The 113,410-nt window shown below is 47.0% G+C and overlaps 2 protein-coding genes across 4 annotated transcripts; both read right to left on the bottom strand.

Moving 5' to 3' along the window:
- Positions 1-15,431: 15,431 nt before the first annotated feature.
- ACTN4 (actinin alpha 4) lies at positions 15,432-97,533 on the bottom strand. Of its 3 annotated transcripts, none has more exons than XM_038381388.2 (21): positions 97,292-97,533; positions 51,118-51,232; positions 49,438-49,557; positions 45,248-45,334; positions 44,439-44,526; positions 43,827-43,905; positions 43,287-43,368; positions 41,591-41,676; positions 35,583-35,675; positions 35,082-35,312; positions 33,196-33,343; positions 28,865-29,015; positions 26,514-26,622; positions 26,234-26,374; positions 25,596-25,778; positions 24,612-24,746; positions 23,392-23,571; positions 22,492-22,638; positions 21,130-21,210; positions 19,375-19,533; positions 15,432-18,216 (listed from the first exon to the last, which is right to left on the bottom strand). In XM_038381388.2, the coding sequence occupies exons 1-21, from the start codon at positions 97,439-97,441 to the stop codon at positions 18,058-18,060; spliced, it is 2,724 nt and encodes a 907-aa protein (XP_038237316.1). In that variant the 5' UTR covers positions 97,442-97,533; the 3' UTR covers positions 15,432-18,057. The 3 variants fall into 3 exon arrangements, with proteins under 3 accessions (XP_038237316.1, XP_038237315.1, XP_043357349.1); XM_038381387.2 differs by lacking the exon at positions 41,591-41,676 and adding an exon at positions 42,257-42,342 and having other exon boundaries at positions 97,292-97,513; XM_043501414.1 differs by lacking the exons at positions 43,287-43,368; positions 43,827-43,905; positions 44,439-44,526; ... (2 more) ...; positions 51,118-51,232; positions 97,292-97,533 and adding an exon at positions 42,257-42,319.
- Positions 97,534-108,286: 10,753 nt separating this feature from the next.
- EIF3K (eukaryotic translation initiation factor 3 subunit K) lies at positions 108,287-113,150 on the bottom strand. The gene is made up of 8 exons (XM_038382391.1): positions 112,921-113,150; positions 112,075-112,173; positions 111,320-111,440; positions 110,564-110,638; positions 109,969-110,035; positions 109,515-109,592; positions 108,637-108,762; positions 108,287-108,435 (listed from the first exon to the last, which is right to left on the bottom strand). The coding sequence occupies exons 1-8, from the start codon at positions 113,076-113,078 to the stop codon at positions 108,404-108,406; spliced, it is 756 nt and encodes a 251-aa protein (XP_038238319.1). The 5' UTR covers positions 113,079-113,150; the 3' UTR covers positions 108,287-108,403.
- Between the last annotated feature and the right edge of the window lie 260 nt (positions 113,151-113,410).

Here is a 113,410-nt window from a genome sequence, read left to right as displayed (position 1 = left end):
TCTAAATGTCACAGCCCACAGGGCCTGTCTGCTTATCCTAGGTGCCACCATCACCTGCGAGCTGTAAGCATTCCAGGGCCCTCTCTGTTCATGTCAATAAATTCTCTCTATCCCCACCCTAAGAATCTCTCACGCCAGGCTCCTTGCCAGATGTTAAAAGGAGCAGATGCCTTCATTTGGGGACCCCGAGATACAAGGCCGGAGCTCCCTGAATGCAGTGGCCCCTTATGTGCATTCTCCCTTGTCACACTGAACATAGGGATTTCATGCGGTATGGGGAGCTACAGACCCACTCCTAGTCCAGCTCCTCTTGGCCCTGCTGGTACGAAGGCTCAGAGCCAGGCACCTCCTCCTCCTTCTTCCCTTGCAGCTATTTTCTGTTAGCTAGTTAGCTCTTGGGGTGGGGGGGCAAGGGAGTTATTGGTGTTCAATGTTAATCCCTGCAGATTAATATTAATCCCTGCAGATCCTGAAACAAAGCCCATGTCCCAGAAGTCCTGGTTTGACTCAAGCCAATGAGTTGCTCCAATCTGGAGTATGGGGTGTATTTCTGGGAAGTGCCCAGGCATAGTAATTATGCCTGCTGCAAAGTTTAATAGGGCATCTCCTGGTGAGTGTGATCCTGTTCTGGGCTATGTATGGGACCATGTCTCCATAAATCTGTCTATAGAGCACATTCCACAACCATCCTACACCTGCTCAGACAGTAATTAGATCTTTCCTTGCTGGTGTCCTTGCATCTTGTGTCTGGCTTCAGGAGCCAGGAACGGAAAGGGTAGCCCACGCCACTAAGAATAACTTTTAGTATTGAATCTCACCTATGTTAATGGGCCAGGTCGGAAAAAATGTCCCTGCTTGCATCATTTCAACCAGTCCTATGTTGCTAGAGATGTGAGCATCACACACCTTTCCTGACCTGATAATGCTAATGTCACTGAAATGTCCCTGATGATAAACCATAACCATGGGAATCTTTCCCTTTCTGTTTATATATTCAGTGGCAAAGTGGGAGGAGGACAGAATCAGGATATGCATCTCATGAATCACCCCACCACAATTCAAGAATCCCATGGCATTGAATCCCTCTGTGATTTTCTGCACACTGCCAGAGTCACAATCCTGTGGAGCATGGTGCACTTACTGGCCTTACATCCACTTGGATGACAATTTCAGAGTAGCAGCCGTGTTAGTCTGTATTCACAAAAAGAAAAGGAGTACTTGGGGCACCTTAGAAACTAACAAATTTATTTGAGCATAAGCTTTCGTGAGCTACAGCTCACTTCATTGGATGCATTCGGTGGAAAATACAGTGGGGAGATTTATATACACACACACAGAACATGAAACAATGGGTTTTATCATACACACTGTAAGGAGAGTGATCACTTAAGATGAGCCATCACCAGTGGGGGGAGGGGGGGAAGGAAAACCTTTCATGGTGCAAGCAAGGTGGGCCATTTCTAGCAGTTAACAAGAACATCTGAGGAACAGTGGGGGTGGGGTGGGGGGAGAAATAACATGGGGAAATAGTTTTACTTTGTGTAATGACTCATCCATTCCCAGTCTCTATTCAAGCTTAAGTTAATTGTATCCAGTTTGCAAATTAATTCCAATTCAGCAGTCTCTCGTTGTTTTTGAAGTCTTTTTGTTGAAGGATAGCCACCCTCAGGTCTGTAAACGAGTGACCGGAGAGATTGAAGTGTTCTCCGACTGGTTTTTGAATGTTATAATTCTCGACACCACACAACAGAACCACTAACGCAGGAACTCGTCCTTCCAACAAAGCCCGTTGCCAACTCTGTCCACATATCTATTCAGGGGACACCATCATAGGGCCTAATCACATCAGCCACACTATCAGAGGCTTGTTCACCTGCGCATCTACCAATGTGATATATGCCATCATGTGCCAGCAATGCCCCTCTCCCATGTACATTGGTCAAACTGGACAGTCTCTACATAAAAGAATAAATGGACACAAATCAGACGTCAAGAACTATAACATTCAAAAACCAGTCGGAGAACACTTCAATCTCTCTGGTCACTCGATTACAGACCTAAGAATGGCTATTCGTCAACAAAAAACTTCAAACAGACTCCAACGAGAGACTGCTGAATTGGAATTAATTTGCAAACTAGATACAATTAACTTAGGCTTGAATAGAGACTGGGAGTGAATGAGTCATTACACAAAGTAAAACTATTTCCCCATGTTATTTCTCCCCCCCACCTTACCCCCCACTGTTCCTCAGACATTCTTGTTAACTCTGGAAATGGCCCACCTTGATTATCACCACAAAAGGTTTTCCTCCTTTCCCCCCTCCTTCCTGATGGTAATAGCTCATCTTAAGTGATCACTCTCCGTACAGTGTGTATGATAAAACCCATTGTTTCATGTTCTCTGTGTGTGTATATAAATCTCCCCACTGTATTTTCCACTGAATGCATCCGATGAAGTGAGCTGTAGCTCACGAAAGCTTATGCTCAAATAAATTTGTTAGTCTCTAAGGTGCCACTAATACTCCTTTTCTTTTTGCGAATACAGACTAACACGGCTGCTACTCTGAAGCCAGTCCCCTAATAACCACCTTTCCTTTGTCACCCTTCTACAGATTCACTGTGCTAGGGGTGCTGTACAGACACTGAAAATATGGTCTTTAGCCCAAAGAGTTTATAAAATCAGTAACTGCACGCAGATTACTGATATAAATTTGACATTTCTCAGAAATGGTTTGTTTTATATTTTTCTGTCAGAAATAAATTTTCTGTGCTCCAGGGCCCTCTGGTAGACCAGATGGTTCATCTTGGTCAGTAATTTGCCCAAGTGCTTTTTGCAGCTGGCTGGTGTAACACACTGGTAAAAAGTGTGTGTCTGTGTGTCATAGTCCCCCTCTAGTGGCTGGAAGCCTCTTTTTCTGGAGCTTAATACAAGGAGCAGAAGACCCCTTTGTGCAGGAGCAACCTTAACTCCACCTTAGAGTTCTGTCATAAATAAAGTGAGGTGTAAAGTGCAATTACCCTATGAAAAGTGACTGCAAGAATTGCAGGGCTCTATGTTTGTCTCAAGGACTCCAGATCAAATATATTTATCTTACATGTCATAAAAGGGTAAAATGTGTTTTCTAAACATCAGTCCAACAAAGAGTCTGCGTTCTGAGAGGTTCTTTCTGGTTCATGCATCATCCAGAAAGCTAAGCGTCAAATTTTCAAAGACTCTGCACCCACAGCTAGGACCAGATTTTCAAAAGAACTCAGCATCCAAACAACATGGACCCAAACCATGGAGTTCTTTGGAAACCCAGTCTCTCGAGTTTTTGTAGGGGAAACCCCCTTTGCTGCCAGTCTTTTAGGTGGTATTGAAGTCCTTTATTAGGAGAAAAGAAAGGCAGCAACAGCTGGCCTTGGGTTATTGTTGGGATACAGAAGGAGAAAGAATATCCCAGAGAAAATGATGCAGCTGATTACAAATCTGAGCAACATCCGACAGCAAACAACCTTGTTAATCACTTCAGCACCTGAGGTGGTTATATTTTTTTTAATATATATTTTGGTTCCAGTCAGGTTATAGTCTTTTTACTATTATTAGAGCAATGCAACATGTATAGATGTGTTCCAGCTGGCTAAGCCAAACTAGACTCTTTTTGGTTAGAAGGAGAAAACCAGAAAGGTAAGGACAGAAAATGGTACACTAGGGGAAGGTGACAGCAGGAACCTCAGGCTCATATTGCAGGGGTTGTCCAGGGTCCAGGTGCCCTGTGGGAAGGAGGTATTGTTGTCACCTAGTCCCTTTTCCTTGCCTGCCCAGAACATCTTTTAGGATCAGGGGCACACTATGGTGGGAAATCCTGGGGTCCCAGCAGTTGGTGGCAGGGGTGGCAGCCACGATGGTGATGCTGGCTGACATGCAGTACACCTTTCTTGCTCTTCCCTGCAAGCTTAAGCAGGTTGTCAAGTAAGCGCCCAAAAACCAATGTCCAGAAAGGGAAGACAGGCTCGCTCCATCAAAATCAACCAATCAAAACACAGCTTTAGTGATCCAAAATACAGACACTTCCCATCATCACAGCAACTTTGTCATCCAGCACTAAAATGATAGTGGGATCCCACCAAATGCCTTGAAACTTTCAAGTCAGTTCTTTGAGTTTAAACACATGCAATTCATATCAGTCTTTTGATTTGCAACACTTACTTATTTTACCAATAGTTTATATAACGGATGGTGCTAAATATTTGCTCCCCTTTACCCCTGTTGAACACCTTCAGACTCCAACCCAAGATATAAACTTTAACATAAAAACAATTCCAATTGTTGGCTTGATCATCATATGCTGCAGGCACTTCCTGTTTTTTGGGATTTCTGAGACAGACACATTTGAATGGAGGAGGTTCACACATGCACGGCACATTGGGTGGCAGCACCAAACACCAAATAGGAGAAGGAGCAATGGGAACTGATAGTCTTTAAAATTCCAGTCTGGTGTGGCTGGAAAGAGAACACCTGGCCCTTATCTTTCTCCTGACTTCCCTGGACCAAGAGTCTGTCTGGGCAAGGCTCCATCAGGGGAGGAGACCAATAAATCATGGGCTGCAGAGAAGTTTTGGCGGATCCAGGTGCCATTCAGCCTTAAGCCACTCACAATTGGCTCCTTTACTGGGCTTACATAAATGATTGGTGCATCTACTAGGGCAGAATCTGTTCCACTCAAAATTGTCACTTGAGATACAATGGGACCAATTCTCCATTGCCCTGCCCCCGATGCAGTCACTTACATCAGTGCAAATTGAGCTCAATATGCTACCATTCCGATCTGTTAGTGTATTGCATTCAATTTACACTGGCGTAAATAACTGCAGGAGGGTGCCGGGGAAATGGAGAATCAGGCTGAATGTTTCCCTCAGCTTAAAATAATTCAGCATTTTTATAGCTAGGCTTGGTTTCTATTGCACAGAACTAATTAATGGACCAGACAGGTTTGTGCGTATGTGACAAAATGATGGCTTCGATATTACAAAGCCATCTGAGGCAATGTGAAAAATCCACACCGATGAGCAATGGAGTTAAACTGACCAAACTCCCGATGTAGACAGCAGTATGTCAATGGGAGGGCTTCTCCTGTCCATATCGCTACCGTCTGTCTGGGAGGTGGAGTACCTATGCTGATTGGAGGAGGACTCCCATGAGCATAGGTAGCCTACATCTTTACTGAAGTGCTACAGCTACACCCCTGCAGCATTCTAAGCGTAGACCTGCCTTGAGTCTCATTTTCAGAAGGAATTTAGATACTCGGAACCAAAATCCCACTGGAAGCTCTAGCCTGGCCATTGGCAGCTGGTTATGGGAGGCTGGGAATGTACCTTAGGCAGAAGCACCTCACTGGGGGGTATGTCTACACTAAAGTGAAGGTCTGATTGTAGCATGGGTAGGTGTACCTGTGCTAGCTTCAATCTAGCTAGCACTGGTAACAGTAGTAGTGTAGTCATGCACCTGTGCAAGCAAGATTACATGCCAACCTGTGCTGCAGTCACACCTTCACTTGCAGTGTAGACATATCCTGAGTCAGAGCTGGATTCATCTCTCTGCAGTTCCTGGAGCAGAAGCACGTGTCCCAGAGGAGGAGGAGACTCACCTCTCCATCGTGTGACCCCTTTCTGATATGAGAGTAAGAAGGATGTTACGAAGTGATTTAAACTCCTCGGTGGGGACTAGCTCATCATTCCCACCATGTACCATCTGGATGAAGAAGCTGAATTCATCCTCTGGGTGTTCACAGAGAAGACTCGTGCCTTTCAGTGAGTTCTGCTTTCCTACAGGGCATAGAAAAAACAATAAAGCTAAGGATTCATAATTAGCAGTTATATAGCCCTCTGAAATAGATCCAGGTTGCTTTACAAACAGGAATTTGATCCTTGAATCCTAAAAACTACAAGCCAAAGGCTAAAATTTTCCAATTTAGCTATCTCAAGGTCAGATCCTAAACCCCACATGGGCACTTAAATAAAAATGGCCTGGTTTGAGCTGTGGATGTTCAGCACCTCTCATGTGGTCTTCCATGCTGGTCTATGTGGGGCCAGCCCATAGACCTATCCTTTGGCATACAGGGGGTGTGAAAGCACCCCAGCAAGGGCTCTCAGAAGGCCTTGAAATTTTCCTGTGTCATGGAGAGTCAGTTAATTTGCTAACAGATTTCAATGAGGGTCGTTAAGCAAACATGGGTCATAGAATCATAGAGTATCAGGGTTGGAAGGGACCTCAGGAGGTATCTAGTCCAACCCTCTGCTCGAAGCAGGACCAACACCAACTAAATCATCCCAGCCAGGGCTTTGTCAAGCCTGACCTTAAAAACTGTGTCTGGGCCACAGTTCCCATCTGTACTATGGGGATAGCAATGGGTGTTCCGAGGAGCTCAGATACAATGGGACCAGAGAAGCACCTAAAAACAGCTGGCGTAGGAGCCAGCTGTGTTGGCACCAGGCTCCCGGGGACTTCCCTCAGCCTGAGGGATTCCTTTGCTAAGGGGATGCCGTCCATCTCTGCCTGCTTTGATCCGCCCACTTGGCTTAAGTGAATTCTAGTGTTTTAATGAGGGACTAATGTAGCTCTCTACAGCAGGGGTTCTCAACCTTTTTCTTTCCGAGACACCCCCCCCCCCCCAACATGCAATAAAACTCCACGGCCCAGGGCGGCCTTAGGGGGTAGCAAGCAGGGCAATTACTTAGGGCCCCACACCACAGGGGGAACCGCAAAGCTCCCTTGCTCAGGCTTCAGCCCCAGGTCGTGGGGTTCGGGCTGGTGGGGCTTCAGCTTTCTGCTCTGGGCCCCAGTGAATCTAATGCTGGTCCAGCTGGATGGACCCCTCTGAAACCTGCTCACGGCCCCCCAGGGGGCCTCAGACCCCTGTTTGAGAAGTGCTGCTCTCAGACACTTTGTGTCTCAAGTAAATATCTACATTTCCAACCAAAACCTGTCTGGGGGATGGAGAAAACAGGAGTCTGTCATAATAATCATCCAGTCCCCTACTTGTGCTCGTTTGCAGGATCAGCAAGGCAATGCTGCTGAGCTCCAGAAGATACTGACCGTGACCTTAGAAAGGGGTGAGTGTTCAGTGAACAAGACTAAATTGACTAAGATAAGGCTGCCTCTTGCTCTGGTTACCAGTGTTGTAGTCCTAAACTTCAGCGTCTCCCTGCCCCCCCCCCCCCCGCTGTGAGGGGCAACAGTGGCGTAGTGGAGCGGGAAAGCTGTTTTGGCACATTCGTGCTCCACTATACCACTGCTGGTTACCAATAGAAGCAAAGAGTCTTGATGCTGAACTGATAACCACTGTAGATTATAACTTCATAAATTTGAGCATAAGCTTTTGTGAGCTACGAAAGCTTATGCTCAAATAAATTTGTTAGTCTTTAAGGAGCCACAAGTCCTCCTTTTCTTTTTGTGAATACAGACTAACACGGCTGCTACTCTGAAACTTCATAAATGAAATGCCCGATTCTCGCTTGTCCTGCCCTTAGCACAGCCAGTCAGTGGTAGCATTGCCCCATTTCGACTGTAGCAGCTAATTAAAGTTCAGGGCCCGGGGAGGTTCCAGTTAGGAGTAAAATGGGTAATAATCAGGTATTGCTTTGATGCAGTTTTGTTTATTTACACGGAACGCAGAAGGAATCAAATAGCAGGAAAAAAGCTTCTTTTGCTCACAGGGTTGGACACTATGCTTTCAGCTGCTCCTTCAGGCTGTCTGTGTTTCTCCTTGGTCCTCCGTGTTCTGCCTCCCCACACACATGCACACGCTCCTACCCAAAACAATACTCAGCAAAATCTCCTGGGTAGGTTCACATACTGCTTTTGTCCTAGGTGGGAGGCTTCCGATTAGCTCATCCTGACAGTTACGTTGCACACCTTGTGATGGATGTCGTCAACAATACTTCTCAGCATAATGGTAGCATATTGCATCCACTTTGTGCCAGGCTAACTGATGACACAAGATGCAGGGCAGTGGTAAATCAGGCTGAAAGCGCCCTACGGGGTATTTCTTTAGCTGATAGAATTTCCATGGACTTCAACACAGGCCTGGCTGTGAGTACCAACACATAGGGCTTGTCCAACATTTCCCACTGGAACTGAGTGGCTGGAAAACCAGATTTTTCACGAGAAGTGTCTGCTTTCTGTGGAAAATTCAGGTATTTTGTCAAATAACCCAAAGCATCAAACCCCAAAATATTTCAGTCCAAAACCAAACTATTTCAGTTCAGATCAGCAGCACCGTGGTTCCTGGGTGTTGTAGTTTAAGCATCTTCTATTTCCCACTGCAGGCTCAGTCTCTCTCTCCCATGATGCACCATGGCCATGGACTCCTGTGACACAGACACCCCTCACGAAGAGGAGAGAAAGTGATGCATCATGGGAGATGTAGACTACCCAGAGAAAAGGAGTACTTGTGGCACCTTAGAGACTAAAAAATTTATTTGAGCATAAGCTTTTGTGAGCTACAGCTCACTTCATCGGATGCAGAGAGCCATCCCTCAGAGGAGAATGGGAGCATTAGATGCATGAAAAGCAGAATTAGGCCTTTTTTCACAAGGGACACGAAACATCAAGAAACTATATGCCCATCAAAATATGACAGAGCACTAGAGGGGCGAGGGGCATTCATTTATGTTCTCCAGTGTGTTCATGTGAATGAGATCTGTTTCCCCTGCAAGAAAGGAAAGGTTAACCACATCTATCATTTCTTCAAATCTGAGCCCTATAGATGCCATGGGAAATAAAAAGTCAGTTCCTATATGCCGAAATCCAGGAGTTAAGTGAGTTTAGAAGCAGGGGCATGTGGGGCTGATCTATCTGGTCTTGTCCTGCCCAGCAACTGTCAAGGCAACAAGCAAAAGCGAAATTCCTGATTGTGCTGTGCTAATAATGTCGGCGTTAGGCACAATGACAGGTGTAAATGTATGTAAACCGCATCCCCCCCACATCTTGCTGCAGAAGCTGGTTCAAACACACAGGAATTTCGACTGGAGAGACGTCAGCAAATGATCTGCCTCTTTGACGCATCCTTTGGAAAAGGAAAGTTACATAGATGTTAAGATCACATGGCTGAGGCCTGGATGCTGGGCAACACCAAAACAAGGTCTTTGGGCTGCTCTGAACAGTGGGAGGCGCTGATGAGAGTTTGAAATTGCCTTCTGCTGCCCACCTGCCGAAGTTGTCTTTGGGTCAAGTCAACACTGAGTTCCAACCAAAAGTTAAGGAATCAGCTTGGAAGTGTTCCAGCTAACCTAGGTTCTGTGTTTTGTCTGGATGGCGTTAAGAGGCCAGACTGCGTTAAGATTGTTTTGAAGTCACATTCCAGATGTGGTCCCTACTTTGTGATGATAGGTTCAAACTGGAACCCTGGTACTGAAAAGCCCTGAACTTTGAGGAAGTTTGGATTTGAATCTGGATCTAAGAACTTGGGGAGTAGGTCCAGGCACAATTTTGACATGCCATTTAACATGTCCTGTCTATGCTGGTCTGACTTCGCCACGTCTAAAACCTACCTTAGCAAACACAGCATCTTGCCCAAGGTCAGAGGGAGTCTAGCTGAGGCAGGAAGTGCACATGGATCCAAGTCCCAGACCAGTGCTTAACAGACAAGGCCATCCTCCCCCCTCTCCAACCTCACTTACAGGCCTAGAAAGCATGGGGACTGCAGCCAGCCTTCCTGAACCACAGAGGGTTGCAGAGACGCGGGACGGGAAATTGGCTCTTCATGAGGATGCCAGGATAAAACAACGAGGTGGCAAATATGTTCTCACAAACTCCCTTACCCAACCCCACCTCCCTGGTCTCTGATGCCAAAAGTCAGTTGGCTAACCCATTACACACGGGTGCTGAAATACCAGAGGAGTCAAGAGACATCCCCCGCTACACCTCCATCTGACAGAGCCCGGAGCTAGCAATGATAGTCCATGTTCACTGCATGCTCCAGGTGCAATTAGTCCCAGGCTATTGGGGGCACATGCTGTGCTCGCCCAGGCAGATAGAGGGAGATGTGATAAGGATAGCAGAGTATTTAGGCCTGACATGGGAAAGAGAAAAAGCAACTTGGCTCTTCTATGTGCACCAAGTGTTTGTTTTCCCTTCACGCTGAGGATCAGGAAACTGAGGACAGGCAGCTCTCCCTGGAGGAATTCAAGCAGCTTTGGAAGAGGATTGAACAATGGAAAGTAGGTATGGATCAGGCAGGAAACAACAGGGCTGGAAGCTGGGTGCATTTGTACCCAGTGCTGATAGCAAAGTTCACAGAATCACAGAAACATAGGCCTGGAAGGGACCTGGAGAAGTCACCACGTCCAGCCCCCTGTGCTGGGACACAAGAACGTAAGAATGGCCATACTGAGTCAGACCAATAGTCCATCTAGCCCAGTATCCTTGAATCATCTGGTATAGAGGCTGATTTAAGGAATAGGTTACATACCACAGTTAGTAGTTCTGCAATTTCATATTTGAGTTCCTTCAGAACTCTTGGGTGAATACTGTCTGAAGGAATTCAAATAGTATCTAGACCATCCCTGACAGGTGTTTGTCCAACCTGTTCTTAAAAACTTCCAATGACAGGGATTGCACAAGCTCCCTTGGAAGCCTGATCCAGATTTTAAGGACAGACGGGTGCTATGCAGTTACAGATTGGACCAAAGCAGATAGCTATGGCCCAGCAGCCCTGAAGACTGGCTCAGAAGCCAAGCTGAATAGCTCAGACTACAGGAGGAGCCATTCCTAGTGAAATGTGAAATCCAGGTCCCTTCTGTTGCTGCGCAGGTGTGAATTAAAGAACACAAGGCACTTCATTAAGAGAGCAGCAGGATAAGAATAGAAATAATCCCAGGGTTTTAGCAAGTAATCCTCTTCTCATGCAAACAGCTTCCAACTCCCAAGGCTATCTGGGAGCTGCTGCTACAGCCCCATTGAATCTGATCAGACTGTCCTGTTGCTGTTTACAGGCTGTATTTTCAGAGTATGACACACACGCTTCTAGGAACATGAACACCTACAAACTGCACCGGGCTGTGGAAGCTGCAGGTAAGAGGTAGGGAGTGCATGGGCACAGAATGAGATTTTAAATGAAGGAAGGTCCTTTAGAACCGAAGAAGTAGGAAAATAGTCTCCTGCTGCGGGTGGATACAACATTTGAATGCCCTAGAAGCCAAGAAGCCATATTTATTATACAACCATGTCAGGCTGAAATTCTGCCTGCTACAGCCTGTGAATGTGGCAGCAGAGCAAAGGGACACTCCCTAGGCCTGGCTCACTCGCAATCCTCTAGAAACAAGAGAGGACTCTAATCCAGTTAGCATCTGTTATTCAAGGATCACAAAGCACTTCACAAAGGTGACGAGGTGGGTGTTATCGTCATCCTGGTTTGACAGCCAGGGATCACAAAAGGTCAGCGGAAGAGCCAAGAATAGAACACGGTTGCTGAAAGTAAAGCGTGGCCCAAAGCAGAACACCGGATTGGAACGTTAGGGAAGTTCAGATACAAATCCAAAGTGTGTGACTATCCAGCTAGACCAGTGGTTCCCAGACTTGTTCCTCCCCTTGTGCAGGGAAAGCCCCTGGCAGGCCAGGCTGGTTTGTTTACCTGCTGCGTCCACAGGTTTGGCCGATCGCGGCTCTTGCTGGCTGCGGTTCGCTGCTCCAGGCCAATGGGAGCTGCTGGAAGCGGCGTGGGCTGAGGGATGTACTGGCCGCCGCTTCCAGCAGCTCCCATTGGCCTGGAGCAGCGAACCGCAGCCAGCGAGAGCCGCGATCGGCCAAACCTGTGGACGTGGCAGGTAAACAAACCAGCCCGGCCCGCCAGGGGCTTTCCCTGCACAAGCGGCGGAACAAATTTGGGAACCACTGAGCTAGATGAAACAAGCAAACCACAGCTGAAAGCCAGACTGTTGTGGGATAGGAGAGAGGTGGTGAATCACAGCTTCCCCCACCTCTCAAAAAAGCCAACAGAATGTTGGGAATCATTAGGAAAGGAACAGATAATAGGACAGAAAATATCATGTTGCCTCTATATAAATCCATGGTTCGCCCACATCTTGAATACTGCGTGCAGATGTGGTCGCCCCATCTCAAAAAAGGTATCTTGGAAAAGGTTCAGAAAAGGCCAACAAAAATAATGAGGGGGATGGAACGGCTTCTGTCTGAGGCGAGATTAATAAGATTGGGACTTGTCAGCTTGGAAAAGAGATGACTAAGGGGGGGTATGAGAGAGTCTATAAAATCACGCCTGGTGTGGAGAAAGTAAATCAGGAAGTGTTATTTACTCCTTCTCATAACACAAGAACTAGGGGTCACCAAATGAAATTAACAGGCAGGTTTAAAACAAACAAAAGGAAGTGTTTCTTTACACAACACACAGTCAACCTGTGGAACTCTTTGCCAAAGGATGTTGTGAAGGCCAAGACCATATCTAGCTCTTTTTGAACCTTGTTAAGTCCATGGACAATAGGTCCATCAATGGCAATTAGCCAGGATGGGCAGGGAGGATGTCCCTAGCCTCTGTTTGGCAGAAGCTGTGAATTGGTGAAGGGATGGATCAGTTGATTCCCTGTTCTGTTCATTCCCTTTGGGGCACCTGGCATTGGCCACTGTCAGAAGACAGGAGACTGGGCTAGATGGACCTTTGGTCTGACCCAGTGTGGACATTCTTATGTTCTCTCTAGGGTACCACTTGAGCAACGAGCTCAGTGAATTCATCAACAGAAAATATCGCAACTGCCAGCTGTGTTGACCTTGATGGCTTCCTGTCTTGCATGGTGTAGCTGGCCTGGATGTTTAGTACGAGCTGTCTACTTACCACCCAGGGCCTTATTCCAGGGCACAGTTACCACCCAGGTCACAAGCTCACTGGGAAAAGGAGCATTCCCCAGCTCAAGATACATCAGTAGTGGCTCTGCACCATAATGTTAAAGGGTCACAGGATCCTCCTGGGTAAAGCTGCTGCCTTCTTGCAGTGAAAATGTTACCATCCAGAAAATAAAGGGGCCACTCCAAGCCCCTCTTCCTTTCCCTCCAAACTGGTTTGCTCACCCCTGCATGGCACACTAGCCAAGAGGCACTGGGGTACAGCACTGGCTGCACATGGCATCAGGCAGCAAGAAATGAAAACGAACTGAATGAAGGGGAATCTGCTGCTCCTACAGGAGGGCTCACTGTGGAAGCTGGGCACCAGGCAGAGGGAGCTGGGGCAGCTTTTGCTTTTTTGATCAATTGAACAGAACAGTAACTGCAGCTGCTTTAAGCATTTGGGGCCACAATTGTCAAGAGCTCAGCACCCAGGATGCACTCAACATGCTGAGCTTTGCCTGACTGCGGGTGTGAGCTCCTTGGGCATTTCTTACCTTGGAGTTGAGCTGACCTGGACTGTAAAAGGCATAGGATGGACCCCTCCCTTGAACACCTCAAACTGTTTCACTCTGACAGGTCTGTGCAGTCATCGAAACAAAGATGGGATCGTAAACATGACCCATAAGGAGGTGAGTGACGGGATTCGTTTCTCCTCCTGAGAACGCTGCTCTAAAGACTCGGCTCCAGCCACAAGTAGGAAACTCCCTCCCCAAGGACAACTTGCGCTCTCGCTTCAGAGGGTCGAACTCTGCAGCTGTCAGTTACGCTGTGAGCAGGGAGCGACCCCCGCCGCAGGCAGTGGAGATGCACTGGGAAAGGAGCAGCCTGGCCCAAAGCACTGGCCACCTACTGACCTGTTTAACTCTTTGCTATTCAGTGGCTGAAGCTCATCACCGTCACTTAACGGGAGGAAGCTGCATCATCTCCAGAGCGAGGACTGAAGCACAGAACGCACACCAATCCAGCCCTGCGGCACAGAATCATAACGAAGAGCAGGGACAGCTCTTTAGGAACTCTCCCCTGGATGTTTAGTCAGCACCGATTCCTCGTGACAATAGCTTGCTTTTACCATTGCACTGCTCTAGTTTGCACTTGCACCATGGCAGAATTTCCAGGATGGGTTCATAGCTCAAATGGGGTGTTGAGATCATAGTGGATATATGTAACAGCTCCAGTTTCAAATAATGGAAACCATAAATCTAGTCTTGGCCTTGACAGCCCTGGAGCCTGAAGCTTTTGTGATCCAAAGCGAGTTGAGCCCAGGAGGCTTGCAGGATACGCTTCCTACACTCACTCCCACCAATACTTTCAACCCTGTCCCGGCCAGAGGGACCCTCTTCTCTCAGGCTCCAAGACCCATTCAGGGCCTCCTTGCTGAGGAGCTGTAATTGCATTAGAAGAGTCACTTGGCCAACCTGGGTTTGACTCATACCAATCTCGTGGAGCATCAAGACTCCGTGACAGGCCCCTTGGAAGGAACCTGGGCTTTTGAAGTGGAGAGCCACGGGGAGGCTGTGAACAGTCACTACCACAGCTTCAATTGCAATCTTTGATTGAAGCCTGATTGCGCAATGCAGATTGGATTTTGGATACCAGCGATTTAGAAATCATTTGGAACACAGTAGGATAACAGGTAGCCATCTTGGGAAGCTGGAGACTAGTGTGGGATTGTTCCCAATAATCCATTTTGCCTGGTTCCAAGTGGGCTAAGAGATGGCACTTTTATAGGGCTTGCAGGGGCTAGTCTGCTGCCCCGTGCTTAGCACCGGTAGCGAATGTTTCCTGACATAGCATGTTTTCCTCTTTGTCTCTGAAGACTAAATTGTTAGCACGGTGATACCAGCTGTCATTTTACTGAGTACAGACCACACAAGTGAAGTATTTGGATGTCTCATTCCTGTCCTGCCTACAGTTTAGCCTCTGAAGGGATTTTACAGCAGCACACACTCCTTGTTGGAGAAAGGAGTCGCCTTCAGAATAGGGATGACCTAAATCCAGATACAGGAACAAGTGTCATAGAAAAAAAAAAAAACACAATGGACGTAAAACTACTTCCAATTTCAGAGCAGTCGGATCTGACTCTGCGCATCAGAACCTGCCCATGGTGCTAAAGCCACTCCAGACTCTGCAAGAGCCTGGTTTTCTGTCCCTCATTCAAGTTTGGATTCTGCTCAAATTTACAAGAGCAAATTAAATTAAGTGTCCCCCCCATGTGAGCAGTATGCCAATGAGATTTTGGCACCATTGAATCAAGCTAGATTTTCTCCAGCTTCCTCTCTTCTAAGATGAGCCCTCCAACACAATCCCATTCCAGCCACTTCTTCCAGAGGGCCAGCAGACACTGGAAAGCAAGGCACTTGTGTCTGGTTTTCCAATGGGCATTCACAAAGCATTGAAGGTTCCCAGTGTTTGAAAGATGCTTTGAAAATTCAAAGTGATCATCACTGATTAGAAGATTCAATCAGAGACAATACTTGAAATTCTCCTTTGGCTTTGAATGGAGTGACCAACAGGAAGTGTAAAGTGTACTTAGGAGAAAGGATACAAATGATCATCCTTAAAAATATTACACATTTTATTGTCCTGTCCCAAGAGGGAGGAGGGCTGGTTTCCCAGAAACCTCAAAGCTTTTTTAGAACATAACAGAGGCAGATAAAAGCTGACTACTGCCTATTGCTGTCTTCCTACCTGCGGACATTTGCATCCCCCCCAGCCGTTGAAGGACATTCAGTAGCGAACACAATAAAATGCTTCCATGACTACCGTTCTCCAATGCCAAAAGGGTGGGTAGAGGGGGAAGGATGAATGACAAAGGCATGGAATGTTACAGTTTCCATTGTTACAATAATCAGCAATATTTTAATTACATGACAAAGAAAAACTGTAATATACGATGCTAGGTGAATATATATTTATATAATAAATCCGTAAGTTAATAAAGTAAATAGGAACCCTATGAATTTTTTTAATTTTTTAAAAAAAGGTGATTTTTTGGTCCTCAGAAAATCCTGCTCCAAGACAGTTGTGAAAAAGCACGTCAGGAGATGCCCCAGCAGTGAACTGGCAAGGGTGCTTGCTCTGACAGCCGAACAGACTGGGTGTGCTAGCATTCCTGCTCTTCAAAGAAGATGCTAAGAGCCTTTGAAACTCTTATTTCCTATATGCTTTGAGTTCCTGGCTTCCCTCCCTCTGACTGGAAAGCTCTGGCCCTCTGACTTGGCTGGGTAAGGCTGCTGGTGTACAGTGTGCAGAGATATTTTATCATCCCTCTCCAAAACCCAAGACATTCCCAGCCCTGCGGAGATGCAGTTTGAGAGCATGGTTAGTTTAACAGGCCTGTGTCTGACATGCATGCAGCCAAATGTGCTTAGCTGCCTTTTTCCAGGATCCTCTTGCTAAACAGCTCACTTGACAATATGTGCAATGGGGAATCTGACTCCGTGGCTAAGGGTGGCTGAGATCCAAGGACTAGGAGGCAGCAGCAGGGGCCTGTAGCTCCTTAAACTGCTTTGAAAACTAGTGCTGCCATCATTTTCTTCTTCACCCAAAGTCTCCAACTCACTCCAGTGTGCTAAAGGATCCTGAAGAGCCAGAAAACTGTAAAGGGTAAAAGTACTTTCCACTATGTGTAAATATAGCTACTGGCAAACCCACAACAGCTCTGGGCCTCATCCTAATGGGAAAATCTCCACTTTAAGTCACAGTAGCCTTCAATAGAGTTGGGTCAACATTGCTGCGAAAATGAACAATGAAGTTTTATGGCTTGGTATGAAGCTGACTGCAGTGAATTTGTGACGAGTGTTGAGTGATGTGAATACAAAATGAGTCCACTTGGATCACCCCAATCCCCTCCCGCACATACATGCTTGTTCAGAATTTAAACCCCAACCCTTGAGACGTCTCCCTGCCTGACAGCCAGAGGTCACTTGAGCATGTACAATGCAAACAGGATTACAGTTCAGTGATAAAGTAGGTTGTGTCTTTATACCTTATTGCTTTGTTCTTGCTAAATGTTGCCGGTTAATTAAAAGCCACCACACAAGATTTCCTAGGAAAGGCACAGAGTTCTCTGCCTCCAGATCTCAGAAACTTTGGGCTGTGTAACAGGAATTCAGAATGCTTCCCCACAAAGTCCAAAAAATGGTAGCACCAAATTTTTTAAAAAGGGAATGTTACAATTTTGAGAGCAGCAAAGATTAAACCACAAAAAGCCCATTGCTACTAGACAACTAGTACTGTGTTAGCCGCCAACACAGATACCTCTGCAAGCTGGATCAACGTAGCAACATCAGCATTCAGAGACAGAACTGAGGTCCCTTGGGAGTCCAGTTAGTTTCACTAAGGAAATAACCACGAAGAAGCAGCAGATAATGTTACCAAGCAGGGAGCTGCTTTTCCTGCATGCACACTGTCTGGGAGTGGAGGGAAGGCATTGCTGATACCTACGTTAAAGGGATGCTACATCACTTCACCCCATCCCACATACTGCCTAGCCCAGTTAACTGGAGATTTGCAAGATACCATCACTGCTGTAGAAATTAAGGGGAAGAGGAAGAGACTGGGTTGAGGTGCATGAGATCTGGATTGAGGCAGGTTTAGGAAATAGGGAATCCCTGAAAAGGGCTCCACCTATGGATTTTGGTGGGGTGATTGAGACAGACAAACCTCTTCGTATTTCTGCTACACAGTGGCATAAATTAAAGAAGGCAGAGAGACAGAGACAAAGGGAAAAGGGCTCAATTTCAAAAACATACCAGTCAACAGTTTGTTTTTTTTTTAAGCTCAGTTGAAAAAATAGAACGGGATATATTTAACAAAAATAACCATTTGAACCAGAGCCACTTGCATGTTTTCAGACTCTCCCTTTTTTCCCTCCTTGCCAAGAAATCCCAAAGCAATTAAATGTGAGAAAAAAAAAAACATTTCAAGCCCACCCTCCCAACCTGTTTAACAGAGCAAAGTGAAAAAAATCATTGCATAGGTACATGGTTCATAGAATATGCAATAACAACCGGAATGTAGGCTAACTCCCAGGATCACCCAGTGCGAACGTGGCTTTCCATCCTCTGGAGGCGAGGAGGGGCGATCCCCGCAGGACAGTTTGTGTGTGTAAATGCAGAGCAGAGAATCAGGCCTTCGCTCCTGCCGTCAAAGCGCCAGCGCTTGCTGCCGCTGCCACCAGCTCACAGGTCGCTCTCGCCATACAGTGCCGTGGAGAAGGACTTGTAGTCCAGGGCTCCGGGGACGGCGTCGGGACCCTGGTACGGTGCCATGCGCGCGATGCAGTACTCCGCTTGGTCTGGGGGCAGCTCTCGCCTCAGCTCCTCTGCTGTGATGTAGTTCTGGGGTGGAAGGAGATAAATATCCCTTGAATGCCTGTGCTCTTCCCAGAGCCCTGTGAGCACTGGCAAAACTGACTGCTGCTCTCTCAATTTAGGCTCTGAGCCAGAAGCCCCAGGGAGTGATGTAGTGCAGGGTGCTATGCCAGCCCACCCTGTGCACAGGACCACCAGGAAAGAGAAGTCTGAAGCTAGTCCCTGACGATGTCCTCAAACTGGCATTGAAATGCATTTCCAAGCAGCGCAATCAAGTCCCCTTGATCCTCAACCAGCTCCTCTGGCTCCCTCTGTTTCCGGACCCAAAGCCGCCTGCGTTGTTTTTAAACATGCTCACTGCTCTGGCTATGGGTTCACTTAGCACTAGCCTCTCCTGTCCTTTCAAGGGCCTTCTCTGCACCTTGTCTCCTGTTGTCTGGAGGAGCCTTCCTGATACATTTCCAGATCATAGCTCAGATTTAAACATCTTTATTCCCTTCCGTTTTCTCCCTCCATGTAACGTCACAGCATTTTGGGGTTTGCAGCGTCGGTAAGAAAGTCTAAGCAAATTTAATTTAACTGAATTTAATGACAGCCCCAGCTACAGAAGAGAGAGGGTCATTGGAGCCGCTTACAGGGTTTATTTTAACAGGCTGAAGCAGCCACCCCTCTGAGTAGCTTCCCACTCCCCAGGACAGACACAGATCTTTGGCTAAGTGGCCATCTCTCCACAAACCCTTCCCAGAAACATTGTTCCTCTGTCCCCACCTAAACGCCGTGCTGGGATAGAGATGGCTGCATTGAAATGTGTGGGTAAATGAGCACAGCAGACGCTAGATTTGGAAATTCACCCAGGCTCATGGGAATTCCCAGTGGGCTGCGTAGGTGAGCACGCAGGTCTCTCCCAATGCCTGATGTCTTAAGCTATGCTTGGGGATGGCAGCAAGACGCTTGTTACTAGGCACCTGTTGCTGCTCAGTTTTGCTACCAAGGGGAGGGTTTAGGAGCTGCCAGATGTCTTCCCTACCCCCAGCTTAGCTTCCGTACCCCCTCAATGATACAATGGTCCCCACCCCTCTGCTCACCCACTCCAGCACCGGCCTCAGCAGAGCAGCAGAAAGGCCATGGCTTGGAGCACATGCGTGGAGCGCACACCCCCAGCTGTCTCCCGTGGCCACAGCTCACCTTATCTCCGGCCAGGACCTTGAAGGAGGCGATGACCTGGTCAGCCGTGTCCGTGTCAGTCGTCTCTCGGGACATGAAGTCGATGAAGGCCTGGAAGGTCACAATCCCGCTGTTGTTGGGATCCACAACACTCATTATACGGTTGAACTCGGCGTCTCCCTGCACGGGTGGGAGGAGAAGCTTTAATGGACATTCAGAGACCAGCTCAAGTACAGCTGCAGGTGTGGTACTTGAAAGAGTGATGCCGAACACACCCGGTGGGGACATAAACAGCAAACCCTTGAGGATGGAGATCTTTCGGTCTCCTGCAGCCCATAGAGCTCCTATGCCAGGGCAGCAAGACCAGCTCCAACGGCAATCATTTTTCCAGGTGCAGAATGACCGGAGAGTTGCTATCTGCACCCCAGCTCCTTTTACAGCTGGAATCATTTGGCCTCCACCCCCCGACTAGCAATGGGAAGCACATGCCTGTCTGCAGTCTGCTTTTACAGGCCTCCCAGCTTTCTCTGGCTATACCCCCTTCTTCATACAGAGGCACTGGGGGACACTTAGATGCCACCGCGATTCTCTGCTCCACACTAAAGCACACCAGCTAACAGAGGCAGAAGCAGTGGATGTGTTATACAGCTTGCCAGGGGGCAGATCCTTGATGACTGTACACAAGAGATCTTGGGCAAGGAACAGCTGGCGGTGAGCCAATCCCACTTTGGCAGAGGGGCTCAGCTGGGCCTGCACCCCAGGGACCAGGACCAGAACTCTACCACCCATCTAATGAGATGGCCGAAGTTTGGCCAGGACAGGCTACACAGCACGCAAGACTGGGAGGGGCAGTTCTATCCTCAATGCACAGGAAGGTGGAAGCATAAATTCCCCTCAGCACAGACGCCTTAAACCCAGCTTGATCAGAGCGTGACTAAGCTGCAGTGTGGGCTCTTGTGTTGATTCTCTGAGCAAAGCAGCTCAATTTACGAGAGGATTTTCCTAACTTGGGGATGCTGCCAGCTCCACCTGGGATCTGAAAAACTAGCTGGGCTCCGCCTTGTACATCACTAGGAAACAGATCTCTTGACAGGAAACTTTGCCGCTGAGCATCGTGCTGTGCAAGGCAGAGGGAGGCTCCAGGTTGGCTCTACAGTAGTTGCAGAGCAGTGAAAACTTATTTCAGCAGGTGAGCATGGGAGACCCAGGGAGCAGGGCCTTTGGTCACACAACCACCTTTTAACAGACAATGCCCCCGGAAGCAAGTCGGTCACCGCTGAGTGTATCAGCGCCACACTTCGGCGAGAGCACAGCTTGAGGTTCACGCCATAAGAGAAGATCAGAGAGAGAGGAACAAGTTAGTGGATAGCATACCAGGCTGTATCCTGTGGAGATAAGGAGAGCTCGGAAGTCATCCGTGTCCATGCTTCCTGTGCGCTTCTATTCCGAGGGCATGACAGAGGAGGAGAGGGCCAGCCCCGAGAGGGGCAGATGGACGGTGCATGCAAACACACGAAGATAGGGGAGTGGGGAGAGAGAAGAAAGGGCCCCATGGAGAGAGAGAGAGGCAGAGAGAAGTTTAGTTAAGAAGGCATAGTGGAAATTGCCGCATGTGACCAGGCGATGTAGTGGAGATTGAACGTCAGAATTGAACACAAACAAATGGTTGGAGGAGCGTAGGAGGAGAGGAGCGAAGAATGTGGTGAGGGAAGAGAGAAAGGAGATCATGTTAATTGAATTATCAGCGGCAGGCTGTGCAGTAATGACGCTCGGTACCTGTCTGTCATTTTCCACATCGTATCCCAAGCTGATGAGGCAGGCTTTGAACTCCTCGGGTCCCAGGGTACCGCCGTGGTCCTGCCGTCGGGGAACCACACAACATGCAGGATGGAGAGGGATCACAGTGTGGCGAGGCGGCCGCACCGGGATTCACAGAGACGATGGCATGCACATTGGGGTGGGGAGGAACAACATGCACATGAGAGGGGCGGGGAGAAGGGAAAAAATACGCCATTAGTTGAACTGAAATCAACTCTCTGCTTCAGGAGGGAAGGAGTTTAAGACCGAACTTGTTTCTAATTTGTAACCCCGGATGCAGCCTGCCCCGTGCAGAAGGAGCGTGCTACATCCCTAGGCATTATGCCCAAGATAGGCCTACCCCAGGAGGGAACAGCCACATGCCAAAAGCGAGCACTTCATTAAGGAACTTCAGCTATGAAAGCAATGTATAAAATGCTCAACGAGCTCCAACGCTCGCTCTCCTCCTGAGCTATGACCCAGGTGGCTCTGCAGTGCACACCTGTACTGACAGGGGCCCAACGAGAGCTAAAGCCCCAGGAGACAGCAGCAGTGCTGGGATGGATCCATCAACCATGGAATTTGGGAGAACGGTTTCAAGTGCCCAGGTGGCTTAGGAACCTAAGTCTCATTGAAACTCAGTTGGGCTCATGCTCCTAAAGTTACTCCTGGAAAGCAGATTTAGGCACTTTTGCGACATTGACCCTTGCTCTCTAGTTTGAAAATTGGAGCTCTCGTAATACGCCAGGCTCCCGGGGAGGAAAACTCTAAAGCCACTTCCTTATGAACAAGTCTCCTTCACTTGTACCAGGGCACCTCCAAAATCAGAGTCTGGCTGGGAGTGGGTAGGGGCTGAATCAGCTGCTGGAGCAATTAAAGCTGGCACCGTGACTCTGTTTTGAGAGGATGAAGGGTATTTTAAGTGGGACAGTTCTCTTCCCAGCCTCCCTTCCAAGCCAATGGCACCTCCCACTTTTCTCTTTCATGGAAGAACAGTTGCCCATGGCTCCATCTCTCCTGCACAGCTGCATCTCTCCCTCTGCTAGAAAGCAGTTCATTTTTTTTTCCACTTTTTTTCCCTCCCTCTCTTTTTTTTTTTTTAAAAAAACATCTCCCCCCAGTCCAACCTTCCTTCCTGCTGAAGTAATAGAGGTGGTCAGTGAGTAAGTGGGAGGGGTCTGTTCTTTTTCCTGGGACAACATGGAGAAAAGCAAGCACTAGGCTAACATGTAAGAGGGGAGGAGGTGACAGCAAATCCTGCAGCTATCACCAGCATTAGCACCCTAGTTGCCTTTGGCCCCATGCCCAGCTGGGAGCCACGTCTGAGGGGCCCTTCACTACCTTGTCGAAGTGGTTAAAGGAAGCCCGGAATTCCTGCATCTGCTCCTGGCTGATTCCCTTGGCATCGCGGGTTAGGATCTGGTTCTCCACTTCATTGATGGTGCGGGCGATGGTGGTGAGGAGCTGCTCCCAGCCAACGCGAATATGCTGAAGTCACCAGGAGAGAGGCAGTTAATAGGGCACCTAGCTCCAGGAGACTTGACAACACCCCAGAGAAGTTGGGAGCCTCTTCAAACGGGCACCAGTTATACAGCTCTAAAAGGGCCGATTCCTGCTGGCAGCGATGAAAGCAAGTTGTACACTGTCTCCAATGCCTAAAGAAAGATCCTCCCTCTAGCCAAGAGCACCTTATGTGCCAGGTTAATGCAGATACTTTGCATTTATATGGAGCCTTTTACACTTAAACTGATATGCAACTTATAAAGATCACACAGACGTGAAGGAGAATATTGGATTGATGCACAATTGCTGGCAGAAGGCAGTCACCTGAACTGGATCCGAGTCACCCAAACTGGATCTGGCTTTACACCCTGACCTTGGGGAAAAAACTGTGGGATCTTTAATGAAGACTGATGTGGGCTTTACCTGAGCAATGGTTACCGTGGCAGGACAACAGCGCATAACTCCGAGTGCTAGCTAACAAACCACTACCATGATCACAGAATCATAGAATATCAGGGTTGGGAGGGACCTCAGGAAATCATCTCGTCCAACCCCCTGCTCAAAGCAGGACCAATCCCCAATTTTTGTCCCAGTTCCCAAAATGGCCCCCCTCAAAGATGGAACTCACAGCCTTGGGTTTAAACAGGCCAATGCTCAAACCACTGAGCTATCCCTCCCGCCTTGGCAACGGGCTAGCTGTGCAGGGTGCTCTGGCTGCAGGCTAAGCACTGACCCTACCTCCATGGTGTAGTTGGTGTGCTTGTTATCGAAGATCAGCGCCTCTTGGATGAGCTGGTGCTGCTGCTCTAACAGGTCGATGTTAGGCTTGTAGTCCACAATGCTCTGCTCATACTGCTTGAGGTGATTCAGTTGGTCCTCCAGCGTGCCATTCATCTCAATGGAGATACGCCCTATTTCCTGGGAAGGAAAACAGCCGGTCATTCTCCATTGCTGAGCTCTGCTCCATGGTGTACTCAGCAACGCCCTTTTTGGGCCATCCCTGCAGACTCAGCCTGGTGCCCCCCCCGAGAACCAAGCTGGGTTCCTTCCTGCTCTTGTACTAAAGGGTTTGCAGGCCTAATTCTGCCCTCCGTGGCACCTGTGCAGCCCTCCTGCCTTCAACAAGCACGCAGAGGTGTGTCTGACTGGAAATCAGGAAACAATCCAGCTGATGGAACAGGAAGAAAACCCCGTTCACTCGTAGATGGGCTGCCTCTGCAGGACTCACAGGTATATGAACTCGTTTGTACAAACACAGACTACAGGGAGCTGATTATCGAGTAAGGTGCCAGTTGCATATATTGCCCTTTCTCAGAGCACTGTAAGACCAGGAAATAACTTGCATTTATAAGGCGCCTCAAGACACTAATGGGACTTTACGGGACTGAAGTATAAAAAGAGCCAACCCACATCAGGTTTAGGGTTTCGCTTTATGGGGAAACCAACCAGAATAGCTATCATGAAATAACCTCAGGGTGGACTCTCATTCTGAAATAGCTAGAGTGCTTTAAACACACACCCATTTTATATTGGAATAGGCATGCCCTAAATGTGCAGTATAAGGGAAAGGAGCTGTGCTTAAGGACATCGCTATTGCAAGCAGGGAAATTTCTTCCTAGCACAGTTGGGATGAGGCAGCACAGAAACGGCTATCTGCAGTGAAGAGGGAAGTTTTAGCTTTCTCTGCAGCCGGATCCTGCCAGAGGCAGGTGGACAAGGTCAGTATGGTTTGCTCCAGCGGGGTGACAATGGTTCTGAATACAGCTGTTTGGACACTAGGTGGCACTTTAACTCCAATGTTGAGAGGATGCAAATGGATGATCAGCTGGGTCATTCTGGAGTTCAAGTGCAAGCTACTGAGTAGCAGAAATGGCCCAATAAGCCCGCACTCAGGAATCGAGGCTGGAGTTTCTGGTTGCCCCGCAGCTGGAAGCAGCTCTTGCAAACTGAGCTCTTACCTCCATTTTGGTCTGTATCCAGGGCCCAACGATGTTGGCCTGGCTGGCAAACTGCCGACGCAAGTGCTCGTTGGACTGCTGCTTGCTCTGCTCATCTTGCAGAGCATGGTCCCTCTTTGGCACCAGCTGCTGAACCTGTGAGGAACAAGGAACGCCCATGGAACTGATCCATCTCTGCACTGGTCAGTGCTGGTGAAGCAGCATGTGCTAAGTGCCTGCCTGGCCTAGGGATGTGCCCAGGCCTTGGGCCCTTGACAGCCCTGTGGAGCCAAGTTTCACTTTGCAGGAGAGCAGACACTGTCAGCAGGGAGAGGTTCAGCTGTAACAGCTACTGAAGGCCAGGTAGTCACCACATGAAGCATGTGAAACGCCACTCACGGGGCAACTGTTTGAATTGTGCAATAAGATCCTGACAAAGCACCTGCTCTCAACCTGCCCACTGCTCCGCAGCAAAGCTTCATGGGCACCTCTGCCATTCCCAGTCACACCTACCTCCCTGCTCGCAGCCACGATCCGTATGGCCACAACAGCCATTGTGCACATGGCACAGTAGCGTTAAGACACACGTCGGGGGTCTCAAATGCAAAGCCAGCAGTGCAAGTCACCCCAGTGCTGTGGTCCACAGCAAATGTATTGTTGCTTCTATATCAGCCACCGAAGCCCCATGCTATGGCACCCTAGCCACCATCAAGTGGGACAGGAACCATTTGAGGGTGAATGTCCATAGCACTCCCCATGTGAGAAGGACCAAGCTGGGGGGTCAATTTTAGACTGAATTCCTTGGACATTCCCAGAAGCCCTGGTCACTTTTCTAAGGCAGCTGCAGGGTCATTTCCAAACAGGCAGCCTGGGACACCTGCAATCTCTTACAAACAAAGCCAATAATGGCCCATTTATGTCAACAGCGGATTGTAAATCTGGGCATCGCCAGGCCACCCTGGCAGCAGAGCACGGGCCTGCTATCACCGTGCAGCATGCACCCACCCTTTCCCACTTGGAGTTGATGATCTGCGGTGTAACCGAAGTGTACGGGTTGCTCCCAGGCAGCTTGATGTTGTTGTAGTCTGCAATCCGCTGAGCCTCGTTCTGAATGCCCAGGATGGCCTCACGCTCTTTGTCAGCATCTGGCAGGGTGGATTTGAACTGAGCGTGAGCGGCTATCAGGCCCTGGAAGACACAGGATCCCAGTTAGACAAACTGCTAAAAACCAAGAAAATGGAGAGAGAATTTTCGAGAGCCCAACCCCACCTGGTGCAGTGAGCCCCTGCCGCCCGGTAAAGCGCTGATCTTGCATTCCACATAGGTGTGGGAGTTTGGGACCAAACAAGCTTTGGGAGAGAAGATTTTACCCAAGCTCAAATGTCTGAATCTCTTTTCAATGAAAACAGATGCTCTGGATTCCAGCATCCCAACCTAACGGCAGCAGCATGAGGCTAATGCCCGAAAACCTGGCAATGAAACAGAGTAGCAACAAAACCCCAAAGTGCCTCTCCAAAAAGAAGCACATGCTCTGCACAGCCAGACAGACCAGCCTTCTAGACCTGGGAAGAAAACCGCAGAGTGCAGCATCTCTGCTTTCACTGGACCACTAGCTCATCCACGACACACCTGGCCTCTCCTACCTCAATCTCCTCTATGGTGTGGACAATGAACATGTCCTGGAGGTCTTCCATGGCACTCTCCATCCAGTTGTTGAATGGCGCTGCCCTCTTGGCGTATTCCAGGTGCAGCTGGTCGATGGTTTCCAGCTGTTTCTCTGTTTTCTGCAGGAGTGATACACAGGACACAGCTAAGTTAAGAACAGATACAGATGAATTTCCCCCCAGGAGACCTCAGTAGCACCATTTCCTCCTCCTCTGGGATGTCGAGCACAGAGCCAGCACATGGCAGAGATTTGCTTACCTCAAGGGCTTCTCTCCTACTGTGGGTCAGGGATCCCAGAGCATCCCACTGGTCACAGATCTTCTGGCACCGAGCATTCACGCTGGGAGAGTCGTAGTAATCCAGCTCACTGGGATGGAGGGGGAAGGACACAGGTATTAAGTGACTCTGGACATGGCCAAGTACAGATCAGAATTGATGTGGGGCTGCATAAAGTGCAGTAATTTACATGCTAAAATAGTTTGACGTTCCCCAGTGGCTCATTCTTTCATAGACCTTTGTATGGCTTGGCTCCGCTCCAACTCCAGCCTCCCAGTCAGGGCACAGCAAAACCTGGCTGGCTGGGGAATCTGGGGGAATGTTGCAGGGGTGTGTCTAAGGGTGGCACAGGCAGCAACCCCACCAGCTACCACCACCCTCCTCTCGCAAAGAGATCCCACCACAGCGGCCCTGACTACACTGGCAGCAGCACGTACGACGTGAGTAGCCACACGCCATGGTGAAGAGCAGGCTGCGTCCACACAGCGATGTGTAGCTACACGCAGCAGTGAAGGGCTCTGGCCGGGGGAGGCGGCAGCAGAGAGCTGCCGAAGCCTTTCTCCGCTGTCTTTCTGCTGGAGCCTCTCTCTGGCGGGGAAGCAGTGGGAGGCTGCTAAAAAACAGCAGTGTAGAAAGGAGACACAGCTCGGGTGTGGAGAGAGCCACATTGGGAACATGGCTTAAGCAACGCCGCACACCTATGCTGCTATTTCTACCCAGTGTATGTGTTCTACAGCCTGCCGAGAGCGGGTGTGCGGTGTAGACATACCCAGTGACTGCTCTTCGGAGGCAGCCGCTTTCAGCATGGCCCGTTAGTAAAGGGGAGGTTAAGCTGCATGACACCTAGCAGCTTTGCTGGTTCAAAGTCCCCCAACTCCCCACAGAGGAGTTAGCCAGGGCCATGCCCTGCCCCCACGATGGTACAGACTCAATCCGCCCCATACATTAAGTTCGAAAAGTGCCGCTGGAAGGCTACAAGTTGCTGCATGTCCAGGATGCTTCAAAGACAGGGCTGGAGGAGAGATTAAAGCTGTGAGAGAAACAGGGGGAGTGGAACGTCCTGGAGACTGAGCGATGGTGGCAGAGCTAGCAGTAACAGCTTTGTTTTTAAAAGCACCCAAGAGTGACACTAAAGCCCAACTGAAAGGGCAGGAGGACTGCAAGTCACTCCAGAGTGCTCCCACTTTCCGATGAGCTGTGCATTACAGAACGCGGCCCAGTGGCTTGTCCAAGGAGCCCAATGTGCATGGGAACAGACTGTGCTCCAGGACACAGAGCCGCCTCTGCGTTCTCCCCACTCCATGGGCTGTGCACGGGGTGGGTGGGGGGGCCCCGCGGGCTCTCTCCATTAAGTAATGCTCCAAGCCACACAGCTCCGTTTCCAGGTTCTCTGCCATTCAGGCTTCTGGAATAAGGGCTCCATTCACAGCTTCGCCCTGTCTTCGACTCTCAGTGTACTAATTGTGTGCAAGTTTATCTGGCTGGAAAAAGAGACCGCAGCTCGCTGGAATCTCTTACAATAACTGCATTCTTACAGAGGGGGAGGGGACAGGGAGAGAACAATGGGGGTACTGTGTGTATTTTGGGGAGAAAAACCCTATTAGAACCCCATTCAAACAGAGGTGCTCCCAACAGTCCAGTTGCAAAAGCCAGATCCTCTTGGAAAAAAAGATCATGACAGCCTATAAAAACTATTTTAACTCCGCCAAAAATATTGTACAGTGTCTCTTTGTCTCGGCCCCTCGCTGCAGGAGAGTACTGCTTGTGTCAATGTTGTGCCAATGCAAGATGGGTACACAGCAAACAACCAAGAGGGCTTGAAAGCCTGAGCCAGAGTTGCTGCAGATGGGGTACAGGCAGCGCTGTTTGAAGCACAAAGGCTCTCAGGGCAACACTGAGTGGACTAAGATAGATCACACTCTAGGATCAACAAAGGGGGAACTGGAGCAGAATAGATCGGGGTGGGACAGACAGAGTAAGATCCATGCACTGGACTGTTTTTTGTGGTGAGATTAACATGACAGCCCCTGACAGCTCTATCTGGACAAATCGCCCACAGGACACCAAGCTGGGGTTTGTCTTTGTGCCCTGTCTGCAGGGTACTGTTCGTTTCCACCCCGAGGTGGCTACACTGTAGCTTGATGGTGCTGCGCTGACAGTTTTAGGAGTAAGGAAAGCTAGGTACTAAGGCCCAGATCCTCAGAGGTGTTTAGGCCCCCAACCTTCATGAATCAGTGGAAGTTAGGAGCCTAAATACTCTGAGGATTGGGCCAAAGGGGGCAGGATATCTGACGTCCCCGCAGTGGAATACCAGGGGAGAAAGGCTGGCGTACTTGAGCTCCTGTGCAATGGCGGCGATCTGCTCCACGCGGTCCTGGTGAGCTGCCAGGTCGCTCTCAAAGGCCTCATGCTTCCTGATTAGGGCTTTGATGTCTGACAGGGTGGCGGTCTCATAGTCCTTCTGCCTCAGCATGGCTTCTTTCCCTGGGGAATGGAGAGGAACACCGCCCATTACACCCCGGATCCACACCGCAGAAGATACACATGGGGGAACAGGGTAGGTACTAAACAAGCAGCAGCACGTGCTGTTCAAAAGACATCAGGAATGTGCTGAGCTGATTCCCTGGTGCAGGAGGGAGAGACGCGGCAGCAGGGTTTCAGAGGCAGGTCTGCTGCCCAGACGCACTGCATCATTTTAATAAGACGTGGAGCTGCCCGTGATCAGACACTAGGAGGAGGAATAATTTTGCCTCCCCCTTCCATCTTCAGGATGAGGAGCTTGCAGAAGAGGCTGGGAGAGGGGCAGTTTCCCACCCCACCCCTTCCTTCCCTGGTTCAGCTGGCCCTAGGACTGACAAAGCATCCCGCCACTTGCACTGCCTTGGCCTGAACAGATTTTGTCCCTTCGTACTTTAGCCCCACCCTCTTGGCTTGCAAGATGAAGTGCTCACACGTTTTAGGGCCGGGCCACTGCAGGATATTAACGGAGCAGAAGCTGCTCCGCAGCGTTATGGCCCCTGCCCTGAAAAGCTTACAGCTGTGACAGATGCAACACAGGATAACAGAGCGATGTACAAACGATGGGGAGACTGGCCAGGAAGTCAGCTAAGTGCAGTCGGCCCCAAACGAAGGGGATCAGCATGAAAGGAGTTCTGCAGCGCAGCGGCTGCAAGGCTAGAGAATGAAGATGAAGGGTCACTAACATGGGGGGACGGGGACAGCCCTGCCTCACTTTGGTTAGTTTCTACTTGTGCTCATGGGGACGCTGCAGTTCAGTGCTTAGGAAAAGACACACCCACGGCCAGTAGAAGGAGCTGAAACTCCCAGTTCCTGGGGAGCTTCGCTCTGCAAGGCAAGCTTCCATCCCCCTCCAGCATCAGGGTCTGGCTAGCAAGCCATGTTTGTTGGCAACCTACCACATAATTGGCGTTTTTGTGTTAATCTGAAAGCTATTTGAGTTGGAAGTGCCGAGTCTGTTTAGCTTGAAATGCCTTTTGGTTCCAGTCAGCTGTTCCCCAAGATGTTCTGCTTGGGAGGTGCTGCCAGCAGCTGGCCTGGGCCCTCTGGCAGTGGCTGGGGTCTGCGTTCTGCTAATGGCTCCCAGACTGTTCTCCGCAGAAGCAGGCAGGAAGTAGCTGCACAGAACTGCTTATTAGCATAATCAGCATCTGCAGGAGAGGCAGTGCCTCCAGTGGTGAGGGCACAACAGGAACTTGAATCCCGAGTTTGATTCTTGGCCCTGCCACTGACTTTCTGGGTGCCCAGGACCAAATCAAGACCCTCTCCGTGCCTCAGTTTCCCCCAACACCATTTATCCATCTTGCCTATTTAGGCTAAGCTCTTAGGGGTAGGGATTCTCTCACTATGTGCATGTACAGCAATGAGCACAATGGGGTCCTGGTCTTGGTTGAGGCTTCCAGGCAATACCAACATAATTTACTAGCTAATAAGTCAAATTACTGTCCTCCTCTGATCCCTGAAGGAGGGGCACCTACCCACCAAACAGTGCCCCATTTTCAGAGCTTGACTGCTTTCCAGAGAGCACAGTATCAGGCCCTAGTGATGAGAATAGGCATCTAGATCTCCTGTCTTCCAAAGGGACATGTTACTTCTCTTCCTTCCCATGCTTCCAGCATACAACACCGCATTAAGGAAGGGGACAAACGATCTATGGGATACTGCAAGGATCTTTACACAGGGACCAAGGACTTTAGGCAGAGTCTGGAGACACGAATTGAATTATATTCTCAGCTCCCCAAACACTACTGAGCACTGACAGCTTTATTCTGGAGTCAAGGTGGAATCTTAAAATGGCATTTCTAGCACGAAGCTCAACGGCTTGTGGACTTCAAAGAACCATCCCCCTTAGAGCTGCAATTTGAGGACTCTGTACCTCCACGGTAATTTAGCTCCTTGGTCTCCACTTTGATGGATGAGGTAGCAGGGTGTGGCTGGTAACTGACTAGCCCCCTATCTCTGCTGCAGCAAAACGGGCTATACAGCTGTTGATCAGGAATCTGTAGTGAGGCTGACAAACACCTCCTGGGCCCTCACCCAGGTGACAAAGGACAAGACCAAATATAAGCCCAGCTGTGGAGGAGACAGCAAGCTTGTTGGAAGCTTGAGCCATCAGACAAACTGACGGACACCATGTGCCTTCTCAACAGCCAGGTTTTGGAGACTTGCAGTAGCCCCAGCCAGTCTACATTTGACTGGCAGAAGAGAGGATCCTAAATTTTCTCCTGGCTCACATTCTCTCTCTCCCCTACCCCCCCACCCCACCCCAAATAGATGACAAAGTGAGGGAAATATCATGGGAACTTTTTCCATTTACTCCTCCCCACCCAAACTGCCAGCTTCCACTTGAGCCCTCTCACAAATCCATAGAGAGGAATGGCTGTTTTAAACTACAGATCTACCAGATACTAGAAGGGATCTGCAGCATGCTGGGCACCTCGCTGCTGCTGGTGCCCTCAACCCCAGAGCTGGCTGCATTTCAGCAGTGCTGTGCATAGCATGTGAAGCTGCTTTAGGATGAGGGAACGCTAGGCACTAAGGGACTAGGGTCTCCGTTGTCCAAGCAGTCAGGGACTAGTGTGGGGGGGGAGGGCTGGTGGACTTGAGCTCCGTGTACTGGCAGGACGCAGCAAGGTCACAATAAGGAAAGTTACTATAGGTAATGGAAAATCCACTTCACACTGCTGAGGACCAAGGGGCAAGTTAGTCATCATGGAGGCCAGTTTCTCCACAGGAACAGAGCCTAAATCATTTAGTAGCTTATCTGCCCCCGCCCATGTCAGCTTCTCCAGGGGAGGTGGAGTTTAATAGCAACTTACAGGAAGCTTCAGTGCCAATCAGATACCACTTTGGCACAACACTACCGTTTAACTGCCATACCCTTAAAGCAGCATTTCAGCTATCCTACCCCCTCCCATCAGTCACCTCTCCAGAAAGCAGACTCCCTGCCTGATGCATCAGTCCTGTTCCTCACCACCCCAGAGTCCCCCCATCTTTGCCCAAAGGGACCTCAGCACCATATGGATCCGTTCTACAAATTCAGTTATTGGAACCACGTTCTTAAGAAGGAAAAAGCAAAACCAGATTGAGTTGCTGCAAGCACCGCTCCCAAAGACAGAGCAAGCCCCTTTCTCCCCTTAATGCTCCGTGTGGTATTCTCCCAGCCTGGGTGATGAGAACATTCCTTCTAGTACGGAGAGGGGATTACTGTATTTTCTATGGAATCAGATGCAGCTGCCATATTGGAAGGCTCGGAGGGTTAGCAGTCACGTTTAGCCATCTGGCTAGGGAGGGGAGACAAAAAAGCCTGAGCAAACTGTAAACAAGCCACAGTGACTGCATTAAAGGGCACAGCCTCTGAGGAAGAGGAAGACTGCTAACCTGAATGCATTTGCTTACGGGACTGGCTAGGGGACCATTTAAACAGACAGCTTCAGCTGAAAGTAAAGCTTCTGCCAGTGTCTAAACTTCACCTGGTCCCATCTGAAAACGCCTGCACAAAACAACAAAGCTGTCAAGAATAGCACTGCTTATGCATTCGGGGAACCTGTCAGCTTTAATCCGGGGTCCAACCACACCTGGAGTGCTCATTCAGAGTTCAAAACACAGGACAAATGTTTTCCTGGCCTTGCCTGTGGTGAGGAATTGAGTACAGAGCAGTAGCTTCTATTCTTAAACTACTCCCACGCGCACACACCCAATGCCCAGAGAGTTGTTTGGAAACACGGCCAAGCTGCAGTACAGTACAACGGCTCCATAATGCTGAAACTAGGCTCCGATCTGACATCAGTAACTCCATAATGCTGGCAGCTGGAAGGCACAAAGTGACTTGCTAATGCAGCTAGTACCATTTCATCTCCAGACCTCAATACTACCAAAAGGTAGCCAAGGATCAGTTTCCCTATTCCTGAAATGGAGGATTGAGTGCCAAGTGACTTGCTCAAAGAGTGACAAACAGAGTCAGTGGTGCAGAATCAGAATTCAGATCTCCTATACCCTGCTGGGGTTCAGGCCTCCATCTCCTGGGCCATGCTATCAGAGCTAGAGGAACAACTGTTTTCAGCCATTCAGACTGCTTTAAAAGGATTCCTTTGCCAGATCTAGCTTGCCCCTCAGCCCTTCTCTGGCCTCAGAAAGAGGTGACTACCTTCAGTCCAGGACTCGTGGATGGAGGCTTTCTGTCTGAACTTCTCAGCCAAGTGGTCCAGCCGCTCTAGCCTCCTGATCTCGTTCAGCAGCCACTCTTCATAGCCTTTCTCCGCCTGTTCCAAGTGCTGCCAGCCATTATTAATGTCCTGTGGGGGGAGGGGGAGTATAGGAAATAAGGTGTTTAGAGCAAGAAAGGGCTGTGTCAGACTGCCAGCAAGATTATGAAGCACCTAAGGGGAATCTCAATATGATGGGGAACATATTTGGGAACAAATATTTAATGGGCTCTTCAATCTAGCAGAGAAAGATCTAACAGTCCAATGGGCGGAAGTTGAAGCTGGACAAATTCAAACTGGAAAAATGATGTACATTTTTAACAGTACAAGTAATTAACCATCCCTGACAATTTTTAAATCAAGATGGGTTGTTTTTCTATCAGATCTGCCCTAGGAATTATTCTGGGACAGTTCTCTGTCCTGTGTAATACAGGGGTGTCAGACTAGATGATCATAATGGTTCCTTTCTGGCCTTAGAATCTATGAATGGCCCATACTTCCAGGGTGACATCATCAGGTTTTCCCTTTCCCATACTGAATGTTAACACCATCTCCATTATAACATAAGCTTTTGCCATGCCATATGCATGTGTATATGTAATAACTAACCCTTGGGAGACTGGCAGACCAGCAATACCAGTCATTGGGGGAAGTTAAATGCCACAAAATATTCGCTACCAGGAACAAAAGAGCATATTCATCTCTGGCACATACAGCTGAGAAATGGGACTGAAACCTCACTGCTTAGGGCAGGGGTTCTCAACCTTTTTCTTTCTGAGGCCACCCCAACATGCTATAAAAACTCCATGGCCCATTGTGCCCAAGAACTGGTTTTCTGCATATAAAAGCCAGGGCTGGCATTAGCAAGCAGGGCAGTAACCTGGGGCTCCCATTGCTCAGGTTCAGCCCCAGGGGTTTCAGTCTCATGCGGTGGGGCTTCGGCTTTCTGCCCTGAGCCCAGCGAGTCTAACGCTGGCCCTGCTTGGCAGCCCCCCTGAAACCTGCTCAAGGACCCCAGAGGGCCCTGGACTCTTGGTTGAGAACCAATGGCTTAGGGTACGACTACATGGTCAAAACAGGGCCAGAGCTGGCCCACTTGAGCTCGCCTGAACCCAACTAGCACAGATAACGAGGAGAGTGAGGCCACTGCTCTGCAGGTTTCAGAGCGAGCAGAGTTGGCACTCAGGGCATATGCTGGGATTGTTCTACTTGGGCTGCAGCTCAAGCTGTGCTGTCCTCATGGCTATTAGCCACGCTAGCGGGAGCCACGCTAGCTTGGGTAGGCTGACCCATCCACACGCAGTTTCTGCTGTGCCAACGTACCCTTCGTTGCATGGGCATAGGCAAGGAGTATGCAGTAAGGTTGGTTACGCTGCAGGCCTTGAGGAGACACTAGGCTCTGAAATAGTAGCTAACGCACACGAAGGGAGAGCTGACTGCTGAGAACCCTCACTTACACCCACGCAGGGTTTTGTAGGTGTGAGCGAGATTTGGATTTGGCCCTCAATCTTCCAGCATGAGCACACAAGTTCTTCTCCTCCAGGCACTTGTGTTAGCACTGCCAGAAAGCGTGCAGAGTATGGAGGGACCACCCACAAGGCGTCCAACGTTTGGCTGCAGTACCCCATAAGCTGGTCACCCAAGAGGACGTTGCTTCTGGACTGCTAATAGGAGCTAGTAAGCAGACTCAAGTCAGCTTTTGGTACAGACTGCTCCCTCCTCATCTCTGCCAAATTCAATTCTGCTCACTCCACTGCGCTAAAGGCCTCACTATGCTTTGCCCTTCCCCCTCAGTGCCTCATTGCTTCAGACAAACACCGTTACTCACCGAGACCATCTTGCCCTCCGAGGGCATGAAGGCAGGCCTGTTGCTCAGCCGGAGTTTAGTCTGCAAGGTGTTGAAGTTTATCTCCAGCTGACACTTCTCCTGCACTTTGGGAGGCTTATGGACGCGCCTGTAGTCACGGAAATCTTCCAGTTTTTGCTGCATCTCTTGAATGGTCTTCTGTGGGACCCGGTCCTCCAGCCAGGGGACAGTGCGTTTAATCCACTCCAGCAGCTGCGGGGCGAGCAGACACTGGTTAAGTGGAACGTGAAGAGCAGCAGCAACATACCTGCCATCGGCCCTTCAAGGGGGAAGTTGCAGTCATGCTGGGGAATGTACCAGCTGACACAGAATGTGCTAGGGAGCCATGTCTCTTTGGCTATTGACATCCCTGATCTCTCACATGCCAAAAGCGTAGGCCACCCTCTACAATAAACCGCCTGTCGGCCTCCAGCTCAGAGCTCCCCTCCACACAGGAGAGTGACCAGAAGCAGGGGGACTCACATCAGATGCCAGTTTCTCATAGTCCTCCATCAGGTGCTCGTTCTCCTGGTTCACAGCCAGCACTTTGCAAATCCGGTTTGCTGCTGTCTCAGCCTGGGGGGAGGCAAAAGGGGAGGAGGGGGAGATTTTAGACCCATTTATACCCAGCAGAGCACAATCCGTGAAAGGAGAAGCCAGCAGTGTTACGATCTGTCCAGCCCCCCCAGAGAGGAAAGGAAAGCCACTCTGAAGCTAGACCAGTCCCCTCAGAAGGACTTGCTGACAGGTTTATTCAGCACTTGCCATGTCATGTGGAAGATTTACCCTGAGACTTCATCAACTAGAGGATGCCCCTTGCATAACTTGCCATGACAGTGCAACTCACCCACCAGGGAGGCTCCCGTAGCTCTGGCTCCCAAAGCCCAGACCGGCATTGCCTGTGCTAGTGGGACTAACTGGAAAGTAGGTGCCATGTTACAATTGTGCCCCGGCTTCCTGAGCTGCCCTGGGAGCCTCCAACAGCGCTTGGGAATTCGGGCTCGGATGGATCCAACTGATCAAAGATTTTTTCCAAGCTCAGCATAAGCAGGCGATATCTGAATGGCTATTGGCCAGAGCCCCTCCACTGCCATGAGGGGGGAGATTAAGCCCTCTGCACATTCATGTGCATTTCCATAGCACCCCAGTCAGGTAGGCATGCCCCCCATTTTACAGACTGGGAAATGGAAGTGACATGCCACTGAGTCTGGGGAAAAGCAAGGAGAAAGACCTAGATCTCATGACTGCTCCTCATGTGCCTGTATCTCCAAGGCCACCCATCCCCAGGACCTTGGGAAAGCAGCTTGCTAGCTACCAGAATGAGGATCTGCCCATCACTGCAAGACTCTGGCGCCAGCCTACACCAATTGTGAAAGTCTCTGACTTTGCACCTTCCCACACTGCTGCTCCCAGAACCCCTCCCCGGCACCTGAGACTCCCATATCTTCCCCTAGGCACCGCACCTGGCTCTCTGGTTTGTAAGAATAGAGCACATGGTCAGTTGCACCCTCCAACAGTACAAGACCAGATTGCTGCATTCTCATTTGGAGTGTTAACTGGCTGGACTAACGCAGAGTTCGTAAATTAGTATTTTGCCAGGTGTGTTTGTAGTAGTGTCAGAATCCCTCCACTTTGGGTATTCCACTCCTTATTCAACACTCATCGACTCCTAATGCTTAAACTCAGGATTTAGCTCCAGAATTAGCTATTTGTCAAGGTAGTGTTCCACAGTATTTCAGCAGCTGCTTATGGTCTTCCCAGAACTACGGCACTGAGCCATAAGCATCCACGTGTTTATCAATCATTTCTCTTTGAGAATAAGAACAAGCCCCTGTTCGCTGACTGGGATTTCACTGCAGCCTTCAGTACTGTACACGCCTTCCTTCTGCCCCTTCCTCTTCTGTGAGGCAGGTGGGGTAAGGTGAAATTCCCCTGTGTATTAAGTAAGAGAGTGGGATACGTGGATGCAAAGAAGGAAAGTCAAGAGATCAAGTACCTTGTAGGCAGCACAGAAAGAGTCCAAGAGGAGGAGCTGAAAGCCAGACATCAACAGAAATAGTGAAGAGAGTCTATAGGAGGATGGGGAGAGGAAAACAGAGCTGGGGAAATGAATTGCCAAAAAGACTAGACATCAGAAGTTTGATTCCCTTTAGCAACAAAACATAAGCGATAAGCAGTCTGAATTCTAGGCTGTATTCTTCTCCTCACACTGCTGGGTACCACTTAAATGTATTAGACATGCTCACAATGCAGCACACATCAATTGCCACCTCAAACTTGGGACTGGAATTAAGAGCACGACACACAAGAACATTGGAAAAACCACTGCATGCTACAAGAAGCTAATAAATACCAGCTGATGCCGAGAACATGCCAGCTGTGCTCCTAAAGACTGGGATCAGACAAAGAACAATAAAAAACACTGGCCAGGCCAGAATTTCACACATTACATCCACGCAGGGAGAGCCTGAGAGAAGTGCTAGCTAGTACACTCAAGGTCAGACTTTAATAGAAAAATTTCAGTCCAGATGGAATACGTATCCAGCGTGTGTTTTTCAAACATTGACTAACAAGGTTAATGCTTCCAGCCTATAAAAGTTTCACACTTTACTAACCAAGTTAATCCTGATCTTTAATAATCACATCCTATAGCAGAACAGGATGTAGTGCTGACAAACTTATGCAGCACGTGGAAAATGTTAGGCCAGAATCCTAGATCTGCAATAGGAATTATTATAGGGAAGTTCTATGGCAGGGGTGGGCAAACTTTTTGCCCCGAGGGCCACATCTGGGTATGGAAATTGTATGGTGGGCCATGAATGCTCACAAAATTGGGGCCTGGGGTGCAGGAGGGAGTGAGAGCTCTGGGGTGGGATCAGAAATGAGGAGTTCAGGGTATGGGAGGGGGCTCTGGGCTGGAACAGGTGGTTGGGGTGTGGGGGACAGGAGAAAGGGCTTCAGCTGGGGGTACAGGCTCTGGGGTGGGGGTGGGGCTGGGGATGAGGGGTTTGGAGCGTAGGAGGATGCTCTGCGCTGGGATGCAGGGGTTTGGAGGGCAGGAGGGGAATCTGGGCTGGGGCGGGGGGGGCTCAGGGGTGCAGGCTCCTGGCGGTACTTACCTCAAGTAGCTCCTGCAAGCAGCAGCATATCCCCCCTCCAGCTCCTAAGCAGAGGTGCGGCCAGGCGGCTCTGTGCAGTGCCCTGTCCGCAGGTGCCGCCCCTGCAGCTCCCATTGGCCATGGTTCCAGGCCAATGGGAGCTGCAGGGACAGCACTTGGGGCGGGGGCAGTGTGTGTGCCCCTCCGCATAGGAGCTGGATCAGGGACATGCCACTGCTTTCAGAAGCCGCGCAGAGCAGGGCAAGCCCCTGACCCCACTCCCCAGCTGAAGCGCCAGAGTGGGACAAGCCCCAGACCCTGCTCCCCAGCAGGAGCTCGAGGGCCAGATTAAAACGTCTGAAGGACTGGATGCTGCCCCTGGGCAGTAGTTTGCCCAACCCTGTTCTATGGCCTGTGTTACACAGGTCGGACGAGATGGTCACAAAGGATCCCTTCTAGTCTCCATCTATGAACCTTAAAACATCAGTCATCGGAGTGCCTGTGGATGAGGTAATTTACTGATTAGGTACAGCTATGCCATTCTGCCTTTAGCTGAGTAAAATGCCTTCAAAACTGATAGGCAGTCAAGATGCAGGTGGCTACTCTTTGCATAAAATAGCCCTCGTAAGGATCCCCAGCTCTTCCTAGACTATACAACAGATTAAATCAATATCTGCTACTATGGGCAAATCAATTCCTAACGAAGGGAACAACCATTCAAATCCAGAATGCATTTCAAGGAAGCCACGACCCCTACAAAACACATGAATGATTCGGCTACTAGTGTGCTTTGACCACTGCCCATCCCGCTGACTAATACTACGGTCTCATTGTTTTCTTGTACTCCGCCATGTGTCTGTATTCATCTGTCGTCTCAGGCTGTGAGCTCTTCGGGGCACAGACTTTCATTTTTGTTCTGTGTTTGTATAGTGCCTAGCACAATGGAGCTCTTCAGAACTAGGGTAACACAAGTAATAAAAGAAGCTACCCCCCATCTTTGGTCCAAGAACTCCCAGGTGTAGCATGTCTGGTGCCTTGCATTTGAAATGGAATGTTTCTAGTTCTGCCTGAGCCCCTCTTGGACTCTCATAGCCTAATTCTCTGTTCCCTTGTGCTACATGTAATCATTCACACCAGTGAAAAGGCGGGAGGAAACACTACCAAACTAGAATAGTGCCATTTTACATGGGTGTAATGGCCAGACATTTAATCTGGACTTGGACCTCGGTTACTGATGTCAGATCGGAGACTAGTTTCAGCCTTGCTCCAATACTGGTTTAACAAGTAATACAGATGCTACAGTAAAACTTGGTTCAGTAGCATCAGAAGGCCCCAGTGGTGCTTGCTCCTGTACAAGCCTATAGGGCAATCATGGTCCCTGCCCTCAAAGAATTTACTCAACAGTTCTCTTTAAAAATCAAAGCCGGACAGACACCCTTGGTCTGCAGCAAGGCATCGAAATGGCTCATTCATCCCTTGTAACCCAGTTGGCACTAAAATAGCATTCAAAGTGAATCAGCAAGTAAAGATGCATTTCAAACTTCTAAACTATAGCAGCTACACAAGCAATTAAAGACAATCCAACTGACCTGGATTTGCATTCTTAACACTAAAAAAGATGCAAGCATTTAGTGTGGTAAGGGAAGGAAGGGAAAACCACAGTTTAAGAACATGAAGAGCGGAAGCAGCACAGAAATTCCTGCTTGTAATCTAGTTTCAGATTTTAGTCAGAGTCCCGGCAAGAGTGTAACCATAATAGATTTGATATTAACAGAGGCACTTGATTCCAAGAACCAGAGATATAATGACTTACCCAATTGAGATCATAGCGAGTCAGGGCAACGCCAGAGTCTAAGCTAAGATTTTACAGAGAGCATAAGTCCCATTTCCAAAAATGACTTAGGCACTTGGGAGACAGTCTCACTGAAAGTTAATAGGCATGTCAGGGCCCCAGAACCAAAGTCATTTCTGAAAATGGGACTTTTACTGTCATACCATTTTCAAGAGCGCCTAAGTCATCAAGTGGCGGTATCTAGCTGCCATTGAAGGATGTTCTTCCCAATCAGTTGTCTATATTAAAAGCCATATTGGTTTCCGAGAATATCTGTCCTTTCCTCTACAATAGCAGAGGGTAACAGCAAGGCTAACCTATTATGGATTTGGGCATTGTCAGGTAAACTCTTCAAAGAGCTGAGTGTTTAGTTTGCTTGTGCAGTGTTTAAGCAATGTCCGATAGATAGAACTCTTTAACAAGTCTGTTTTCCCAGACCCAACCTTCTTAGTGATATTCTCCACTGCCAAAGAAACAAAACCACCCCAAAATGGCAATATTTAAGATGAAATGGGGCTGAGAAGGATATTCTAGCTAAACAAGGGAAACCTGCATTTAATAGAAATGCTGATGCCAAGTATGAGAGGCATATTAACAGCAGTGATAAGAGTTCTGGATAAGAACTGTAACCGCACATGAGACAGAGCTCAGGAAGGGGACGAGAAAGCAAACAGGATATACACAAGGTTAAACTGTCATCACAAAAACTTTCAAATGATTTTGGTGATGCCGTTATCCTACGCGCCAATCAACTGACAGCAGTGCCATTTGCACAGACATGGCATTTTCATGGGAAATGAAAAGTCTAATGCAGAATCAAATTTGATTAAGACAGCAGAGTCATCCAGATTTGTGCTCATTATGATTGCAGTGGGACTCTTGGATCACTAGCATAAATACTTGCATGCTAATTTCAGCTGAGCACTCTGTCAGCTACCCTCCTGCACCATAACAGCCACTGGGGGCTGTTATTTGGGCACTTAATTATGCCTCTTCCCCACATCCCCAGCTGGAATTTTTTTTTTTTTTAATTTCTATTGGGCCAGCAGTTTGAGTTTAGACATCTTTGTATCAAGCGTGTTAAACAAGTCTCAGCCAGGGGATTATGGCAAGCAGCCCTGTAACTGTCAGAGAGAATGGCTTGCCATAATGTAAGCCAGTACAGTGCTAGCTTACTCCCTTCCAGCTCCATAAAATGCTACTGTGAAGTTCTTGAATCTAACACCAGTGTTTGGAGGACAGTGAAAAGATCAATTAAAAACTGAGTGATTACTTCTCCTCTCTCACCCCCACTGGCTGCTGGAAGTAGTGACCCTTCAGCACTACGTACAAAGTACAAACCACCCCAGATTTTTATTATTGCTGGTGGCTACGTTTTTGTTTCTCCACCAATCTCAGTGGCCAGCGATCATTCCAGCCGTTTTCACTCATCACATTTCTCATAAGCCCTTCAAGCCAGTGTAACAAGCCTCAGTGAGTTGCTTAGTGTGCAAGATTAGTGGCAGCTGAACCAGACAAGACATGCGTAAAAGCACAAGCAATTCCACCTGCCAAAAGCTCACCTTTTGAGCCCCCGAGAAAGCATGGTAGAAGCAGGAAACGTATGTCATGATAGCCTTCTCATCGGGCCTGAGAGTGCCTACAATATCTGCGCAGAAAGAAAGGGAGGAGAGAGTGAAGAGAGTAGCGTGGGAACCTCCCAGCCCCTCTGGCATGCAGCTGAGGGGGAACAAGCACTTGCTTCAGACTGGAATCCAAACCTAAGCTGGAGTGTGACTCAGCCAAATGGGCTGTTTTGCAGCTTTAAATCTTTCCCACTCAGTTCAGAGTTCCTGTCCCTTAAAGTCTGAGACTCTCCCGAGCCGAGTAGCTACACTCCTCTAGCATCCCTCGATTTGAGATACTGGCTATTGGTCTTGGTATTCAGCTTCACAAAGCTCTTGGTTGAAAAGCTGATTTCTCCTGCTGTTTATTGCTACGTAATTCCCCCCCACCACTAATGATATAGCCCAGTCACCTACTCTATAAAGATGATTTTTCTGGTCCCTCCAGTGTTACATAATAACTGGAGCCATGGAAGCTGGACAGCTCCCGGAGCATGTATGAACTAGCTGAGGTTTGCTTTCCAGTCAGCAAGAGACCACTGCCATCTGCAAGAAAAACTGGGTCAGCGTAGGATGCTGCAGTTCAAAGAGTTATAGCGAGATGGACACAGCTGCCGCCGGTACCTTCTGCGCGCCAGAAAATGCATGGTAGAAGCTGGATACATAGGTCATGATGGCCTTCTCATCAGGGCGAGCTGTGTTGACAATGTCTGCAAGCGAACAATAAGTGTTAATGCCCTCACGGGGGAGAGCCTGGTTTCACACTGAGTGAGACTTGATTGCCAAGGCACATCCTGCACATCATCTCAAGAAACCCGCTCTTCACCATTCTGGAGTCCTGTAGATAAGCAGCTCTCTAAAAAAAAGAAGTGCCAGAATATCTGGATGGGGAGAAGAGGATATCAAAACTGTCCTGGATATACTACAGAACGTGAAAGATAAGCTTGTCAACCAAGACTGAACACAAGCCATTTGCAGCTACAGGTACTGAATGAGTCATTTTACATAGGGCAGCTATTACTGTTTTTGCAACTGTTTTAAAAAGGGAATGTTGGTCCCAGGATTTAGTGGTGGAGATGGTCAAGTGAGATTACCACCACACAAAACAGGAAGTAGGGTGCACTTTTACCCAAAGTAACCAACACATGGTTCCTCAATTGTGGTCTCACTTCTTGTTCAGTACACACCACGGCCCTACCCAGGAAAGGTCACTACGTTCTGTGAGCATTACATTCACAAATATGAATGAATAGCTGGAAAAGGCCAAGGTAACAGGGCAATTCATTCCGGTTGGGAAAGCTTCACTGCTAGTGAAAACAGAGTATGGCAAGATGCATTTGACAACAAATTTCTGGTCCAGCATGTGTTTACAGAGCCTTATGTGGCCTTTCAAAGATAAGCCTAGTCATGGAAAGGGTAGGAGATGTGAATGCTGTATGGAAGGCCAGTTTTGACGTTTAAACACAAGCCAGGCTGGCTGCCGTCAGGTCAGATCACCTGACACCCAGTCCTATTTGACACAGCAATGGAGGAAATGCACTTTCCTCTTGCTTTGACAAGCAAATTGTTCATTGGACTGAGTCATCTCCGCAGCAATGGCAGGAACTTCCACTGACCCTGGTGGTTCCTGCCGCGAGAGTCTGCAAAGCCTTACCCTCGGCATCCAACATCTTGGGGATGTCCAGGTATTTCTCAGCCACCTCAAAGGCGTTGTTCAGGTTCGTCACAGGATCATCCTGGGAAAAGGACAGTTGTAAAAAGTCATGTGAGGGTGTTATGAACCCGAGTCTCTGACAGCTCCCTCTAACACAGATGGCATGGCTGCCCCAAGGGCTGCTTGGCAGGAGGCCTAACATCTCCCCTATTTCCTCTTGAAGGCAGACTTGCTGTAGCATTCATGTCTAACCTTTTCCACCAATGACCCAGAAGTTCCTTAGTCACCTGCTCCCATTAGCCGACCATTCCCTGCCAGACTCCAATTCCTGTCTCACTGAATGGAACAGAGTAACTTCTGACAGGAAGATCTTTTCAAATCCTGCCTTCTAGCATTGAATTTGCCTTCTAATAAGACACACAGCTAGCAGCGACAATGGGGGTCTGAGAGGTTAAGTGGGACGTGTGTTTCCCTGGGGTGCGTCTAGCAGCACAACTTAGCTTCTGAAGAAAGGATAACATGGCCACTGCAGAGATGTACCTTTCTGAGCTTGTCATATTCAATGAGCTCTGGTCTGTGTCTGTGGATCAAGGCATTGAAAGCAAGACCGTCCTTCCAGCTACGAAAGAGATCAGAGTTAGATGGCTTTGGTGCATGGGGTTAGATACGTGTATCTGTATAATACACTACAGAAAATGATCACCAATACACACTAGAGTCCAACAGATTTCTTTTTTTCTCCCGTTCACCTTGATTTAATGCCTCTAGAAGTAGCAGGACTGAGTACTATGCACAGTTAACTGCATGCTTCCTTTAGATCGGGCATTTCAGTTTCTTCCACCCCCAGGCCCTCCTGAGAACAACAGCCCAGATAAGAGGCAGCAATGGCTGGAATTGCAGATTTAACGAGGTAAAAACATGCATGAATTTGGGGGTTTTGTTCCGGCCAAACCACGCTACAAGCATCGCTTCCCTAATGGCAGGCCCATTGAATATTTCATGGAGATGCCTCTGAGGCCGAGGGAATGGGCTATTTCTTGCTGTCTTTAAGACACGCAGCAGAGCCTGCCAACACGGAGAGCTCTCTCTGAAGCATGTAAAGGAGCAGACAGATTCGAGCACTCTCTAAGAGGGGGTCTGACAGGCAGTTACCTGATGTGGAAATTTTGTACATTGACGTTCTTGTAGGGCGCCGTCTTCCTCTGACACCACAGCAGCAGGCCTTCCTTGGCAGAGGTCTCTGCAAAAGGCACAGGGCAATTAAGACACTGTGCCCAGGAGTGCCTCTCTTTTGGTAGTTTTAAACCACGAACATGAGACAAGAATGCAACAGATGACAGACTTATCCACAGACAGTAAAGGATGCAACCCGTCCCCCATTTAGTGTTAGTGTTACAGCATGTGTCTGAGTCACAAGCCAACCTGGTCACAAACATGCAAGTCAAGTATTGCAATTCATATTCAGGGTGATCTCAGGGTAGTTTATCTTCCACTGTGGTTGTCTCCAACTAGGAAGGATGGTCTCCATTCGGTGTGTTGAGTCAGGACAGCTGCAAGTATGGGGTAAAAAAGCTCATCTTCCTTCTATTACCATTAGGTGGTTGGCGGGACTATCCCAAAATCTGGATCAGCAAAGGGGAAGAACACCGACCACCCACCACGCAGTCCCAGATTCACAGGGATCAGGTATTTAGCACTTAAGGCCAACAGAGCAAGTGAAGCAGAAGAACAGCAAGTGATTTACTGAAACAGACAGCTATGCAAAAGAAGTATGCGTAGGAAACGTGACTTGCAGATGCATGAGCTATCCTGGATTACCATAAAACTGCATCAATTCACTGCACCAGTTTTTTCTTCCCCATCATACATTCTTTGTGCTGTAGTTACACAGATCCCTCTAATGTGCTGGAGAGCAAAGAAGCAGACCATAAGGACACAGCTTGCACACGCCTGGCTCTTACCTTCCACAGAAATGTCCTGAATGGCAAATCGAAGGATAATTGTCCAGATCATTCCCAAAGTCATCTTTGTATTGCCATCTACAATCTCTGTGAAAGCAACAGTGGAGAGAAGAACATTGACATTAAACTCACCAGGAATGGAGGAAAATCTCACTTTCTTAATACAGACACATCAGCAAATAACTTCCAGGTGCAAGCAAGCTAGGAGAAGGATTTCAAGAGGCACTACAGTAAACAGCTATTAACACCTAGAATTTTCCTGGGGTCCAGTTGAAAGCCAATTGCACTGTCCACACATCTAGAAAGAGTTTATTGCTTTCTGACTCAAACACTTCAGGATTTTAAATTCTGGTGTGTCCTTAACCAGTTTACATTTTATTCTATAGAGGACAGAGTGACAACACTTGAATAAAGGATATATGGATGCTCATCTTTTCATTCAAAGTTGGAGCTCACATCTGAGGACTCAAATCTCTGAAGGACAAATAAGGAGCAATGAGAGAAGGCCTCTACTTTGCATTCCCATATTAGACAGTGTAGCAGAGGTATCAGACCAGTGTTCAAAGCTTCACTAGCAACACTCATGGAGTTTCTGGAATCCAGACTTTAGACTTTGTGTCTTTAATATACCCGGACACATTTGGCAATTTTCAAAGAGTCAGACAGCACTGGAACAGCCTGACAACACAAGCTTCCCACAGACAGTTCACCCCCAATCACCCTCTACTCAAATTCCACTCCCAGATTCCATGAGCAGCCAAGGCTAATGGCTACAAAACTGACACCTGGGCATCATGCAAGGACACATGATATTTCATTAATGACCTCACCACAAACCTATATTTAAACCCAGCTCTCTAGAGTAATAGGCTGCAACACCCACTGCCATGTGGACAAAGCTAACTACATCTGCACTCAGCATGTGACAATGCTAGTTAGTCACAGTGCCAGGAGCCATCTAGATACAGCAAGAAAGCCTCTTTCAATCCCCCTCAAAATGATGAGTTTGCATCTATTAGTTTCAACCATATGAACTAAAGGAGTGGGAAACTTGTGTGATTACGGAGATTAAGAGACCCTATTTTAGTTAAACAGTGATAGCAAGATGATTTCTTTGAACAACTAGACATGGAATTTCTCACGTCTCTTGAGCAGCTAAGCGCCTCTTCCAAACCAAACAAACACTTGGAAGCATGAAGAATTAAGTCTGGGTACCAAGGAGGCTTTTGAACAGTCACAAGCAACAGCTGATGACTAGGAGGAGAGCTCAGTGGATAAGTTGGCTTTTGTAAATCAAATACCTCACCCCTGCATCTTGAATTGTAACGTGGCACTAGTTGGAACATGCACTGGTTTCAGGTATAATCAAGAGAAAAGACACCAATCACTAGATTTAGAAATGTAACCTCAGTGCAAGCCATGTTACTTGATTAATTCAAACTGGCTCTGCAAGGTAGCCCAGTGCCAAGTGATGTCCTAGCAATATCCCTCGGTGTCTAAGCAACAGTGGGAGTTTCACAAGTCCAAGGAACAGGTCATGGTTCTTGTGAGCAAGGACAGGTTCTATAAATAGAAAGTTGCTGCAGCTCGTATTCTTGGGGAACCAACTGCCATATCAGATCAGCCCAGAATCCTATCCAATAGTGGCCAGTGCCAGATGCTTTAAAGGGAGGAAATAGGCAGAGGTTTCTTGCTCCAAGTTTCTTCCGAACCGCCACCACTTGGTGTTTTGCTTATACCCTGAGGCATAAGGGATTCAAATACGCTAATAAAATATTTCTGTCTAACGTAACTATATTCCTCGGTGGGTAATTTAACCAAATTTAGTCCCACATTCTAAACTCCAACAAAAATATCAAGGGAAAAACACGTTTAAAAAAGCAGTAGCCTGGACAATCTAAAGGTAGAGAACTATAAATAGATGAGTGCTGATGCACATACAGAAACCACCAATAAGGAGATGGAAGAATTTAGTTCTCTTCTAGACTATCCTTCTTGGGAAGGAAGAGAGGAGAAATACTTTGCATTCAAACTAGTTATCTTAAACTGACAGATTTTAAGTTATTTGCAATAGTGAGAGAAAATACAGTACTTCTCCCTCACAAACTTCTCATTTAGAAACTGCAGAGAGACAGACAAATGTAAAAAAAACAGGATAAAAACTATTTTGTTTTTCATGCTATTAGGCTTTATTGTAAAGTTTCATTATGGAAATATCCAAAAAACTCTGGTCTGTGTAAATGGAGAAATAGTTTTCCAAAGTGAACTCACCATTAATAGCATTTTAATGGACCATCTATCTGGAAAGTCTCACTATTCTGCAATTCTGTGAAGCTCCTCTGGGGGTCTGTTTAACCAGGGTGTTTTTCTTTGGACAAATTAAATAAATGCAGCTAGGAGAGGCAGAGCCGGGAGTGGGTCCAGCTGTAAAGAACCACTAAAGAAAATCTGAGGTTCTGATCTGACAGCAGGAATTTTGTTTTTTAAATCATAACAAGTTGACTGCCAGCATATATGTTTGGCAAAGCTCAAAGAAATACCAAGCCTGAAGACTTGGAACAATGCAAATACAAATATTTTGCTTTTCTGGACATATTCTTTGATCCAAGCAGTAATGGCAATCAGTTTTAAAAAACAGCAGCGTGCCGCCATTCAACTGACCATGGAGAAGGAATCATGCCTTGAACTAACTGTTCAAACAGCTTTATAGGCTGTCACCACGGTTCAATATAAATTTCCAAGCTCCCAAAAAGCTTTTAAATTGCCTTGAGGATACTTGGCTTCCCTTGGATGGAGCTAACTGTGGAAAAGAGGAGATACTTACAAGCCTTGTTCAGTACAAGACATTCTTCACCCAGGGCCAAGACCATGTGCATTACGCTCAGATACTCTAAGCCAACATTGCTGCTGATTCCACTTACACTTGACTGCATAACAATTCCCAGGATGAGCCATAAATTTGAGATTTTTTCCTTTCCCACCCCGTTAGCATTCAGACAACAGTAAGGTGGGATTCAAGATCTCTTCAATATTTTTATGGCAGGTATCAACACTGATGATATTTATGGTTATCATGGCAAGTACAAGCCCTGCTTTGTGGCCATGTCTGTCTGTAAAGCCCCATGCATACCGTATTCATCTATTAAAGAGCAGCATCTACTTCCAACTGTGGTAATAACTCCTGATAAATGTCCCCTCTCTCACCAAATATGCTCTTGTACATACAACAGAAGGATAGCTCTTTTACCTAAGGGGTGAGTTATCTTAATCCATTAATCCAAAATAGAGGGAGAAGAGAAGTAACTCCACCACTGATGAGATGGATGAACCCATGCCAGAATTGACATTTACTGCACTCCTGGTGATTTGCCTACCAAAGGTCTGGACACCCAGACTTTGGAGTTGACCGTAGCTGTCTATAACTCTTATTCTCCAAGTGTTATTCTTGCCATCTAAGAAACAGGCATGGTGAGCATCAAGTTACATTTTAGAAATGAATGAGTTCTACTAAAGTGTTTACCCCACGTTAGCAAAACTACAGCAATTGCAACCAACTATTATTGTTTGAATGCAGTTAGGCTCCCAGTAATATGAACCTCTGACCCAATTTATCTCTTTCTATTGACTGAATTATAGGCATTTGGTGTCATTCAAGTTATTTGCATAATCCAGTCTCCTCTTAATTCCTGACAGAAAGGAGGGCTGAAATGTTCCAACACTTTAGTGTCTAGAGAAAATAACTCTTCCAATTAGATGGTATGACCTATGACTCCTAATAGGGTAGAACCTCAGAGTTATGAACTGACCAATCAACCACACGCCTCATTTGGAACTGGCATTATGCAATGAGACAGCAAACAAAAAAGGCAAATACAGTACTGTACTGTGTTAAACATAAGCTACTAAAAAACCCTTTCCCTTTAAAAAAAGATCTAACAAGTTAAGGAAACTGTTTCTGTGCTCATTGCATTTAAATTAAGATGGTTAAAAGGAATGTTTTCTCTTCAGCATTGTAAAGTTTCAAAGCTGAATAAAGTCAATGTTCAGTTGTAAACTTTTGAAACAACCACCCTAACGTTTTGTTCGGAGTTACGAACCACCTCCATTTCTGAGGTGTTCATAACGGAGGTTCTACTGTAGTCACAAGTTGAGGCTGGCTGCTGATACATTCAGAAGCCTAAATTACATACCTTCAGCTCCTATAGAGACCAGCTTCACTCCTTTGCTAGCGATGAAGTCTAGAGCTTTGTTCACATTGTTGATTTTATGCACTCTCATTTTCCCTCGTTCTGGTTTGGGTAATCGCTCTCCTAAAGGAAACAGAAAAGTTACAGCTTTTCTTTAATGTCTCAGGTGAGAGCTAAAATCACTGGTGGGAAAGACAAATGAAGTTTCATATTAAACTAGTCCCTTTACCATGATGTCAAGGGCAGAAGATCTTTTTCTAGATTGCTGCAAAGGTTACCCATAGTTGAATAATTTGTTAAAACATGCATTATAAACCTGACTATTGGGGAAGGGGCTGTCTCTTTGTTCTGTCTGTACAATGCCTGGCACAAAGGGGTCCTGATTTCATTATTAGGGCTCCTAGGACCTATAGCAGGGGTGGGCAAACTATGGCCCGGGGGCTGCATCTGGCCTTTCAGACATTTTAAACTGGCCCTTGAGCTCCCACCGGGGAGCAGGGTCCAGGGCTTGTCCCACTCTGGCGCTCCAGCTGGGGAGCGGGGTCGGGGGCTTGCCCTGCTCCATGTGTGCTGTGGCTCTACGTGGCTCCTGGAAGCAATGGCATGTCCCTGCTGCAGCTCCTATGTGTAGGGGCAGCCAGGTGGCTCCACACGCTGCCCTTGCCCTAAGCACTGCCCACACAGCTCCCATTGCCCAGGAACCACGGTCAATGGGAGCTGCAGGGGCGACCTCTGCGGACAGGGCAGCGCACAGAGCCACCTGGCTGCGTCTCTGCATAGGAGCTGGAGGAGGGATGCCACCACTTTTCCATAGGAGCTGCTTGAGGTAAGCACCATCCGGAGCCTGCACCCCTGAGCTCCACACCCCCCCTCCCACTTGCCCTGATCCCCCTCCCGCCCTCCGAACCCCTCCATCCTAGCGCAGAGCACCCTTCTGCACTCCAAACCCCGCATCCCAGAGCCCACACCCCCAGATGGAGCCCTCAGCCCTCCCCCCCCCACTCCACTCCAACACCCTGCCCCAGCCTGGAGCCCCCTCCCACACCTTGAACTCCTCATTTCTGGCCTCACTCCAGAGCCCATTCTCCCACCCAGAGCCCTCAACCCCTCCCACACCCCAACCCCCAGTTTTGTGAGCATTCATGGCCCGCCATACAATTTCCATACCCAGATGTGGCCCTCAGGCCAAAAAGTTTGCCCACTCTTGCCCTCCAGTAATACAAATATTTACAAAGCAGCATTATATTTAACCTACATTGTGATAGGTGCCTCTCATTTGTGTTGTGGTAATACCTGGAGACCTTAAGGGTATGTCTGCACTTCAACTGAACACCTATGGTGCGCAGGGTTCAGGCTGCAGGACTGTAAAATTGTGGTGTAGATGTTTGGGCTCAGGCTGAAGCCCGAGCTGTGGGACCACAGCCTGAGCCTGAACATACACCCCAGAAATATTACTGTCCCACAGCCCGAGTCAGCTGATAGGGGCCAGCCATGGTGTTTCATTGCAGCGTAGGCATACCCTAAGAGAAGAGGAGAAGAGCCCCATTTTGCACACAAAACAAAGTGACAGTCCTAAGCCAAAAAACTAACAACCCAAGTGTAAGTGACAGACTGGGAGGGAGCACAAGGTACAGGGATTCTTTAAGTACCAGGTACAGTAGCAGTAGAGAGTCAGGGACGCACCTGAAATGACCTCCAAGAGCAACATGAGTTTGAGGCCATCGCGGAAATCTTCATCTATGTTCTCGATCTGCGTGCCAGCTTTCCGCAGGTGAGAATTGCACCATGCCGTAAAAGTCTGGAAGAATAAGATAAGGAGGGTGTGATATTGCAGCATTCAGTCTAGAAATGAACAGACAAGCCATCCAGATTTACTTGAACTAACCTATTTGGATCCAATACACCAAAACGTGGTGCAGGTCACATCAATGCACATGTACATTAATTCACTATCTTTGGTGATTATATTCACTGTGCTCACTCTTCATCTCTAGGTCAGCTCACCCCCTTTCAGGATCATAACCATCTTACAGAGATTTTAGCTCTGCTATCATTTCCCTAAACTTATTCCAAGAACCACCACTTTATTCTGCTTTGTGGCAAGACTAACTGGTTGCAGTAGAATACAGCCTGACCCAACCTTTTAGACTTGACCAAGTACCAATATGGGGTTTGTAGAACCAGAGGGAGCTTGAGAGATTTTCAAGATAGAATCGCATTTAGCGGACATTGCTAAATATGAGCATTTTTAAATACATATGAGCAGGTCCTTGTTACGCTGCTGAGCTATGTGGTTAACAGGGACAAAAAAAACTGCTGCAAAGCACCCAAGCAATTCTTGCACTGAGCGACAAAGATCATTCTGGCTCTAGCTGGACACCTTCGGTCTATTCTTGGCTTCCTGTGGCCTCCTCGCTGTCGCAAACAATTAAACACTGAGCTATGGAGCTTAAAATTGCACGAGTTTATTTGTGTAACATACCAAAACTCCAATGTGAAAACCCCACATGCTAAATGGCACGGTGTGGCTTAGCTCCTGCACTGTAGGAGTTCAATCCCTCCAATTTAAATTAGCCCCCACACAAACATCACAACGACCCTTGCTACGGGGAACAATATTAAACACATGCAATATTGCAAGCTGCTGTTCAGATGGGAGACACTTAGTGAAGATGTTATGATCTGTCACTCTAGAAACACTATATTAACAATTCCACACATCCAAAAAACCCCCACAAAATTAGTGCCACCAGACAAACACAACGAACAGCTGCAAAGTCAGAAGCAGTATGCGAAAGAGTGTTCAAGCCAGTCACCATTTGTTTTGGCAACTGTTACTAACCCTGTTCATTCAAAAACTCCTAGACAGTAGCTGCTGAATTGATACTCTACCCTACACACAGCCTTCAGAGAGCAAATATGGTAAGGTTAAAATGTGAAACGCTAAGGATTTAGATGTGCCCATTTCAAGAGCTGCCACAGATATACCCTCTATCTGATGAAGAGCACTTGGAAAGTGGAAAGTGACACGACTATACAGCAAAGGAAGTGAGACTGCAAGGATGAAGAATGATCTTTGGCAAGTCTGAGAACTTACATAGCCATCTGTCTTGATTGTGTGTGCTTGGAAACAATAGTGTAATGGAACCAATGGTAGAAATTTACACGAATCTAGAAATGGCAATTCACTCTAACAGCCCTCCTCCATTCATCCAGAGGACAGCATGCCCAATGCATAGGGCAGGACAGAAGAACATGCATTAGGAATTACTAGAGTCTACTGGGGGGAAGAAGGGGATTTGTTCATTTTGCGCAATCACAGTAAAATGAATGTTCCATTCCCCCCCCCCTCCACTGTCTACGCAAGATTGTTGACCATACATCATTCTTTGTCCAGGAATTAGATACTCAGCATCAAAACGTTCGTTCAGAGCGTAAAATGATAACTATGTGAAACACTAAACATGGAACATGTTTCATATGCTTGTAGCTTTAGGTATCAGCTATGTGCTTTAGATATAAGTGTGCATTTCCTGAAGCAACCCAGGTAATGGAATAGAAAGTGACTCTGCTTTACCAGCAGTTAGAGAGACTCCATGCAGTTTTACAAGCAAGTATTTTTAGTTTAGATACACAAAATTCCTATCACAGCTGAAAGCTGTAGTTCGAGAATTAGTGCAGTGAAGATCCCCACATATCAGTGAACAGAGGCATAGGAAGCTCTAATGCTTGAGGTGTAATTTCTTCATATGCAGCCATTTCCCATTTTACTACAGTGTGGCCTACACTTTAGACCCCTTCCCACGAGTTTTGCCCTGTTTTAGTCTGACACTCAGCCTGACACAAAGGCACCTCTGCAGCTCAACTCCCAGCTCCTCTAAATACCCAGACCATGTTTAATGTAAGAAACAAATCTCCTGTTGCTTAGTCTAAACTCATTCGTGCTGCCTTTTACCCAAATGAATTATGGTCTGAACTTATAGTTTTTATTACAAGTGTAAAAAACTAACCTCAGACTCTGTGTTCCTAGTAGCTAAAGGCCAGGGTAAGGCCCATGGGCGACACTCCCTGGAACAGGTTTCAGAGTAGCAGCCGTGTTAGTCTATATTCGCAAAAAGAAAAGGAGGACTTGTGGCACCTTAAAGACTAACACATTTATTTGAGCATAAGCTTTCGTGAGCTACAGCTCACTTCTCCCAACTGTATTTTCCACTGAATGCATTTGATGAAGTGAGCTGTAGCTCACGAAAGCTTATGCTCAAATAAATTTGTTAGTCTCTAAGGTGCCACAAGTCCTCCTCCTCCCTGGAACACTAAAGAAAGGCAATTAAGCAAATTGTGGTCATGCAACTACACCCACCCCCCAGCCTGCCTCCTCAGGTGGGGTGATGAGCTGTACTCACAGGAAGCCGCTGTCTCATTGTAGTTTAATATTTGTTGAACTCCAGTGTGTTTGATGCTATAAAAAGCCCTCCTTTTCCTCCAGGAAGTTTACTCTCTGATTTAATGGCAAACATCATTTTAGTTGTAATACAGAGTGCCACCCATTGATATCAAATTCACAAACTGCTCTGCCTTCTCAGGAAGTGAGTAGCACAGTACTTATTCATAGATACTAAGGTCAGAAGGGACCATTCTGATCATCTAGTCCGACCTCCTGCACAGCGCAGGCCACAGAATCTCACCCACCCACTCCTATGAAAAACCTCACCCATGTCTGAGCTATTGAAGTCCTTAAATCATGGTTTAAAGACTTAAAGGAGCAGAGAAGCCTCCCTCAAGCCAACCATGCCCCATGCTATAGAGGAAACTTATTCATGCTACTTATTCAGAGCAGTTGAGAAGTGATGCCCTAAAGACGTTTCAGAATAAGCCACTAGTTATGCTGCTTTGGAGAAAGTTACTTCCACAGTGGAAAAGCCTCGTTTTACTATAGTTAAGGCCCACTGTCCTCCTCTCCAAAAGGTTTAGCACAGAACTCAGTTCTCCATAAAAATAGATATATTAGTCCCTCTTCTGGATTTCTCAGCAAACCTGCTTTCCCAGTCCTGTCTCTACCATAGAATTTGTGGGGGAATCCCTCTGATGCTACCCACCAGTTCAGCTGAATCAAATATAACTTAGGTCTTAAGAAGGGAAATTTGCAGAAATATCAATGATTCTTGACAAGTTAAAAGCACACTGATCACTTATTTCCTTCAAGTGACATTCTATTCTGCCTCCCTGCAGATCAATTACAACTCCCCCATACCCTTTCCTTAACACTAGCACTTAAACCTGCTTCCAAGGACAAGGTTTCAAAAAAGCATGAGTCATAACAGACCTCCTCATGGCTTGAGCCAAGCCTGCCACCTTTCTTCCACACATTTTCCTGAAGGAAGGGGAAGTTACAGGGTAGAATTACCTTTCCAAGACCATCCACAAGCAATTGAACCTCTTGTTCCAGCTATGGGGAGCTGTGCCTTTTATGATTAACTTTTACAACCACACACATTGTGCTTTCAGACCAAGGCAGAGTCCGTGGCTGCTGGGAAGGGATGAGGATCAAAATCCATCCATGTTTGTGACAGCACAGCCCCTCCTAAAACTTCTGTGTGACCCCTCTGGACAGCCAGGAAGCAGAATGAATGAATGGAGAGTAGTGTTCCACCCCAAACATTGCTGGCCAATCACTGGTGGCTTTGGTGAGCTCATTGCTGGGGCATGTTTCAATGACAGTTTTTAATGAGCCATTCATCTGATAAGGATGAGAGGAAAAAAATGCCCGCCCCCGCCCCCCAATTTCAATGAGAGAATTAGAAGGTAAGCTTTTAAAAAAGAAACTCCAGAACTCTATTGCATCCGATGAAGTGAGCTGTAGCTCACGAAAGCTTATGCTCTAATAAATTTGTTAGTCTCTAAGGTGCCACAAGTACTCCTTTTCTTTTTGCGAATACAGACTAACACGGCTGCTACTCTGAAACCAGAACTCTATTGGCGCTGTTTTCTCACTTGATAAATTGGCACCATATTTCAAACATTGCCACTCACTGAAATACAGTTTACCAAGAATTACACACTTTAAGTGCCTTCCCACCCCACTGTACTCTTGTGAAACATGCGCTTAATGACTTCAAAGGAGGAGAGGAAGGTAAATCAGCATCTCATAAGGACCTTGCGTCTTCAAAGTGATGGAGGGAAGTGAAGGAGGAAAGGACTTTCAAAGACAGAAATCAAAGGTTGCGCTACGTCATGAGGAAGCAATCCTGTAAGCTCTCAACAATGGAAGTTTATTTCACTAAACAGCAGGGGGACAGCGTCTGGGAACACAGCGTGCTCTAATTCAGGTAGGAGAGTGGAGACCTTCAAAGCTATTGAACCACAGCTGCAGCTCTGAAAGCATTAACAGTGTCTGACAAGGATCTCCTCGGTTGTGAAGTGAGCTGTAGCTCACGAAAGCTTATGCTCTAATAAATTTGTTAGTCTCTAAGGTGCCACGGGTACTCCTTTTCTTTAAACAGAACCAAAGATATACTTAGAATTTGGGAAAAATAAGGGAATGGTAAGCAAGCCAAGTTCACTAATGCAGATTCTGATGCTGAACATGAAAAAAGGTAGACCCAATTCTAGTATTTATTTTTTTTCTTCAAAAAAAGTATTCCCAAAGCACTGCAAGTACCAAGGGAAGTTACACAGGACAGCATTGAAGAGGGACTCTTTATGCCACACAGTAAAGGTACAGAGCCATTTGGTTTTGCACTGAATTTCTAGGGATTTTAGCATGGCCACTGAGGACAGACAGGTTTCAGAGTAGCAGCCGTGTTAGTCTGTATTCACAAAAAGAAAAGGAGTACTTGTGACACCTTAGAGACTAACATTTATTTGAGCATAAGCTTTCGTGAGCTACAGTTCACTTCATTGGATGCATTCGGTGGAAAATACAGTGGGGAGATTTATATACACACACACAGAGAACATGAAACAATGGGTTTTATCATACCAGGACAGACAAGTAAACAATTACTACATCCATGTTCAGTGGAATCCTGAGCGGAGCCATGCCACTGCTTCCGGGAGCCGTGTTGAGCGGCCCCCGACCCGCCTCGCTGGCTGGAGCGGGACATGCCCCAGACCCCGCTCCCCAGCAGGAGCTCGAGGACCGGACTAAAATGGCTGGTGGGCCAAATCCAGCCCACAGGCTGTAGTTTGCCTGCCCCAGCCTAGGCGCAGAAGACGAGTTATTTTTTTTATTCGAATACTCCACTCTCTAGCATCTTTAATTTAAGCCAGGGTTTCTCAAACTTCATTGCATCACAGCCACCTTCTGACAAAAAGTTATTACATGACCCTGGGGGGAGGGGAGGCCAGAGCCCAAGCCCCACTGCCCTGGGTGAGGGGGAAGAGAGGGCTGCAGGCTGAGCCCCGCTGCCCTGGGTGGCGGTGGAGCTTCAGCTTCTGCCCTGGGTCCCAGCAAGTGTAAAATGGGGTCGTGACCCACTTTGGGGCCCCGACCCAGTTTGAGAACGGCTGACTAAGCTATTTATAAACACCAAGTCACACAACCCTTCCAATGTACATATTGCCCAGTTTTACTGAGGGTTGAATAGAACCCCACAAGTTAGCTGTGCAGCCTGGAACAGCACCCGTGAATTCTGACTCACTCCCTTGCTCCTAATCACTGAATTGCATTGCCTGTAATAGCAATGAAAAGGAGGATATGAAAGCCAGCTTCTGAACCATCTGGTCTTCACATGATTATTTGAATAGACAAAGTTTAGCCAATCTGTGTTCCATTCAAGCTTCCTCCTCCCACATTTTGTAACCTTGGATCCGCAGGGGAGGGGATGTTTCCATTCCTTGACATTCCTCTACCAACCACGGGATTGATTTATCCTTTCCTGCCAACAGATGGAGACACACTGATGTCAGAATTTCTGTAACAGCTATTAACAAATTAGTGCCAACCACGTCACAAGAGCCTATGGATAACATTGTCAGGGACAACCTCTGATAAGTTCAGCCAAAATACTCTGCATGGAGGGAAGAGAATCTGGCTATTCTCACCAATGGATGATATTCTGGCAACAATGGATAAATAATGAACATGCTTGGTCCTAAAAGTGGCCAAGAGGAATACAAGCTGGATTTCTGGATGTGAAACGACAGTTTAGTCTAGTAAGTAGACTTGCAAGGAGAGGCATGAGACCAGACAGGGGTTCCCATAGTAGAACATCCTGATAGCACAATCACAAGGCATTAACTCAATTCTGACTCGAGGGCAGCGCACCACTATCCACAGCTCCTTGGAAATCATGGCACCAAGTACAATACAACAGAACTACTGCAAGTAACTATGAGTGTTAAAATTGGTTACAGAAAACTTTGGGTAGTTGTTCCACCAACTGTTACTTCTGGGACTTCCAGTTCACCTTGAGTCAAAGCACTTCTGAAATAGACTCTATGCACATCAACAAAACTGATTAAATCCGAGTTATAAGAAAAATCTCCATTGGTAGATTCCACTGACTCAGCACTTTATTTCTGGGCAGTGGTCTGAATCCAGGCATTACCAAAGTAAAACCTGAAAGCTTAAAGGGTTATTGCTCATGGGAGATTAAGAAGGCTATGCATAAGTAACAGTTAGGATATGCTTCAAGGTCTCTTGACATAAGCATATTGAATGAGGTTTAGCTCCAGAGGCCAAGAGCAATTTATTCTCCAGGGCATCATGAAACATTGACTAGAGACCCACGATGCAGCAACAACTCTGACACCTGAATTCTACACTTCTAGGTGAATTGGCTTGACTCACTAGACAAAACACAGAAAAATGTGCCCTACAAGAGACCCAGTGATTATCACTGCAGGTTAGTAACTATAGCAGTGCATATTAGTCTCAAAAATCCCAGCATGGTTCACATACATTAAGCCTCAATATCAATAGGGAGTTGCTTTTTTCTGCTCTCTGCCCTTTTCCTCCCACTCCAGTCATGTTGTGAATTAGTAAACTGAGGCACAGAAAAAGGAAGCAACTTGCCCTGATCCCCTACACTGGATTAGCGGTAGAGTTGTGAACAGAACTCAAGAGACTATTCCTAGTCCTCTGCTCTAACCACTAGATAACAATACTTTCTTTTGTTGATTTTTAGTTCCTAAATCATAGCATAAATTAGTTTGACTCACTCAAACTGCTCCCAAATTCTAGCACCTAGAAGTAGAATCCTGTTTTCTTACTCAGTCACTCCTACACATAAGAAAAAGCTCTGGTGTTTGGGTAGGTAAAAGGCAAATACCTTGAAAGGCGCAGAGATGTAGATTTCAGTTGTATTGCATCTGGAAAGCCTCCAGTTTGCACTCTAAACATTTTTGTTTCACCCAATTAACCTCTAATTTCCACAAAGTTACTTTCATGATAGAGTGTTTTAAGTAATAATCCTGCTGTGAAAGTATAAAATGCTACTGAAGCTACAGGTCCAAGGAACAGTGGATATTCCATATACATTTAGAAGGTAATGAATTATGGCCACCACTGCATTTATGCAGAATCTCCAACTAAAAGAGACTATATAGGTTTAAAGTATCTTCATGCCCCATCTAATGCTTTAAGATCCTTTCAGTTTCTTGTACTGCAAGTTTCTCATGTACTGTGCTGTTAGTCTGCATAGTGATGTATTTGTTCTGGATATGGACAAAAGATGGAGCAAGCAAAATGCCTCCTATATGCACAAGTTCCTCAAGCAGAAGTTTTCAGAAAGAAATAAATACAGATGTGACTTGGTCTGCATCAAATACACAATTGTGTGTTTTGGTAGCACAAGCGAAGCATCCAGAGAGCTTCTTTTATTGAACACTTGCCTCTACACTACTACCCCACTGTATTCGGTTTTGTCTGTTCAATTTATTTTGTCACACCCCAGTCAGTGATTTTAGCTTGACTTGTACAAGCCACCCCTTATGGCCTATACCTTTTGGGGACAGGTTAAAGACTGTTTGGTTTCAACTTAGATCCTTAAGAAGAGTCAAACTAGGAGCAATGCGAGAGGCTAATTTGTTCCCAAGCAAACAGTGTTGTAAAGTCAAGCTGTAGAACTGCATCATTTCCAATTAGGAACCCAACTTCACACATAAACAGGTGTATTTGGCATTTATGAAAGTGAGAGAACGAATTAAGCAGCACTGGTTACAGCCAGACCTAGTCTGAGCAAGTACCATGCAAAATTTTCCACAGCACTGCCAGGGAACTGGACGCCTTGCTATTTCAGTCCTAGCACTGCCTATCAGGGGACGCAGAGTCACACAGTAGTTTTGTACTATGGACAAAAATGACCATTAGGGAAAATGCAGAGAGTTCCCAACAGACTCCATGTTCAAGCAAGATGTGGCGGTATCCTAAGAAAGGCTAGCATTATGCCCTTTGATAAAATCCTGATGGACTGCACTCATGTATTTTTCACAGCCAACCTCACAATACACTCAGTGCTGTTGAGACCCCATCTACACTACAACTATAAGTGAGAGACAGGGGCCAGATACAGTAGGATTATAAGTTGTAGTGGAACCTTGTAAAGAGCCTTTGCACCTGTTTTTGCTTAATGGTACCAATTAATCTGAAGCTAAGAGACGCAAGGGCAGGAACCAAATCCCACTGAGCCCACACTACAACTACAGTTACATATCCAACGGGCAGTGACGCCGGTCTCCCTTGGCCACTTGTTAAATTTTCAAACAAGCACCTTCCTGCTTTCTCCTAGGCCAGTGATGTTCAAACTTTTGTACTGGTGACCCCTTTCACACAGCAAGTCTCAGAATGTGACCTCCCTTATAAATTAAAAACACTTGTATATATTTAACACCATTATAAATGCTGGAGGCAAAGCGGAGCTTGGGGTGGAGGCTGACAGCTTGTGACCCCCCACATAATAACTTCATGACCCCCTGAGGGGTCCCGACCCCCAGTTTGAGAACCCCTGTCCTAGGCCCTTGGAAGGAGCTCCCCATTAATATCTTCAAAGCAATTTCATCAACACCCTTGACAATGGTTAGGCTGCTGACAAGCTGAGACCACTGCCTATCATGCTGACAAGTACTGTCAGTTTCCTTATACTCCCCATCTGTAGGCTCTTGTGCTTAGACTGTAAACTCGGGGCAGAGAGCGTGTTTTGTGCACGCTTAGCGTTGTGCGGTTCAAGTCCATGACTCTGGCTCCTCGGCACTACAGTGGAGGCAGGAACACTACATGGGCTAGATTCTGAAGTGGGAAATAAGATCACTTTCTTCCTGCACATTAATCCCGCTACCTTCCTCCCAGCAGCTATTAGGATGCTCACAATTTGCTGCTCTTCGCATGTGCCACATGTCATTTTCACTGCAGAAACACAAATAAGCCAGGACTGACCTTAAATGGGAATCTAGCTGGGTCACCTTCAAAGGTGACGTGTTAGAGTAACATTTACACTGGTAAAAAGCCACTCTACAGTCTAATGAGTCAGTCTCCTTGAGAGACCCACAGAGAGTGGGTAAAGACTGGGGACTGCTGAATGACAGCGTCACAAGTAAAATGGGCTCCCCAGTACCACGTGAGTGAAGCCTGCAGATAAGTTAGGGAGGCCATAGAGGCAACGGCCTTCCACAGAATTTGTGAACATCATGCATAGTCTGTTGCTGTTACAAACAGCCATGCCACCCTAATACTAATCCCACAGGCTGCTGGTTTGGAATTGCCTTGTAACAGTTAAGAACTTGACTGATAGCCAGGTGTAATATAAACCTAACTAGAGTAGACTTGGGACCCTAAATCTAGTAGCTCTCACATTGCTTTGTTAACCATCGTTCCCCCACCCTGCTAACTGCTTATGTTCTATGCCCACATTTCAACCCTAAACTGGTAATAAAAACAAAGGAATTTGTCCTACGGGTTATGGAGATGGGTGGCATTTAACTTCTGTACCTTAAGTTTTACCTAGTACCTCACAGGCTCTCAGTATCTGCATGAACGTCTTAGTTCAGTTATTATACAGCAGGTGACCTGTTCGTGTTTGGCTCTAGTTTAACAGGTTAAACACCTGAATTTCTCAGAACAAAGAAAAACTCAACAGGATTAAGCTCTGTAAAGCCACCATGTGCTACACTGTCCTAATGCTGAAGCCTCAGAGAAACACGGTCACCTACTGACCTGGGGAAGATTGAGAGATGTTTGTGCAGTAGACGTAGTTAGCCACACTGTCTTCACTCCTACTCTGATCCAGAACAAGAGGGGCAACATGTTAATCTCAGCCCTTTATTGCTGCCATTACTCACACACACACACACTCTCTCTCTCTCTGCCCTGAAGTTTGCTGGATCAAGTCCCAGCAAGGATATGCAGCTTGGTACTACCCTTCCTGGTTTAAGAACAGAGTTTGGAGCAGCAGCTACGGAGAAGACAGAAAACCCAGACAGTGAAGCCTATGCTACTTAGTGCTGACGTTATTCAAGTGTCATTAACCTGATGGGACAGAACAGGAGCTTGACGATAATCAGCTCAGGTTTCCCAGCAACCTCACATACCTTTAAGACTACATGGAGGACAGAATGCCAGTAAACTAGAATCCATATTCGGACACCTTGGTCCTTACTATCAAATTAGGGTGTAACACTAAACAAATACAAGTGTTGTGTACTCAAGAGGGGGACAATATTAAGGAAACTCTAAGTCCTTCTCCCTCCTGCAACATTGCTTAGTGTAATTATAGGATGGGAGGAGCAAGGTGAAAGGGACTGGAATGTTTGACTCAATTGCTTCACAAGGGCTTGGCCTGGCACAGGAACAGGTGTGCCGTGCCACTTGGATTAACTCTACCTATTTTGCACTAGCCTCTTGCCAAGCCATACAAGCGGCTGTAAAAGTTGGGTGTTCTTCTTCAAGATGGGATCAAGCCAATGCACGCAAAAAACCTGGAAGACTGATTCAGGAAGTTTTAATTTTACACATTCACATTAAAATTTTCAATCTGAAGAGCAACTGTAACACAGGATGTGTGGGGGCAGAGAGTTATAACTGCACCTTTCTTAGCCAGCAAAAGATGGACTGTTACTGGTAATCCAAAACTGATGCAACCAGAAAGCTGCAAGACTTTAGAGTCGAGGTTTTCAATTCACTGCCTCCCTCCACCAAAAACCACAAAAAAAATCTGAATTGTAATGCTGCTGAGAAGTGCCAAGTTGTCAGCCCTGGAGAGTGACAGCCCAGAACAGGGAAGGAAGTGACAGAACAAGCTTCCTCCATACGGTAACCCGTGCCAGTGTGCCTCAAAACCTGACTTGGAAGGACTCTGGGCTTGCAGGAGCAGTTCCATCTCCAGGCACAGTCAAACCTTGGTGTCTCTGCCAGCAAGAGGGTCAATGAGTGCCAGTTTTGGTCTGATCACAATTTTTTTTTTTTTTTTTTTTTAAAAAACACACCTTATGCCATGTATTTGCAAATTTCATAAAAGTATTGAATCGCAGAGAAAGACAGTGATTGGTATTTAGTTCTTTATTAAGAACTAAAACACTACAAAACAGTATGCCTTAATAAAAGACTTTTACTGAAGTTAGCTCATCGGGACAAAGTGGGAATTTTCTGTAATATTTTTTATGAATCCTATGTTTCAGTTTCTCTGTACTTTCCATTGCTATGCAGTGGAAGCTCTTGGGGGCAATGCAGGCCATCAGGTGTGGGTGGTCACCTTGCTGTCTTGGCTACAATGAATAGGCTCATTAAGGAACTTACTGAAACTGACTCAAAACAGAGGGTCTAGAGAGACAATGGAAGCTGTAACAACGGAACACTTGACACTTAAGAGCAGGAAGCTCCAGCAGGTGGAGTGGTGAGCTCAGCATGGCCCTGCCTGGAGACAAAGGACTGGGAGGTGAACGGCAGGGGATAAAGTTGGCTTCTGGAAGAAGCTGGCTGCTCTCAGCCAGGACTAAGGCTCAGAGAGAAAGGACACAACATGGAATCTGCTACAACTGCTGATGGATTCCTCTGGCTTGATCAGATGGACTATGTTTTAATCTTCATTCTCTATTCTAAGGCAAGGACTAACAATGCTGCGGTCCAGTTGACTAATGAATCACTCTTTTGAAATTGTTGCTTGGTGTCACTGCAAACACAATCTTACTACAGTGCATTAGTCACTGAAGAGAGTGTACAAGTCGCTAACGAGGAGTCTATTTCAACTGGACTTGCTGGGCAGAGCTCATAGCATGAAGCAGGAATGCTGGAGCCAGAGGGATCAGACTTGGAGGAGGTGAGACTGTGTGGTCCACCCTGAAAGAAGAGCAGGACCCCTTCCAGTGGTCTGGAGCAGGGGTTCCTCCAAGAGTGTTTAAAATTCAGGATGTAGCACTGATCCTGTGGATCCGTAACACTCCTAGCATATACACAGAGAAAAATGAACTTGTGATGTGTGTCCACATCAAAGCAGCAACTTGCTAACCATTTCCCCGATGCAATGAGAGGCAGAGTGCCTCCTTGAAGGTGCTACACACCCTCTACTTCCACTGAAGTCAGTAAGATGAACACATTCCTGAATTGCTCAGCATTTGCAGGATCAAGCCCAAAATTCCTACGGGTAAGGTGGAGAGTGAAACTGTAGCTGATCTTTGAACATGCTGAAACATTTCTAAGCCACGTGACTAGCTCCTGTGTCAAGAAGGAGAAGGAGGAGGAGAAGAATGGGCTACGTTGAGGCAGTCGCATTACCTTGACATTCCTGCCACTGTGCCAACAGAAAGGAACTCAGAGATTACCTTATATGGACAGGATGACAGATTTCAAGAGAGTCAATTACAAAGGTGGAATAAGCTGTTCCAATACCACGCGAAAGTCATCCGATAAGCAGATTCTGACTGCCTATGGGACGATATAGGTTATAGCCCGTCATAAATTCCATTTCATGATACAGACTGCTTTCTTGAGCTACAGCCAAATCTTGGGGATTCATGCAGGAAGTAAAGTATTTTCTATTCAGAGTTCCACTACAGAAAGCTGCCTGAAATTTGTTCAACATACCATTTCACCCTTACCCAAATTTCATCACCAAACAAGGTTGAAACTAAAAGTAGTCTTGCACCAGAGCCTGCCAAGTCATTGTATGCATGGCCATCAAAAAAACCCCAAAACCCTAAGTGCTCTCACCAAGACATCTCCAATTAAATTATTCCAAGCACATGGAAAAGGAGTCTCAAAATCTGAATCAGACCTGAGAAGACAGGGAACCACTGCCCATCAAAAACCCCTAAGCAAAGTACAAGAAAGGAGTAAAATTCAAAATGCAAACAGATTTTTCCATGCAATATTCTGACTAATTCAAGCTATGTTTGGCACATGGGTTAAAATACACTTGGGACTTCAGAATTCTAGCCCTGCTGTCCAACTCGAGGGCTAGTCTTACCACTCGGGTTCACTACAATGGTAGTTTGTCTTGTTACAGTTTTACCAAACACACAACACTGCAAAGACTATTCCATGTATGATATTAGTTCTAAGAGCGGCTACTTCTAACTGCTGTGTTACACATTAGACTGGCTTTCTGCTCCAAGTAACTGTCAGACTGTTGTACAGAAAAGGCTCTCTGATCAGCTTCAGTTGTCCTCACTATAGTCTTTGTTCCCTTCATGCTTTTAAGGCTGCTGATTATGAAAGTAGATGTACAAGAGCCAGCTAGCTTGGCCATACTTTTTGATCAGCGTTTTAACTGTCTTCAGAGGAACCCCACCCTTACAATAGTCTGACAAGCTAGACTTACTCTCTGGCAGGACTCACCCAGTGATCACTACAGAAATACTATGAAAACAGCCAATACGATTTAAAAATCATTACAAAGAGCAGGAGCTGAATAACTAAAAGCCTCCACTATAATCTTATTTCCTCAAGAGACTCCAGCTCCGTTCTAAGCCATTTGGGATCTCTTTTCCTGCTGCCACCAGGCAGACTTGATAGAAACTCACAGATATTCCTTAACACAAGTCATGAGACCGTTTTTACATGGATCTGGGTCTACACCTAATAGTTACTCAAGAGTCCTTTTACATGGGTCAAAGCCTTTGTCAGTCCATGGTTAGATCCCATCTACACTACAATTTTTACTATAATAACTGTGTTGGTCCCTTAACCCAGACATAATTGTATTCCAGACAGTCCATGGCAGAAGCAGGAGGAGGGAGAAGGAAGAATAGCTATGAGGTGAAAATCCTTGCTGCCTAGGTCCTGGATCCTAGCTCCCTATGCCACCTACTATGTAACAGGAGGAAGCAAGATATCCACAAGTGGAGCTGAGGTTCTGGTGGTGAGAGCATACCACTTCAGATCCATTTACCGAAACTCCATTACACCTAGTGCATGCTTCATTTCCTTTTTCAATCTTGCTGATTGCCAAAATCTCTTAACAGAAGCACTCCCTTTTCTAAGTACATTACAGTTCAGCAGGTGCCTGCTCGCCCACCCTCCCTCCTTCTAGGTGAACTGGCTGGCCAGAACCTCAGCCACTTTTAGACAGGAAACCAGCCAAGCAGGTACAGAGCCAGCCCCTCTGAAGGGAGGGGAGCAACCACAGTCTGATAAAGTCTCCAACTTTGGATCACAGCCCAGCGGCCAGTTTATTCTGTGAGGAAACGTACCAAGGCCTGACATTACATTCAGTTAACAGGGGAGTGACGGATGCCAAGAACACCACCTTCTGACAGTTACTGACTGGATCAGTCAGATAAGTAGAGAAAGCCATTTAGATAGTTAGCCTGATAATTAGCAGTGACAGTAGACAGATAAGGTACATGACTAAAGGCAACTCCCATCTTTTCATGTGCTGTAATATTTTTATTTTATATATAAGGAAGCACTCATGTATCTTAATGTGCCTCAGATACACTGAGTGGGGTTTAGGACCTTGACTGTATTGATTAAATGGAAGCTGGGAATCTAACCGCCATTAGGTTTCAGAGTGGTAGCTGTGTTTGTTTTTGCTGATACAGACTAACACAGCTACCACTCTGAAACCTAATAGCAGTTAGATTCTAGCTTCCATTTAATCCGTACAGTCAAGGCCCTAAACCCTACTCAATGTGTCTGAGGCACATTAAGATGCATGAGTGCTTCCTTTATACCAAAAGCCCATGCCTCTCCTACTCTCAGCTCTAGCTTTCCTTCTGCCAATTGATGTTGAAGGTTAAAGTACCTTTGGTAACTTTTGTCTATTGGCAGCATGTAGCCCTCAAGGTCCTTTTGCGCTGGTGTGGTGCAAAATGAGGCAGCTGCTTCCACTTATACTGCTCTAAGGTAATCAAGAGTTCTTTCCATTTCAATCCCCTGACCCTGAACTCTGTTTACTTCTTCACTCAATTACCTTCTTCTCTTAAAAACAAGAAAAGAAGGACTTGTGGCACCTTAGAGACTAACAAATTTATTTGAGCATAAGCTTTCATGAGCTACAGCTCACTTCATCGGATGCATTCATGACAACGAAGTGAGCTGTAGCTCATGAAAGCTTATGCTCAAATAAATTTGTTAGTTTCTAAGGTGCCACAAGTACTCCTTTTCTTTTTTGCGAATACAGACTAACACGGCTGCTACTCTGAAACCTTCTTCTCTTACCCATTAAAAGCTGTTAGAACAAATGTGTCTTAAAAGGCTCCTGTTTGCACTGCTAGTGGGTCTGCTGCCTCTGTTGAACAAGTTGTGTTTCCCTCTTCTCACCCACCCCCAAACCACACATGCAACAACATTAACAAGACTGCATTTGAAAGGAAAAGGCCTCTAATTGTGTCTATTTTTGCCTGCGGAGAGCAGGCCTTTTGGGTTAGGGCTGGTTTGTGCAGAGGCTGTGCGGACACATGAACTGGGATGGCAGCCAGTTCTCCAATGTATCACTAATGCCATTCACTAAGAGCTTTTGCTTCAAAAACAAGCTCTGCCACATCCAAATGCAAACTGGAGTTAGAGAATCTAAAAGTAGCGGCATTTGTTTAACCCTTCCTTCACCATCACTGGACAGTGATGATTCATTATCCAAATCAGACAGCCAACTGCTTTAATTCAAGTCACTGACTCAATCCATCTCCAGATGTGCTTCATCAGCAAAGCATGCCAAAATCCTGCTACAGCACAGAAAACCGAGAGAAAAAAGCCATGCAGAATCCAAGTACAAACAGAATCACATTAAGGCTGAGGAAAAAAGGGGACAATGCAGGACTATACATGGAAACAACTCAAAGATAGGTTTCAGAGTAGCAGCCGTGTTAGTCTGTATTCGCAAAAAGAAAAGGAGTACTTGTGGCACCTTAGAGACTAAAATTTATTTGAGCATAAGCTTTCGTGAGCTACAGTTCACTTCATCGGATGCATTTTCCACCAAATGCATCCGATGAAGTGAGCTGTAGCTCACGAAAGCTTATGCTCAAATAAATTTGTTAGTCTCTAAGGTGCCACAAGTACTCCTTTACTTTTAACTCAAAGATAGGAATCCCTAGTTCTAATATTGGTTTTAACATCCACTCCCTTTATGGCCTGGGGCAAGTCACAGATGAAGAAATGGACAGACAGGTAATGAAGATAACACTTGCTTCAGAGGAACATTAGGAGGATATGTTAGTGCTTGTATGGGGAGACGTACTGTATGAGAAACCAATCCTGATGCCAAACCCAAATATAAGCCAACCCTTTAAACTACACAGGAGTCTGCTTAGCTTCAGTTATTGGTTTATGGTTACCTAAACATAGATTTCCTGACCCACCTCTGCCTCAAGGCTGCATGTGTCTACCCAACTAATACAAGATGAGCTGGAAGTTTAGTTTGCACAAGTAATAGTAAACATGGTTAACAGAATACCATTATCCTGAAGGCAATAGCCTTAGCTCTTCAAAGAATTGTACTGGACGATTGACTCAAGCCTTTCTTAGGAGCAGGGGAGCGAAGTCATTCAACATCTAAGTCAGTGTGGCTACAAAGCTTTCAAGTAAAGTCATTTCATAGGAAACAGCGAGGCCATTAAGCCTTCCAAGATGAAAGGGGCCACAACTGTAGCACTTCCAGGCTCAATAATGGCACAGGACAAAAACTGTTTACTTTACATATCCTGTAGCACAATCTGCTACCAGTCTGAAGTGCTTTTGTAATGAGCTATGATACTAGTTTTGAAAGATATTTATCAATCTGCAATCAACAGAAATTTTCACCACATCAGTTTCTCTAAACAGGAATTCCCTGCTCAATCACTTTGGCACACCCAGAACCCCAAAGGTCTGCTTTCTTCAAGATTAGCATTTTCTTACTACACTATTCAAAGTTTCAGAGTAGCAGCCGTGTTAGTCTGTATTCGCAAAACAGAAAAGGAGTACTTGTGGCACCTTAGAGACTCAAATTTATTTGAGCATAAGCTTTCGTGAGCTACAGCTCACTTCATCGGATGAATTCGGTGGAAAATACAGTGGGAAGATTTATATACACACAGAGAACATGAAACAATGGGTTTTATCAGACACACTGTAAGGAGAGTGATCACTTAAGACAAGTTATTACCAGCAGGAAGGAGGGGGAGGGAGGAGGAAAACCTTTTGTGGTGATAATCAAGGTGGGCCATTTCCAGCAGTTAACAAGAACGTCTGAGGAACAGTGGGGAGTGGGGAGAAATAACATGGGGAAATAGTTTTACTTTATGTAATGACTCATCCACTCCCAGTCTATTCAAAGTTTAGCATTCACTTTGTTACATTCCCCTCATTCCGGCAGAAGGTAACCTTAACTCTCAAAAACAACACCAGCTCTTTTCATTTAGCTTAATGGGCACACTGGCTTTGATGTGTAGTTAATATTAAACTTAACATTGTCACAACATGTAGCCAAAAAACAGTTAATAGGGTTGTTTTGTTTTGAGGAGGAGAACAAGTGTGCGTTAGAACATGTTAATGAATATATTTTAAATCTCTAATGTAGACAAAGCAGTGTCTGCTTTAACGTGTACAAAGCTCAATTAATTTAAGCCAACTTGACCAGCTCATCACATGTTAAACATGCTGCCTTGCATACACTAGATTTTAACAAAGTGTTGTGTGTTACGGTACCTTTAAATTCTAGACTAATTAATCTAATGAATTAAATTAAGTTTAAAATTAAAGGGTCAGACTCAATTACCATATCACTGCTGTAAATCAAAGTTACAAGCTTCCAGCTACAATGGTATTCAACCAAAGTTTGCCAGACTGGTTTAAAACCCAATTCAGGCTAATCTGGTTTGGACATTTGGCCTACGTGATTGGATGGGGCCCAACTGTGCATAAAATGAGTTTTAGAAGCTCCAGTGTAGACAGGGACCAAAATGTTTAAACCCAAAATGTTTTCTAACCATAGCAGAAAGGTAGCAACACAGAGAATAAGGTGCTGCAACATCCATGAAGTTTGGAGACAACTTCTACCCAAAGTTAAGTCATCTTCCTGAATGTTCTAGCAGCAATAAAATCTGTAAAACATCACAAAGTGAATCCGCTGAGTTGTGCACCGGGGAATGTTAACTTGCACAATGACTCCACAAGTTACGTGGTTAAATAGTGCAGTTCCAATTTGTTTAGCTTCTCTTGCTCACCACCATACAATTTCTAGGGAGAAAGCTTCAGAACATGCTGAACTAGCCACTAGCATCACAATACTAGGTCCAGTCCTCACTTAAAAATTAGTAAACAAGACAGTTTGCAAGCAGACATTTTGTATAACTTCAGTCTCATTGATGGCAGTGAAGTGTGAGAAGTCGGCTGTATGTGCTTTATGTAAAGAGTGAAGACCTTTAATAGAAATGATTGGCTGAGAACTAAGGCTTTAGCCACTTTCATATGTATACTAATACATATGATAGGAATACGAATTCCAGCCCTCATGCTGTGAGGAGTTCCAGACAGACAAACCACTGAGAAACAGAAGCCACAAGCATGTTCATCAATGTATTTGTTACTGCTTCAGGTTTTTTTCAAGTCCTAAAACCAACAAAACCAGGACAACACCTCAGCAGAGGTTGAGGATCTAGGAAAGTACTTTCTATTCAGACATTAATAATTCAATTTCTTGTTCTTGCTTGTCTGAAGAGGAGTGTAGTTAGGAACATCCAGAAGGCGGTACCGGTCACTAAATATATGTGCTGAGTAAACACTAATTTTCCTTGTCAGGATTTCAACAGAGATCCACATATACAAATATACTCCTTCACAGTTTTAGGGTGTAGCTGGGGAATTTAGGGTTAGAGTTCTGTCACTAAGGAATAAAGGTTTCATTAGCTACCCAAATATAAACAAGGTTCAAGACACCATTGATCGCTTTACAAACCAACTCTTCCTCCGCAAACAGCAGCAAACTGGGCAAGTATTTGGAATTTGGTAGAGTTCATAAAAGGTGTGAACTAGCCAGTAACGATTAAAATAATTTGAAAACATCAAGCAATCTCAACGTCACTATACGTTTCTACCAGTTGCAACAATATTCAAATTACCAATATTGAAGGTGGCCAAACACTACTGAGCATGCACAACAAAATGAGTACCCGTGGCACCTTAGAGACTAACAAATTTAAATTTGTTAGTCTCTAAGGTGCCACGGGTACTCCTTTTCTTTTTGCGAATACAGACTAACACGGCTGCTACTCTGAAACAAAATGAGTAAGATTTAATAAAAAGAACAGGAGGACTTGTGCTACTTTAGAGACTAACAAATTTATTAGAGCATAAGCTTTCGTGAGCTACAGCTCACTTCATCAGAGGCATTCGGTAGAAAATACAGTGGGGAGATTTATATACACACACAGAGAACATGAAACAGGTTTCAGAGTAGCAGCCGTGTTAGTCTGTATTCGCAAAAAGAAAAGGAGTACTTGTGGCACCTTAGAGACTAAAATTTATTAGAGCATAAGCTTTCGTGAGCTACAGCTCACTTCATCGGATGCATCCGATGAAGTGAGCTGTAGCTCACGAAAGCTTATGCTCTAATAAATTTGTTAGTCTCTAAGGTGCCACAAGTACTCCTTTTCTTTTAGAGAACATGAAACAATGGGTTTTATCACACACTGTAAGGAGAGTGATCACTTAAGATCAGCTATTGCCAGCGGGGTGGGGGGGGACCTTTTGTGGTGATAATCAAGGTGGGCCATTTCCAGCAGTTAACAAGAACGTCTGAGGAACAGTGAGGGGGGGGGGTGAGGTGGAGGGAAGAAATAAGATGGGGAAATAGTTTTACTTTGTGTAATGACCCATCCACTCCCAGTCTCTGTTCAAGCCATTTGGGGACAATGTATACCTTCAAATCAGAGGCACTGATGGGTACCCGCATGGCCCCACAGTATGCCGACATTTTTATGGCTGACTTAGAACAACACTTCCTCAACTCGTCCCCTAATGCCCCTACTCTACTTGCGCTACATTGATGACATCTTCATCTCGACCCACGGAAAAGAAGCCCTTGAGGAATTCCACCATGATTTCAACAATTTCCATCCCACCATCAACCTCAGCCTGGACCAGTCCACACAAGAGATCCACTTCCTGGACACTATGGTGCTAATAAGCGATGGTCACATAACCACCACCCTATACCGGAAACCTACTGACCGCTATTCCTACCTACATGCCTCTAGCTTTCATCCAGATCACACCACACGATCCATTGTCTACAGCCAAGCTCTATGATATAACCCCATTTGCTCCAATCCCTCAGACAGAGACTAACACCTACAAGATCTTTATCAGGCATTCTTACAACTACAATACCCACCTGCTGAAGTGAAGAAACAGATTGACAGAGCCAGAAGAGTACCCAGAAGTCACCTACTACAGGACAGGCCCAACAAAGAAAACAACAGAACGTCACTAGCCATCACCTTCAGCCCCCAACTAAAACCTCTCCAACGCATCATCAAGGATCTACAACCTATCCTGAAGGATGACCCATCATTCTCACAGATCTTGGGAGACAGGCCAGTCCTTGCTTACAGACAACACCCCAACCTGAAGCAAATACTCACCAGCAACCACAACAGAACCACTAACCCAGGAACCTATCCTTGCAACAAAGCCTGTTGCCAACTCTGTCCACATATCTATTCAGAGGACACCATCATAGGGCCTAATCACATCAGCCACACTATCAGAGGCTCATTCACCTGTGCATCTACCAATGTGATAAATGCCGTCATGTGCCAGCAATGCCCCTCTGCCATGTACATTGGTCAAACTGAACAATCTCTACGTAAAAGAATAAATGGACACAAATCAGACATCAAGAATTATAACATTCAAAAACCAGTCAGAGAACACTTCAATCTCTCTGGTCACTTGATTACAGACCTGAGTGTGGCTATTCTTCAAACAAAAAAAATTCAAAAACAGACTCCAATGAGAGACAGCTGAATTGGAATTAATTGCAAACTGGATACAATTAATTTAGGTTTGAATAGAGACTGGGAGTGGATGGGTCATTACATAAAGTAAAACTATTTCCCCGTCTTATTTCTCCCCCCGCCCCACTGTTCCTCAGAGATTCTTGTTAACTGCTGGAAATGGCCCACCTTGATTATCACCACAAAAGGTTTTCCTCCCCCCCCCCCTTTTCCTGCTGGTAATAGCTGATCTTAAGTGATCACTCTCCTTACAGTGTGTATGATAAAACCCATTGTTTCATGTTCTGTGTGTGTGTGTGTATATAAATCTTCCCACTGTATTTTCCACTGAATGCATCCGATGAAGTGAGCTGTAGCTCACGAAAGCTTATGCTCTAATAAATTTGTTAGTCTCTAAAGTGCCACAAGTACTGCTTTTCTTCTTGCAAATACAGACTAACACGGCTGCTACTCTGAAACCTAAGATTTATAATATATCTAAATTCACAGAGCAGCAGTTTGTGGACTGCCACACGAATGCTATGTTGTGACTAAACATTACTGGAACTGCAGAGTCTACATGTGCTCCTAGAATTTCCCTCCCAGTGAGGCCCTGGAGAAGTGCTTCCCAGGCATTGTATCAAAGCTGGCTTTGTTCTGGGGGAGGAGGTGGCTATGGAATTAACAGTAGTTTGTGCAGTGTGAACTGAGTACACTAAATCATAGGTTCTCAACCTGATGAGCTACCAGGTTTCAGGGATTCATAATCGCCCTCTTTAAACCTAGACGGAAGGCGGTCCCCGCAACTCTTCTGTTGTAGCATAGTCACAGTATTAAGAGGTTGAGAAACACTGGAAGCATTCTCATGGATGCTAAAGTGCTTATAACCTAATCTGATCTAAGACATTGGTGCTACCATAAAACAAACATTGGCTGGGTTAACACAAAACAAGTCTTGGCCCCACAGTGAATTGATGTGGCAGCGGCAGTTGTGTCACAGCTATTTGATTTTTGTTAAGTGACAAGATGACATCCAAGATGACATCACAGGTTTAAAGGCAGCAAGAAAAGTCAGAAGACACAAAACTGGCATTATGAGTTTGGTTTTAGAGACAGTGCAAGTGACACATGCAGAGACTCAATGTTATCTGAATTCCAGGAAGTGCTATAAAGACAGCTGTGAAATTTACAGACCATTCAAATATGCCGGAGATGGAAACATGGATCTATTTATAAACTGCACCTTGTGGTTTATGAGAGACTTCAAAGGAACCTTTTTTAAAGAATAAAAAAGTTTGCTACCAAATTTAAAAAGTTTTAAAAGTGAGTCAAGTTGTATCGGCCTCTTACAGGTTTTCAGGGTATTTCCTATGCAGTGGAATTTACTCCACCGGGCCATCCAGAGCTCTAAATTTGACCTTTGAAATAAGACACTGTTTTAGCCAAGTATTTGCCTGACAACCAATGATGTTTAGGGAAGAATTTATGGTGTGTTGGGGAGCCACATGAAAAGTTTTCAGCATGTACACACGTCAAAGGCCACACAGTCAGGGATGCCAACGCTGCCTTACAACAGACTTTATCCCCATTTTTCACATGGGCAAATGGAGTCAGAAGTTAAGTGCAGGTTTGCTCAGTGCCCTCAACCGACATTGTTTTCAATGTAAATTGTGGATACTAGCTAGCTTTCATTAAGAGTCAAACCATAAGGTACTTACCACCCAAAGTCATAGAGGGACTCAGAAGAGGGATTAGCTCTCAAGCGTTCTTGGCTTCTAGTCTTGGATTCTGATCATGCCGCTTGCTTGTAAAATCTAGTGATTTGGATCAAGTCTGTATGCATACTAACAACTGTTACACACTACTCTTGGCATAAAATGTAGACAGAGCTGATATGTAGCTGGAAAGCCATCATTTTCCATGCATTTTGTTTAGAGAGAATTTGAATTTGTTTAGCTATTGATTGTACGCACACCAAGTTGCATCAGTTTTGTTTATTTTATGTGGACACAAGACATGAATAGTTTTTTTCATATTTTTGTAACCTTCCTTTTAAGTCAAGTGTGTATGAGAGCAGACTTTATGCTGACTTCTTGAAGACAGAAGAATTCATGCAAACTAAGATCCATTTATATACTTAAAGGCTAAGCCTGTCTACACTGAGAAACTGACCAGCGGATCTACAGCAGAATAATTATACTGTTACAGTGATACCATACAACTCTGTGTGAAGACACTACTCCATAATAAATTACTTCTACATTTAAAAAAAAACAAAACAAAAAACTTTTATTCCAAAACAGTGTCCACATGGGAAATTCTACAGTGGTACATCTATGATGGTATAGGTCTGCTGATCAATTTCCTGACAAGCCCTTACTAGCTTTGGGAAGCAGATGGGAAATTGAGGGATAAGCAAGCTCTGATGAATGTTGTCATATGGGTGTTCTTCCAGAGTGGATCCTATGAAAAATGCAAATGTATAACCCTGCTTTACTAGTATTTCGTCTGTTTCCCCATCATCTCCACCCAACTGAGCAAACCACCCTTTTAGCTGAAACATTTAACCTAATCATTACACCTAAAGTTCGGTCAAGTAATAGTAAGAGTGCAAGTAAACAGTCACCTAAGGCGAAGTCAAACTAGTAGGCCACACTGAACTCACTGAGGCAGGATGATGACCATGCTGTATTTGAGACAGTTCCTGCTTTGAGAAGCACCAAGATCTGTCTGGTATGGAAGTGCCACCAATTTGTAGTCTGTCAAACACAGGGTGAGCTCTTAAGAACATCCTCAACCTTCTTACTACATCTGCAGCTCAGGCACATAATGACATCCCCACCCACCATGCCTGTATGCCCCATTCTACCACCCTGGCAGGAAATGGACATTTATAAGAATTTTGCTTCAAACTTTCCTTCTTGTGAAATTTTCAACAGGCAGAGCCTAGAGGTAGAGAAGATTCTACACAAGTGTGCTGTGGTTATTGTAGGGTTCCAGCCAATACCAGAATATATGTGGAAGAGGGGCAGTGACAGTACCTCACCCACATTCCCTCTCAAAACTGTATCCCTCTTTTATATTAGTTGATTGATCTCTCTTCAGAATCTCACCTCCTCACGGGTCTCACTTCATCGAGATCTGCTAATGTTTTGTCCTTGCTTTTCCTTCAGCCAACTCATTCCAAAAACTGAACACCTTGTGGGAAATTTTCAAAGACACAAAGGGTAACTGGGTGGACAGGGTGAAAGCCAGTTGGGAGTTGGACACTACTCATTTGTGCCTTTGAAAGCCCTTGCCCAGATACCAATGGAACCATCTGACAACATCTAAAGTCTGACACCTGCCAGATGGTTTTTTTGCACTTACAGCAAGCAAGACTTCTCTAAAGTATTAGCTCTTAAAACTGGCCTGTAGTCATTAGAACAGGAACACTGACAAAGCAGTAGGGATGTGTCCCATTGAAAAGTCTCTTACAAAGTGGACCATGGAATGAAGAGTTGGAGAACCAATGCCCTAGAACAGCAAAAGACCTGTCTAGGCACCTATATCACATTCACTGTAGTGTTTGAGTGCCAATTGACTTCATGACACATTATCCATTACAGTATTTTTAAAGACCCAATGTAAACAGCAGGCAGCTCATTGTGGGATCAGAACACCATCAACAGGTTTTTAATCCATGACAGACTACTAGATAAGACTTAGTGGTCAAACAAGTGAGGCAATGTTTCTAATACCTTTGGATTCCAGTTCAGGTGCTGGCCTTTCAGTCAGGCAGAAGCCATGATTTCTGTGCTTTAAGATCTCTCCATTTGGGAGATATTAGGAGGGGACAAAGAGGATTTTCCATGTAGTCTGATTATAGATCAGAAACCCACCCAATGCAGTAAGGAGTGCAAGTGACATGATTAGGAATCGGTGATGATTTGAGAGGATGGGTTACCTGTTCATGAGACAATTTAAGATTATTATTAATGGAAGGTTAATCACTTTGGCTAATGGTAAAACTGGATTACCAAACAGGCTTTACAAACCCTGTAGCCAAGCTCTTGGTCTAACATACTAGTGCTACAGCTGCTGCATCAAAAAATTAATCTCCTCCCCTTTGGCAGGGTCACCGACATTATCTTTAACAAACTTCCTGTGCAAGCTCTTAAGACAGGAAACTGCTCCTGTGCTTCAAGTTATCAGCCTGTTCGTAGATGTCTCAGCAATATTAATCAGAGGCCTTAAAATAAGAGTAAGACATTTTTCAACATCTTAATTGCACAGCTGAAAAATCAAGTTACACATTACCTCATTCTTCACTGATAATTAGCAATTAATTTACATAACTATCCCACCAAGACAATTACAAGACATGGCCTTCCAGATAAACAGGTAGCTGAGAGAGATAAACACTACTTGGATAATGAGATTAATTTAGGGCATCAGTTTCATGCTATTGGGCATCATAGTCTTCTTACAACTTTGCAACCAATTGGAAAATGCACACTCAATGTACCAACTTCTGCAAGTTAGCTAAGAGGAACTGGACTCCTGAGAACTGTTTATCCTCATGTTTGACGAAGGAGGCTCTTGTTACTAAAGCATAGGATGAGGAGTCAGGAGACCCAAGGTTTATCTCAGGTTGTAGAGAAAGTGATGTTTAATAGTTAGAACAGCAGTCTAGGAAGAGAACAATGGTTTCTACTTGCAACTCTACTACTGACTTACCATGTGATGTTGGTCAGGTCTTTCTCCTCTCTACCTCACACTTCCCATCTGCAATACCACCTCAGATGGTGTTGTGAAGATTAACTAATGTTTGTAAAGTGCTTTGAGGCCTTTGGATGAAGTTGTTGTGTATTATGAAGTGTGTGTGCCCATTTCCCTATGCTTTAGCTCCAGTGTTGACAACAAGCTTTAATGAGCTTTCAAGCTAATTAGACACTCACCTAGGCAAAGGAAACAGGCAAAATTATTAGAAGTGTTGTGATTTGTGGATTTCCAGTTGTGATTGATGTCGCCTTCCTGGAACTTATGTTAATGACCAGTCCCTTTCAAGTTCTTCGCCCCTTGTTAGCAAGTATACAAATTAGTACTCAGCACATTTAGCCAGCCTTGGGCTTTCAATACAGTGTATAAAAGAAACTGAAGTAGCAGCCCATTTTAGAGACAATGGCTCTGTTAATTCTGATTTAAGCAGTTTAGTGTCAGCTGGGTATTGCTGCCCAAACCCATCAGAGGTTGGTTAGTAATTTCCTGGGGCAGTGAATGGATGCTTTACATATTGGTCTGAAGAAAAGGAGTACTTGTGGCACCTCAGAGACTAACAAATTTATTTGAGCATAAGCTTTCGTGAGCTACAGCTCACTTCATCGGATGATCAAATGCATTCAGTGGAAAATACAGTTGAGAGAAGTGAGCTGTAGCTCACGAAAGCTTATGCTCAAATAAATTTGTTAGTCTCTGAGGTGCCACAAGTACTCCTTTTCTTTTTGCAAATACAGACTAACACGGCTACTACTCTGAAACCTATCATATTGGTCTGAGTCACTTGTTTCGGTAAGATTCTCCTAATTTGCTGCCACACAGAAACTAGGAAGAGGTCCGGACAGGGAGATTCTCATCATTCTTTTGCCTTATTAGGCTGTTGATCTGATTTTGTTTGGTGAGACTGAAGCTAACTTGGAGGAGGAATGACAGCAGGAAGTGGCCTTTGGGGAAGCGAGGGGAGTGGGAGGGATGGAGTCTAGGACAAGCAGCACCTAAATCAATGCTGCTGCTGCTTTCCTGCTACACTTCTTAGAATGACTTCAGTCTTCCATCTTTATAACAAATCCTTGTGATAGCTCAGATCAGGTTCGCCTACCTGTAGGTTGTAAGATTGTCTGAGCATAGTATTTTCAATTCTGATAGTTTAGGTAACCTGCCTGCTTGAACAAAACCAATTCTCCCTACGCAGGGAAAGAACGGTTCAGAACAGTCTGAGGCAGCCATAAGCCAGCCTGATCGCAAGATACTTGATTGAGATACTGATGATTTTACAACTTTCTCTTCCTATCTGTTTTTGGAGAGCCCACAGTGGTTATGTAGTAACTAAATTTGATAGACAAACCTAACCTCTCATACAAGCTGCAGAAGCTTTAACAGAAAGCATTTGCATTGCTGAATAACCATTTCTGACAAATCATCCAAACTTAAGAATGAAACAGTCATTCAAGGGGTGCCTTAGTAAAGAATAACTTTCAAGTTACTGGAAAATGGCACAATTATGTAACATGTAGAGCTAATGTCAAGTCTCACAGACAACCCCCAAACCTGAAGCAATAACTCACCAGTAACCACACACCAAAAACACTAACCCAGGAACCTATCCTTGCAACAAAGCCCGATGCCAACTCTGTCCACATATTTATTCAAGTGACACCATAGGACCTAATCACATTAGCCACACCATGAGGGACTCATTCACCTGCACATCTACCAATGTGATATATGCCATCATGTGCCAGCAATGCCCCTCTGCCATGTACATTGGGGAAACCGGACAGTCTCTACGCAAAAGAATAAATGGACACATCTGACAACATTCAAAAACCGGTAAGAGAATACTTCAACCTCCCTGGCCACTCAGTAAAAGACTGAAGGGTGGCAATTTTGCAACAGAAAAACTTCAAAAACAGACTCGAGAAACTGCTGAGCTTGAATTAATATGCAAACTAGATACTATTAACTTGGGTTTGAAGAGACACTAGGAGTGGCTGGGTCATTACACATATTGAATCTATTTCCTTAAATTAAGTATCCTCACACCATCTTGTCAACTGTCTAAATGGGCCGTCTTGATCATCACTACAAAAGTTTTTTTTCTCCTGCTGATAATAGCTCATCTTAACTAATTAGCCTCTCACAGTTTGAATGATAACTTCCAACTTATATCTATATGTTCCATTCTATGCATCCGATGAAGTGGGCTGTAGCCCACGAAAGCTTATGCTCTAATAAATTTGTTAGTCTCTAAGGTGCCACAAGTACTCCTGTTCTTTTTACATTTAGCTGGGAAGAAGGAATTAAGCCATGTAGTATCTGGATTGATGAGGATTTTAAAATAGTGAAGTTGTATTATTTGATCAAGCTGAGTTTTGAGAATTCAAGGGTAGGACAAGAAATCAACTTAGTTTGCACCTAGGAAGATTCTGGTTAGATATTAAGAATATCCTTAAAGTTAAAGGTTGTTGAATACTGAAGAGATTACCTAAAGAAGTTGTAAAAAGAAAAGGAGTACTTGTGGCACCTTAGAGACTAATAAATTTATTTGAGCATAAGCTTTTTTGAGCTACAGCTCACTTGTCATTGGTAGTTAAGGACTTGTTAAGCATACACCTGTCAGGGATGGTCTAGGTATGCCTAATCCTGTCTCTGCACAGGGGAGGGACTAGATGACCTCTTGTGGTCCCTTCCAGCCCTACATTTCTAAGATTCTATGAGGATCAGTCAATTAGGCAGTCAGGCTATTCCATTAGCAAGGACGCTATACCATAAATATACAGGATCTACTACAGGCTGTGTGGCAGAAGTGACATGGGCTAGGGCTGAGGCGGGCTGATGTTTTCAGAGATTTCCCTATCAGCCTATATCCTACCTCTTCAAGGTTTTTGTAATCACTTCCCCTCTCTACAGTTGATACACATTTTTATGCACAGCCTGACTGCATCTGCAGTCACCTGTTCGTGGCCATTTGCTATTCTTTCTCACAAGAAGAATCTCTGCAATGTCTTTAGCCTAGGAAGCTTGAATCCACAGGCACTTGTGAGCTCAGACATGCCCACGTGGGTAGCACTCAGTGCTGCTGGCCAAGTCACTTAGCAAGTTTATTCTTGTATTTAGTATTTAAGTGGCACTCATTACAATGTTGCAGATTCCACTTCCCTAGCCTATCAATCAGTAGAGATGTAGCGAAGAAGAGATACACGAATTAGGTGTTTAAGAGCAAAGTCCTTGGAGGCAAAAGGGCTGAGATTTAAGTTACAGATTCTCAACTTAATTCTTACAGGTTTAATGCTGCTCTCTTTAAAAATTAAAATATGAATATTTAAAGGGAAAGATTTTACAAGATCCATGAAGGTTGGGGAAAGCACATTCACAGTCACTTTACTTCTGGCTAAATGCCTAGGCATCCATTATTGCAAGGCAGCAGTGGATTTTGGTATTGTATGCTATTGCAATGGGTATGTTTTTCATCCAAAGAAGAAGCAATACAAAATATATGAAGCCACCACTGAAGATGATTCATACTATAGTCTAATAGATGTAATATGTACTGTATATTCCAATTACGGATGAACGGATGTCTGAACCGACACCTCTTTCAAACCTTGGTATGCTTGCTGTGTTATTTGATGACTTAATTACCAGTTAGAGGCATAGAAGCAGACATTCAGAGCTGTAAAAAGTTTATTTTTGTGCTTCCAAATTCTCAGCATGTCCAATCTTCCTCAAGATGTTTTTTCCAGTGGCAGATTTCTGATCTAAATACAAATTTCCCCCATTTATGTCACGGGAAATTAAGTTAATTTTCTCCCCTCCCCAAAAAAGCCAGAAGTGTTAAAAATCAATATAAAACAGCAATTTACACCTTAGCAATCTTGGGTTCTGAAAAAAAAAAAAAAAAACAAAAAAACCTACATCCAGATTTATGCTACAAAGCACTAGGGAAAGATAGCCGGATGTTTACTTCAAAGCTACGAAAGATTTAGTAGAATAGGCTTTAGTCTATTGGAGTTTTCCCTGGAAAGCATGGGATTGACGATATATTAGCAATTTACTAATTCACACAGTTGGTGAATTTTGCAAATCATCATTTAAGTGAATACCACAAGATACACTGTTCGCTATTTTGACCCATTCACACTGCTTATCTTACCTCGCAATATATTAGTAAATGTTTTAGTACACTCAGTAAAAAATGAAGCATCAGTAATCCAAGACCTAACTGTGAAGTGGGGCAATTGCCATTTTGAATTTAAGAAAGGTTTTACTGTGTTTGACAAGCAGAGAACATCAAGCCTTAAATGAAAGGTCAACATAAAATCCTGAAGTTATTGTATTTAGATGCACAGAACTGAACTAGACAGGCAACAGCAGCATTTCATCTCTTCAAAGCATTTCCCAGGTGGAATAGTTCTGTTTACAGCTAAATGTAAGTCTTAAAATCAAGAAGCTATAGGTACACATTATGTACACATTTTATGGACACCATCATATTAAACCCCTGGCCCCCAGCCATCTGACTGGTTTTCTAGATCTGCTCTAGTCCATAGGAATTATCCTGGGAAGTTCTGTAGTCTGTTGTACAGGTCAGACAAGATCACAGTAGTCCTTTCTAGCCTTAGAATCCATGAATAATCCCCTTTTCCAGAGAGAAAGTGAGGCACAGAAGGGGAAGTTATTTATCCTAAAATCAGAGCAATTACTGGCTGAGCAGAGAATAGAATCTAGATCTGATCACGCCACAAGAGCATTGTGCTTCCGATTGGTATCAAGTTATTTGATTGAAACAGATATGTATATAATCCTGACCCAAATGAGTCAGTGAAGTGTATTTGTATTATAAAACCCCCAAAGTCATACTCAAGATGTGTCCCAACAACTTCATGCAGGATTCTTCTAACCCCATTTATTACTGTTTGGTTCTCCCATGGTCAAAGTTACTCCAGACTTAACCAATGACTTCAACACCTAAGCCTTGCAACCAATTTTACATCATCACTTAGGCTGCATACCATTCCATTCCACGTAGTTTTACTCAACTCTTTTTCCCCCTTTCCTAGCTCCTGTTCTTATTTCTTCTCTGGTTTTATTTTATTGTGAATTTTGTTGCTCACTATTGCTCTGGTGTACTGGACAGTCAATAAAAGTAGGATTTTTAAAGAAAATTTTTGTGACGGTCTCAAGACTTTTCAGCTGAGATCTCATGAGATCCATTCTGATGACTTTTGCTTCAACAGTAGGTCAAAGTTATCCTTCAGGGAATTTTAGAAGTAGTTCCTCTATAAGTGAGACTGCTATTAAAGCTGAACTACAGGACTAGATGTACTAATAAGCAAGTTTAGATTCAGTTCCCACAAGGGGAGACGTAGGCTGATTGGTCACTTTATTTGCTAGCAGTTGTTTTCTTCCCCAATTCAATGGTGAGATTTTGTTTCTTCCATTGCAACAAACTATTGAATACCAGCCAACATTGCAGAAGATGAGAACCTTCATCAAAACAAAAGAGAGACTCTCAGCTCTGGAAGTATTCAAACCTGATCCTTCTAAAAAGTTGTTCTACCTGTCCTGTGAACAGACGCTGCTCTTAAAGTTTTTTGCTGTTGCTATCATGTCCTTACGTGGTAAAGAGGCTCAGACCGGTGACAAAAACCAAAGGAAGGAGACAAATTTGTTGCTCTTCTGGGTTGCAGACACAAAGAATTCAGATTATTTGTACAGTGACCAGCATACATCAGTTTCTCCAATAACTTGCTCAGCAATGCAGTGGGATAATGTTTAATTAATCACTGTGAAATTTGTAATTTCAGGTTTGCTATGCATCTTGACCATGACAAGTGGCCCATCCCAGTCATCTTGACAGAACTAGGTACCCACATTTTCTGCAAACAAACTCCACTTATAAGGAAAGGAAACCAAGAAAAACAGATGGTGATTAAGACTTTCAAGTAAGATGATCATGTGCAGGAATTCACTCCCAAATTGACTGAAATTTTGTTTATATAAGTAACTGACACCACAGCTCACTATTATGCGCACCAGACAGTCATTCTAACAGAGATCATTTGAGAGTTGCAGGATTTTGCATCCTTCGCAAGACCTTGAAGAATTAGAAAAGTTACTGAACAGGAGAGAATGAAAACCTTATTTAAAAGGGCAAGACTGGAAGCATTGTGCCCCACAATTAGTTTGCAATAAGCCACCTACCATAGAAGTTTACTGCTGTATTGCTACAAGGGGTATCTATGATTCCAAGAAATCCAAGAAAGATTTCCATTCAGCTACCCCTTCACTCAAGTCCTCTCATTCAGAAGAAATCTTAAAATCAGGGGAGTTTTATACTATATTTAAATCCCAACTTCAGCCACAAAAACATTAAGAGTCTGCAAGTTCACACGGGTGCATTACCAGGCTTAAAAGCCTTAGACTCTATGTCGGTATAACAGCACCATTCAGGAGTGTGGAAAAATCCACACCCCTGAGCAACACAGTTATACTGACCTAGCTCCCGGTGTAGACAGTGCTAGTCGGAGAGGAGGACTTCTCCCATTGACATAGCTACTACCTCTCAGGGAGATGAATTACCTACCCTGATGGGAGAAGCTTCCCATCAGCATAGGTAGTGTCTTTGTTTCAGCCTTTTAAGCATAGACAAGTCCTTAGCCATCTCAGTAAGTGCTCTCTGAAGTGACCAAACAGCTCATATGAACACCTATTTTCAATTCTACAGCCTTCTATTTTTTGTATTATGATAGCAACCTAGAGGTTAGGGTCACACTCCTAGATAGATGCTTTACAAAGACAGCCTTTTGTTTTGTTATATTTTTACCCCAATGTAGGCAGAACTTGGAGAAAACTCACTAAGATTATAGCTAAAGATTTTCAAGGCTATCTAGAGAGAATCTGGATCCCCGATTATTCCATAGGCAGCTTTGAAAGTCAGCCTACAATTTCATAACCCTTACCCATCTTCTGTCACAGAAAGCATGTGACAAGTTTCAAGTTAATGATACTAATGTAACATGAACTTTGTATCTGTTTTGTATCTTCCTGTTGCTGGACAACTAACTACCAGAACAGCTACTTACTGCATCTTTTAAATAAAGCATTTAACTCTTTATATTTACAACAGAGTACAAGTACACACCTCGATTCTCCTTCCTAGTTCAATACTAACTGAATATTTTTATTCTCCCAAAAAAAAAAAAAAAAAAGAAACGCCCACTGAGTGAAATTTTTCTAAGTGAATTAGGTTGACAGACTGTATTTAAGTTATACTGCTCTCACTTTTCCTCCTGACCAAAAGGGATCTTACATCTCTCTTCACCCGACAGTCAAGAGATTAGATCCCAAGTGCAATTGTCAGAAATGGCCATCTTGTTTACTTGGCTACATCTTCAGCAAAGGCTCAAGAATGTGTGTGTAAAAAGGTGGCATCTGCAAGCGTTCAAAGTCTGATTTGACCTTTGTTTGTGCAGGAAATGTATTTCTGCCAGTAGAGTGAAAAGCTTTCAGCTGACGGTATGTCTACGCTACTGAGACTAAGCCACCCACCTCTCTGAACGACAGTAGGTAGCTTGACAGAAGTATTCTTCCATTAACATAGCTGCGTCTACACTGGAGATTACGGAAGCATAGCTATGGCAATTAGGGATGCAGATTTTTCACACTCCAACCAATGTAGCTATGTCAACCTAGTATAGACCAGCCCTGACTTGCCTCCATAAATCTAACACAGCACAACTCCTTGTTGAGAGAAGTTTATTATGTTCCAATCTGTTACACTTGTACATGCCTATGGAAGACAATAAGGTTACACAGGTGTCAACCGTCTGATTTGACCTGCAGAATCTTTACTACAGATCCAGAGAGAAGAATCCAGCTTGACTCACAGATCCCTGTTAGCAGGACAGGAAATTAGAAAATGCTTTCTACTTGTGAACACCACACATTTGATCTGGAAACATTGTGACAAACATGGAACTCCATCAGGCCATTTTCAGTCTTTTCAGACTTAAGCCATGCTGTAAACTATGAACTTTCCCGCCCCCAGAAACCACACACACAGATGGTATTTCGTAAGTCATATCTTACAGCAAGGCTTATAATGCAAACTGAGCAAGACTGAGGCATTTCTTTTAACACTGGCATTACAATAAGAAGCATGTGTTCCCACTGTAGCTCTGAAGTGAGTCAAAAGGAATTTGAGCCAAGTGAGAATCAGATAGCCTTGTTATTAGTCCTGGTATACAGACAGGTGCCATGTGGAGTAAAATGCCATTAGCTTTCTGCTAGGTATGTAGCCATACCACAAAGCATTTGGCAGATCATCCAGCATAATAAAGCTAGCTATAAACCCAACACTTGCCAACTCCTCTAATAAAGTAGATGCCTCATGGGTAGTGGTCTAATTAAGCTGTTGCTTTGTTTAATATTCTGCAATCCTCTCTTATGCATTTAGAAAGTAAGCCATTATACTGTAAGTATTTCTTACAGCTAACTATGAACTGCTGTTATGCCCTGAGAAGAGTACTCCTAGTGAAACCTTTTACATCTCGGGCACAGATACCACAGTTGATGGTTACATCAAATCACCATTTGAATGGATCACTACTATTATACTTGGTCAGCAAGATGTATGGGACATTGAGACTCAAAGCAAAAATGCAGTCATTGTAAGAGCTCAATTCTTCAAGACTGAATTTCAGCATTCTTTCACAAGATTTTGTCATGACGATTGCAAATATAACTGCTATTATGTGTCCAGCATACCTTTGACACAAGGACCTGTTTTACTGGTGACAGATGAAGATATGTGAAGACAGTACAATGAGGATTATCCACTATTTAAAACAGGCAGTGGGTAACTTCTTCCAGAGAGAATGGTTCAAAGGTCAACCCTCTGTGTATTAAGTTTTCCTATGGCCTGATTCTTTGAGGTGCTGAGCACCTCTAGATCCCAAAGCCAATGGGAGCTGAGGGAGCTCAACAAACTGGAAGATTTTCCATCACCCAGAACTCTTTTTTAGCTGAATGTTTTTAGAGAGATTGAGAATCTTTAACAGCTGAACAAGTAGCCACTCCTACATCGTATTCATAGTGTCATAAAACCATTATGAAAAGATCTGGTGAGGCAAGGAGCAGAAACAGAAATCCCTGCTATTCTATGATGGCTAATGGATAAGGGAGTTCACAATCTCTTCATTCTTTATGCAAGTCCTAGATTCTTTGTCTGGAGTACAGCTTTTGTTTATTTCAACTTAATCCTCTCTTCAGAAGTTATGCATATGCACTTGTTTCAACCTGGCAAATGCCCTATCAATGCAGAGTGAGAAGGCACAGTTAGGAAAGGTAGTTACTAACAGTAATCCTTCACAAACATTCTCCCGTACACAGCACAGCATCATACCGTAGACTAAACGCGTTGTCTATAACTTGGCATCTAAATCGAGACAATTCAAAAATGTAACCATCTTCAGAATCAATGGGATGTTTACTTTCTGGATTTGGTCCAAAGGAAGTTTAAATCATGATTACAAGACAACCTAATAAAGACTGAATCATTAGCGTGCCCTTCAAACCAGCTCAAGGACGCAGGTGCTTTTGTACAAAAATGGTACGTCTCCAAGCCTAAAACTTTGGAAGCTAAATCCAACGTTACACAATTTGGATTTACACTCCAAGCTCATGGAAGAACAAGAAAACCAAGTTAACTTGTAAAACAAGCCTCAGTGTTTTCCAACTTTGCTTTCCTGCGCAGCAAAGGAGATGGCTTCCACTGACTCACTCAAAGATACCATCTTCTTGTGAAAATAGTGCTCTCTCCAGCATCAACACAACAGGAAATAAGTATGCAGAACATATGGCTAAGATATACATTTCCATTAAGGCAGAATACTGGCACTCATTTGCTTTTTGTTTGCTAGTGTTTGGAAAACGACGCAGAGGATGCAGACAGATTCTGCCCTGCTGTTTATGTCACATAGCTGAGATTCCAGCACAGAAACCCCAGAGACTGGACACATACCAGCAGTAAAACCGCAACTGTTTGGATGGTTTGTGTATGCACACAGATATACACCTATTCAATACCAGTTAAATGGCCTTATGTAGTCTTTTGCTGAACTATAACATCCCTTGCCCTTTCACTACAGGAGTCAATATTCACACTGAGCAATGCATTAATCCACTGTAAACCCTCTAACAGGAAAGTTTGATTTCTATAGCATGCTGAAGTGTTTAAATGTCAGGGACTCCCTGTGGTGTTGCAGTGTTTGCTGGAATCTAAGTAGCCCTGTGGCCTGCCACTGCCATTTCTGCTTCTCCTTCTAGTTCAGAGACATGACTGAGTTCAGTCTAGCATGTTACCAGTACGGTGATGTCTTCTTAAGTTTACAAGGAATTCATTAGTGCAACCCCCTCCCCCCAACAAAAACAGATGAGATATGTTTAAACAGTGGGGCTGCTCATTAGAAATGAGTCCAAAGCAGGGAGCTGCAACACAGTGAGTTTTCCATAGCTGCTCAACAGAGCAATAAGACATGAGGTTGCCACCTTTACTACATCCTTCACCATGCTTAAAACAAGATATTTGAGTTTCAATTTTACCTTCCCTATATATTTTTTGTATTAGAGTTTTCCCTCTCAGGACCAGAGAACCTTGATGACTTGCATTTCACTATAACAGATGCTTTTTAGTCAAAATTCTTTGCTCGGTAGATAAGACTTGCAGCTTTTTCCTCCTTCAAAGAGAAAAGTGACTTCTGAAGAGGAAAGTCTTGGCCACCAAATCGCTGTAAGTGGACTAACTGGCAGGAAATAAAACTAGAAGTCCAATGTACATCAGGTCAGCCAGGAGCTCAAAGCCATTCAATTGTTACTGATGCATCAGAAAAGACATAGGAGAAGCCTGTTACTAGCAATGAATCAACAGAAACAATGACCACTGCTCCTTAAAAGCACAGGGAGAACAGTTATCGAGCACTATTTTGTCACTCTGGATGTTGCTCAGCCTTTAGATGTTGAAGAAGGGAGTGGGTGGAGTAGTGAACTGCTAGATGACTTGGTTTGCTAGGATCTAGCAAATACTAGCAGGTGCACAAAGCACTCAATCCTGTGGTTATGTATAAAGTTGCCTAGCTCATCTTGTTTTTCAGTCTTCACTGTTGAATTCACTGGAGCCTTATCTACACTAGGGAATTTTACAGAAACTTTCCCAACAGCACCAGTCAGAGTTTCATTGTAGATGTGTTTAATTAACATGGTTTTAAATTTTATGCAGACAGAACATAGGTGGTTGTTTTCGCTTCAAATATAGGAAATATGAAACCTGCTGATCAATATTGCAAGTTGGTGATTAGTATTCAGTGATCACACACCAGTGTATGAATTTATCTGACTCAAGTTGCTAAAGCTAAAATAGCGGGAAATAAACAGTTGAAGGAACTGAAATAATGGAACTAGACCATTCTTTTACAGTAAAGTGTAAACGTCACAAGTTAAATAGAAAGTCAGTCTCAAGAACAGCAGAAAAATCAGTTTATTTGCATTTTTCAAGCTCAAATTTGCTACTGAATGAAACTTTGTATTGAAATGGAATAGTGATGACTCATCAACCTGGAAATGAGACTTTATGACAACAGCATCAAAACACAGCCATGACAACTCATATCTCTGTTTCAAACCTTTCACCAACTCTTCAATATCAGCTTCACATAGGAATAGTCTACGTTCATCTTTGAAATCCCAAAATTGTCAAAAATCAAGTCTGTGATTATGCCATAAAACTGAAAGGCAAAGTCTTGAACTTTCTAAGTTGCAACCTTCTTTGATACTAAAAATCATCACTGTCAATGCAGCACAGAATGAGCAATTTAAAGAAATGATTGAAGCACTTCACAATGATATACTACTCCAGACAAATTTGAACTCTTGGGCCCGCTAACAGGTGTAGAAATGGCACGAAGTAAACTAACTAAAAGTATAAAGATTGACATTAATGCAAGATGGTTGAATGAACATGACCAATGAACCAATAATGGCTGAAAGCATCCTATAGAGGAAAGCATGTTTCTGCTTCATGCTATTTATTCTGTGGCCCTCTTCAAATAAATGTGACCAAGTAGCTAAGGGGACTATCCAAGAATACAGAGAAGCGTATGCCAAAGTGGTCTTTGCCTTTTGCTCAGACACCAATAAAATTAAAGTGAGTTTCTGATGTGTGGGTGTTCCGGCATGCTATTGCAGCCTCACTGAGAAGTTAAAACACCTAACAGTTCTCATGCACATTGTGCAGGTGCTCTGTAAGCATTACTCCTCACCCGCACAAGGAAGTTCGATATTATTGTCTTTTTAAGGACAGGTAATCTGAGGCAAAGGTTTAGTGTTGCTCAAGGCCACACGGTGAGCCAGTGGCAGAATCCATTCTTGGCTCCTAGTCCTGAGCTCAATCCACTAGAGCAAACTGCCTCTAATTTCTGTACAGCACTTTGAAGTAAACTGCTATACAAGTGCTAAGCATTAACATTCAGCAGAGCTAATTTTTCTGCTTCTCTGTACAGTCAGTTGTCCCAAGTATTGCGCTGCAAGAAAAAACCTAAAAGGACACACAGCTAAAGTATTTCAATAAGTTAGATGCTGAGTTCTCTGTTTTATGGTCTTGATGAAACCACTGGTTAAGAGGCTTATTCTGTACTGATGCAGTTAAATACAGCAAAGATTTCTTTGAGAAAGAAGCAGGAACTATTCTGAGGAGGGTGAAGGGATTTTTTTTTTTTTTTTTTTTTTTTTTTAAGTAGATTAGCCTTTGAGCAGACTGGAATTTGAAACTGCTACTTCTGCTCTGAAATCAGTGAACCTTGTACTTCCACTAGCATGCCAATTTAAACATAACCTGCAAGAACATTCAGCATTTCTTTACTCAGCAAACCTGGCCACCTCAAGTGAAGATCAGACAAACAGTTTTCCTTTGTGCATCTTGGTAAGTTACATTAGGTTGCTGAAATACAAGCACTGCCCAGGCACATGTTAACATTAAGACTATCCAGTGGTGTAGCCATGTTGGTCCCAGAATATTAGAGAAACAAGGTGGGTAAGGTAATATATTTTACTGGAACAACTTCTGTTAGTGAGAGAGAAACTTTCAAGCTCACACAGAGCTCTTCTTCAAAGTCACCTGAAGAAAGCCCGGAAAAAGAGTTCTGTGTAAACGCCAATAAAAGATATTACCTCACCCACCTTGACTCTAACATTAAGACTAAGCAGTTTCATTATGATATAATGAAGCAAACAAATACCTAAATGCTGTCTAAATATGTCTTGTTGACCACACTACACACACACTGTATTCAGCACCATCTACAAGAATAAGAAGCCGACTCTCCACCAGTTCAGATGAACAGGTCAAACATATCCGTTACCACTCCTGAATCTGACCACTTGCTACAGATTTTGACATGCAGGAAAAGTGCATGGTTTTCAGGTTTTAAATTGGTCAATAGAAGACAATTGTAACACATCCCTGAGAACAGGATATGAGTAAATGTAGTGAGTTTTAAGTTTTTAGCAGGTACTACACTATTTAAGTTTCTCCACGCAGAGCTCATCACCCATGCACGTAATTCAGAACTGCTGCACTGCCACAGCCTTTTATTTTGGTCCTGACAATCCCTTAATTTCTTCCAATTCACCTCATCCTTGATTTTCAGTGCTCTCGATTAGTCTTATAATGCACCCAATCCCCACAAATCCATGCACACACACTTTATTCCTAATCTGCTATTTCATCTCAACCTTCATAATATTCTGGTCCCGTCCCTACCCCAAACAGCTCCAGTGAGGCAGCTCAAGCCGTATAACCCTGTTATTTCAGTCCTGGGCACAAGTGCACTGTGTGATAGTGGACAAGTATTCACCAAAATTAGGCCACAACACTTGTTCCACCTCCTTTTAATCAAAGGTGGCACCAGATCTCCAAGCACAAGTTCAAAGCAAAAGTAAATGTAGTTTTTCCTCCAGGATTCACTGTCCTTCCACAGCTGCCAGAAAGCTCAACTCTCAAACACTAGCTTAACACTTGTTTGTGATTTTCCAAGCACAAACATTCCAGCTATTTTAGAAATGCCAACTATTTTTGTAAAAGGAAGTATTAACTACATTTTATCATCTCCTCAAAGTTTGAGTGAAGCTTGCAGCAACTCGCATTGAAATCTGGCAAAATGATATCAGATATAGCTAAAGGGAGAAGGATTAGATACCTAGGCAATACACTAAACTTTCAGAAAAGAGTACCATAGCCAAAATAGCATGCAATGCTATGTATACATCAGCTGCTATGTATACATCAGCATTTTCATTCGCTATAAGGTGTGAAAATGAAACACTAAACTGAACTGTTCAAATATCAAGATCGCAGTGACCACTAAACTATGAAGTGTCACCTCCCCTCCCCATTTATTGGGCTTATATCAGTCTAAATCGTTGGTTCTTGACCAAGGGTACCCTCTGGAAGACCTTTGTGTACATCAACTCGTCTAGATACTTGGTTACTTTTACAACAGGCTACATAAAAAGCACTAGTGAAGTCAGTACACGCTAAAATTTCAGACAATGACTTGTTTATACTGCTTTATACAAGGAAATGTAAGTACAATATTTATATTCCAATTGATTTATTTTATAATTAAAAAATAATGAGAAAGTAAGCAAATTTTCTGTAATAGTGTGTTGTGACACTTTTGTATTTTTATGTCTGATTTTGTAAGCAAGTAGTTTTTAAGTTAGGTGAAACATGGGTGTACACAAGACAAACCAGCATCCTGAAAGGGGTACAGTAGTATGGAAAGGTTGAGAGGCACTGGTCTAGACTGTGCTTTGACATTCCCCATCCGTCACCATAGTTCTCTTAGAACATTCTCTTAACATGGTCCTAATTGAATTAAGCATTATATACATAATTATACAAGCCAAAATGACTTTAAAAAAAAACCACAACAGCCACATTTAAGGCCAAGTCAGTTCTATGACTTCTCATCTTTTATTACATAAAACAAGCTACCGGAGCCCTGATATTGCTTATATGAACAGGGCCAAACTGTCATCACATGATCAGGGCTCTATCATGTTATAACAATCATCCTGCTTGGTCAAGTCTCACTCTGGTTCCCCACACCAAGGCCTTGTCTACACTGGGCTTTTAACTGCATTTGAAAACAAAACCTGGATCTGGTTTAAACACGGTTCCAAACATGATCTGAGCTGTATAGATGGAGCCACAGTGGGAAAACCCACATTTCCAGGGTTCTGGACACACTACTGGAGTCCAGTAAGTTTTACTTACATGCCCTACTACACACACAGTTATACAGGTGTAAGACTGCTTACAGTAGTACGGCTTATATTGGTTCCCTGAGCTGTGAATTCATACCTATATAAACTACATCTACAATAAGAAAATTTTGCCATCTTAACTATGCCAGCATTATTAAAATCAACATTTTTTTCTAGTGTAGATTTGCTCTAAGATAGCTTTCAAAAAAAGTTTGACTGGAAAATCAACTTTTGGAGAACTGATTTGAGAGTCTGGTCCTATCCACATCAGTCAATCCATATTTGAAGCCAGTTTAGCTGGAATGGTGGTTCAAAGCCCAGTATCAACAAGGCCTTGAAGGATCAATTTTTATCATCACGCAATTCTTAGAGGAATTTAAATGTATTTAAAACAATTTCCAGTTTACTGCAGAACTGTAGCCCGATTTCGAAAAGGTGACTCCGCTTGTTTCATATCATAGTAAAATAGTTTCAGTGAAGTGTGAAGGACAAATGGATGCAGGGGGAGAGAATACGGGACGGGTTTCATGCAATTCTACATCATGGAAATCACACACCCTGAAACAGTCAGCATTAATAGCATTCTCCCACAAGAACAGCAGCTAAGGTGCCACGTCACAGTGATAAAACCTTTAGCCAGGTGTTCTAAGTGGAACTAAGCTATTGTTCAATGCTTGAGAGAGGGCAGAACCTTTTCTTAATAGTAATGCATCAGCATGATTTAAAAGTGAGCCATTTTCACTATCCCCCAAAATATGGAAAAATCATTACCAAAGTGAGTCGGCTTTTACACACTGCTGAAACAGCCTACTGGCTATTTTAAAAATATCTTCAGTCTGATTTCAGCCTAAACTCACAAAGCTTGACAGCACAGACTTGTTACATAGTTTTGACAAACACATACTTGTTACATTTAGAATAAAATACTCCCTTTGAAAGTTTCTTCTCTTGCCAGCGTGGAGTCTAAAAATTCCTCCACCTCCTTGAATTTTGCTTTGTCTTAAATAGCTGTCTTAAATAGCACACAATTAAGATAATTAAACAAAATAGCAGATGGCCACCTTGAATTCTCTGCTGCCTGCCTAAACATAAATAATCTTTAAATTATTAACCAACATGAATGCAAAATCAGCTATAGGTCAGAGTGCTCAATGTATTACTACATTTGCAGGGTTCTGGAAAAACTGGCATAGAAAATGGCACATATTCTTCACAATCAATTGAGTCTTACAAGCAAGGTGTTGCCCTGTTGTGATGAAAGGATTTTTTAATTACCAGAGTCATCTATGACTTGAAGGGAGAGAGGAAAAAAGATGTGCCCTACCCAACTTTGTGATACTCCCAATATAAAATTAGATGAGGTTGGGGGAGGGAGATCAGATTTATATAAGAACTCAAGTGTTAATACTGCAGCAGTCCTAATAGTTCCGGGCTTCAGTTGACTGAATTCACAGTTGCAGTCATTGCAAGACAGAACCTGCTAAATTTAAGGGTGTTGTTTTGTAAAATGGGTTCTCATTCAAATATATCCTCTCATCCTGAGGAATGCAAAAGCTACATGAATTGCAAGTGTCACACACATTAAAATGCATGCATGGTTTTAGATGCATTGGGCACAAAAAGGTTCCTGAAGCACAGAGCTCAGCCATGTGTGAATCTGACGATAACTACCCCAATATACCTTGAACACTGAACAAACCAGAGGATTTTGATGCCATCACAGCAAATTTAGTCCACCCAAGCAAATATTTCCAAATCACAGGCCACAGAAATGGAAGGAAGGATTCCTGCAACCCAGCAGGATTCACAGAACCACATCAGTTACATACAGCTGCCCTCAGGAGTGATTATAAGAGGCAGGGTTACACCCTTGGCATTTTTATGGCTGTCCATGTGCCTATTAATGAATGTCTGTGCATTGTAGCGTTTTTGTACGTGCAGCTAGAGATCACAATAGGGGTATTTTTATATATTAGTATAGATAGCTGGTGCAGCAGGGGCCAGTCAATTTTTACACAAAACTATTTAGACATACAAAAAAGCATATAGACTGGAGTTTTCACCTCCATGGTCACTCCATATCTGGCTCTCTCAGCTGACCAGACAAGAGCAAGGAATGAAACTCAGCCAGTGGAAAAGATTGCTTCAAAGGGGCAGGGATGCAGCAGGGATCTATTACAGAAGCCACTAACTCCATAGGTCAACAGCTCCCAGTGGCTCTGTAGTGAGATCTCAAGGAGATTCCAGGGAAGGGGTTTGGGAAACAGGCATTTCCCTTCCAGGGCTCTCAGCATTCCCCACCCATTGTAGATTACTCAAAGGGGAGCACCTCAAAGCAGTGACTAGGAATTTGTTCTCCACCCAGCATCACATACATTTCAACCTGCCCCACCCAACCCCCATGACTCTTGCTTCCTCCTGCAACCAACACCTACTGACACCCTGGCCCACCCCATCCCCTTCCATTCTTTCCCACACGTTAGTCTATAAGGTGTCACAGGACTCTTTGCCATTCTTTCCCACAAGCACCATGCTCTCCATTATATTCTGCCCGACCACCCAGGACCAAAGCCCATTTCCCCTTTATACCTCTCTAATCCCTGTCACCCTGAGCTGATGTTTCTCCAGACTAGGTTCAACAGCAGGTCCTCATCCCCTGCAGAGACCCCTTTCCTACCCCTGCCCCTTCTGAATCTCCCTCTTACTCAGCACTGTTGCTTCTCCTAGGTCACAGCCCCCCAAAGTCAGCAACAAGCACCCTCCCTGCAAGACCAAGCTCTCTCTTCACCTGCCTGATGCCTCCCCAGGAAGGGTCCAGTAGCAGGTCCCTAAACCCCCTCCCCCCCCCACACACCTCCAATCCCCTCCTAGACACTCCCCAGTCAGGACCCACAACCCAAACTTATAAGTGCCCACTTCATGGAGCGCCCACCCCTCCCCTTGCGCTGAGGCATCTCCCAGCCTGAGTCCCAGCCTCACCCCACAGACACCCCCAGCCCCCACCCAAATCTGTCATTCACCACTCCCTTTGCCCCTAAGGCCTAGAGCCACTCCCTCCCCCGCCCTTCCGGGCACCCTTTCACAGGACCGCTTCGCTCAGACCCTCCCTGTCTCCTCACCCCAGACACCCTCCCTCGCCTTGCACCTCTGCTTAGCCCAGGTCTCCCTCCCCCCCGCCCCCCTCTCCCCCGAGAGTCACCTCAGCCCAGACCTCCCCCTTCGGCCGCCCAGCCCCGCTTTTCCCCTCAACCCAGGCCAACCCCCTAGAGCAAGTCCCCCTCTCATACCCAGAGCCCCCTTCAGCCCCCAGTGTGAGTCCTGCCTGTCCAGGCCTCCTCCTTTAGCCTCCCAAGAGCCCCACACCCCGACTCCAGATCCCGTCCCCCTAGCCTCCCCTCCTCAGCTCCCCCAGCCCCTCACCCCCAACCCTAGACCCCCTGACCCCATCCCCCCGACCACCCTCTCCCGCTAGTCCCCCCTCCTCAGCCCCTCCAGACCCCAGTCCCCCCTTCTCCTTGGCCCCCAGCCCCTCACCCCAACCCCAGACCCCTTGACCTCGTCCCCCCCAGTCCCTCCAACCCCCCTCTCCCCCTAGCCCCCCCTTCTCGGTCCCCCCAGACCCTCACCCCCGACACCTTCCAACTCCAGACCCCCTGACCCCATCCCCCCTCTCCCCCTCACCCCCCCAGCCCGTCCCCCCTCCCAGCCCCTCACCCCCCGACTCCAGACCCCCGACCCCGTCCCCCCCAGTCCCTCTGACCCCCCCTCCCGACCCCAGTCCCCCCTTAGCCCCCCCAGCCCCTCACCCCCAATTCCAGGCCTCCTGACCCCATCCCCTCCAGTCCCTCCGACCCCTCAGACCCCCCAGCCCCTCACCCCTGACTCCAGTCCCTCTGATCCCCCTCTCCCCCTAGCCCTCACTCCTCAGCCCCTCCCAACCCCAGTCCCCCCTCCCAGCCCCTCACCCCCCGACTCCAGACCCCCCGACACCATCCCCCCAGCCCCTCCCGACCCCAGACCCCCCTTGGCACCCCCAGCCCCTCACCCCCAACTCCAGGCCCCCTGACCCCGTCCCCCCCAGCCCCTCTGACCCCTCGGCCCCCCCAGCCCCTCACCCCCAACTCCAGGCCCCCTGACCCCGTCCCCCCCAGCCCCTCCGACCCCTCGGCCCCCCCAGCCCCTCACCCCCCGACTCCGTCCCCCCTTGGCCCCCCCAGCCCCTCACCCCCAACTCCAGGCCCCCCGACCCCGTCCCCCCCAGCCCCTCACCCCCCGACCCCAGACCCCCCGACCCCGTCCCCCCCAGCCCCTCCCGACCCCAGACCCCCCTCGGCCCCCCCAGCCCCTCACCCCCCGACTCCAGTCCCTCTGACCCCCCTCTCCCCCTAGCCCTCCTCCTCAGCCCCTCCCAACCCCGTCCCCCGCTCACCTTGCGCTGCTGCTTCTCCCAGGCGGGGTCGAGCAGCAGGTCCCGGTCCCAGTCGTCCTCCTGCGCCATGTAGTCGCCGATGCCGCCGCCCGAGCCGGGCCCGTTGCCGCCGTACTGACAGGGCTGCCCGGCTGCGTGGTAATCCACCATGTTCCGCGCGCCTCCCGGCCCAGCGCCCCGACCCACCGCTCCGGCTGAGGGGAGGAGCCGCGCCGCGGGGAGGGGCCGGCGCGCGGCGCCTGCGCCTGCGCGGAGTCCGGGCCCCGCCCCCTTCCCCCGAGACGGGGAGAATCAGGGCGCCTGCGTCGTACGCGCGGCCGGCGCGAAGGGTGACCTCACCCCGTCCGCCAGGCTCAAAATCTCACGGCGCAGGCGCTGAAAACGCCTTCTTTCCCCGCCCCCCCCCCCCGCGGGACGTCACTATCTGCCCCGGCCACTTCCTCGGGCCCCCCGGCGCCTGCGCTCTCTCCTCCCTTTTCCTCTCCCGCCCTCTCGGGGTCTGACTGTGCGAGAGTGCGCCTGCGTCCATCTTTCCCGCTCCCCCCCCGCCTTATCATTGCGCCTGCGCATCTCCCCCCAACGGCTTCTTGAGAGCCACGCGCCTGCTTCTCCCCTCATGAATATTCAGTGTGTGTGTGTGTGGCCAATGACAATCAATACCTCTGTACGAGTGGTGTGGGATGTTGCCTCCCTCTCATGAATATTCATGAGAGGTGGGATTGTCGTGATATCTCATGACTATTCATATTGTCGGCGTGACAACGTCGCTGCTTCATGAATATTCATATCCTGAGTAGGGGCTGCACGTGACATTGTCTTCACCTCATGAATATTCATATAGTGATTAGGCCTTGCCATGAATATGTATATTGTATGTGCCGTGTAACCCCTTGTTAATATTCATAAGGTGAGGGCGGTGTCCTGATTAATATTCATATTGTGGGTGGAGTTTAAACCTCATGAATATTCAGAATCGTATTTCCACCCCGTCGTGGAATATTAGGAAGGTTGAGATGAAAAGCAGGTTAGGAATAAAGTGTGTGCGCATATAGTGGGCGGTGGTTATGTTGCATTATGCATATTCATGATGGCAGCCTGTCTACTTTCTCATCCTCATGAATATTCATTGTACGGGCGGAGTTTGTGCCCCTCCACCCCTTGGCGCGTGTGGGGGCAGGATACAGACATTGCCCCATGTGGGGGCCCCAGAGTGGTGAGCGCCCCTCGGACAGTGCCGGCCTCCTGCCCTGCAGGGGACGGGGGTGTCACGGCTCCAGCATCCAGCCCAACAAAGCCACCCTCAGCCGGCCTGGCCTCTGGCTTCACCTGGGGGCTGCCCCTGCACCGGCCTTGCTCCGCCTGGGCATCGCAGCCGGCTCCTTGGAAAGGGGGCCCTACCGGGTCAGGGAGCCAGCGTGAGGAGCCCCTGTCTGCGGGTGGGCCTGACGCCTGCCATCCTGTCGGTGGAATGGCCGCTACCTCAAGGTCCCCTTCCGAGCCGTTTCTGGGCAGGGGTCAGCAGGCTCCGTAATAACCCTGCGCTTTTCAGCTCCAAGCACTTGGCGAAGGAGGCCAAGTACCATGAACCCCATTGGACAGATGGGGAAACCGAGGCAAGTGCCTTACACAAGGTGACGCAGCAGTAGCAGAGGTTGGAATAGTGAGTCCTGGCTCCCAGCTTAGCATCCGATCCACTGCAGATGCAGAAAGTCCCATCAGAATACGTGCGAGAAGAGACTGGCGGCGAGAGTGAGCACAAATGGAACAGCTCATCCCCGTGTTGGCATGGCTGAGCTCATGCCGCAGCACGAAAGCAGAGAAGCATTTGGACCAGAGAAAAGTGGGGACTGTTCGGAAGTTGGACGAAGCCCAGCTGCGCTCTTGGCTTCCAGTTCTGTTCATTAATCTAGATTGTCTCAAGCCAGAGCTAAAGGCAAGAACAGAACTCCGAAACTTGTGCTCTGAAAACCCAGTGCCCAGCCTTTTGCGCAGAAGGGGAATCTCCATTAGCATTTGTCAGTATAGGCCCTATGATGCACAGCTGGACAGTTTTGATTCCATTCAGCAAAGTCAATGGTGAGTACAGGCAGTTTGTGGTATTTACTATTAATTCTCACCATGTCATTCTTGTGTATAGGTCTCCCATGGAGAGCAAAGAAAAAATGACTGGATGGAAAATTGTCATTAAAATTCCACTTGCCGTTTTGACTGATTCCTGCCCTCCAGCCCCAGCATGAATCCTGGGAGCTGCCTTCTTCTGGAACAATGGGCGGAAGCAGCCATCAGCCTTATAAATAGAAATAGCCCTGCCCCCGAGTAGCCTACCCAAGCTCACGCCTGGCTCCAAGCCATGATGAGAGGGGAACTGCCTTAATATAAAAAACCTTGGTCTGCCCACAGGTTCCCTAATTTGTAACCGCACTTTACACTCAGAAAGGAAGCGGTTTTCCCATGATCAGGCTCCATGACTGAACAGTCATCTTTGCCCTCTGTCACAGCAATTACCCTGAGGCTGCTGGCCCAGGAATGAAGCTCTGACCAATCCCTTGGGGTTCACAGCAAACTCTGTACGGCTGCATTCTGAACCCATGTGAACTTCAAGTGGGCAAGTTTGTGGCATGACAATAAACTGAGGCGTGGTAGTAGCCTTGAGTGGCTGGGAGGGGAGGGGAGTTTTACTCTGACGTCGCCCCTTGGAATAGGTTTATACCGTGATGTGTATGTCATAAGCATTAACAAGGCGCATGCAAATCTTTACCCAAAGCTCCATATTGTCACCCACACGTATTCATAAATACATTGTTATGTCTCTGACATAGTCATAGCCATTTGCATGCACACACATCTGTGCACCCTGCACACACACACACACACACATATTCACAAACACACACAGTCTATTTCTTGGGTGTGCACACACAGATTCACAGACACATGCTGAAAGGAAGGACTGCCTAGTGGTTAGAGCACCGGCTTGGCATTGGGAAAACCCTCATTCAATTCCCTGCTCAGCCACCGAAGGAGAAACGGAGGCACCATGTGGCCTCGGTAAGTCACTTAGCCTCTCTGTGCCTCAGTTGCCCATTGTACAATGGGGGTAGGAGCCTTGCCCTACCTCATAGGGGGTTTGTGAAGATGATTGTGATACTGCGGTAACAGGGTTCGTATGAGGCCCATAGGTAGATTCATAAATACAGTCATGTTTCTCATACACCCTTCTCTCTCTCACACACATTCAAAAATAGAGTCCCATCATACGCACAGTCACACTTCACGCATGTGGGCATACAGCCATTCACAAGCATATACTCACTTAACTGACACATGCTCATATGCTTTGGGAAGCATGAGCAATTCAGCCCATACTTCTGCTTTACGGCCAACGGCTTGCAAGGGCCGTATCGAGCATCAGCTATAGAAATGCTCCTCCCCTAGATTATGCTGCGTTAATGTCACTGCTTTCAGGACATAAAAATGAGGCAGAGCTTCCTCTGTTGCCTCCCAGCAGGGATGGAGCAGCAGCGCCAGTAAGACATTTTTGCCAAGTGTATAATACCTGAAGGCTTCATGATGCATTAGCTGGGTGGGACACAGAGGTCGATCAATGGTTGACTTCTTCCCATAAAAGAAATTACCTCACCCAACTTGGTCATTCCTAAAATGTGTTTGGCAAGCAATGCATCAACCCACTCTGCCCTAGACAAAGGAGCGTATATTTGCGTATCCGACCGGCTGGTCGTCAGGCAGAGACAGGCTCCGTTTATGTATGAATCAGCAGGGGGATGGGAAGAACGGCATGAGGTCATCCTGAATCTGGGGACAAACCTGAGTTTGGGAAGAGATAAGGAGAGAGGAGAAGCCATCATGGCAAGCTGAGAAAGATGGATCCTTCAGCCAAGGGGATTGAAGTCTCTGGGAACTGAATGTAAGTGAGAAACCTGCTTAGGCAAAGATCTTACACCTAGGAAGACAAGGGAAATCAGCACCTTGTAATTCTATGGAAGGCCCTGATTGACTGAAAGGAAGTTGGCCATGGCTGGAGAAAAGAAAAATTGGGAAGAAATCTACCTTGAACCAAGACTGTGTCTTGCTGGATTAAGTTTCAGTCTTCTAGCTGGGAGTTTTCCCTTTATTTGGTTGTAACCATCTCTATCTTTATCCCTTCTGCTTGGTACCACTTAATCAGAGTTTTTCTGTTAATGAACATATTTTACTTCTAATCTAAACCAACCCAGTGCTGCGTTTGAATTGAGGCAATTATTAATTCCAGTTAAGGCAACCAGCCACTGTGGTTTTGTCTCTTTAAAGGAGCAATGGACCTGAATGTATTGAGGAAAGGGCTGGACATTGTAGGACAGATGGTGTTGGGGAAATTTGGGACTGGGGGTGGGTTGCGGTCACTTGGCCAGCAGCCACCAAGGATGGTGGAGTTCAGAGCATGGCAGGGGGGTAACAAGCAGACACACAGACCTTGAGTGCATGCTGACTGGGAGCACCCAGACAAGGAGCTAGGACAGCAGAGCATTTTAAGGCACTCAGGATTACAAGACAAGTGGTGACTAGTCTTTCACTGGTCTGGATTGCACCCCAGATTGTGACACTGGGTACCCTTGTAGCAACGACTGGTGAGAGGTGCTCGATGGATAGCCCCGAGGCCTGGATCTGACGGCAGGGGCAGGACAAAGACCAGTGATCCTCTCTGCCTTGGAAGGACCCCATTTAATCTCCATGGCTGGTCAACGAAGGGGGCTAGTTGTGCTGCTGAATTTTTATGCCACAACAACCTCTATTCTCTCAGGGTCCAGAGAAGATCGCTGCTCAATTCAACCCAGGGAGTGCCTTCATAGCCCCCTGAGTCTTCCAGTCTTGGACACAGAGCCACGGAGCATGTTGTTTGACCCACAGCCTGTTTTGCAGGGCTGGCTTGCCACAGAATCCCCCCCTTTTCCTGCTCTAAAGACCATGCAGTGGGGCAGGGGAGGCTCTTTGTCTCATCCTCCAGTGTGAGAGGATCCTTGATGTCCAGCACGGGCACAGATGTCACTTCGAGAACCCTCCTTGTTTGTCAGCTGCAGCCCTGCTGGAGGCAGCTGCGATTCAAGCATGCAGCCTAGTGAGCTGGACGGTGGAGCCAGGGACACAAGGGGGAGTCCGGGCTCCCAGGAGAGCGATTCTCTGCTAATCAGTATGGAAAAGCCATGGCTGGAAACGATTGGAGGGGATGAAACCAGCACCTTCCTGTTGCAAGGTGTGAAGCGAGGGACCCGCCTCCACCCCAGGGGCCAGTCCTGGGTTGACTACACAACAAAGAGGGACCCATTGCTGGTTCCGACTGGCATGTGGCTGGTGCCCTGGAGGAACAACAAATGATGGGACATTTCTGCCACGTGGGGTTGGTATCTCAGAAAACAAATCAAATACGGCCTAGACTCAGATCTGAGCCCCAGTTCAAGTCTGAAACCAAACCCAGAGCTCCAGCCTACTCTGAATGAGGAGATCCGTGCACTGGGCTAGGAAGGACGGGGAGCCAGGGCTAGACGTAATGAAAAACAGATCATCAGGAATGGAAAAACATTTATAGCCTTTCTTTCTTTCCATCTGGAAAGCTGACAGAGTAAGCCTCTTTGGCTGCTCCCACTTCTATTACGGCACCCACGGAACTTGGGCCAAAGCTTCAGGAAGGCCTCTGGGATCGGGAACAAAGTCAACACTGTTCCTTGTGAGCCGGAGCTACCTGGGCAGACGTGAGGAACATGCAAGGAACGAGTGGAGCCCCAGGGCCTCCCCTAGGCCGTGCAGTTAGCCTCTGCCGCACGTGAAGTAGCTGACGGGGGAGCTCACATCTTGTGCTTCCTGCTCCAATGGAATTGCATTTGGAATGTTTCATTTCCTTTGTCACTTTCAATAGCTCAGCGCCGGGCTTCGCATTTTTTTGACCCCATTCACAGCCTGTCTCGGAGGCTGAACTGGGCCGAAAACCGACTCTAAGGAGATTTATTTTCATTCACTCCTGAGAGAAGGGCACCAGAGCCATCCCAGCCAGTGGCACTCAAGGGCCAAAGGTGATGGCACGTTCACAGTCAAGCAGGAGGAAAATAGACCACTCAGAGCCAATTGCATTCAGGTTTAAGGGAAACATCCCAGGAGGTGGCAATGGATTCTTACACTGGTGTAAGGGGTGGGATCTGTCCTCTTGGGGGTCCCAGATTACTTACACTGAAGTCAGGAGTGGTGTCAGATCTCCTGGGGACCCCGCTACTCAAGGATCAGATCTATCCTTATCTTTGCGAGCACTGTCTAGAGGGGAATACATCATAAACCAGCTGGCGAGCGTGTGTCTGTGTGTACATGTACACACCCTTGCCTTCTCGTAGATGGAATCCAAACAATGTGTCATAAGCTCTATACTGCTAACCCCTAAGTGAGATTCTCCTTCAATTCAAGGCTTAGGCTTTTGGAGCAGGCGGATCTGAGTTCTAGTGCTGCTCTCACCTTGATGTCCAGAGCAACTTCAATGTGCAGCAGCCCTTCTGTCCCAACTACCCTAAGAGCGGCTGCAATCATTTTCCCACTGAATATTTAACCTCACGCAAGGGGTTAGCCTGTAAACATAGGTGCTATCCGGTGAGATCATAGCTGACAAGGAGAGAAGGAGAATGTATTCCAGAAAACTGCCATATAAAGCTCTTTTTGGATGCAAAGTCCCCCAATATAGCCGGGAGTTGGCTGCGAACCAGACCCACAGATTTGGCTGCTTCTTCCCCCCCCCCATTTTGAAATTCTATCAATTTCCCCACACACACACACATTTTTGTTTTATTTCTTAGCTCCGCAAATATGAAGCAAGGGTTATGCCCTCCTATTTCCTGCGTGGCGAGATGCTGAACATTCCTGCGACGTATATATTTAGACACTGGCTTGGAATCCTCTATTTATCATAAGAGGGAGCTTGCTCTCAGTGGGGGGAAAAAGAGCATGGGGGGGTTGCATGACTCACCAGCATGTAACAATCATCTTAACTTCCCTCCCACCCCACCCCACGCTGTTAATAGGGGCGGGCTGGATGTTCTGCACTAAATGCTAGTCCAGAGGTTCTCAAACTTTTTTTTGCTGGGACCCCCTTTGAAAATATTTGGGCTGTGACGTCCCCCTCCCCCTCAATACCACACCATCCTTACTTCTGCCCTGCTGCTGGTGGCGGCGCTGCCTTCAGAGCTGGGCACCTGGCCAGCAGCTACTGCTCTCATGACCCCTCTACCATAGTCTTGCAACCCCCTTTTGGGTGGGGAGCCCCAGTTTGAGAAACGCTCTGCTAAATGAAAAGCAGTACTTGTGGCACCTTAGAGACTAACAAATTTATTTGAGCATAAGCTTTCGTGAGCTACAGCTCACTTCATCGGATGCATTCAGTGGAAAATACAGTGGGGAGATTTATATACATAGAGAACATGAAACAATGGGTGTTACCATACACACTGTAACGAGAGTGATCATTTAAGGTGAGCTATTACCAGCGGGGGGGGGGGGGGCGAAGGGGGAGACCTTTTGTAGTGATAATCAAGGTGGGCCATTTCCAGCAGTTGACAAGAAACTCTGAGGAACAGTGGGGAAAAAAACATGGGGAAATAGTTTTACTTTGTGTAATGACCCATCCACTCCCAGACTAATACGGCTGCTACTCTGAAACTCTGCTAAATGGCATCACTTACGTAGGGAGGAACAATTGGCAGGCTGAGACGCACCCAGGACCGGGCCAGATCATGTCTCCCTGCTGCCTTCAGCTCCCACCTGGGTTCACCAACTGCGTGTTCTCAGAGCCCGTGCCCCTGTTCGCAGACAAGGATGGCAGCATCTTGAGGTCCAGTGAGAGGGAGTGAATGGGACAGAGCAGGTGACGGCAGCTGGGAGGACAGGGAAAGGGAGAGAAACAGGCCTGGTAAAGGAAGCTACACACACAGCGCACATCCAGGCGCACACATTCATATAAACACTCAGCCGGCTGTACGTGCACACACTCCCGTCCCCGGCCACCGCGTGGCCCCTGCTAACACACCCTACCTCTGCGTCTCCGTCTAGTGGCTATAGCACATACAGAGGCTTGAGAATCAGCTACTGCCTTCCAGAAAACAGGGCTGTCATTTTAGCTCAGACAACAGACCCACAGGTCCTAAAGTTCACTGCCCTCAGACAGCCCAAGCAGGGGTAGGCATCATTACGCAGCCCTGGCCAGGGGCAGCCCTGCACTAGGGGCAGGACTGGAATCACTGGAGGTCCTGGCCTCTCCCGGTCATTGAAGAGCCCATGGGCCCCTGTATCAGCACAGCCCCCGAGACACCACACTAAACACCAGGAGACAGCAGCACCGTACCCAGGGACAAGGTGTCCGTCTGTCCATGCCTAGGCCCGATCCTGCTGTCCTCCGCACACACCACGCCCACAGGGTGCAGAGGGGATGGGCTCAAGCCCTCAGTTTCATACTGTAAGCATGAAGGATCCTTGTCCTGTCCCCCCCATGGCTCCCCCCCAACCCACCCTCGCTCTCCCAGTCCAGGTGCCATTTGCCAACATCTCTCCAGCCTCAGGAAGACAAAGCCCCGCAGCTTGTTCCCGTTACACCGCCGGAGCGCTCCACATTCTTACTAGAGGAATGCTCTCGCCAGCTGATCGCAGAGGCAGGACCCTGTGGGCTGGGCCAGCCCATCACCCCCACATGCCCACATGCTCTGAGCCAGCAGCACTCCACCGCCACAACCAACACCTCCTGGTGCCCTCACCTTGCAGAATCAAGCCACGGACTTTCCCATTTCAATCCATAGCTGAGGAGACGGGGACAGTGCTCTGCCACGGCTCTGTTGGGAATGAACACAAAGGGGTAAGCCCTGGACCAGAGCCAATCAGCAGTCCTGGATCCCAGACAGCTTCACCCTAGCATGGGGGGGAAGGAAGAGGGAAACAACAGGAGGAAGATTCGACATTGCAGCAGGACACGGATGCTCTGGCGAAGCCGGATGGTGCCAGCTATAAAAAGCAGCAGACAAAAGGCCTTTGTGCCACAGAGCTGGATAAAGGGACTTGGAAGAACAAAGCTTGTGTGTCAATCCAGCACGTCTGTGGCAAAGCCAGGGCTGATCCAGCCTGGGGATCAGCACAACCTTGTAAGCATCTCCCTCAGACGCACTCCAACCTTGCCCAGGTGGGTGTCTCAGCCCCACCCGCTAGATCCAGGCAGGAACTGGGGCCACTGACTGGGCTGGAGTCAGAGAAGAGCCCTTAACAGCTCCTTGCTCAGCTTTTTCTTTACTCCCTTTCTGCATGGCTGGGGTCCCCCTTCCCTCCAATGTCGGGGGCTCTGCCACAGTGCAGGCTGGCAGCCTCATCGCCTGCAGCCCGGGGGGGGGGGGGTCGCTGAGGGATGTCTCGTCCCCTGCTAGCTACGCGCCTGGCCGAGGCAGGGGTTTGCTGGCAGTGACCCAGCAGCGTGGGGCAGAGACGCCCCCGCCCTGCCGCGATGCAATAAACAATTCCCGCTGGCGTGGGTCTGAGACCAGACACCTCACTGCAAGCGGAGCAGGGGGGAGACCAGCTACCCCCCAACTTCCAGCCCCAACCCAGAAACCAGCCTCCAGCCCAAGGCCCAGGGCAGGGCGAGAGCGAACAAGCCGCACGCTCCCTCCCATGCTTCCTGCACTGGCCAGATGCTCACCCGACCCTGACGCAGAGCGCTGCTGCCCCCCCACTGGATTGCACTGGGCACAGCAGGCAGGGAGCCTCAGGACCAGCATTGTGCCCAGAACCAGCTTCACTAAGAGAAGGCAAAAGTGTCTCGGAGGGGAAACTGCTCCTAGCCCTGGGAACAGAGCACAGGCAGCCCGACTCCAGCCCTCAGGCTGCATGCCCCTGCCAAGAACAGAACCCAGGAGTCCTGCTGCTTAAACAGGAGCCCTCAAAGCAGCTGTCTACTCCAGGCTGGGTCAGACTGGCTGCAGCACTGCTCCAGCTCCCCAAGGAGACAGCCAGCCCCCTTGCCAGCTTGTCCTGTATTCACTGGTGTTTGGTCAGGAGACCACCACGGCAGGACAAGGCTCTGTGCAATTGAGCCAGCGTGGACGGGAAGGCAGAAGCCCACTGGTGCCCAGCCCAGCAGGCGGGGGGGGGGGGGGGAGAGCAGCACCAGACCCTGCTTCCATTTTACTCCTCACTGGAAATGGCTCCTGCTGGTTCCTTCCACAGGCTGTCCAGCTCCAGGCTCCCCTGCTGATGGCATGAGCCTTGCCGGAGAAGGGGAGCAGGAGTGCTGGGTTCTCTTGCCAGCTGCACAGCCTTTGTTAAGCCCCTCGGCCCCCCACTCTCTCATTTGCAGCGTAGGGCTTCCCCTCAGAGAACTGGAGGTAATGAGCATTGATATTAGATGCGTCACACACAGCAGCTCGCGCCCCAGGGCTACCACACAATGCAGAACAGTCAGTCCCTGCCTGAAGACAGACATCAGGCACCCCCTGTAGCCCAGTGCTGACTGTAGGAAGCTGCCAGCCTTCACTTCCCACCCCAGCGTTCAGTTGTCCCCTCCTGAGTGCCATTGGGTACTGATAGGCAGCTGCTGTGTCCACCTTGCCACCACTGCCACTAATAGCCTCAGCCTGAGCTCTGCTCTCAGTAGGGTACCTCGAGGCAGACACAGGACAAGGCGAGGGTGGGGTAGCGCAGATGGGGCAGAGACAAGAGCTGGGCAGAGCCCTTTGCTCAGCCCCAAAGCAGCCTCCCTTGCTCCCACCCCGTTGCTTGGAGCCACCTGGCCGACAATCCCCCCCCTTGTGTTGGAACCAATCACCTCTGTGATGGGGTCGATTGCAACTAGCAGCTTCTCGGGGATCTTGTGCTGGCTGGAGTCCCACTTACACCACTGGGGTTCTGCCTGCTGCCCCCACCACCACCCCAAGCACCAATCAGCCCCAGGATCCCACGTTCAAGGCTGCATGGAGAAGAAAGGAGACAGGCCAGGGGCAACGACACGCTTTTATTGGCAGAGGTTGGACTGGCATTAAAAAGGGAACCGAACAGAACCCCTGAGCGAGTTCTCATGGAGCAGCGAGGAGGGCGGTGATGGAGGCCCCATCACTGGGAGGAAGCCATTATGCTGGAGACACCTGCGAACAGAGGAAGGATAGAAATAAACCCCCGCTCAATGGATCCATTCCCGGCCCCCCACTGATTAACAGCCTGTAACAGCCACTGCTGGATCCCAAATGCAGGCCTTATTCCAGCAAGGCCCCCACTGGGGCCTGTGAGAGCTGGGTGATCCCAGCGAGGGGCCTGACATAGAGCCCAGGCGGGCACAAAGCACTTACTGTCAAAGTCGATCTTCTCCACTATGTTCTTGGGTTTGATGCTCTCCTCCTGGTTACAGATGAAGATCTTACCCGACTCCGTTTCTGTCCAGCCGTATTTGCTCATCCAGACCTTTAGCTGGTTGTCTGCAGACAGAGGGGCCGGGAGGCTGAGCAGATGGGCTCTCAGCGGAGCCTTTGCCTCTCCTGTTAGTGCCGGACGGGATCGCGTCCAAGGACGGACCATCGGGGGAAGCAGAGGATGCGAGAGTCTGCAGGCCAGGCCAGTCTCAGCCAGGGCAGCTCTGCTCGGGTGACACAGGAACCCAGCCCCAGGTGGGCTGAGGCGCTGCTCCAACTCTGATCCTCTAGCCCCACACATCTGCAGCAAGACTGCCTGCTACCTTGGCTCTTCCCCTTTTAACCTGCCAGCTGAGATCACGGAGCTGGCTGACAGGAGCCCCCGGCTCCTATCCAAGCCCAGTCAGGCACGCTGCCCCATACACGATATGAGGGCAGAGATCCCCAGCCAAGGGAACACAGGAAGGGATTCTGTTCTTTGCTACAGCACAGCCGAGCTCAGTCCCGGGTTTAACTGCACTGAGCTGGGCCCACTTATCCGTCACTCATCAGTCCCACAGCTTCTCCTCAACACATGAGCCTCCAAGTCAGACAATCCCGCCCCCATCTCCCTCGTAGGGACCGTATGCTCCCAGCCTGCAGTGGCACAGCCCTGATCTGTACGTGGGGTGGTAATATAGGGCAGGAGGAGCCTTGTGAGAAATGCCTGTCATTGCTGAGCTAGTTCAGAGCAGGGATGGGAGACCTGCCCAGGAAACAGCAAGCGCGGGTGGCACCCATGAGCCCACAGTGGGCACTGGAGGACTGAAGGGCCTTACCTGAGAGGTCACCCAGCACCTCAGCCAGCAGCCACCGGTCGATGTGCTGGTACGTGATCCCCACCACGTGGCAGATGACTACAGGAGGACACAGAAGAGACAGATGTTGCTATTTCCACATGACCTGACTCCCCCTCCCCTCCCCACCCAGCATGGCTGGGGCTGAACCTGACCCATCTGCTGGAAAGAGTGAGGTGTTAGCCCCAGGTGGATCAAGCCCCATTAGACGACAATGAGACACGGTGAGTGAACAAGCCCTGGTTCAGCACCCGTCTCCCATAGGGACAACGTAGGAACACCCAGCCCAAAACTCCAGGACCCTGGCTTACCAGCTGACATGCTGGCCACCAGAAGGGATTTGGTGACTGGTCCCTGATCCCCACCAGGAAGGGGACACTGCAATCAGGGAACAGGGTGCACCGTGGCAGAGAGTGACATTATTAGCCAGACTTACACTTCCTAACGGAGTCTTCAAACCCTGTGATCCCATCCAGAAGCTCCATGTTCTCATCCAGGGCTTGCTGCAGAGGAAGGACTCTGCGTTAGCACAGGACAGTCACCTGCCAGGGAGCTGCAGGAACTACAGGGCGCAGCAACGGGCCAACTAGTTCAGTGGCCAGTGATGAATGCTGCAGAGAAAGGAGTCTGCCTCCCCCCTTCCTATTTTGTGTTCTTCTAAAGGGGACCAGTGGACATCCAGGTGGTTAATTCCCTCCTGAGCCCATCCAGCCATGAGTCTACACTGTGATGTAGAAGCCCTTGGGTTTGTGTCCTAGAGAGCCCAACTGCAAACCTCTGCTTCATGAAAGGAGTGTGCACTAATGGTTAGAGCTGCGACAGGCACCAGGACTCCTGGTTCTAGTCCCAGCTCTGGGAGGGATGATACCAAGGGGTTAGATCAGGGGCCGGGAGCCAGGACTCCTGGGTTCGATTCCCAGCACTGCACAGACTCGCTGAGCCGGTTTCCCCCTCAGAGAGTAGACAGGCTAAGAGGCGCAAGTCATTCAGGCTGGTGAAGCCCAATAAGATCTTGGGGAGGGGACACTCACCCAGAAGGCCTGGAAGTGGCAGGTCTCCAGTAGCTCCCCGAGGTAGAGGATCTGCCTGATCGGCCTCTCTTCTTGCTGAGGTGCAGGGGTCAAGGAAAACATGCATGGGAGAGGGGAAGGAAGCTGAGCCAGCAGGGTTGGAGCACAAGAGCAAGTCCCCTGTCCCTGACACTCATTGCTCAAGGCCAGGGGGTTGGAGAGCAGCATCCCAGTGCCGCCACGAAGAGCGGACATTTCCCTCTTCAAGCCCTGCTGTCCGGAAGAAACTTCCAAGCTCTCTGTGGTTGGGCTCAGCTGGGAGGGAAGGAGGAGAGCAAGTGGTAACCTGTTCCTTGGCACAAGAAAGCCAAGCACCCGCCAGGGAATTGAAACAGATGCAACAGTATGACGCACAGTTGGAGTGACCGGCTCAGGGGAATGGGAGACGCGGCTCCTCCCCCTCTAGGGCACCGGTTCTGATCTAAGTCAGTACTGAGCGTCCTCACCAGCCAACCACCATTCATTGGCTTGTCTTGAAGGAGCTCCCTGTTCACATCATCTAAAGCCAACACCACTCGTCACCCTCAGAAGCCAAGAGGCTATGGATCATGAATTTATTTCGCACTGCTGGGGTGTCCCCCCAGCCCAGAGCGAGGGTGTGCACCCATCATTGCCTATGCCACCCCAATCTGTGGGGAGAGCCCTTCAGAGACCAGAGCAGTTGGACAGGCCACTGGGTGCAAGAGGGGCATGCCAGGAAGAGCCTGGGAAGGATACATGAGCCTGGTCGATCATACACTTGCAGAGGGTGAAGTCTGTGTGCGGCAGGTTGGTCAGGGCTTTGAGCAGGATCTGAGCCGTGACAGTGGTTTGGAAGAAAGCAGGATTGAACTGGTACCTGAGGACAGAGAGTGAAGAGGTCAGCAGCCCTGGGGCACCCATCAAACCCACGTTTATCACCACGCAGACGTCAGGAGAAGCTGCGCATCATTCGTAGAGCCTAAGGCTAGATCTGCCCCCCCGTATAGCACAGGGCACAGGACTGCCTTAAGTCAATTCCTCCCTGACCTACAGAATCTTTCACAAAAACAGCCAGTCCCAATTTCAAAATTGCCAGCTATGGAAAGTACACGATGGCCCACGGTAAACTGTTCCAATTGCTAATTACCCTCCCTGTTAAGTGTCCATTTCCAGTCTCAGCCTGGTGACCTTCAACTCCTAGACCTTGGTGGTGGTTAGTCAACTGCCCAGCTCTGAACTACTCTGAGCTTTAACCACGGCTCTGACCAGCTAGTGATGGGGCCTGCTCCACGGGGTTCGAAGGCACATAAGGACTAGGTTAGCGATTGCAGCAACTCTGTGCTGCCCCAGAGACAGGCACTTGCACCAGGGAGTCTCCCTGTAACTGGTGGGGCCCAGCATTAGCCAGGAACCCTCCAACGTGCCCATGCCACCAGCCCAGCTCTGTGTGATCGTGCACAGGTCTTGCTCCCTGGCATGATGCAGAGGTGATGGGTATCCCCTCCACTCACAGCTTGAGCACGGCCAGGTTGGCCTCCAGGTCGTAAGCATTCTCCTTGGCCTGCGTCTCCACATAGCGCTCCAGTGTGGCCAGGTTCTCAGGGTTGTACCTGACATACAGAGGGGTCGGTGAGACACTCAGCAAAGCCCCCGGAGAGAAGGGAGTCCAGTGTTTGGCAGGTCCCCTGCCACCCCCAGCTCGCCATCCACAGGAGATCCTTCCCCCCACACCAGACCCCGGCCTCCAGCCATTTCCTTCAGCCACCTCCACGCCCACCAAACCCTGCTCCCCCTCCACCCCCATAAGTCCCCCTGCTCCTGCCCACCCAGCCACTGGCCCCCAGGCCTTTCCTCTGCCCATACTAGACACTCCCTCCAGACAAAGCCTACACCACAGCCCCCCCACCTCAAAACCCAGGCCCAGCTACAGCCAGCCCCAGCCCAGGCACCTGCCCCGAGAGTACCCAACCTGTATCAGGCACCATCCCCCACGCTATCCCCACCCCCCCCCAGCCAGCCCCCACGCTATCCCCACCCCCCCCAGCCAGCCCCCCCAGCCAGCCCCCACGCTATCCCCACCCCCCCCAGCCAGCCCCCACGCTATCCCCACCCCCCCACTGCTCCCATCCCCCCCAGCCAGCCCCCACGCTATCCCCATCCCCCCCAGCCAGCCCCCACGCTATCCCCATCCCCCCCAGCCAGCCCCCACGCTATCCCCACCCCCCCACTGCTCCCATCCCCCCCAGCCAGCCCCCACGCTATCCCCACCCCCCCACTGCTCCCATCGCCCCCACGCTGCCCCAGCCAGCCCCATCCCCCCCCCACTGCCAGCCCCCGCGCCGCGCCGCGCGCGGTACCGGTCGATGCCCTTGAGCAGTTTGCCCACGTTGGCCCGCATCTGCTCGAACAGCGCCATGGTGCGGGGGGCCGGGGGCGGGGGCGGAGGCGGGGCCGCGAACACGGGCGGCCGCGACGCCGTCGACTTCCGCTTCCGCCGGCCGCCCTCACGAGGCATGATGGGAAGAGCGCACGCGCCGAGGAGCGAGAACAGCCGTTGTGCCCCCCCGCTTCCCCATATCCGCCCTCGGGCCCCGCCCCAGCCGGGGGCCACGCCCCCACATCATCCCCCACCCTGAGGCCACGCCCCCGCATCATCCCTCACCCTGAGGCCACGCCCCCGCATCATCCCCCACCCTGAGGCCACGCCCCCGCATCAGCCCCCACCCTGAGGCCACGCCCCCACATCATCCCTCACCCTGAGGCCACGCCCCCACATCATCCCTCACCCTGAGGCCTCGCCCCCCTGAGGCCACGCCCCACCCCCCTGAGGCCACGCCCCCACATCAT

The sequence above is a fragment of the Dermochelys coriacea genome, chromosome 23 (genome assembly GCF_009764565.3).
Source record: "Dermochelys coriacea isolate rDerCor1 chromosome 23, rDerCor1.pri.v4, whole genome shotgun sequence".
Lineage (NCBI taxonomy): Eukaryota > Metazoa > Chordata > Testudines > Dermochelyidae > Dermochelys > Dermochelys coriacea.
The sequence above is the reverse complement of the archived record's forward strand: the minus strand, read 5'-3'. Positions and strand labels throughout refer to the sequence as shown.

Coding starts and splice junctions, on each gene's coding strand:
- ACTN4 (XM_038381388.2), bottom strand. CDS start 97,441: ATGGTGGATTACCACGCAGCCGGGCAGCCCTGTCAGTACGGCGGCAAC. Junction 33,344..35,081: donor CGGAGGGCAAGATGGTCTCG/GTGAGTAACGGT, acceptor CTCCCCCCACAG/GACATTAATAATGGCTGGCA. Junction 29,016..33,195: donor CCACGAGTCCTGGACTGAAG/GTAGTCACCTCT, acceptor TCCATTCCCCAG/GGAAAGAAGCCATGCTGAGG.
- EIF3K (XM_038382391.1), bottom strand. CDS start 113,078: ATGCCTCGTGAGGGCGGCCGGCGGAAGCGGAAGTCGACGGCGTCGCGG. Junction 112,174..112,920: donor CTGCTCAAGGGCATCGACCG/GTACCGCGCGCG, acceptor TCTGTATGTCAG/GTACAACCCTGAGAACCTGG. Junction 110,639..111,319: donor GTATGATCGACCAGGCTCAT/GTATCCTTCCCA, acceptor CCTGCACCTCAG/CAAGAAGAGAGGCCGATCAG.